Raw genomic sequence first — 138,028 nt, 5'->3', positions numbered from 1 at the left:
GAATCATACACCGGTTGCGGACATCCACCCTCATGCCTCGCAAGAACCGACGTATCTGAACTTGCTCCTCTACCATCTCATTTCCAGCGTACCTCTTGAGTCGGTTGAACTCGGTCTCATACTCTCGCATGGACCGGTCCCCATGTCTCAAATCCAGGAATTCCGACTCAAGATGGTCGATAGCTTCTTGCGGAAAATACTTCGCAAGGAACAGCCCACGAAAAGTCTCCCACGAATAATTCGGGTTAACCATACGGTTTGCCATGCCTGTCCCCCACGCATGGGCTTCTCCGGACAGGTAGTGGGTGGCGATGTCCTTCCGATACTCCATCGGACAACGCACCGAGTCAAAGTTCCTTTCGAGGCAACTTCTCCAATCATCAGCCTCGGTAGGGTTCGCTACTCCACTAAAATACTGCGTACCCAACTTGAGCATGTGATCCATGATAGTCAAGTACGAAGGAGCTGCCACCACTGGCACCACGTTAGGTACAGGCGGGTTTGCGACCTGCGGTGGTGTCACTTGGTTCAGTATCTGGACCAAGGTCTCCAATACTTGCCCCATCCCCACATTCGCATTCACATTCGTACCTGCACCCACTGTTGCCGTCGCTCCTGTACCGACTACATGGGGTCCATGTTCTCCGGTTTCCGTACCGGTCCTCGCACCTACTAGCCCAGCGTTCACCGCGGTAGTGTTCGGTGCATCCTCAACGTTCCCTCCGACTCCTGGTCTAGCCGAGGTATTAGCTGAGTTACGAGTGTTGGGTGCCATCTGAAATACCATAACCGATTCTAAGTTAGCGTCCAAACCAACTTAGCCTATCACACCCTATAATCTATACATGACCAGTCTTACCGTGAGACGTTCTTGGCAAGGAAGGATGGCTTTAGTAACAATAACCCATGCACCCGCTATATGAACATGTCCTAGAACTATAACCGTGCTCTGATACCAAATGTAAGACCCCGACCCTAAAAACCCATACTCGGACCAAAACAGGCCGATAAAAATTTTTCTAGGGCCGACGAATTCTATGCAATATTTAACAAGTACAACAGCGAATATGAATAACGGGTAATATCACTTAAAACTTGCGAATTCATTAAATAAAAGAGGTTCAATTCAAGTGAAATAACAACTGTCTCATGCATGAGGAATAACGAAAACTAATGAAAATAACGCCATGAATATTTCTACCCAAAGCCACCATCCTCCTTCCTCCCTTGCCTTCGTCACACGAGCTGGTCAGCCACTAAAGTCCCGATCATCGGACCTATCTTTTCCTGCATCCATAAAAGGAGGCGTAAGCAAACAAAGTTTACTTAGTGGAGCGGTCATCCCGTCTCACTAGGCTCAGTTCAACGATCTCAAACTAACACAGGGTATATTCCAATCAAGTCACGCAAGTATATCAAATACCATGGATAGTCGCCTAAATCGCTTAGACCAATCATCATTCATATTGCAATAGAAACCATAACCATAAAGACAAGCAATCAACAAGACTAAATAAACCACGGGTCAAGAGAATCAACCATGGAACTCGGCCACAGTCACGCACTCACCTTCGGTATCGACCTAAGGTGTTGATCTCTCGGTTTCTATGCTCGGATCTGACCCCGCTTCTACACGGACAGATCGATACCATTAGTATCCGAGATATATTCCCTAACCATCGACGGATCAAGGTGGAAGAACACTTACCGTTCTTCTCGACTCTGGACTTTAGGATCTCTCTCGGTTTAAGCTTGATGGAAACTCTCCTCTTTCTCTCTTACGGCGGCTCTCGGATTCTTATGCGAAACTAGGGAAATTCCTAAGGGTTTTTATCCCTTATATAGGATCCACGAACCGCCCTAAGTTGCCTTAGAACGATAAGTCTCACTGCCCATAACTTCCCATAATTCTCGCATCTATCCTTATCCGATCACCTTTCCATTACCGCGAGTTTCCATTTCTCTCGTGTTTCCTTACCCGTGAGTCGGCTTAAATCTCCGTGAGATATCGAGTCCTTTTAGCCCTCTATCGACCCATCGGCCAAACCATGCCACCTCGTCCATCGGCCCGGTCCATCGTTCGCCGATGCAACCATTTCCGGATAGTTCACTTCAGTATCACTATCACTTCACTATACTATCACTATACTATCACTATCACAATCACTATCACTAGGACTTTCATTTCTATTTTACTCGTACTGTCTCTCGGACTAAGTACCGAAACCTCTCACCACTTTCTTCGACAATTTACAGACTCATTTCATCCGAACCGAAGATCCCCAATTTTCATCCAGAAACTTACAAGCCTGAATGATCTGATCACTGTAAACATGGGATTCCATTTCTTCAATTTAAACGTCTGTTCACTACTTCGGTAGTCTCGGACTCTCCATTTCCATACCCAATTCCCATAACTTATCGGGTTCTAACGTCGGACTCTATCGTCGCTGGCTACCGCATTTTATCGGCCATCCCCGATTCCAAGTATCGGCAACTCTCGGCAATCCTTGATACCAAGTATCGGCAACTCACAGCAAATCCTCGATACCAAGTATCGGCATTCCTCGGCTCTAGTTCTCGATAACTCTCGATACTGACTCTCGGTCTTTCTCGGTACCGTTTCTCGGTCTTTCTCGGCACTCTCGGCATTCTCGGCACTGATTTCTCGGCACTCTTGGCACCGATTCCTCGGCAACACTTGGTAATTCTGTTACCGAGGTTCCGGGTCGTTACAGACTCCTTGGTGTCTTCTACTTGGAATCGGTTGCTTAAGTGCTCGAACTCCTCGTAGTTCTATTTAACAGACCGCGAGCCTTGAGTGAGTCTCCCAAATTTCTTTTAGAGCTCTCGGTGATAGAACGACGGAACGTATCGTCTCCTCATCACAGCTTTCATGACCTCCCATGTAGCGATCGGTCGGTCATGGTTACCGCGTCGTTCGGCCACTAAGCTATCCCACCATGTAAGTGCGTAGTCAGTGAACTGGGCCACAGCATAAGTGATTTTGCAAAGCTCCGGATAGTTGTTACAGAAGTAAAGGTGGTCCATTCGGCTCTCCTAGTCGAGGTAGGCCTCCGGGTCAGATTTGCCGGCAAAAGTTGGTGCCGTCATCTTGTGACCAGGTTTGTTAGGCTGTGGTGTGTCCTTGTACTGATCATCACGTCGATGTCGTCGCCTCAGACGCGGTTCATAGTCCTCGTCGGATTGAGCGCTTGTCGTTGGCACCGCATGGGCAATGGGTCTTCTCTTGGGGGATTTGCGAATTCAAGACGTGTCATTCGCTCGGCCAAGTGCTCTATGCCATGCGAAGGGCTGTCAAGGTGGCGCCAATCTGCGGTGGAGGTAAAGGGATCTCCGGTAGATGTTGTTCGGCCATGGTGCTTGTACGGACGGTCAATGTTGATGTGGCTCGTTCCATACACGATGCACTGTCCGAGTGATTTCAAACCTCATTGAAACAAAAGAACGAATATTGGTGAGTATATTACGTTCAATGGACGACGACTATATATTTTCTTTGGCCAAGACAATGATTGATGACAGCGATACAAAAGTAAACCTATGACTAATCAAAAGCAAAAGCAAAAGCGATACACGACAAACTTTTGGGACCAAAACACAAACGCAAAAGCAAATACTAAACTTTTTCGATCTATCGGCTTCTAAACAAGAACACGGATGAACAATACTAAGAACACAATGAACAAACAACAACCTATACAATCTACCAACAACACTACGCATGCACCAATTTAAACCAAACGATCTAATGAAACAAGGGAAAGCAAAAGAGAGACTACTAGAAACGCTCATGATTCAAACTTTAAACAAATGGAAAAGAGTTTCTGGGTTCAGAAAGAGACAACCTTTGGTTAGGAACATTGAGCTCTGATACCAGCTGATGGGAGCACCAGTCGTCTCGCGGTACAGAAAGGAAATATTGTCTTCGGGTCGCTTAGGCTGGAGACAACTTTCCTCGGGCCAAACTTTGTAGAATGGTTATAGAGGATAAACAAATGGTGGAAACGAGTTTTGGTGGAAAAAAAACGAGTGGAACGCGAGATTGACGATAGTCACATTGTTGGTCGTATGGACGGTCTGTTGCGGTAGCGGTATGGATTGATCGTCGAGGTTGGGAAACGGCTAGCAAACCAAATGATGGTTCTTCTAGGAGGAATGGAAGCGAGGATGGATTGAATGACGACACACAAGTGTTAGCTCTACTCGCGATACAGTCGGACTAGACGATGGCGAACCCGGTTCGAGATCGGCTAGGGTTTCTCGATAATTAGTCCCGGACTAGGTCTAAAGAGAGAAGTGAGACAAGAAACAAAGATTTGCTCTTGGGAAAAGTTTATATTTCATTCAATTCTGCCATTTACAAAGTAAGAGAGGGTTTAAATAGTGTGAGGGTTTAGAGGAGACTAGGGATACGCGGACTCGCTATGGTCCACACACGTCGCCCTTCTAACTGGTTTAAACAGGACCACACACGTCACACTACTTAACGTTACAAAAGAAAGTTCTAGACAAAGTTCAAAACGCAAAGCTTTAAGTAAAAGATAACGCGTCTTAGGCTTTGACGCGGGGAACCACATAATTGGCTTCAAAACGCGGAGGTTTGCGTTAGGACTCGTCGCCTCATTAAAACCTTCTCCGATAAACCTCGTGGGACAAACCCGGAGTAAGGGAAAAGTGTACGATTCATGATCCTAACGTCTTGGACGCCTTCATCCTTGCGTAAGGATGAAGGCCGTGCGAACGGTCTCCACTTGAACTGCCTTGGCCGGGTTGTCTCCTTAAACAAAGGCTTGCACGAACCGGTTGATCTTCTGTCTTGCGGGCTTGGACGAGCTCTTCGATCGCGTAGTGGCTCCTGGAGTGATCCTCGGTGCGTTGGCTGGCTGTTGTCCTGCGGGTGATGCAAGTGTCTCGGAGGCGTCCTGGGTGTCCTAGTCTGGTACGAGCGTTCCTGGTCGCGTGTCCAGTCCCATGCTCACATCAGCACCGATCATAAAATCCTGGCCCACCGGCCAACACAACTAAAATCCAAGATTAAACCACCATCAATTCTTGAGGTCTACATCCCTTCATTATGTTTATACTCACGTCCTAGGCATTGCTTGCTCCCAACTCCTCCACCCTTAGGTCGCAACCTTTGAGCCATACCGATCTCTTGGACCACAATCTTCGAGATCTTGGTATCAGGGTAACTACTCATCTCCTCAGGGGGAACATCTTCTCCTCTACAACTCTTGGAGCCCATAGCCCCTCGAGCTATCGGTATTCAGGGGAATCACCATCCCCACAGGGGATACAATCCTTAACGACTATAAACATCTCCCGACCAACAGTACCTCATGTGGTCCGAGTATAACTTTGCAATGTTACACCTGCCCACTCAACTTCTAATATCCCTTTGGATTAACCACCAAACAGAGAAATATCTGCTCCAACTGCATATGTCCACCTATCCACCTCTCTTGGCTTGATACCACTTGTGAAAGAATCTCTCATCTACAACTGCTCCATCCTCCTAACATAAGAAGGAAAGTCCTCAACATATGCAGCCCTTGGCCGCACCCCGCCACATGCGGTACAACTGGAGGCGGCACTTGTACCCCTCTCGGAAACTGCTCCAACAGCACGCCAACAGATCTGCAAAGCGATCATCTCAACCCTGGGCTACACCTGCCACAACCCCACATTTGGGTTCCCAACACCCCCGGCATGGTCACCGGCTAATCCCCTCTGGTCCCTCCTGATACGCTTGCGACCCTCTGATGTACCTCCTCGTGGAACTCTGGACCACACACTCGCTGGCCTCGGAACCTGCTCAACCATGACCACGACCAAGTCCTCGTCCATGACTCACAACTCAAACACCTTTAACCACTGCACTTCCAAGAACAGAGGCTAACAAGCAAACTCTTTCATAACACAAATACACAAAAAAAATACAAACTCACCGTGGAATCACACTGTAGGCTCAAAGAGGATGTTCTAGGACTCCATGCCACACACAATTGACTAACTCACATAATCAATCAAAGCATGAAAATCCCAAACATCTACAGCACAAAGTCTAGTGAACCCAAACCTAGAACCGTAAGGGCTCTGATACCAAACTGAAAGGACCCAACTTTTTTTTAAAATAATAAATAATAAATATATAAATATAATATAATAAATAAACTACAACTAGTGGTCTCATATCCACTAGCCACCTAGCCACAACCACAATCAACAGCGGAAATAACCAATATCCATATCCAATAAATAAAGAATAATAATCCAATAACCAACAATAATTCCAAATCATAAACTAATGATCCAAACAACATAAACCAGAGAACCAACAATCCTAAACAACATTCGAGGACTCAACTCTAGCAACCTAAAAGAAGCCAGACAACCAAGCAAATCACTAGAACATCCTCCTCTTCATTGCCTTGATTCCACGGTCACACTTTGCCTTTACCCGCACCACAAACACAAATTGCAATGCATGAAAATTTTATAAAGACTCAGTAAGGCAATCCTTCCATCTATTGGGCTATACACACAAGCAATAGAGACATCTCTAACCATCAAACAACAATCAACAATCAACAATAACAAACCAGGACTCTGCATCGACCGATACCAACATGCATCGACCGACACCAGATGGGGATTCATCGACCGACACAAGGTTGCATTGACCGATGCTAGATACACTTGCATCGATTGACACTCGCACTGCATCGACCGACACATGCTAGATATAACACAAAATCCTTCGGTTTTACGCGCCATCCTCGCACTTGCATCGACCGACGCACCATGTGCATCGACCGATGCAATGCCGAGCATCGTGTTTCCCTAAAGCTTCTCGCCGGATCTTCGTTCCTACAATCACAAAACTTGATCCCAAGCAACAAGAAAGCTTCCTAATGTCCCAAATAACAATCTAACAACCCTAACAACACATAACAAGCAAATAAGAGAGATATCTAGCTTAGATAAGCCATGGTCATGCACTTACCTTTGCCAAGGAGATCTGACCTTAAACAAGCAAAAAAACGCTCCTAGGAAGCTCCTACAACGATCCCAGCTACATATCTCTACAGGAACAGCCTTAAATCTCCAGAAACCAACAAGAACACTTACGAAACTTTTCTCTCTTCTGTTTTGTCTCAAAAATGGCCAATCTCGTCGAATGAGACAAAAACACGAGTTAAGGGTTTTCCCTAACCCAAAACGCAGCGTTTAACTTAACTTGTCCGCAGAAAAATAACCTTGCATAAACCGATGCAATTTCTAAACCACGATTTCGGTTTGCGGATGTTACAATTCTCCCCCACCAATCTGGATTCATCCTCGAATCTCAAACTACCATCAGCCAAGGACTCTCGTGCTACCGTCTCCACGGCCCGAACTCCTCCGACCGATCTACGGAAGGTCACCTCTAGGCGATAGACTCACGCTCCAGTCGTTATTTGCTCTCGACTTTTGGACTTTTCTTTACTCATAGGCCTAAACCTTGAGTTTTTATTGGCTCCTCATCAGACCTAAGTCTGCATACCATAATGTATAAGAAAAATCCAATACTCGTCTCTCTGGTTGCCACCCTACAGCGCGCCCCCGGATCGTCATCCAAAGTCAATATACCAACCATACTCCCAAGCCACAAAGTCTCTAAATATGGCGGTACTAGGAGAACCAAATTCCCCCAAGAGTTGCGAGCAAACAATTCTGAACATGTCTGAGTCCTATCCCTATCCAGGTTTCCTTCTCGTGGCTCGCGTAAGACATCACAATGTCCTACCAACCACATATCCCCTCATTGGAATACCTCATGACCACACAACGATCATATACATGGAACAAGGGCCAAACAAATGTCGTAAACAAGACCGCCACCACGGCCAAACAATTTGTCCTAAACTGGACCGCCACAAACGCCAAACAAATGTCCTCAACAGGACCGCCACCAAGGCCAAATAATCTGTCCTAAACAGGACCGTCACAATAAACATTTGTCCCGAAGGACCGTCACAAAGACCATCTGTCCCGAAGGACCGCCTAAACAGGCACTCTGGCTAAACAGCCCGCCACAAATGCCACACATGCTAAACAGCCCACCACAAAGGCCACACATCTGGCTAAACAGCCCGCCACAAAGGCCACACAATGTCTCAAAAGACTGTCAGACACGGCACAATGACTCAAAAGTCTGCCACTAAGGCCACACAAGCCTCTCCCAGGCTCTCCACCACTAAAACCGACAAATTCTAACTCACGTAAAACTTTCCATTTTCAGCACTTTCCACTTTTGAAAACTTTCCACTTTTGAAAACTTATATTTCAGGAAACTTTCCCCAAAACCCCGTCTCACGGAAAATTTGTACCCTGAGCACCACCTCATCTTGTTACTGAGTCACACAACCAACCATCCCAAGCGACCGAGTAAAGAAGAGAGGTGGGATGGAATACTCCATTCCCGCTCCAGCCACGGATTACAGATGGGACCAGGCTAGACAAATTCAAGTCGCGGCTTGCTTCTCATACCACTTCTTAAACCTTGCTTTCCTCCTTGCCTCAGGCTCCAAAGTCTGCTCCTCCACACCATCATAGTCTCAAATGACTCCCATCAAAGGAACATTCGTTTTCCGAAGTTCCTTGATCCTCCTCTCGAGAACCCTCACTGGTCTCGCCTCTAAAGTAATGCTAGGCTGAAGATCTTCAGGAATCTTAGCCAACAACTGATCATCCTCACAGAGACACTTCCGCAACATAGAAATATGAAACACCTTGTGGAACGCACGCATAATCTCAGGCAACTCCATCATATATGCTACCGGTCCCACCCACTCAATCATTCTGAACGGACCCATAAACCTCGAACTCAACTTAGTCTCTGTCAATGACCTATTCGGACCCTGCAACATGGCCATCTTGAGGTACACTCTGTCTCCTACCTGAAACTCAAGATCTCTCCTCCTCCTATCAGCATAACTCCTCTGCCTTTCCTAAGCCTCCTTCATGTTCAGCTTGAAAACCTGAATCTTCTCTGAGGTCTCCTGAACAAAATCTGCCCCGAACATGCTCCTCTCAACCACCTGAGTCCAGTATAACGGTGTACGGCATGGCTCCCATACAAAGCATCATAAGGAGCCATCTTAATACTCGCCTGATAACTGTTGTTGTAAGCAAACTGTACCAGGTTCAGGTGATCTACCCAATGGCTACCCCAATCCAATACACACATCCTCAGCAAAACCTCCAGCGTCTGGATAGTACTCTCTGATTGTCGATCTGTCTGGGGATGATAAGTTGTACTCATATGCACCTTAGTGTCCATCTCTGCCTTAAATGCCTTCTTTAGAACACCGAAGTGAACTTAGAATCCCTATCAGAAACGATACTCGCTGGCACCCCATGCAATCTGACTATCTCTCTCACATACTTCTTAGCCAAAACCGCTGCTCCATCAGTCTTCTTAATGGCTAGAAAATGTGTTGACTTAGTCAACCGGTCCACAATGACCCAAATAGCATCAAAAGTCCGAGACACTGGCAATCCTACCATAAAATCCATATTGATCATATCCCACTTCCACTCAGGAATGGGTAGACTCTTCAGTAACCCGCCAAGAACCTGATGCTCAGCCTTCACTAGCTGACACACATCGCACCTCGCGACCTAACTAGCTACATCCTTCTTCATCCCGACCCAGTGATAGTACCTCTTGAGATCACGGTATATCTTAGTCGCTCCTGGATGAATAGTAAAACTTGCTCGCATGAGCTTCTCTCGGGATCTCCTGCCTCAACTCCTTATCCTTGGGCACACAAACCCGACCGTGCAATAGGATAGTACCATTATCTGAGACTTTATACTCTGAATCAGCATCCTTTAAGGCATTCACCAGCCCCAAATCCTTCTCCTGAGCCAACCGCACCCTACTCAGAAGATCTACTCCATCAACTGCTTCCAAACCCAACAGTTCCTGTGAAACAGCACCCAACCTCAAAGCACTGATCTCTCCTACCAGAGACTCCATCTCCTCCTCCTGAGCCGAAGATACCCTCTTCCGACTCAGAGCATCTTCAACCGTGTTAGCCTTACCAGGGTGATAGGCTATCTCCAAATAATAATCTGCCACAAGCTCCATCCACCACCTCTATCTTAAATTCAGCTAAGGCTGAGTGAATATATACTACAGGCTCTTATGACCTGTAAACACATGTACCTTTGCACCATAAAGATAAGATCTCCAAATCTTCAAAGCAAAAATTACAGCAGCCATCTCCAAATCATGAGTAGGATAGCTGCCCTCATGCTTCCGCAACTGCCGCAAAGCATAGGCAATCACCTTCCCATGCTGCATCAACACACACCCCAAACCAACTCTAGATGCATCAGTATAAACTATATAGGGTTCTTCCTGCTCCGGCAAAAACCAACACTGGTGTAGTAGTCAACATCTCCTTAAGGCTTGTAAAGCCTTCCTCACACTCTTGTGACCAAACAAAAGGAACATCCTTCCCTGTCAACTTAGTCAACGGCCGTGCTCTGCTCGCAAACCCCTGTACAAACCTCCTGTGGTAACCTGCCAGACCAAGGAAACTCCTGATCTCTGTGGCATTCTGCGGTCTAGGCCATTCCCTGATAGCCTGAATCTTCTCGGTTCTACAGAAATTCCCTCTGCATAAACAATGTGACCCAGAAACCCATCTCACGCTGCCAAAAACTGCACTTGTTCAACTTAGCAAACAACTTCTGCTCCCACAGCTTCTCCAGAACTGCCCTCAGTTGCACTGCATGCTCCTTAAGACTCTTAGAATATACCAAGATATCGTCGATGAAAATGATGACAAACACGTCTAGAAACTCCTAAAACACGCTGTTCATCAATCTCATAAATGCTGCTGGCGCGTTAGTAAACCCGAACGACATCGCCACAAACTCATAAACTCATACCTCGTCCTTCTTCTTGACAAACACCGACGCTTCCCACAGTGAAGTGATGAGACAAAAGAGTCCCCTGCTCAACAATTCCTCTAGCTGCGTCTTCAGCTCTACTAAACAAATAATCATGTATGCCGACAACAGCTCACCGCCACCTGAAAATCAACCTTCTTGTTTGTCCAAGAATCTCTTGTAACTTGTGTCTTAGGGAAACTTCCACAAGATAACTTATTCTAGAAATGGCTTTTCCACTTGGCAATCCTCCATAGAGAATCATCAATACGAGCGTAATAAAACAAACAAGTATCATACGTTCGCATATTCTGATTCTCCGCGTCAAATGCTTTGCAAGCCGCCAACTCAACCCACCTAACTTGTTTTCACCCAGCAAGCTTACCAAAACCTTGAATCTCGCAACCCTGTCCATCTCCAATGAACTCCATCCACCCTCGTCGCAACGATTAGTTTATCCTACCATGAAGGCTTCTCGTAAATCTTATATACCTGGCAACCATGCCCTTGCCGGCTCATACCTACTGCAGCTCCCCTTCCCGGGACACCAGCACCACCGGCCACACGATCCTGGCGCATCAGCCACACATTCATGACCACACCGATCATAAAATCTTGGCCCACCGGCCAACACAACTAAAATCCAAGATTAAACCACCACCAATTATCGAGGTCTACATCCCGTCATTATGTTTATACTCACGTCCTAGGAATTGCTTGCTCCAAACTCCTCCACCCTTAGATCGCAACCTTCGGGCCCTACTGATCTGACTCTCAGACTAGCATCTTCGAGTTATACCGTCTCACTCTTGGACCACAATCTTCAAGATCTCGGTATCAGGGGAACTACTCATCCCCTCAGGAACCACCATCCTCTCAGGAGCAACAATCCTTAAAGACTATAAACATCTCCTGACCAACAGTACCTCCTGTGGTCCGAGTATAACTTTGCAATATTACACTTGCCCACTCAACTTCTAATATCCAACTGGATTAACCACCAAACAGAGAAATATCTGCTCCAACTGCATATGTCCACCTATCCACCTCTCTAGGATCGATACCACTAGAGAAAGAATCTCTCATCTACAACTGCTCCATCATCCTAACATAAGAAAGAAAGTCGTCAACATCTGCAGTCCTCGGCCGCACCCCGCCACATGCGGTACAACTGAAGCCTGCACTGGTACTGTAACAACCCTCACCAAGGGTAAAAATCCCAAAATAAAAATTCAAAGAAATGACTTGAGAAAGACTCAAAAAGAAAGAAGATGTAAAACAAGGAAGAATGACCAGAAGAAGTCCGAGAAAATATTCGTGAGTCGAGAAATGGCCGAGCCAAGACTGGAGTGACCGGAGGTGAGATCGAGGCCTGAAGATCGACAAAAAATTAATGGTTTATGCAGAAACGGCATCCGCGGGAAAGTCAAGTAAGTACCGAGGAAGAATACCGAGACGTCCAAGGGATGTTCGGGTAATGTCCGGAAAAAGATCAAGATGAGCGAAGAAAATCGAGAAGGTTGGGGATGGTCGAGAAAATTGTCCGAGGGGTCGAGAAAATTGACCGAGAAGCCGAAAAAAAAGTAGTCCGGGGAATACCGGAAGTCCGAGAGACTGAGAATAGAGTGTCAGAGAACTATCGGGAGAACCGATACGGTCCGGGAATTGCCGAGAGGAGCGTCTGGGCGAGACCGAAGAATGCAGAGAGACGGGTTCTGTCGAGAAACGTCAACCAAGAGACGGGTTTTACCGAGAAACGTCAGACGAGAGACGAGGGATGCCGAGGAATGTCGACCGAGAGACGAGTTTGGCCGAGAAAAATAAAATTTTTATTTTCTCAAAAATCTGACCAATCAGATTTCATGCACAAATAATATGGAGATAGTGGAGATTAAATTAATCAAGTGGAGTTAGCGGGAATTATTTAATCAAGAGGAGATAGTGGAGCTTAGTGGAGGATTAAAGAATTCAAGTAAGAGTTAGTGGAAATCAAGGTGGCTAGGTTGAGATCCTCACAAGTGTTAAGCTATGCTCTAATAGCAACTAAGGAAGAGTGATAACTCTTCATGCATTGGCCAATCCCGCTGCCCAAACTCTCTATAAATAAGGCTTCACTCTTCTCATTTCCGCACAAGGCAAAAAGGGGTAAGGAGAGAAAAGCAAGAGAGAGATCGAGAGTGTTTGTGTCGAAGATTGAGAAGCGAAGGTGTTGTGTTGAAACGGTCGAGAAAAGAAGCGGTTGCGATCGGGAGAAAAACCAAGAGGTGAGACACGGGTTTTGATCGAGTAAAGTTGAGAAAGAGAACGGTCGAAGAAGCGGGAAGCTATCGACGTGAAGACTGTCTGATCGAGTGGTGCGGTGAAGTCCGGTAATCATCGACGAACGCGTGAAAAGGTGAATCTGCGGTAAGGCATGCAGAGTAGATGCATGTAGTTTCGGTTAAAAGTTGATGCATGCAAATATGGTAGGATTCAAGTTATAATCACCATGTGAAAATGAACAATTTGCATGTTAAGTAATTTGGACTCACCTAAAATTTGGTTAAGATGATTGCATGCATGACGAGACTTAGTGAATTTACTAGCAATATTTCTTGCTTAAAATTGGTTGCATGCGTGATTAAATTTGCTAAGTTCATTTGAAAGTTTATTGCATAAATTCATGTGAGGTTAGCATGAATGCTTAAATGAATTTTAAAGGAGTTAAACGGTTAACTTAAATGAACTTGCATGCTTAATTGGACTAAGAGGATTTAAGAGTTAAATCAAATGGTCTTGCATGCGTAATTGGACTTAAGGATTTAAACGGTTAAATCAAACGGTTGCATGCATATTAGGACTTGTTGCATTGATATTGCTTAAGTTGCTTAATTGGTTGCATGCATGTAGAATAATCTTAAGTTGCTTGAAATATATTTCTTGCTTCTTGTTGATTAATTCATGTGGTATTCTTGATTGATTTCTTGATATGTGCTTGATTTATCAATGTTTGAAATTGTGTTGTGTGTTTTATTTTAGCTTAGCATCTTGAAATTGGTTCTCGGGTCTAGCTAGAATAGTGAGTCGATTTTTCTGTTCCATAAGCGGTTGTCACGTGTGAGTTCCCGACGACCACTCACGCGGGGACACTGTCACGGCTAGCTAGCTACTAGCGTGACCGCTACATGACGATGTAGCTAAGTTGCGGGCTCATTGCTGGTGACCTTTGTGGTCTCTGCATGGGGGATGGTATGGAACGGAACAGATTATCGAGGGCCCTTAGGTGGAAAGAGTCTAGAGTATTCCAAGCGATCTTTGTAGTATTCTAGATGTCTATGTTGGTTTGATAGGCAAAGGAGTCTAGGTAATTCGAGTGTCCCTTGTTTTACCCTAGATTGTCCTTATGACTCGCGTATGGGTCAAGAGTCTAAAGTGTTCTTTAGTCGTCTTGTAATGTGTATAGCGAGTCTAGATCATCGAGTCGAGTCGTATGGATCTAACCTCTCTCGCTTGTGTGTGGTTTAAGTTGCTTCCGCTATGGTTTTTGTTGCGTAGCTTTGATAACTTGCTAAGTTTGTTGACTTGCATGTTTTCTTGGTTTGACGGGGTAGTCGGGTTGGGGAAAAGTAGAATCCTGTTTAAGAGAAAGGGGTACCCAGACTCACTGAGTAATCTTAGATTACTCATGATATTATTTTTGGTATTGCAGGGAAGCCTAAGTGAGTCTAGAGCTAGAGCAAACGTTAGGGCACCAGATAGGATTTTTCTTGTGTTCTTTGTAAAACCCTATGTATTTTCTTAAACGACTACTGTAAAGTTTTCCGACTATCTTTATATATCGCTTTAATGACTTATTTACAATGTAATATTTTGTTAAAGTAATATATTCGGTTTTCAGGAAAACATGGCAAGTTGCAAATGATACTCGGCCTTGTCCGAGCTAACACAACGCACCAGGTCGCGAGGGTTATAAAGCCAAAGTAACCTCGGTTGCGGGTGGAGTTGTGCCAGGGAGGACCGGTCGGGAAGTCTGCAGCTTCCGTCCCTCGACCGGATCACCTCAGTGCAATTCTGCAAGTGGCGTCCCGTGGCTCTCCGATGGCCTTCGTGGTCATAAGACGGTTCGGGGGCGTTACAACGGTGGTATCAGAGCGGTGTTTTCGAACCCGCGAGCACTTGTGCATTTCAAGGTTTTATCGAGTAAATGTGTCGCAAAAGCAACAAAAGATTTTATCCGGTTGTTTGCTTGTCTAGTTTTAAGTTGAACCTTAGAATGGACTAAGCATCTTACCTTGTTTCTTGTGGGTGTTGGATGTCTTCAGGTTATTCAGGTTGCGGAGACGGTTCAGGGAGTGAGGGGCCGAGGCATGAGGATTGTGGGCATCACAACGGGTTCTTGTCGACGGAATCAGAAAATAGCCAAGGGCCAAATGATTCGAATGATTGGGATGAGGACGGGGTGTTCGATGCTGACGACACCAACTGGTCTGTCAAGACCGATCCGTCCGAGTGTTTAGAGGAAACGGAGGAGTTGGAAGCTGATCCAGATGATAGTGTTGGAGGTTGGAGAGCCAAGTCGTCTACAAGTGCGAATGGACGCACAAGGGAAGTTTGAAACTGTCTCAGTTGGAGATTATGGAGAGGCGGAGGTGGAGCTCGCCGACAGATTACAAAAGTTATTGTTGGATCTTGTGGAGGATCAGGGCAAGGATATCAGCCCTGAGAACTATATGAGGGAGTACCCGAAGGCGATTGATAAGATTTTGGATTTCTTGACGGACGTATACGTGCCGGAGGAAGAAGGAGGCCCTACCGGAGGCCCTAGCGGAGAGCACCCGGCAGAGGAGAGTCCAGAAACGGTTGCAAGAATTTTTTTGATGCTAAACGAGATGCGTTCACAGGAGAGAGCGGACGAAGGTAATGAGGAAGTCGTTTTACCAGAAATCAAGAAAGAAGAGAATCCAACCAATGAGGATTCTAAGTCCGAAGAACCAACGACCAGAAGGGAGAGAGTTGTGGAGGTGATCGATCTATTGTCAAGTGATGATGAAGAGATTCCAACTTTTGTGGTGGCGTCAAGAGATGAGCAAGACCCGATACCAAGAGACCGAGAACAAGAAGCTGATACGAGTGTGGAGCTTAGAGAAGACGCGAGGTTGAGGCCTAGCGCAATTCGTATGGTGAGAGACCAAGGAGATCCAAGTCGTGTGGTAAGAAAACGAGGAGAATCAAGTCGAGTTGCGAGAGATCAAGGTGATCGAGACCAAGTGGTACCGGACCAAGCGGAACCAAATCTGATTGTGCTGAGGCGTGATAGTCCCATTCGAGCTGTGCCATTACGGATGGTGTTACCGGGACAAGAGGAGGAACCAATGGATTGAGATTTGGAAAGTATCGCGAGAACGTATGAGTTAAGGAAGTTGAACCGGGAACAAATAAGATTCGAGAGAGGTGAAGGTAGTTCGAGATCAAAGAGGCCGAGGATGTTATATCGAGAGTTTCAGGCAAGGGAGCAGCCAGAGACGTGGCCAGTGACCTTTCAACCAAGAGGCAGGCTGAGAGTGAGAGCCACTGCCGGGAAGAGGGTGGTCTACCCAAGCCAAGTCCAAATGAGGAACAAGCCTTATTGCGAGCTATGTGAGGGCATTGGACACTGGACAAGGAATTGCTGGAGGACGTCGCTGAGACGTATGATCGCACCAGAGAACGCGAAATGCGATTGGTGTGGTATGCGGGGGCACTTTTCTTACCGTTGCCCGAACCCGGACCGCATGAGATATGGGAGGCGGTGTGAGACGTGTGGAGAACCGGGGCACTTGAACAACCATTGCTGGAGGACAAGACCTCAACATTTTCCGGACCCGGAGCGAGTTGTGTGTACCGAATGTGGTGGAAGTGGACACTATCTCCATAGTTGTCCGTATCGGATTGTACGCGAGAGATTGAACCCAACCAATCAATTCGAGGAAACGGGAGAGAACCCGGTGGGTCGAATTGAACGGGTGGAAGTGAGCCCGACAGATCAAGCTGGAACCTCGATGTCTGCTGCCTCTACCTCAACCGAGTCTCCCGCAGAACCGCCACCTGATGAGCCAGCTAGGGAGTGCGTGTGCATGTGTGAAGCGTGTACTAGGCTCTGGAACCAGTAGAACTCTTGGGGAGTAAGGGAAGTTCTTTTTGGGGGATTATGTGTAAGGGTCGGATAGTATTCTTTTTGTTGTTTCTAGACCTAACCTTTGTTGTTTTGTCTAGGATCCGAACCCTTAGAAATAGCGGCTAGTTGGTGTAGAACCTTTGTGTCTTTTGGAAAAGTACCTTGCGTTCTTTAGCCGTGTTGGTGTTGTTTGTTTGCTATTTAACTCCTTGCTAATCTTTGCTTGTTTTAATTACTTGCTTTTACTGTTGCTTGAGTTTTATAGGATGCATAGTTAATTATTCGCTTAATTAACTCTCACGCAATCGATGAGGATTCACGTAAGACACCACAAAGCGCGATCAGACAAAAGAGAAGAAGCTCAAGAAAGTCCAAGAGAGTTCGATCAGGACGGAGCAGTCAGTTTGGGTTAATAATTGAAAGAAGGAGAAGAGAAAAGAAGAAGAAAGATGGAAAAGGTTGAGGCAAACTCTAAGAATATCGAAAAAACGAAAAAGTAGTGCAAATCAAATGACAGTGGCAAATCAAGGTCAAACCGAACATGACCAAAGAGGTGCGGATAATAATGCATGGTCCGAGGAGTAGGACAAAGAGGATGCAAGAAGATAATGCATAAGAGAAGAAAATAGTCTATGAATAGACAAAGAGGGTGCAAGAAAATAATGAGCGGCAACGGAGAAGCATTAATATGCTAAAAGGCAAGAATTGGGAAAATTGGGTTTGATGAATTCCATTGGTATGGAAGTTGAAGAACAAATTCAAAGTAATTTCGAGAGAAGCTATCCGAAGCCGAAGAAATCGAAAGGAGATGAAATTTTAAGGTGGGTAAAGATAAAGGAGTCGGAGGAACCGAAGAAGCAAAGTATTATGGAGAAAATACAAATCCTATGATGAACATATCAAGATGTTGGAGTGAATTAAGCGGGAAATGGAGGAGGAGAGAAGAGTCAGGAACAAGCTGAAGAAAGAGAAGCATAGAATCAAAGAAGTTAAAAAGTGGATAAGTCATGGTGCAACAAGGCAAAAGCCTTAGTATTTGAGAAACGTAAAAGTTATATATGAGGAGCCAAGTGAATGCTGAAGATGAAGAAGCTTTCCAAAAACATCATCGAACGGTGGTATAAGTGTGAAGAGAGATTATGGAGACGAAACAACCAAGGAAGGGAGGTTCCAATAAAGATATTGACGTGATGATAATCGCAAGACAATAATACTCAGGTTAAGGAGTAACGACATCACAGGGAGAGAAGGAGAAGGCGTGAGAATTCGGGGACGAGTTCTTATAAGGGGGGGAGAATGTAATGACCCTCACCAAGGGTAAAAATCCCAAAATAAAAATTCAAAGAAATGACTCGAGAAAGACTCAAAAAGAAAGAAGATGTAAAACAAGGAAGAACGACCAGAAGAAGTCCGAGAAAATATTCGTGAGTCGAGAAATGGCTCGGCCAAGACTGGAGTGACCGGAGGTGAGATCGAGGCCTTAAGATCGACTAAAAATTAATGGTTTATGCGGAAACGGCATCCGCGGGAAAGTCGAGTAAGTACCAAGGAAGAATACCGAGACGTCCACGGGATGTTCGGGTAATGTCCGAGAAAATATCAAGATGACCGAAGAAAATCGAGAAGGTTGGGGATGGTCGAGAAAATTGTCCGAAGGGTCGAGAAAATTGTCCGAGAAGCCAAAAAAAAGTAGTCCGGGGAATACCGGTAGTCCGAGAGACCGAGAATAGAGTGTCAGAGAACTATCGGGAGAACCGATACGGTCCGGGAAATGCCGAGAGGAATGTCCGGGTGAGACCGAAGAATGCCGAGAGACGGGTTCTGTCGAGAAACGTCGACCGAGAGACGGGTTTTACCGAGAAACGTCGGACAAGAGACGAGGGATGCCGAGGAATGTCGACCGAGAGACGAGTTTGGCCGAGAAAAATAAAATTTTTATTTTCTCAAAAATCTGACCAATCAGATTTCATGCACAAATAATATGGAGATAGTGGAGATTAAATTAATCAAGTGGACTTAGTGGGAATTATTTAATCAAGAGGAGATAGTGGAGCTTAGTGGAGGATTAAAAAGTTCAAGAAAAAGTTAGTGGAAATCAAGGTGGCTAGGTTGAGATCCTCACAAGTGTTAAGCCATGCTCTAATAGCAACTAAGGAAGAGTGATAACTCTTCATGCATTGGCCAATCCCACTGCCCAAACTCTCTATAAATAAGGCTTCACTCTTCTCATTTTCGCACAAGGCACAAAGGGGTAAGGAGAGAAAAGCAAGAGAGAGATCGAGAGTGATCGAGAAAGAGTTCGATAGAGAGATCGAGAAGAGAAGGTGTTTGTGTTGAAGATTGAGAAGCGAAGGTGTTGTGTTGAAACGGTCGAGAAAAGAAGCGGTTGCGATCGGGAGAAAAACCAAGAGGCGAGACGCGGATTTTGATCGAGTAAAGTTGAGAAAGAGAACGGTCGAAGAAGCGGGAAGCTGACGACGTGAAGACTGTCTGATCGAGTGGTACGATGAAGTCCGGTAATCATCGACGAATGCGTGAAAAGGTGAGTCTACGGTAAGGCATGCAGAGTAGATGCATGTAGTTTCGGTTAAAAGTTTATGCATGCAAATATGGTAGGATTCTAGTTAGAATCACCATGTGAAAATGGACAAGTTGCATGTTAAGTAATTTGGACTCACCTAAAATTTGGTTAAGAGGATTGCATGCATGACGAGACTTAGTGAATTTACTAGCAATATATCTTGCTTAAAATTGGTTGCATGCGTGATTAAATTGGCTAAGTTCATTGAAAGTTTATTGCATAAATTCATGTGAGGTTAGCGTGAATGCTTAAACAAATTTTAAAGGAGTTAAACGGTTAACTCAAATGAACTTGCATGCTTAATTGGACTAAGAGGATTTAAGAGTTAAATCAAATGGCCTTGCATGCATAATTGGACTTAAGGATTTAAACGGTCAAATCAAACGGTTGCATGCATATTAGGACTTGTTGCATTGATATTGCTTAAGTTGCTTAATTGGTTGCATGCATGTAGAATAATCTTAAGTTGCTTGAAATATATTTCTTGCTTCTTGTTGATTAATTCATGTGGTATTCTTGATTGATTTCTTGCTATGTGCTTGATTTATCAATGTTCGAATTGGTGTTGTGTGTTTTATTTTAGCTTAGCCTCTTGAAATTGGTTCTCGAGTCTAGCTAGAATAGTGAGTCGATTTTTCTGTTCCATAAGCGGTTGTCACGTGTGAGTTCCCGACGACCACTCATGCGGGGACACTGTCACGGCTAGCTAGCTACTAGCGTGACCGCTACATGACGATGTAGCTAAGTTGCGGGCTCATTGCTGGTGACCTTTGTGGTCTCGGCATGGGGGATGGTATGGAACGGAACAGATTATCGAGGGCCCTTAGGTGGAAAGAGTCTAGAGTATTCCAAGCGATCCTTGTAATATTCTAGATGTCTATGTTGGTTTGGTAGGCGAAGGAGTCTAGGTAATTCGAGTGTCCCTTGTTTTACCCTAGATTGTCCTTATGAGTCGCGTATGGGTCAAGAGTCTAAAGTGTTCTTTAGTCGTCTTGTAATGTGTATAGCGAGTCTAGATCATCGAGTCGAGTCGTATGGATCTAACCTCTCTCGCTTGTGAGTGGTTTAAGTTGCTTCCGCTATAGTTTTCGTTGCGTAGCTTTGATAACTTCCTAAGTTTGTTGACTTGCTTGTTTTCTTGGTTTGACGGGGTAGTCGGGTTGGGGAAAAGTAGAATCTCGTTTAAGAGAAAGGGGTACCCAGACTCACTGAGTAATCTTAGATTACTCATGATATTATTTTTGGTACTGCAGGGAAGCCTAAGTGAGTCTAGAGCTGGAGCAAACGTTAGGGCACCGGATAGGGTTTTTCTTGTGTTCTTTGTAAAACCCTATGTATTTTCTTAAACGATTAATGTAAAGTTTTCCGACTATCTTTATATATCGCTTTAATGACTTATTTACAATGTAATATTTTGTTAAAGTAATATATTCAGTTTTCAGGAAAACATGGCAAGTTGCAAATGATACTCGGCCTTGTCCGGGCTAACACAACGCACCAGGCCGCGAGGGTTGCAAAGCCTAAGTAACCTCGGTTGCGGGTGGAGTTGTGCCAGGGAGGACCGGTCGGGAAGTCTGCAGCTTTCGTCCCTCGACCGGATAACCTCGGTGCAATTCTGCAAGTGGCGTCCCGTGGCTGTCCGATGGCCTTCGTGGTCATAGGACGGTTCGGGGGCGTTACTGGTACCCCTCTCGGTAACCGCTCTAACAGCATGCCAACAGATCCACCAAGCAATCATTTCGACCCTGAGCTCCACCTTCTGCAACCCCATACCTAGGTTCCCAGCACCCCCAGCATTCTCACCAGCTCACCCTCTCTGGTCCCTCTTGATACGCTTGCCACCCTGTAACGTACCTCCTCGTGGAATTCTGGACCACACACTCGCTGGCCTCGGGATCCGCCCGACCATGACCACGACCACGTCCCCGTCCACGACCAACAATTCAAACACCTTTAACCATTGCACTTCCAAGAACAGAGGCTAACAAGCAATCTTAACATAACACAAAAACACAAAAACACAAACTCACCATGGAATCACACTGTAGGCTCGAAGAGGATGTTATAGGACTCCATGCCACACACTATTGACTAACTTACATAATCATTCAAAGCATGCAAATCCCAATCATCTACAGCACAAAACCTAGTGAACCCAAACCTAGAACCGTAAGGGCTCTGATACCAAAATGAAATGACCCAACTTTTTTTAAAAATAATAAATAATAAATAATAAATATATTAATATAATATAATAAATAAACTCTAACTAGTGGTCCCATACCCACTAGCCACCTAGCCACAATCACCATCAATAGCGGAAATAACCAATATCATTATCCAATAAATAAACAATAATAATCTAATAACCAACGTTAATTCCAAATCATAAACTAATGATCCGAACAACATAAACCAAAGAACCAGAAATCCTAAACAACATTCTATGACTCAACTCTAACAAGCCTAACAACACCTAACCAGCAAATCAGAGATATCTCTAGCTTAGATAAGCCATGGTCATGCACTTACCTTTGCCAAGACGATTTTGAACCTCAAACAAGCATGAAAACACTCCTAGCAAGCTCCTACAACGTTCTAAGCCTCATATCTCACCAGAAAACGCCACAAACCTCCAAGACTCTCCCAAAACGCTCAAGAACTCTCACAAAACTCTTTCTCTCTTTCTATTTCTCAAAAATGGCCAAAACAAGTCGAATGAGACAGAACTCGTGTTAAGGGTTTTTCTAACCCAGAATGCAGCGTTTAACTTTAACTCGTCCGCAGAAAAACCAACCTTGCATCGACCGATGCATATAGTGCATTGACCGATGCAATCTCTAAACTGGGATTTCGGTTCGTGGATGTTACACTTAATTTGTCAAATTATCCAAAAACTGAAAAAAAAAAAAAAATCCTAGAAATTTGTAATTTCAATAAGATTTATTAGTGTAACAACTAATAACTAAGAATACACTTCATTGTAGTGTTGGAGACTGAAATCATTCACAGTTGGGTAATTCTTAGAAAGTTTATATATCACTTCATTTCATACTTATAATTGTAGAATTCTATATTCTTAGAAGAAGTATTTCGGATAAGTCTTCAACATAATCATTACAAATATTTAATTTATTTGATTGATTTGCAGACGATTCAGTTTCTCGTGCAGAAGTCTGCCATAGAAGTCGTCGACATAATCATTACAAATAAACCGGAATTGGTATTCTAAAACCAGGATTATTATAATTATTATAATTATTATAATTATTATAATTTGTATCATATCTCGCCGAACTTTATATTCTTCAACCTCGCCGCTTCATCTTCGCCACCGTTTCATCTTCGAACTAAAAAATAAATAAAAAAATCTTTATATTTTCAATTAAAGACTTTTTCAATTATACAGACTTCACACAGAACTCCAACACGTTGACTTCCAAAATAAGTCTAAGTTAATGACCTAACTGTCTAAGAAAACCAAAAACTTGATTTCTCCATATGTATAATATATATTCATTTCAAAAACATACAGAGGCAAGTAGATATCATATATCAAAGAATACAATAAGAAAATCTTTAAAGTTATTCACCAATTTGCAATAAATTGGTTTTCAAATTATGAAGACTTCATGTTGATGTCAACCTTGTAGACATAAACTAGCCTCTATGAACATACTTCCCTTGAAGTCTATTTTGTGTGGTCTATTTTTGCAATTACATTTTAATAAAGCAGACACCAGATGAAGTCTACTAGGATAGTTGACTTTTTTTGTTGTCTTCCTTTGTTAATTTTTTTGTCAGTTTTGCAATTAAAAACATAGAATAGAGTAGATTTCTTAGACAGTTTCAACAAGTTAACTTTGATTACAGTCTACTCTGGTTATTTTTGCAATTGACCAAACCATTGACTTTGTAGTAGACTTCTAGCTAACAAGTAGACTTCATCTATCCGTCAACTAGAAAAAGTAAACTTTGTTGTGGTTAGTTTTGCAATTGACCAAGTTTGACTTTCGCCAAGTAGACTACGTACGAAGTCTCCAGGAATGTTGACTTCGTTTGCAGTCTGCTGTGGTCATTTTTGGGGTTGACCAACATTATAATTTTTTAATTAGTAGACTTCTTTTGCAGTCAACTAATTAATTTTATTTCAATAATATTACGGTCAATGCTTTTATATTTTGGTCAAACCCAAAAATAGCCACTATAGAAGTCTACTCTTTTATTATCGGAAGAAGACTTCATCCAGTAGTCATAACTAAAAAGTCAAGAATTTGGTCAATTGCAAAAATACGCCTTAGTAGACTGCAAACGAAGTATCCGTTGGAAATATTATAATGTAGTTTAAACCATATTTTTTGTTTTCAAATGAAATTAAGGAGACAGAAATTTTAGTCTACGACTTGAAACCCGATAAAATTTTAAATGCAAAACTAACCACTTAGTAGACTTTACATGATATTATGACGGTTAGACAAACAAATGAAGTCTAATTTTGCAAAAAAAAAATCAAGAAAAATCACGAAATCTACCGGAAAATAACCTTATGGGTGGTTGTTTCGCAATGTCAAGCAGCCGAGGACGTTGTCTTTAGTCACCAAGGAAGAAACCCAGCACCAATTTAATCACTATCCAAGAATCACGACATATAACAAGATGAACGCACTTGCAAATTTTCTTGGATTAAAATAAAGAGGAGATGGAAGAAAATGAAGTTCTCATAGCATTGTGTGTTATTTAAGCTCACAAATTCAGGTTGTTGAAGCATTAAGAGCTTCAAATTTGGTTGTTCATGGTTGTTGGAAAATGGATGGCGGTGGCACACCCGTAAATAAAAGAAGAAGATGAGGATATGAATGTAATAAACATATTCGCAAGAAATTCAAATAAATTAGAAATAATGGCATTTTTGTGAATACAGGGAACACATAAGGATTTAATTGGGAGAAAGTGGAAAATGTTGGAGAGAGAAAAAGAGATAGTCAGTTTTGCAATTGACTCAAGTTAGGGGTCTAGTTTTGCAAGCACCCCAAGTTAAAAAGGTCTAAATATAATAGACGATTCCAATTTGAGAATGTTATTGATTACAGAGTGGGATTCAAATCGAGATTGATAGACATGAGTTTATGTTATAGTTCAAATCTTGAGGATTTGAAAAGTAATCATGTTGAGACAATAAGCAAAGAAAATACTTTGAAATCATAAGTATTATTACCCAAGGCAATAAAAATATTTTAGAGATTACATGTATTATCCAAAAGATAAAATGCTTTGTGAAAATCTTACTGTCTGGCATGACCGGTTAAACCATTCCGGTTCGGTAATGATGCGAAAGAATAATCAGAAATTTCTGAAAAGATTCATTAGAGAACCTTAAGAGATTTCCTAGTGATTTCTTATGTTTGCTGCTTTACAAAGCAAGCCGATTATATGGCTTTCACCGATCCCATGAATTTGGATAATGTCAATTTTCTGGTACGTATACAAAGAGATATTGTGGACTGATCATCCACTATATATTCGAGTTTGCAAGAGTATTTGGTTAATTGACAATGGTGGTGAAACCATGCTATGTGATTGACAAAAATGACTCTATATGTCAATAAGTTCGCATCGGGCCAATGAATTATCATGAGTACTCCCCATTACAATTGTTTGGGTCAGAAACCATATATAATTCATCTAAATGTGTTATACATGTTGGTTGCTCCACCACAGTGATATAAGATGGAATTTGAAAGAATGTTGGAAATATGTTGGATATGAATATCTTTTGAAGATTGAATATCTCGAGAAATTGAGTCACGGGATGCAGAGACTGTTGTTTTAGTGAGTCAGTCTTTCCAACATGAGGGGGAGAAAATAAACAGCTGGAAATAAATATATTGGAAGAAATTATCTGAATCCTCGTACTTTGAAATGTGCACTAGAAATTGAAAAAGATAATTTATTTGCAAAGTTTAGCAAATATGCTAGAAGGCATTTTCTGACCTTGAGTGACAAAGTCATATATACCAGTTGTGCTCCAGTTGAAATTAATATGCTAGAAAGGGATAAGATCAACTGCTAGTAAATCTAAAGATCACATGACAAGTCAATTGGTGACAACTTGTCCTGTGGGAAGGTTGTTAAAAGGTGGGGACCAGGGTTCGAGGAACGCATGGCGCACCAATAACTTACTGGTGGATTTGGATATCCACAGTGATGGGTTAGGATCGATGCCCTGCAGGGCCAGCTTGGGGTCCGTTAGGATGGCTAACGGGGGCTAGCAGGGTCCATGGATGGTCCGTTGGGGCAGCTAGCGGGCGGCTAGTGGGGTCCGCGGGACGGGTTGTCACATAAAAATCAGATCAATTGGTGACAGCTTGTGTTAAAGGGTGGGGACCAGGGTTCGAGGAACGCCTAGCGCACCAATAACCTACTGGTGGATTTGGATATCTACAGTGATGGGTTAGGATCGATGCTCTGCAGGGCCAGCTTGGAGTCCGTTGGGACGGGTTGTTACAAAAGGAGCATAAATTAATATGACACCGAGTAAGCAAAGAGTTATGAAAAATCTCTAGATGAGATATAGACATGAGTAAGAAAGAGATTCAAGTACCTGAGAAACATAATGAAAGGTTTTTAACGAGACAACAAAGAACACGCAAAAGATAAACGTTTTGAGAGGAATATTATAATTCCAAATGGTGAAAGACCATCATCTTCAAAGTCTCTGACATACATTGATTAGATCATGAGAAATGAAGATAATGTTCAAGATAAGTCATTTAAGAGACCAATAGCCTACAGAAGAATGGTGATGTACAATGATGTACATCTCCTATACATTTGTTCAAGTGAAGATTTGGCGAACCATTTACGAAGGCTTTTCCAACCACTACTTTCAAGAAGCTACTTCATCATATTGGTTCGGTCATCTCAAAGATTTCAAGTGATGTACTCAAGAGGGGAGAGTAAAAGCGCGCTGCACTCTTCTTCCCTTAACCAAGGTTTTTCCCACTGAATTTTCCTGGTAAAGTTTTTAATAAGGCAGTATCTTACACGCATTTACATATATTTAATTACAATAGACATCCAAAGGAGAGTGTTATTTATGATTTAGTGAGTGCCTATTAAGGCTCATTAAAAATCCATTAGGTTATAACCTAATGCTTGTTCACCAAGTTGTATCCCCTATATATACTCGATTATGTCTAAGGAATAAGATAAGCTTTTCCCCTAAAATCTCTTACTTTAACACTTGGTGCTTTATTTGCAAGTATATATGATTCGAGTCAATTGAGAGAGTTAATCGATTTAAAATGTGATTCGCACATCAACTTGATTTTTAAAAGGGCATTCGGTGGACACAAAAATTATATTTAGTGCTTGGTGAATAATTTTTCATTTTTTTCATTTATTAAAATTTTAAAAAGAGAAAAAAATGTCTAGTTTTCTGGAGCCTTCAATTTTGGTAATTACGATTTGTAAATACAGTAATTAAGAACGTACATTACAATACTCTTACGAATCAATTGCTGGAAACCTACTTTCTTCCTGAAGTAAAACAAATCTCTTATCTCCCTTTTTAATATATATGTCCTTTACAAGTTTAATGAAATGTGATCTGACGATTTTGCCATTTTTTAATTATCAGATATAATTAAATCAAAAAGAAAAAAGGAAAAAAAAAAATAAAAAAAAACGTTCGAGCTTTTTTCTGCTGCCGTCAAACTTTCTCCGCTGCCGTTAAACTTTCTCCGCCGCCATCAAGCTTTACATCACCAGCGAGACATAACTGGTTGTTACTTTGTCTCGTCTTCACCTCGTCGCAACATTACTTCCTCTGAACTTCAAGATCTGAGTTCTTTACCTCCAAAATTTGATTTTAGATTTGCAAATTGAAGATTTGATTATGCACAATACTTTAGGTGTTTGCCCATGGTTTATGGGCCAATTAGGACTTTTAATTGCTAACAAATAAATTTCAATTGTTGAATCATATTGAACTGTAGATTAGAACCCAAAACCATCCAATCTGAAATCTTGCGATAAGAAAACTAGGTAGTATAACTAGTATAACTAGTATAACTAGTAAAACTGGTATAATTGGTATAACTGGTATTAAAAAATTGAATATCCATAAAATAATTTTTAAAGAAAACCTAAGAATGTGTGTACTAGTAAATGTTAAAAATAACGTTTGAAAAATATAATTTTTGGATTGTTATGAAAGAACCTAAACAAGTAGTTTCTTACACTTTTAAGGTTACTTAGTAAATAATAACTAAATTAGAATGACAAAGTTATATAATTGTAGATTTTAAAGATATGAATACATAAAAAGCTCATAATTACATATTAATAGACTTCAATCAACTGTAAAACTAAAAAATATAATTTTAAGAGTGGGTAAAACTGATTAAATGGAAATACCCCAAAAGTACAACTATTTGCAATTTTGGTACAACTACTATACTTGGTATAACTATATGTGAACACTAAGTATGAACACACATATTGCTTACGTGGCAATACAATTCAGATCTTTTTTACTTTTGTTTTTCAGCTGTGCGTGTGTTTTTTCTTTTTTATCTTTGCAACAAACGGATAATTACAAATAAAATCTAATTAGTTTTACCCCTAGTATTACCAGTATTACTCTAAACCCAGAAATTCAATTCTGAATGAGATCCAAAACAAACATATCACGATTCTCTTCGTAACCAAAACAAATTAATTTTATCTAGTTTTACTTGTTCAATCAAATCCAACTATTTATCATTGAGTCAATAAAGTCGGTTACGGTTGGCTTGTACTTCTTTCCGAGTTGGTTCTCGTGTCTGTACTTACCGTATCATTATCTCCTTCTTTTTCTTCTTATTGAGGTGGTTTTAGAGATCGTTTGTTCATCACCGCCATTACTCAAGTGTTGTTCATCGCTGCTGTTGTTTCTACTTACATTGAGTTGTTCATCACCACTGTCATTTCGGAGTTTCTTCATACCATTGTTGAGTCTTTCGTCGTCGTTTCTTCTTCCGGGATTGGCTACAGAGATTGCTCGTTGTTAAGTTGTTCATCGCCGCCGTTGTTTCCACATACCATTAAGTCGTTCACTGTGAATGCTGTTAAAACCATTAAGTCGTTCACTGCGAATGCTATTACAAAATCGTACTAGTTTTACCTAGTTATACTAGTATTACTATCCAGAAATTCAAACACGAACACAAACCCAGAATGTACAAATTCACGATTTTGCTATCGAAAAAAATAAAAGGAGAGAGAGAGGAGTGAGAAAGGAGGAATTAGAAAGGAGAAAGATAGTTTTATTCTAGTTTTTAGAGATTTTAGATTTATTTTTATTTGAGAAATCGAGTGGGTCCTTTAAAATTAAATATAGGCAAAATATGATATGTAATTTTTCAAATTTTGTTAGGGTAAAATTGTAAATGACTTATTTTCGTGTTAAAAATAATTTGTTTAAGAAATTCATTTTATTAAGGGGAGTTTTGAGATTTTGGTTTTAGATTTAGAGACTTTGCAGACCATCATCTATCCAAGTATCCACCTAAACCAACTAAAATATGGGTCATCTATTCGGATCCCAATTTATTCACGAACTGAAGAAGACCTTCATCATCCACCGTTGTATCAGATATATATATTTTTTTTTCAAACCAGATCTTCTTCTTCTTCTTCTGTTTATATTCTCTATAAAATCCAAGACCAACGGGAATAACATCTTGCCGCCGTGAGTCTCGGCAGTCGGCAGTAGCGATAACGAGATGTTGAGTCTCTGTATTGTACGAAGCTAATGTTGAGGTTTCCAACGGGGAATAACCTCGACTCCCTCTTTCCTCGTGTCTCTTTCCGACGCCAACCCTTTGCCATCAAACCCTCGATTCATCTTCTTCGTAAAATTTCTCATAACATTCTGGTTGTTCTTGTTGTTCCAGTTGTTCTAGCTGTTCTGATTTCTCCTTGCTGCTTCTCCATTGGTGTTGTTGCCTTCCTCTTTCCTGGTGGAGGAATCCTCGATTTTGTCAATCCTGTCGCCTTCCTTTTGATTAGATGAAGAAGCTTCTTGAGATTAATTGTATACCCTTTTTACCAATCCCGATGGGTAAAGGTTCATTACTGGACACACACGAGCTCTCATCAACGGTGGTCATGTCGCTTGCTATTGGTAAATGAGACATCGCTTTGGTGGGTGGAGATCGGCTTACTTAATTGGCTTCTTAAGAAGTTAGAAATGGATTTTATTTTTCATGTTTAGAAAAGAAGTGAGAAAGAATATCTACTTAGGAGCTATAAGCAGCTGAAGATGGAGCTTTTGCATAAGATAAAAAGAGTTGCAACTGAGGAACAAAGATTTGTTTGGTTGTAATTAATATAATTTTATGGTGAATGTGAGGTTTTATGTACAACTAGATCACTTAGTTACAACTGAAATAATTTCAGTATAACTTGAATTACTTGGTGCAACTGTCCTATAGCTATTAAAATAAATTAATATATGAATCATGTGAAAACAAATTAAAAAAAAAGACTTTAGGTGGTATTTATTTTAAATTATTATATGTGTAGTAAAATGGACCAAAGACGGTAAAATATTAGTAAAAATTTATTTGGTATACACATAGTTATATATAGTTGTCCAGTTGTACTCTTATATTCATAGTTGAACTTTTGCATTTTTTTTAGTATTTTTAGTTGGACTATAATATAAAGTACTAATTAGTAATTGGCCACAAAATTTATCATTATTAATTAGCATATACAAGGTTTTTATAATACAATGTCCAGAAAAACCTGGGTTTTACCTCTTTTGTTTCATATGAGGTGATTACTTATTAAGTCTTCTTTATATTATAAGGAGTGTTTTATGTGAAAATAATAGTATATATTAGAAAATGATAAATTCTTGTATTATTTATTAAATAAAGTTCTTTAATAGTTCAAAATACTATTTATGTTACCTAAATATTACCCTCCATAGTTAAAATGTAAGTTTGTGGGGTTGTTATTCATTACCTCTAGAAAATATAATAAAATATAAAACAATTACAAATTACATAGGTTGTCCTAGTAACATCTCTTAGTTGTTCCATTTGTGCCAGTTTTCATGTGTCTGTAGATTTACAATGATGAAAAAATAGCTGAAAACTATGATTTTGTTTTAAATTATATTATTAGAACCTTCAAAATAATAATTAATAGTGAAAAACATGTGGCCAACTACAACATAAAACCTTGTATCAGTGTCCAACTACAAATACACAAAATTTGTCAAAGTACAACTACGAAGATGAAAGTACAACTAAGTTATCAGTTGTATCATTTGTACTAATGATCGATTTTCTTTTTTAAAACAAACGTAAAAGAAAAAAATTTCATTAAAAGTAAAATAGGAATAACACAATTAGAGTGGCACCCAGATTACAGAGTGGTACGTCAGATTAATTTTTTTCAATTAGTGGCATTTTAGCCTTGTGCTCTATTCTTACGCGTACAAATTACATTCCTGCAGTGTTGTCAACATCGTCTTAAACGGAGGATAGAGTAAATGTCTAAGCACGTACACACATAGAGTTTCAATCTATAAACTCTCAAATAGTTCAAATCAAACCTCTTCACTATTTACATTGAACGGATTCCAAAGCTGATCTGAAAGAAACTATGATACTTTGGTAAAATGATATTATTTCTCAATAATGTTTACAATGGTTTTGGTAGTCTTTATATAGACTATAGAATGATCTAGACTTCTCTAGGGTTTTTTCTATCCTTATCCTTTAGGGACAGCTGGTCTCAACCCTAGTCTTCACATAAGGTTAGGAGAGCTTTGAATCTGTTCTCTTGTGGTTGCAGCTTCTTCTTTTCTCTAACGTCTTTTGCAGGTACTAAAGTATTTGTCTTCTTCTGTGGTTGAGTTGCTGGGCTTTCCTTGTGTTGGGCCTTGCCTTGAATAGTTGTTGGGCTTGTCTTGATACATTCACTAACATTTCCCCTCAATTGTGAGGGGGGAGAGCAATCGACGCCGAGCCTGTGCCGGAGGAAGACGAACTCCTTTTGTGGTAGAGATTTGGTGAAAATGTCAGCTAATTGGAAGGCTGCTGGGATGTGCCTTGTCTCGATGAATCCAAGGGCTACTTGCTCTCAGATGTAATGGTAGTCTATATCGAAGCTTTTAGAGCGATTGTGGAGAGCTGGGTTTGCACTGAGGTACACAGCAGAAAGGTTGTCGCATTGGAGAACGGTGGGATGCGATTGAAACATTCCTAGATCTCTGAGTAGGAAGGAGAGCCAAGTGAGTTCCTGGGCTGTTGATGTGAGAGCTCTGTATTCGGCTTCAGTGGATGAGTTCGACACTGTTTGCTAGCATTTGGCTGACCACGACACAAGATTAGGTCCGAGTAGAGTGCAGAAACCAGAGGTTGATCGTCTAGTATTCTTGCAACCGCCCCAGTCACTGTCACTGTAAGCAGATAGGGATAGATTTCTGTCTTTCCAGATGCAGAGGCCCATGTGAATAGTTCTTTTGAGATATCGAATGATCCATTTTAGGAGACCAAAGTCGGATATGGTAGGAGCATGCATCTGCTGACAAACAAAATTTACTGCAAATTGGATTTCAAGACGAGTGATGGTTAGGTATTGAAGTTTACCCACAAGACTTCTGAAATAGGTAGGTTCAGAGAACAGCTCAGAGCTCAGATTGGGGAGTTGCTGTAGCAATGGGGTAGGCATTGGATTGCAAGTGCTCATTGAGGCTTGGTGTAGGATGTCAGAAGCATAGGCTGTCTGATGATGAATATACCATTGGAATGCATTTCAAATTCTCCGAGGAAGTATCTCGGAGGACCAGGTCTTTCATGAGGAAGCGTTGGTTAAGAGCTTCTAGCAGCTTGTCCAGGAGGTGTTGACTGCTCCCTGTAAGAAGAATGTCATCAACATATAAGAGTAGTGTGAGTGATTCTCCATTTCTCCGATACACACTCTATACCAGCAATCAGTGACCACCTAATAATGCATTTAAGGCATTTTTATATGATTTTAGTATCAATTAGATCATTACATTAATGTGTCTGAACAGCACAAACCTGTTTCCTAAAAGCTTATGAAGACGAAGGAGAAGATCAACTTCGTCAGAACTAAATTCTCCTCTTTTGATATTGGGATCCAAGTAATTCACCCATCTTAGTCTACAGCTCTTCCTGCATCGGTTTAACCCTATTTAACCAATACTAGGGGATCAGATCTATGAAGTATATATGCTTACTTATCAAGAACAATCTATGAACACCAGACAGATACAAAGTACGAACACAGATATACAGCAAGGTTTTAGCTCATTTAGTTACACAATACTTGTTTGACCAAAAAAAAAAAAAAAAGTTACACAATACTTATTCTCATTTTGTTCACTATTTATTATTATTTTTTTTAATATGATAAGTTCGCCATTTATGTGGACAACAAATAATATATTTCATCTGTATCATACCTTAAGATATGATCAGTGATTATGCAGTCACTTGTTAATAAATATTTTCATTCGAAACAAATAAGAATATGTGTACGTGTGTACATAATATACCAGTTCTCAAGGAATTAGGTGCCATTTTCCTTCTCCATACTTATCAATGCACTCCTTCAAGAGTTTATATTCTCAGGAGTCCATGCACCGCTTGTCAGCCCTCTGAACGAACCCTCCATGGACCAAAGATAAATAATTAAATGTATATAGCCAAATTACTGTAGAAATTAAAAGAAATGGTATAGAGTGTGTTGTGGCTTATTGAATCCTTGGGAGTCATATTTATAGAGAGTGTGAGTGTGCGTCTGCACGGAAATGTGTTATTCAAAGGGGTTATAGACAAGTGACGTGCATGTTTCATATCCACATTTCATGTTTTTTTTTTCCATTGCCAACACTAGTTTTGTTTATTATATGATTAAGCCTAGAGGATATCTGACAAGTTACAAATATATGCATATATTAATAATGGCAACTACTACAGTAATAACATTGATGTGACCAGATTATATCAAAACATTGGTTTTGAGTTTTGAGTAAAGATAACTAATTTTTATGTATTAGAAAAGCTGGGAATGTGTTTTTGGGCAAATGGTTAACTTTGTCTTTGCGTACTTCTCCACCGGAATTTGACTCCACCAAGCTGTGTTATCTACATTGTAGGATTGATCTATAGACCTGGCCTTGTCGATTAACTAGGAAATTTGAATTATGCTATATAGCCATAAATCTACCAAATATTTAAGGATATATCTATATAATATTTTAAGGTAAGTACAAAATAACTTTTGTTATATAATATCTGAAAATAAATCTGTTAACATATCATATAGTTTTCCACCTCTCATTTGATTTAATTTCTTTTTATTTTCTGAAGAAAAAGATCATTACATCATCTGTATAATAATTAAAATGTAAATTGAAATAATAAAAAAAAAAATTAAATGACTAAGAGATTCAAACCCTAGGTAATGTGCATTCCCTCATACCCAAAACCAGAGCTGATTATATGTTTTCGTCTCGGGAATCACTCGAACCAACGATTTCTAGGCTTTTGAGAGAATAAAATCTTCAAGTTGAAATAGACTAGAAGTTGGATCTGGGTTCCAACTACCAAGAGTGATTATGGGAACTCCTGTGTTTTAAAAAAGAAAAAAAATCTCTTTTGCCACTCTTTTCAGACAAAATCAGCTCAAATCAAACCTAACATAAACATGGAGTAGTAACCTGATCAACCTTCCGCATTAAATAGACTCCAAAGTTGCTCAGTGTCAAACATTGGAGACATTGAGTCCATTGAAGTACAGTCTTCCTCGTTAATTGTAGTAGCTATGGGATCCTCTGCGTTTGCCTCTTGGTTCTGTTCCAGCAAACTCTCCCACCACGTAATCTCTCCATCCATTTCACTGTTTAGTAACTCATATTTCTCCTCATCTACGTTGCTGACTTCGGAAAGGCCAACTTCTGTTTTGTCACTGAGTTGGCTGCAGCCATTGTATGATAAGATGGATACTTTGCAACGCTAAACTCTTGAGACTGTGAGGCAGATGAACAAGTGATATATCTCTTCCTCGTTCTGCTCGTACAACATGGTTTTTTCTTCTTACCGAAATGAGTTTTCCAGTAATTCTTGACATCATTAGCCGTTCGACCAGGCAATCTACCAGCAATCAAAGACCACCTAAGAATGCATTTGAACAGATTTTATACGACTTAGTATTGGATCAAAGCCCTTACATTCTCTAAATATTTTTGATGTCTTTCTGAAATTTATCAACCTGTTTCTCAGAAGCTTATGAAGACGAAGAAGAAGATCAACTTCGTCAGAAGTAAATTCTCCTCTGTTGATATTGGGATTCAAGTAGTTCAACCAACTTTCTCTGAAGCTCTTACAACATCGGTTTAGTCCTACATAACCAGTAATAAAGATCAAATCTATTAGGTATGCTTACTGTGAACTCAAAAAAAAAATGGAAATGAACCTCTACTGCTTTTTTTTTTTGACAACAAGAGAACAAAATTGGCTCAAACAAGCCAATACGAAGGAACATTGTTTATATAGGTAACTAAGTGCAGAACTGTGCGAACTCGTCGCGCTAAATTATCTGCTTTACCATTCTGAGAGCGAGGAACGTAGACTAAGGAAAAAGAAGCAAACTCCTCTTTATCCGCTTGTATGTCCTCCAAATAGGGCGTAAAAGCTGGTCACTCGGAAGGCGAAGACACCATCTTCACTAAGTCGGAGCAGTCGGTGATAAAGACTACAGATTGGTTATCCGCCCCAATCATGCAGCGCATAGCCCAGATAAGGGCTTCAATCTCGGCATGAAGAGAGGAGAGACTACGACGAATGTTGGCAGCTCCCATAGTAGGGGCGTCACTCCAGGGCGACGTGCAAAACCATCCTCTACCCGCATATCGATCTGTAGCTTTCCAAGAATCATCTACAAAACAAGTTAACTCGACAAAAACCGCGGAACCCCTAATCCCCCACTTCCATAGGGAGCAACTGATATTCATATATATTACCCTGTTTTCCCTTAGTATATTCACATCTTTTGCATCTTTTGCTATCCATATTGACCATTATTGCATAGGTTTAGGACTGTTCATGCATTAGAGTATAGTTGCATTGCATTTGCATCTTTTCATGCATAAACATGTGATTTTGGAGACTAAGGAGCATGGAAGCAATGCTAAAGAAGAATGAAGCTATCAAGAGAGGAAAGCAAGGGAGTTAGGGCTGAAGAAACAAGGTCTGGAGTTCCACTCGACCGCCCACTCGACCAGACACTCAACCGTGTGCTGAGATCGACTCGAACGAGTGGAAGATGCACAAGAGGAGCCAACTCGACCGGTCACTCGACCGAGCACCAGGTCGAGCTGGACGAGCCGCTAGGCTATTTTGCCTTTTAGCATTTTTAGGGCTTCCACTACTTTTCCTATATAAGGTCTTGTACCCTGCAGCCATCAAGGAGTCCAGCTTTTTAGATATTCTCAAACCTAGTATTTACCCTTTTGGGAATTATTTCTTTTTGCACTTTTATTTTCTTAGATCTTGTACCTCCTTGAAGGAGAAAAACAAGAGATTCCTCATATTTGTTGGTTTCATAACTTTCAAAATATTGAGAATTCGAGTTTGATTCCTTCTTCAATATTGTAGATCTTTGCTTTATCTTTCAATTGATGCAAGTTTCGGTATTTTCTGGGTTTATGACTTTATTGTTCATCATGTGTGATTGTGAGTAGTTTCCTTAGCTCTTAGGGATGGTTTAGTGATAGGATCTCCCTAGGATAGCAACTCTGATGAAGGCTGTAGGCTGATGAATGATGATGAGATGCGATGGTGATGGTGCGGAAGTGGCTAATACGGTGGAGCTGATGATGCGAGATCGTGGATATGGATGGATATGGTGATGATCGGATGATAGAACAATGATTCGATGGGGATAGATTGCTTAGATGGTGATATGGATTGTAACAAGTGAAGAGTTTCTGAATCACAAAGTGTATAGAAACCCAGAAATCAAGAACGCATTCAAGAATTCAAAGTGAGGAAAAAGTTTGACAATACTTGTTCATACAACTTCTTCGCTAAAGAACAAAAGAGGCGTAGCTTTGGATTTTAAACACCCTAGGGCTCGACACTCCAAACAACAAGAAGTTCAAAACCAAAACAATAAGACGTTTTAAGGAAATAAGAAAAACAGCAAAACGTCTAGGCGACCTGTAGTAGTACAGAAGTCGGCTGAACTAGTACAGAAGTACATTATTCCCCCTTTGGTAATGATTTCTAGATAACTCGACGTAGTGATCCATTTGCCTCATTACAAACCATGCTGAGAAAACCCATTGGGACAAAACTCAGCTATGGGAAAAAGAGTACAAACTTCACACCTAAGTTACCTAGTCCTCATTACCGGGTGAAGTCTTCAAGGTGGATATGTTGAAGACTTGGATCCTTGGTAGGTTGAATGACCCGTCAACTATGAGTGAATGAGCTTCCTTGGCTATCTCCCTAGCTCTTGAACGAGTGATCCTTCCCACCACCTCCGGTTGCTCTGCAGCCTCTGGCTCCTTGCTTGCCACGATCATATCATCCTCCCCCTCTTCAAAAGGATTTGTCCTCAAATCGGAATCTGCATAATAAGGGAGCAAGTCAGAAACATTGAATGTTGATGATATGGTGTACTTACCCTGAAGATCAATCTGATATGCGTTGTCATTGATCCTCCTGATGACTTCAAATGGACCGTCAGCTCGTGGTAGAAGCTTGCTCTTCCTCTCTTCTGGGAACCTTTCCTTGCGTAAATGAATCCACACTAAGTCTCCTTCTTCGAAAATGAGCTCCTTTCTCCCCTTGTTCGCATGCTTCTCATATTGCTTGGTTCTTTTCTCTATGTTCTCCTTAGCTTTAGCATGTACCCTCCTCACCTGTTCAGCCTTTTCTATGCCATCAAAGCTACACTTCACACTTAAAGGTAAAGGGATCAAATCTAGAGGTGATTGTGGATTAAAACCATAAACAATTTCAAAAGGAGAAAACAGGGTAGCAGAATGCTTAGCGTGATTGTATGCGAACTCAACATGTGGTAGACATTCTTCCCATGATTTGAGATTGCTTCTCACTAAGGTTCTGAGGAGTGTAGATAGCGTCCTGTTCACCACTTCGGTTTGTCCATCTGTTTGCGGGTGACATGTGGTTGAGAATGAAAGCTTGGTTCCTAGTTTAGCCCATAACATCCTCCAGAAGTGTCCTAGAAACTTGGTATCTCGGTCAGAGACAATTACTTGAGGCATTCCATGTAGGCGTACTACTTCCCTAAAAAACAAGTTAGCTACAATAACAGCATCATCCGTCTTGTGACTTGCAATGAAGTGAGCCATCTTGCTAAACCTGTCAACCACAACAAAAATAGAATCTCTACCATTTCTGGTTCGAGGTAAGCCAAGAACAAAATCCATAGAAATATGAGTCCAAGGTTGAGAAGGAATCGGTAGAGGAGTGTACAAGCCGTGAGGCTGTACCTTACCCTTCGCCATTTTGCAGATATGGCACCTAGAACAAACCTTTTCAACGTCTTTCTTCATTTGAGGCCAATGGAAGTGTTTTTGCAGTCCAAGTAAAGTCTTTGACACTCCGAAATGTCCAGCTAGTCCACCTCCATGAGCTTCTCTGATCAGCAGCTCTCTCAGGGATCCTCTTGGTATACACAATCTATCCTTAAAGAACAGATATCCATCCTGCCTATAATAGTTCTCAAAAGCAAACTTATGGCATTTGCCATAGCTCTCAGCAAAATCAATGTCAGTCTCATAAAGTCCTACTATTTCAGCAAAACCTTCTAACTTAGAAGACAAAGTAGAAATGAGAGTGTACCTCCTGGATAATGCATCTGCGACTACATTATCTTTACCTTTCTTGTACTTAACCGTGTAGGGAAAAGTCTCAATGAACTCCATCCATCTAGCATGTCTCTTGTTGAGCTTCTGTTGTCCTTTGAGATGCTTCAGGGACTCGTGATCAGTGTGAATAACGAACTCCTTGGGCCACAGGTAATGCTGCCACGTTTGAAGAGCCCAAACTAATGCGTACAACTCCTTGTCATATGTAGGATAGTTCAATGTCGATCCTCCTAGCTTCTCACTGAAGTAAGCTATTGGCTTCCTATCCTGCATCAAAACAGCACCTATACCCACTCCGGAAGCATCACATTCAATCTAAAAAGTTTTCATAAAATCAGGAAGTAAGAGAATAGGGGCAGAAATAAGCTTCTCTTTTAGGGTTGAAAACGCTTGCTCCTGTGCTTCCTCCCATCTGAATCCTACATCCTTCTTGACAACTTCTGTAAGTGGCGCTGCAATAGTACTGAAGTCTTGCACAAATCGCCTGTAGAACCCTGCTAGTCCATGAAAGCTCCTGACTTCTGCCACGTTTTTGGGTGTTGGCCACTCCTTGATAGCCTTGACCTTCTCATCGTCCACTCTAACTCCTTCTGCACTGACAACAACACCTAGAAAAACAACCTCAGTTACAGAATGAACATTTAGAAAAATTAGCAAAGAGGGATTGAGAACGAAGAACATCTAGAACTTGGCGGATGTGTTCTAAGTGTTCTTCTAGACCTTTACTGTAGATGAGTATGTCGTCGAAATACACAACCACAAAGATGCCTATGAACGGTCTGAGGACATGATTCATTAAGCGCATGAAGGTGCTAGGAGCATTGGTGAGACCAAACGGCATGACTAGCCATTCGTAGAGCCCTTGCTTGGTCTTGAAAGCTGTTTTCCATTCATCTCCTTCCTTCATTCTGATCTGATGATACCCACTCTTCAAATCTATCTTTGAGAAGACTGTTGATCCACATAACTCATCCAACATGTCATCTAATCTCGGAATTGGGTGTCTGTACTTCACTGTGATATTGTTAATAGCTCTGCAGTCAACACACATCCTCCATGAACCATCTTTCTTTGGCACAAGCAATACTGGTACTGCACATGGACTGAGACTCTCTCGGATATGTCCCTTACTCATCAGCTCTTCTACTTGCTTCTGAAGCTCTTTAGTTGCTACTGGGTTAGTTCTGTAAGCTGGTCTGTTCGGTAGAGCTGAACCTGGTACCAAATCAATCTGATGCTCTATCCCACGTATTGGAGGCAAGCCTGGAGGTATCTCTTCTGGAAACACATCCTTGTACTCCTCTATAATCTCTATCATCTCGCGTGGAAGCTCTCCTGCTGACTTAGTACTGGTGAGTGTCTCTTTGTATACAAACATGAATGTGGTCATCTCTGGATCAAATAGCTTGTTGAACTCGCTGTGATTGATGTACAGGCTGTGTGACACTTTTTCTGTATCCTTGCGGTTCATGTGAAGTTGGTCCTTGTAGATTTCACTGGGTGTAAGCGGTAGAAGAGTAACCTTGCGTCCCTTGAACTCAAACGTTTGCTTGTTGGTGTAACCATCATGAAACACTCTTCTGTCGAACTGCCATGGTCTTCCCAAAAGGATATGACTTGACTTCATTGGAATAACATCACAAAGTAGCTCATCCTCATACTTCCCAATCGCTAGTTTCACCATCACTTGCTGCGTGACTGTTAAAGCTCCCTTGTTGTTCAACCATTGTAGCTAATAAGGCCTTGGATGTGAAGTAGTCTTGAGATTAAGCTTCTGTACCATCTCTTCACTAGCTACCACCATCAACGATCAAGGTGCAGACCTTGTCTTGAACCATACACCGTGTGTGAAATAGGTTCTCACGCTGTCCTCTATCATCTGGGTGAACCTGAACACTTAAAGCTCTGCGTGCTACCAACATCTCTCCCATGACTGCTGGTTCTCCTTCTTCACAGAGTTCAGACTCTGATTCACTCTCTGAACTGTCTACTGGCACAATCTCTCCTCCTTCTTGAAGAAGAAACATCTTCTTGTTTGGACAGTCTCTGGAATAATGCCCCATTCCTTGGCATTTGAAACACCTAATATGACTTGTAAAGGTACTACTCTTGGGCTTGAAGTCGATTTTAACCTCCTCTTTGACTGTGGCTGTCACAGGTTTGCTGTCCTTGGTGAAGGCGGGTTTGCTGAACTCCCTTTGCTTGGACATGTTAGGCGTGAATGTAGACCTTACTCCCTTTCTCTTGATCTGCGATTCAATCAACTCTGCCTTATGTACCATTTCTTGCACATCCTCATAGTCCTGCAACTCTACCTTGTCTTGAATCTCTCTGTTTAAACCCCCAAGAAACCTCGACATAACCATGTCTTCACTTTCCCTTAGATTAGCCCTGATCATAAGTGTTTCCAGCTCCTGATAGTAGTCTCTAACAGACTTAGTGCCTTGAATGAGACGCCTAAGCTTGTTAAGAATCTTCCTCTGATAGTGTGTAGGCACAAACTTCTTTCTCATCTGCGTGACTAACTGTTCCCATGTAGTGATAGCAGGCTCTCTTGTCGATGTCTAGTAAGCCCCAACTGCTCCCACCACAACAAAGCATAGCCATTGAATTGGGATATGGCTATCTTCACCTTGTTCAACTCAAAAGTACCTTGAACCTGAAAGTTGGACTCCATCTTCCTTTCCCAGTCTAGATAAGTTTCTGGATCATTGGTTCCATGGAAAGAAGGATACTGAATTTTAAGGTGCTTCAGCTGCTGCCTCAAAGGATCATAATCCCTGCCATGATCTCTGTTTCTGTTTCTCCTCATTGTCTCTTGACTGTGATCCGAAACTTCATCTTCTTCGGAATACTCTCTATCTGATTTAATGTATATCCGGTGCCCAGTTACTTGTTCAGCTCGTCGTGGGTGTATATGATCTCTGCCGGTTCTGCGTTGTTCTCTTTCTGTACCCTGAGTGCTTCTCCTCTGATTGAAACAAGTCTCTCTTCCCCCAGTAGGTGACTTAGCTGTTCTAATCTGTGTGTGCTTGGAAGAGGTTCCTACGTGAGCCTTTCCTTTAGCTAAACGAAGGGCTTCATTAGGACTAGGCGGTTCTGTAGAACTCTGTTCTGAAGCACTAGATGCTTGAGCTATGTCTTTGAACTGTTTCTCAAACTTGTTACTGAGCTGCTCCATTTGTTGCTGAAACTGAGTAGACATTAACTTGTTTGCTTCTGCTATTTGCTTAGACATGGCTTGATTCAAAGCTTCCATAGCTTCTGGAGATAGCTCCATTGTACCTGCAATCCAAAGAAGAAACTCGCAGTTACTTGTTTTTTGAATGAGTAAAACGGAAATAAACTCTAAGACTCTGAATTTTAAACAAGAAAAACACACGACTGCAGACCTAGTATCGAGCGACACCACAAGAGAATCGATCGACACCCAACCCTATAACGAACAAACTCGAAATAATTAAACCCTAATTGCAGTCTAATTTCGAAACAACACAAAGCTAACTCCTAAACTCAAACGAATCAACAAAAACTAAACCCTAAAACTAAACAAACAAAATTAAGCAAAAACTCAAGAGATTAGGGTTCTTAGAATCGCTTAGCCTTGGCACAGAGTTGGCTCTGATACCACATGATAGGATCTCCCTTGGATAGCAACTCTGATGAAGGCTGTAGGCTGATGAATGATGATGAGATGTGATGGTGATGGTGGAAAAGTGGCTAATACGGTGGAGCTGGTGATGCGAGATCGTGGATATGGATGGATATGGTGATGATCGGATGACAGAACAATGATTCGATGGGGATAGATTGCTTAGATGGTGATATGGATTGTAACAAGTGAAGCGTTTCTGAATCACAAAGTGTATAGAAACCCAGAAATCAAGAACACATTCAAGAATTCAAAGTGAGGAAAAAGTTTGACAATACTTGTTCATACAACTTCTTCGCTAAAGAACAAAAGAGGCGTAGCTTTGGGTTTTAAACACCCTAGGGCTCGACACTCCAAACAACAAGAAGTGCAAAACCAAAACAACAAGACGTTTTAAGGAAATAAGAAAAACAGCAAAACGTCTAGGCAACCTGTAGTAGTACAGAAGTCGGCTGAACTAGTACAGAAGTACATTATTCCCCCTTTGGTAGTGATTTATAGATAACTCGACGTAGTGATCCATTTGCCTCATTAAAAACCATGCTGAGAAAACCCATTGGGACAAAACTCAGCTATGGGAAAAAGAGTACAAACTTCACACCTAAGTTACCTAGTCCTCATTACCGGGTGAAGTCTTCAAGGTGGATATGTTGAAGACTTGGATCCTTGGTAGGTTGAATGACCCGTCAACTATGAGTGAATGAGCTTCCTTGGCCATCTCCCTAGCTCTTGAACGAGTGATCCTTCCCACCACCTCCGGTTGCTCTGCAGCCTCTGGCTCCTTGCTTGCCACGATCATATCATCTAGGTTGGATGGATGTTGTGGTTATTTGATTTGGTCAAGATTGATTGTTGTAGATCTCTTCTAGGGTAGATATTCTTAATGCTGATCCTATAACCGAGAGGGTAGGGTTTGATCTCAAGCTCCTTAGCATCACACCAATGTCTAAGGTGCATAGATAAGGCTAGATCTAGAGACTATCATTAGGCTTGCTAAGAGATTAGAGGTCTTGTTTGATTTTTGACATATTGCTTAATGCTTGCTTGTATAGGTTCTTTACTTTGTGAGAACAAGTCTAGAATTATATGAGCTTGGTTGTTTTTGCCATGAGAGTGGATTAACATGTTCTTGGAGATCATTGTCTAGAGATTAGCTCATGTTGATTGAGGTTTGTTGATTAAGTTAGATAACCACAATATAAAGTCCAACCCATGAATCCATCCCTAAGACCTTCCTTGTTTATTGATTTCCTAGCTTAAATCATGTTGTTTGATCGTTGTTTGATTCGCTTTTGTATTGCTCTGTTTTGCTTGCATTGCTCTGTTTCTCGCGTTTGTCCAGCTCGACCCTGTACTCGATCTACACTCGATCGAGTGCTTGCTCGAGCTCATCCCCAGAATTCTTGTTTATGCTTTGTGTTTATCCTGTCTCAATTCCTGTTTCATTTTAGTTGCATTTCTGTTGCATTCACTTAGTATCCTATTCATTACTTGCCTTGCATTAGTTCATTACTTGCATTACTATAGTTTCTATTTATGTTCTTCCTTCATCATAGCTTTGATTAGTCTGTTCTCTTTACATTTAGCATCTATCTTAGTAGCTTTTACTTTCTGCATTTTACATTTCATCAATAGGTTGTTAGTGATAAACATCCTTCATATTTGGCTTGACTTAGACATATATGCACATCCTAATTGCTTGCAAACACTCAGATTAGATTGACACCTCTTATACTGCAACATCATAAGGGGAATTGAAACACCCTGCACTCCATTCATTCATCATCATTCATATCTCATTCCATCACATCCATCACCCATCAATGGGCGCCGTTGCCCATTTGAGTGTGTTTTGTGACAATTAGGATCAATAGAAGTCTAAGATTAAGTTTGCACTTGTTCGCTACTGATCTCGCTTCTTCTCCTGTTTGTCTGTGATTGATTTTCAGGTACCAGCTCGACCATCAACTCGACCACCACTTGACCGAGTGAGTGATCGAGTACCCGATCGAGTCAGAAGCCGGATACAAATAGACATCACTTCCCAGTCGACTCGACCACCCACTCGAGCCTGTGCTCGATCGAGTGCCTGTCTGAGTCTGTACTCGCGCCTGTTGATGCAAACAAGGTCCAAGGGTCATCACAATCTTCAGAGACTCCTAGATCACATCAACAGACCACCAAGGGACTTAAGACAGCAGAGAACAAGGATCTGTGAGGAACAAGAACAACAAGTGCTAATGGAGCAACAATATCAACAAGCTCCAAGGGCAAGAAACATTGGTGCTGGAGATGCACCAAACACACATAACCAGAGAGCTGGTATTGTGCCTCCTACAGTAGCAAACAATAATTATGAGATCAAAAGTGGACTGATCTCCATGATTCAAGCCAACAAGTTCCATGGGTTGCCAATGTAAGATCCCCTAGACCACCTTGATGAGTTTGATAGGATATGTGGTCTCACAAAGATTAATGGAGTGAGTGAAGATGGATTCAAGTTAAGGCTATTCCCCTTCTCACTTGGAGACAAGGCTCACCTCTGGGAGAAGACACTTCCAACTGGAGTAATAACCACATGGGATGCTTGCAAGAAGGCTTTCTTGGCCAAATTCTTCTCCAATGCAAGGACTGCTAGATTGAGGAATGAAATCTCTGGATTTGCTCAAAGAAACAATGAGAGCTTTTGTGAAGCTTGGGAGAGGTTTAAAGGATTCCAAACTCAGTGCCCTCACCATGGCTTCAGCAATGAGTCCCTCCTAAGTACTTTGTATAGAGGAGTGCTCCCCAAGATCAGAATGCTTCTTGATACAGCCTCTAATGGCAACTTCCTCAACAAGAATGTGGAAGAAGGATGGGAACTGGTTGAAAATCTTGCTCAGTCAGATGGAAACTACAATGAGGACTATGACAGAACAATAAGGTCCACCTCCACTGATCAAGAGGACAAGGACAAGAAAGATTTGAAGATGGTCAATGAGAAGCTTGACAAGATCCTCTTTAGCCAACAAAATTCGATTCACTTCATTGGTGAAGAAGAGGTATTAGTTCAAGAGGGGGAGAGGGAATTTGCTGAGCTCTGTTATATGCAAAACCAGGGTGGATTTAAAGGCTACAACCAAGGAGGGGGGTTCAAGAACAAGAACCTCTCCTATAGAAGCACCAATGTAGCTAATCCCCAAGATCAAGTCTATCCACCTCAACAGCCTCAACAGCAAACCAACTATGCACCCAAGCAGCAGCATCAAGTGTTCCAGCCCCAATTGTGTCCCCCACCAGGGTTTCAGACTAACCAAGGCCAGGAACAAGACTTAAGAGCCATGATGCAACAACTGTTGATTGGGCAAACTAATGAAAGATTGAGGAAACGAAACAGTTTGATGAGTTGAATCAAAGGCTCACATCCCAGTATAATGACCTTAACATGAAGTTTGAAGGTCTCGACTCTAGAGTGAAGTTTATGGAGAGCAACCTTGCCTCTACTTCAGCTCCTAAGCCCAACCAACTCCCTGGAAAAGCTGTCCAAAACCCAAGGAGTTCACTGCCAAAGCCATTCATATCTTTGATGAAGAAGTCACTGAGGACAGTGATGTTCAAGATGGGGAGGATTGGTCATTTCTTGAAGTTCAGAGTGAAATTTGTGCAAAGCAGACTGAATCCGGTATTGCACTCGACCAGGTGCTCGAGCCAGCACTCGACCGAGTGCCTGATCGAGTGGCCGATCGAGCTGAAGGGTCAGAAGCTGTCAAGCCTGCTAAGTACATTCCTCCTGCTTACAAACTGCCTCTACCATTCCCAGGACGTTTCAAAGCACAGAAACTTAAGGAACTAAGGGAAATCATTGAGAAGAAAGAAATGTTGGCTTTGCAACAAGAGGATGAGAAAGCTTTGAGGGAAGAGGTTGTGATTGAGAAACAAGAGGAAGTGATGGCCATACAAGAGATTATCATTGCTCACCAAGAAGAAGAGAGAGGACCTGCCTTGGAACAGTATGATCCATATCCTCTCTATAGGGATTTTTTGCTTGATTTGTCAAAGAAGAAGGCTCAAGCTCAAGATGAGAAGGATCTTGAAGACCTTGGAGGAGTTATCATCCCAATTAAGCTTAAGGATCCAGGTCCATTCTATCTGCCTTGCACACTTAGCTATCTTCACTACAACCAGTGCTTATGTGACTTGGGAGCATCTATCAGTGTGATGCCCTATTCTATAGCACAAAAGCTTGGGCACACTTTTCAAGGCCACCAACCTTCCCATATGCCTAGCTGATGGGTCAAACAGAGATGTGGTTGGTAAGTTAGAAAACATTCCAGTCAAGATAGGAAGAGCAAGGATTCATACAGACTTTGTGGTTCTAGAGATGGACAAGGAACCTGAAGATCCTATCATTCTAGGGAGGCCATTCTTAGCCACTGTTGGAACAGTTATTGATGTCAAGGAAGGTCTTGTGACCTTGAACATTGCTGAGGGTATAGTCATGAAGTTTGACATCTATAACCCAACCAACCTTCCTACCATTGATGATCAACCTTTTACTATCAAGGACAAAGGTGGTCATTAAGGCTTAAGTGAAGTGGCAACTCCAAAGGATAAGCTCTCTCTTCAAGAGGATTCAGTGGAAAATCTTAAGGGTTCAGTTCAAGAGTTGACTGAGTTGGTGAGGGATCTCCAAGTTAAGCTAAGCAAGAGGTCTTTGAAGAAGGCAAGACCAAGGCTCAAAATCAAGAAGAAATATGGTTTGTGTGTTAAGGGTGAAGTGATCAAGGATCAACTTCACAGTTATCAAGAGGTGCCAGGGAGGATTTCATCACTTCCTTGGTATCTAGAACAAGCCTAAGAAGGCAACCAAAGTCAAGCTCAGTGACTCTAAACAAGCTCACTAGGGAGGAAGTCCCTAAGGTATCTTTGTATATATGCTTTATTTTGCTTGTAGTTTTGATGTGTTTTCTTCTATGTTTGTGTTGGATAGGCCTTTCAATGAAAGTGTAGATGGGTATGAAGAGATTTGGACTTGGAGAAGTAGATTCTCAAGCCCACTCGACAGGCCCACGAGAGGTACTCGACCGAGTTGGCAAAGAACTAAGGCCCACTCGATTCCCATTTCTCTAGAATGATCGAGTGGAGGGAAGAAAAAGAAGAAAATTTTGAATTTTCAAACTTTGGTCAAGGAGCTCGACCACGTGCTGGTCGAGTGTGGGGTTGAGTGGCAGCAAAAAAGCAGGTCAAAGATTCCCAATTTAAATTTTAATGGTATGGATGCTCCACTCTCGTCTCTGCTTCTTTAAATAGAGCTTGATTCGATCATATACCTCTCACACACTCTCATTTGCTCAAAACAATCAAACTCAAGTTCAAAATCTCTCTCAAAGTTCATCTTTTTGCTCAAGCTTAGCTCTTTTAGTTTTTGGGTCACTCACCTATTAACTTTAAGCTTTGAGTCTATTCCTCTCAGTTCTATTCGAAAATGTCTTCAAGGATTACTAGGTAGTCTCAACAAGCGGCTGAAAGCTCCCTGGATCGTCGTGATGCTCGTCTTGAATCAAGAGGAGAAACTGAAAGAACCACTCGACGCCCCACTCGAGCAAGCACTCGACCGAGTGGTCGTCCGAGTAGCCGATCGAGTCGGATGCCAAGTTCAAGAAATCAGTCAGCTGAGGAAGATCCTGAGAGAACTGAAAGTGAAGAAGAAAGGGAGCCAACTCTTAGGGAGTTCATGAGGAGAAACAAAGCCAAAGGCAAGAGGCCAGCAGTTGAAACTCCACAAGAGGAGGTTGAAAGTGAGAGTGAGGAAGAAGATGAAGAAGAAGAGGGAGAAGATGATGGAGAAGCAGAATCTTGTGGTTTGACCAAAAGGCAACTTTACGAAGCCTTCATGAGGATGTACTTCTTGGGGACTAGATATCCACACAAGGAAACCATGGAGAAGCTAGGTATTGATGAAGATGTGGAATATCTGTTTGAGAAGAGCTGCCTAACCAAGTTCATGGGGCTTTGCATGGAGGGTTATAAGGAAGAAAGTTGTGAGTTTCTAGCCACAGTCAAGTTGCACACCTACATAAGGAAGGATGATGAGTTGGGAGCTGGCCATATTGCCTTTACTATCAAGGGGAAGAAGTATAAGCTTCCAATGAAGAAGATAGCCAATATCTTTGGCTTTGAAGTTGGGAGTAATAGGAGCTTAATGATACCAAGAGAAGAACTCTTTGCTGTTTGGGAAACCATTCGAGACAACATCATTTACTCATCCTCCAAGACCAAGAGTTCCAAGATAAGGAGCTCATTCCTAAGGTACTTCCACAAGGCCTTAGCAAACACCTTCTTTGCTAGGAAGGAAACTGGAAATCTCAATGAGGGTAAGCTGAAGATGATTGATGTGGCTCTCAATGGAATCATCCTTAACGCAAGAGATGGAACCATCATTCTTAGGAGCACTGTAGAGACTGAACTTGCAATGGTGCTCATTGACAACATGATATATTTGAAAAGTTGGGTAGGCAAGCTACAAAACAAAGGTTCAAGAGGAGCCCTAACCATTGGAGGCATCATCACTCCAATTCTACAAGCTGCTAAGGTCCCACTTAGAGGAGAAAAGGTCTTGCCAAGATGGATTGATTCAAGCTATCTCACCTCTACTCTCATACTAGCCAAGGAGATGCACCAAGGAAATCACATTTTCAACTTTGAGCTTCCAACAGTTGGGAAAAAACAGTTTATCTTACCTAACCAAGAGCTCACCGCCATTCAAGAAGGAGCAAACATTGACTTTTGGCCAGCTGATGAGTTCTTGTTTGATGGGATAGTTCAAGTTAGAGTTGATGAAGTTGGAGATGTGCAAATGGCTGATGGGGAGGAGCAGTTTTACTTTGAAGATTATGAGCCCAACCCAAGAGATAGTAGAGGAGTGAGGGAGACTAGCAAGAGGTTGACACTCCTACAAAAGTGGAACAAGTGGCATGGGAAGAATTTTGATAAGCTAAAGAAGAAGGTGGGCAATATAGCAAAGTCGAACAAGGGCTTAAAGAAGGAGGTTGCTGAGTTGAAGAGTGGAAATTATTCACCAACACCATCTAGCCCTTTGAGGAGTAGTAGCTCAACTAGAGTACTTTCAAGAGCTGAGAACCCTGTGGAACCAGCTAGAGCTTCAATGTACGAGCCAATTCAGAGGAAGAGGAGTTCAAGTAGCCGAGAACAACAACTTTAGAGGCACTCGACCGGGTCACTCGAGCACCAACTCGACCGAGCACCCACTCGACCGAGCACCCCAGATGCACTCGGCCGAGTTCCAGCCCAGAACACCTTTTGGCTTCCCAGCTCCAGCTACTTATCCAGGATATCCAGGTTACCCTCCCTTCCCACCCCAATACTTCATGGATCCAACACTCTTGCACCAGTTCTACCAGAAGCAAGGTCAGAATTTTGGCACTCGCAGTCCAACTCGACCCCCCCCCCCTCGACCGGGCACTCGACCGAGTGCCAGTCGATTGCTATCGTCGAGTTGCCCCAGTCTCCTTCTCCAAGTCATCAACAAGACCCCAACTACACATTTGACAGCATGAATGAGGATGTGGACAGCTTCTTCCACAATCCTTGAGGTACCACTATCACCTTCCTTGTAAATACCATAGCATTTCATATTGTGTTTTGTTTTAAGTCTTGAATCCTCTTACAAATTTCTTTCACACAGAGGACTGTGTGATTTAAGTTTGGGGGAGGGTTTGAGTTAGCATTTGACATTGTGTTTTGTTTTCTTATTTCAAATTTTTAGCATAATCATGTTAGTATTTGCATAGCATCTAAGGCATAGAAAAACCCTAAAAATTTGAAATTTTTTTGCAAAAATCTTTATATAAAAAAAAGAGTGTTCATGTAGTTTGCATTGTATATTAGGATCTTGTTTAGCATGTTTCATGTAGGACTGTTAAATATTTGCATTAGGGATCTATGATGAGTTTTGCCTTGTTAGCTTGCTAGATTCACCAAACTAGGATCAATGCCCAAGTTAATAGTACTTTGATGCTAGTTGAGTAGTTAGAAGCATAAGATTGAACCAAGCCTTGAATTCCTGCATTGAATTTGGTCTAAATTGAAGCATGTTGTGATTTGATACCATTTCCTATTTATAAGAACCTAATATTGACTTTCAATCATCAATGTGTGCATTGCTTTAAACTCATGGATACCATATACATATTTAGATCATCTTTCTCCTTTTCATCACTCTTGTTGATCCAAGTAGCTGATTAAACCATTAAAATCAGCTTCCCCTACCCATAACCAACCCTTCTTTCAAGCCATGTTTATTCTTGTGTATGTGAGGTCTATTTTTGGGATTGAGCTTGGTATAAAGTGTTAGGTTTGAACTGACAAGAGTAAAGCCTTGTGTAGTTCTAGTTTGCATTTTTCAAACTAGATAGGACTAGGTGGTTCACTTGTTGGGTTTGGGACTTGGCTGTTTTGAAAAGAAAAGAAGAAAAAGAGAAAGAAAAAGGTAGAGTCCTTAGGAGGGAAATGTGTTTAAGCAAAATCAAAGTCTAGTGAAAGGATGGGAAGTAAAAAAATGTTTAACTTGGTTCTAGTTAAAGAAAAGAAAAGAAAGAAAAGAAGAGTTTAGCAAAATGCTTGTATGTCTTAAGAATAAGAAGAAAAGAGAACCATAGCAAATAAGTAAGAATCCCCCATTCCACTAGATATATCAAATAAGAAACCTCTCCTAAGACTTTAAAATCAAAAGAGAAAAGGGTGAAAGAGAAGTGAAGAAGTTAAAGGTTAGCACTAATACCATTTGGGTGTAGATTGTTAGGATCAAACACTTTGGGTGCCTTTGGGTAGACAAGGTTTTGTTCTTGTATGTGTCTAAGTGTTCTTACCTTTAGCATTCTTCTAAAGCTCAATCCATTTTTTATGAGAAAAACCTTGATATTGATAAGCCCCACTCTAAAAAGAGACCACCATTGTCTCAAAACCTTTATCTCCAAGCCAAATGAGTTTAAGCATTGCATAGAATTGATTCATGTTCTTGATTAATGAATGTTAAAGGAAATGGTTGATTTGAATGCATGTGGACATCTAAGGCTTAAATCAGTAAAGGTTGCGATAGGCTTGTCTAAAATCTTTAAGTACAGCTCATTCAACTTGCATCATAGTACTAGTAACTTGGACATTGATTATAGCTGGTCTATTGGCAAGCTTTAGGAGCTGAGATCCCACTTTCAAACCTCACCTACCTTCTTATGTCTTGTTTATTTGCTTGAGGGCAAGCGAAGACTAAGTTTGGAGGTGTTGATGTTCATATATTTTACCCTTTTTTCCCTTAGTATATTCACATCTTTTGCATATTTTGCTATCCATTTTGACCATTATTGCATAGGTTTAGGATTGTTCATGCATTAGAGTATAGTTGCATTGCATTTGCATCTTTTCATGCATAAACAGGTGATTTTTGAGCCTAAGGAGCATGGAAGCAATGCTAAAGAAGAATGAAGCTATCAAGAGAGGAAAGCAAGGGAGTTAGGGCTGAAGAAACAAGGTCCATAGTTCCACTCGACCGCCCACTCGACCAGACACTTGACAGTATGCGGAGATGGACTCGACCGAGTGGAAGATGCACAAGAGGAGCCAACTCGACCGGTCACTCGACCGAGCACCAGGTCGAGCTGGCCGAGCCGCCTGGCTATTTTGTCTTTTAGCATTTTTAGGGCTTCCACTACTTTTCATATATAAGGCCTTGTACCCTGCAGCCATCAAGGAGTCCAGCTTTTTAGATATTCTTAAACCTAGTATTTACCCTTTTGGGAATTATTTCTTTTTGCACTTTTATTTTCTTAGATCTTGTACCTCCTTGAAGGAGAAAAACAAGAGATTCCTCATATTTGTTGGTTTCATAACTTTCAAAATATTGAGAATTCGAGTTTGATTCCTTCTTCAATATTGTAGATCTTTGATTTATCTTTCTATTGATGCAAGTTTCGGTATTTTTTGGGTTTATGACTTTATTGTTCATCATGTGTGATTGTGAGTAGTTTCCTTAGCACTTAAGGATGGTTTAGGTTGGATGGATGTTGTGGTTATTTGATTTGGTCAAGATTGATTGTTGTAGATCTCTTCTAGGGTTGATATTCTTAATGCTGATCCTATAACCAAGAGGGGTAGGGTATGATCTCAAGCTCCTTAGCATCACACCAATGTTTAAGGTGCATAGATAAGGCTAGATCTAGAGACTATCATTAGGCTTGCTAAGAGATTAGAGGTCTTGTTTGATTTTTGACATATTTCTTAATTCTTGCTTGTATAGGTTCTTTACTTTGTGAGAACAAGTCTAGAATTATATGAGCTTGATTGTTTTTGCCATGAGAGTGGATTAACATGTTCTTGGAGATCATTGTCAAGAGATTAGCTCATGTTGATTGAGGTTTGTTGATTAAGTTAGATAACCACAATATAAAGTCCAACCCATGAATCCATCCCTAAGACCTTCCTTGTAAGATGATTTCCTAGCTTAAATCATGTTTTTTTATCGTTGTTTGATTCGCTTTTCTATTGCTCTGTTTTGCTTGCATTGCTCTGTTTCTCGCGTTTGTCCAGCTCGACCCTGTTCGCGATCTACACTCGATCGAGTGCTTGCTCGAGCTCATCCCCATAATTCTTGTTTATGCTTTGTGTTTGTCCTGTCTCAATTCCTGTTTCATTTTAGTTGCATTTCTGTTGTATTCACTTAGTATCCTGTTCATTACTTGCCTTGCATTAGTTCATTACTTGCATTACTATCGTTTCTATTTCTGTTCTTGCTTCATCATAGCTTTGATTAGTCTGTTCTCTTTACATTTAGCATCTATCTTAGTAGCTTTTATTTTCTGCATTTTACATTTCATCAATAGGTTGTTAGTGACAAACATCCTTCATATTTGGCTTGACTTAGACATATATGCACATCCTGATTGCTTGCAAACACTCAGATTGGACTGACACCTCTTATACTGCAACATCATAAGGGGAATTGAAACACCCTGCACTCCATTCATTCATCATCATTCATATCTCATTCCATCACATCCATCACCCATAAAAAATCCTTGTTTCAATTTGGCGCCGGTGTTTGTTAATATCCGGTGCTAAAACCATATCCTCTGTATGAGCCAGAGCCCATGCTTTTGCCTCATCCTCCGCTAACCGCAGAATAGCAAGGGGATTGGAATCCAAATTACTGTAAAGTTTGTCATTGCGTGCTTTCCAGATATACCACAGAATCCAAGGGAAGAATTCCTGTGTTGGAACATCAAGAAATCGCCAAAATAGAAAATCCATATTTGTGAAAACTGACTCCGAAGGAAATACACCCATGGCCGTCGGGAATTGCGACAAAGCCCAAACCTGTCGGACATTCGAAGAGGGTATGATTAATCGTCTCCTCGTGAAAACCACAAAGGCCACAAGTGGCATCACAACTTATTCCGCATTTCCGTAGATTAGTTGTAACCGCCACACAACCCGAAAGTACTTGCCACAGGAAGTGACGAAGCTTCGGTGGACACCTAATTTTCCACACAAAGGCCTGGAGAGGTACAATGTCCGGCCCAAATACTTTCGGCTCAGCAGTAGCCGTCACATTTGAACGAAGCACATGGTACCCTGATTTAATCGAATATTTACCAGACTTAGTAAAATGCCATCCCAGCAGATTCGGTTTATCCAGTTGTCGCAACGGTAAGGCAGAAATCATAGCTACATCTTCCGTTACAAAAGTAGCGGTAAGCTGAGCCATATCCCAGGAATTAGAACTCCTGTCAATAAGGTTTGTAACTCGGAGCAGAGGATCAGAAGGCAATCCTGTGCTCATTGCTGGTCTCGGGGATTGAGCAGGGATCCATGGGTCATTCCATACAGAAATGGAAGCACTAGATCCTACCCGTTTAATGAGTCCTTTATTAACTAGAAAGCGAGCAGAAACTATACTCCGTCACCCATAAGACGGCGAGTAAGATTTAATTGGATCCAAAGGATCGAAATGCCGATAGTAGCGGCCTTTAAACACCCGTGTAAAAAGTGAATCCGGTACGGTGATCAAACGCCAAAACTGCTTCGCCAGCAGCGGTGTTAAAATCATCCAAGCACCGGAAACCCAAACCCCCCGCATCTTTACCACTACATAGTTTATCCCACCCCATCCAATGTAACCCTCTTGATTGACCCGACGAGCTCCACCAAAAATTAGAAATTGCACTAGTTAACTTCCTTGTAACCGTCTTAGGTAACCGAAAACATGACATCACAAAAGTAGGAACAGCCGTAGCAATGGACTTTATCATTACCTTCTTGCCACCTTTTGATAAAAGTCTTGCTGGCCACCCACTTGCCTAAGATTGCAGCCTGCCTTGAACGAACGAAAAATTTTTCGTCTTAGCCCCACCTAGACTTTCCGGAATACCTAAGTAAGATCCCATACCACCCAAATTTTTGATCCCCAGGATTCCTTTTAACTCCTCCCGAAGATCATTATCCACCGTATGTCCAAAATGGATCGAAGATTTCTGAAAATTGATTTGTTGGCCAGAGGCCCGTTCATACTTCCTGAGGATCCCTAATACCACCTCACATTGCTCTTTCGTGGCCCGACAGAAAAAAAGACTGTCGTCCGCAAATAAGAGATGAGAAATGGCAGGACTAGCAGTCGAGAACCTAATACCGGTAAGCAGCTTCATCTGCTCAGCCTTCCGAAAATGTGCAATAAGTACCTCCGTGCATAAAATAAAAAGATAGGGTGACAAAGGATCTCCCTGTCATTAATAAGAACCTTATATTGAACCGACAAGGAATAATAGAGCCATGTGCTTGGCCATTAATAAGAACCTTATATTGAACCGACTTCACACAATACATAATCCAAGATATCCATTTCTGGCAAAAACCAAACTGCCTGAGCAAAATTTCGACGAAAGGCCATTCCACCCGGTCATAGGCCTTGCTCATATCCGTTTTGATAGCCATAAACTTCCCTTTACAAGAAGGGTTGGTGCGTAGTCCATGAAACATCTCCTGAGCTATCAAGATGTTATCTGAAATTAAACGACTCTCCACAAAAGCCGATTGCGTTTCTGAGACAAGAGATGGTAAGATAGTACGCAATCTCTGACACAAAACCTTAGAGATAATTTTATACCCAACATTACAGAGACTTATAGGGCGTAACTCCGTCATCCTGGTCGGCTTATCCACCATCGGGATAAGACAAATATTTGTCACATTTAGCCTTCTGTCAAAATCTCCATCCTGCAAAAAGGAATTGACCAAAAGTACCAGATCCGCTTTAACCGTATTCCATGCTTTTTGGTAAAACAGAGCTGTCATCCCATCCGGACCCGGGGCCTTATCCGGATGCATCATAAACAAAGAATTTTTAATTTCCTGTTCAGTAACCCCGCGCGTTAAAAATTCATTTGTTTCCTGAGTAATAGTGAGCTGAACTCGGCTAACATCTCTTCAAAATCCGAAGGGTCCGAAGAGGTAAATAAATCCTGGAAATAAGACACTGCTATATTCTGAATATCACTTTCCTCCATCTTCCAAATACCCTGCTGGTCATGCAGACCAACAATGCGATTCCGAGCTCATTGCTGCTTTGTCTGTGCATGGAAGTAGCTGGTATTATGGTCACCAAACCTCATCCACCGACTCATGCTTTTTTGATACCAATAAACCTCCTCATCCCGATAGGCCTCCTGGAGCCGCCAAGTAAGCTCCGTGAGTTCCTCAACCGAAGTAGCATCATTCTCTTGAGTCGCAGCTAATTTGGATTTTAAATCCTCAATTGTCTCCCGCCCATAAGGGGATTGCGCCTTCCTACAGCGAGAAATAGCACGCCGACATGTGGTGATTTTATCCACCAGAGAATTAGTGACTGCTGGGCCCACCATAGAATCCCAACCCTCAGCCACCGCACCATAGAAACCCTCCTTATCAAACCACCGTCTATCAAATCGGAAGCCACTCTTTCCCCATCGGGCCTTATCCTCAATAACCGCTATAAGGGGTTTATGATCCGACGCGATCATTGTTAAATATTCTATAAAAGAATCTTTAAACAAATCATGCCACGCCTCATTCGCTAGAGCCCGGTCTAAACGACAGCGTATTGGCTTCTTATCTCGCCATCCTCTCCAGGAAAGACTAATCCCCGAGGAACGAAAATTCAAGTAAGCCACAATGTCGAATCATTGAATTAAAAGGTACAAAGGAGGAAGCATGGCGTAATTTACCACCCCTCTTCTCATGATTTCCTTTCAGTTCATTAAAATCCCCAATTAAAAACCAAGGAGAATCCTTGCTTAAACCAATTCTTGTTAACCGCTCCCACACCAAATCCCGGTTCTTTGGAACTGGATCACCATAGAAAAAAGAAAAGTAAATTATTTTTCCTTTGTAAAAAAAATTCTACATCAATAAGTTTGTTGGATGCAAATAAAATGGTAACATTATTATTATTATTATTATTATTATTATTATTATTATTATTATTATTATTATTGTAAAAAAGTACAAGACCACCACTACAACCAATAGGTTCAACCGTTTTTAAATCCAAATAACCAAAATGACCAACAAAAGGTTCTAAAATAGAAAAATATTGCCTAGTTTCAGAAAGAAATAAGAAATCTGGTTTATGTTTCCTCCATAAGTCCCTAAGATATCCAATAATCGCTTTATTCCCAAGCTTCTTGCAATTCCAACTTAAAATCCTCATTTATTAAAATGTGGTTTAGGTGGCTTTGACCCACTAGCTGCTCCCTTCTCCAGTTCCTGGTTCTTCGGGTTAGGCCCCTCACCAACCAAATCATAAGAGTTAGGTGCAGGACGTTTCCTTGCGTGTTGTGCAGATACACATTGATCTTCTTGGAAGCTATCTCTTTAAGGGCCAAAGAAGGCTTAGACTTACGAACCTTATCCACACCCGGATCAGCAAGGGATGGGTTATCGACGTGAACAGATGTGTCCATAGGATCCTCCTCTGTCTCAACTGATTCCCCATCAGGAACCGCAGTAGCCCAAGCAAGACCATCACTAGGTATTTTCGAGTCTTCATTGCCTAGAATCTCAGCATCTGGTACCGGTAAATCGCCCAAAAGAGGAAACCAAATTCGAAACCTCCAGCAATTAGAATCAATCGAATGTGATCTAATTAGCATAACCAAGCAAAACCCTTCCGTAAATAAACCTATGGTATCACCTGTTATATCCAAATCGCGCAACCAAATAAATCCCTGAGGAAGAGAGATCCCAAAATCTGAGAATCGAGCCACCACCATATCGGAGAAAATCTTCCATAGATGATACCACTATCCCAGACAAACCCAATCTACCAAATCAAAACCATATCCCCATGACAATCGCAAGATGTATCTGCAATAAACACCCGATCCCTTTCTTTCCTTTGCACCGTAGCGGAAATCAAGAGAACAATCCGTGAAACCAAAAACCTCAATAAATCAGTATCAACCAGAAGCAGAACCAGTCAAACCCATTTAGAACCCTAGATCCGCCGCTCCTGTCATCGTCTTTTGTCGGGAGAGAATTTATTTTTTTTCCGAGACGAAACCTCTAATGCTTGTACACAAAATTTACTATAAAAGGTAAATTAATAAAAATAAAAATAATACAATGTCTAAGATGCTATTAAGTATTAACCAACGTAAAATATAAATAATACACTGTCATATAAGTTTTCCAATTATGTGGGCAACAAAAGGGATTTTACCTTAAAGCATGAACAAACTGATTGTGCACCATTTGTTAATTAATTTGAAAACCTTTTAGATCAATACGTATATAAGAATACATATAAGTGATTAGTTAAATTATATATATATATATATATATATATATATATATATATCAGCTCTGAAAGGAACTTGATGCCATTTTCCAACTCCATACTTATCAATACATTGCCTCAAGAGACTGTCTTCTTCAGCAGTCCATGCACCTTTTCTTAACCCTTCGGACGGAGCTTCCATGTATCAAGTTTAAAAGTATATATCTAACCAAATTATGTAATAAATGTATGAGTGTGAGTGTGAGGGGCTAAGGGAAGTGACGTGCGTGTTTGATATCCAAATTTCAAATTATTTTTTTTTTTTTTGCCAAATTTAGTTTTCTTCTGGTGCTAAAGACAGGAAAATATCTTACAATTATTTACAAGTATACAATTTTGGGAAAACGTCCTGGTTCCCCATGAGAACTATGATATCGTACCAGATGGAGCCCGATCTTTACCCCCGTCCCAGATGGCTCTCATGAAATTCTTCTCAATCTATATACCCATATATCGGGATGTTATCGGTTTAAAGAGTGAACCGATACGATACCGTTCATACCAAATAGAAAACCAAAAATAAAACCTGACTGATGTTAATAATCCGACCCGAGACGATACATCTATAACACATCTATAACTCCATTAAAATCCCCAAATCCTCAAACCCTAAAAGCATAACCCCCCAACTTCGCAATAACCCCCCAACTTATAGAAGGCACGACACCAGCTCTTTGGTTTCGACTTCATAACATCATCATACACACCAGTGTCATAAGCGTGTATCTGTTCCAGTCTCTCACCGAACTGTTTTGCATTATAGCTCCAAGCCATATGCCAGAGGAGTGGCTTGATTTGCTTCTTGGAAGGATGAGTCTTCTTCAAGTTCCCATAGATGTGTCTAACACACATTCTATGCTCTATTTGTGGTAACTCCAACTCCACAGCTTTTATCAACCCCTAATTGAGAACCAAAAACCAAACATATTAAAAACGAGAGCATTCACATTTATTAACCAATATAATAAATTAGTTAGATACATACCTTTTGTCGATCAGACACTAAAATGTAACCATCTCCCTCGTTTAGATCCAGGTCAGTCTTCAATCTCTTCACAAACCATAACCAATTGTCTTTGTTCTCAACTTGAACAACACACCAGGCTATTGGATAGATGCCATTGTCTGCATCTCTGCCTAATGCAGCAAGCAACTGTCCCTTGATCTTTGCCTTTAAGAAGGCGCCATCAACTCCTATTATTGGCCGGCAAGTCTGTTTCCAAGTTCTTCTAAGGGCATCGAAACAAACATAAAACCGATTGAAGACGTCTTGACCAGCATCATTCTTAATTGTATCAATCTCCACAACAGACCCTGGATTTGCTTCCAAGATCTCAGCTTGGTAATCTCGCAGTCGTGCAAACTGTTGTTCATACTCATACTCTATCCATCCCAAAGCCTTTCTCCGAGCAGCTTGACATTGTGGCCTAGTAGCGGATATCTTCCACCTTTCCATGATAATCTGTTCAATCCTCAAAGGCTTGTAATGATCCGGTTCCTCTCTAATCTTATCGAGAAAAATTCTAGCTATGACTGGGACCTTAAACATCTCACACTCGCCATTGGGGGTACAACAATGCTTATCAATGTATTTCGTAATCTTCCACAAAGATGCGTTTGGAAGAAGTGCAGCAAACACTTTCCACTCACAATTGCCCTTATCCCCAACACATCTAAACCCGAGTTTATCTTTGTCATACCTGTATTGCTTCAAATTGTAACCAGTATGTAGTGCATAGTCCAAGACACTCTCCTTGAATGCGACCCCATTGTAGAAGGATTGGTCTTTCCACAAAGTTCCATCACCACGTCCGATATCCGTAAACACCCTCTCTGGACCCGCACCACGACCACGACCCGCACCACGACCACGACCTTCTTCCTCGTCGTCACTTTCTGGGTACGTATCATGACGAATCGACTCTTCAGCATCGGTAAATTCCTGAGCAAGCATATCGACGTGAAATTCATCTCGATCCTCTCCTTCTTCATCGTACTCTCGTTCTCCAACACCATCTCTTTGCCCAATACCATCTTGTTGCCCAAAACCAGATCGGATTATTAAATCCATCGATTCAATTTGAGAAATCGATGGTGAAATTTGATTTTCTAGGGTTCGTCGCGAGAGAAAACAAAAAAGAGGTTAAAATGTGATTTTAGGGATTTCTCGGTTGAGGGTTATGTTTCTAATCGGGTCAAAATCAGGTTTTAATCGGGTCGAAATCAGGTTTATTTTGGTTTGTAAACTTCGTCACTCGGTTAATCAAATAGTAAACCAATTAAACCTATAGCAATGGTGAAATAGATGATATCTTCTATTCTCATGGAGATACAAAACGTAAATTACAGATATATGGGTATATAGATTGAGAAGAATTTCATGAGAGCCATCTGGGACGGGGGTAAAGATCGGGCTCCATCTGGTACGATATCATAGTTCTCATGGGAAACCAGGACGTTTTCCCTACAATTTTCAAAAATTCTTACACAAAATCTTATCTTTCAAAAATATCTAAAAACAACTTTAACATTTCCTACGGAATATAAAACTGCAGACCCCTAGGTATTAACAAAACTAAATTTAGACAATCCGCTATGCTAAAACAAGAACAACTATGCACAGATTCTTTTTCAAAACATATTTCTCTATATAGATATTTTACTCTACAGAAACTATATTTTGCAAAACTACATAGATGATTACTTGAAAATAATAAATAAAACAAATAAACTTGAGTTTGTATAATTCTTCCACTAATATATTTGATTTAAATTTAAAAGGTAAATATGTTTAGATAGCCTACTGTATATGGATGAGCATTAAAAACATTTTCAAACTGAAATATGTATATAAAAAAAAAAATCCCTGAAAATCGAATCTAGCTTAAGTTTTCTGTTTTTTTTTAATTAATTTTTTTAGATAAACACACTAAAATATCAATAAACAATATTTTATTGAGAATTTTAGTCACTAGTAAAAAATAATATGTATAGCCACAAATATTTTAGTGCCTGAGGTAAAACATTTGTGTCTATATGATGAAATAGTCACGACTGGTCACCAAAAAAAATTGTTGGTATAGCGTCGTAGCCAATTTATTTTGCAACTTTTTCGTAGCTATCTACTTAGTCACGGTTTTATCACGCATATTTGTAGCTGATTTACCACGGTTTTGTCACATAAATATTTGTGACTTTGTTATATAATTTTTTATTTAACAAAAAAAACCATAATTATTTATTAAAATCTAAAAAATGATTTATTTATAAAACAAAATAATTTATTTACAAAATTGATTTTCACTAAAACATAATTAAATAAAAAAGGTTTCAACAGAAGTAGCAGCGCTTCTTCCTTCAAGTCTCTCCGGTGGTTTTGTGGCGTCGGATCTGGTGGTGACTGGAGGGTGAGGGTTTCGTTGGGCAACGGATCCAGAACGTGAAGCTTTCTTGTTCTTCTTTTCTATGGTGGTGGTGGCTGGAGGGTGAGGATTTTGTTGGGAAACAAAACTAGGATCTGAAACTTTCTTGTTCTTCCTTCTAAAATGGTAGTGGCTAGATGGTGATGGTTTCACCATTGTCGTTAAAGAAATTGCAGCAAGCGGAACTTGGATCGGACTCCATCACGACGCCGCTGAACGTCTCACTATGTGGTGGTGGTGAACGGTGGCTCAAAAAAGCAGTGGTGGAGGTTCGAACAGCGAGATCTGGGAAAAAAAATGAAACAAAGAAAGGATTAGACATAGAGAGAAAAAGAAAGAGAAAAAAAAAGAAAAAGAAGAAAAAGAAAGAAAAACCAGCGTAATAGAAGAATAAAGAAGAAGAATAAATATGTTTAGATAGCCTACTGTATATGGATGAGCATTAAAAACATTTTCAAACTGAAATATATAAAAACAAATCCTTAAAAATTGAATCTAGCTTAAGTTTTATGTTTTTTTTTAATTATTTTTTTAGATAAATACACTAAAATATCAATAAACAAGATTTTATTGAGAATTATAGTCCACACTTTACAAACTTTCAAAAATAGCATTAGTTGACACAATTATAATATTTTAAATATATTTTTTTTGTCAACTTTAAGGGAGAGATGCAACACGAGGACTTCCCGGGAGGTCACCTATCCTAATACTACTCTCGTCCAAGCATGCTTAACTGCGGTGTTCTGATATGTTTTTAGAATTGTTTTTTTAGGTTTGAGTTGCCTATTTTACACTTTGGATATAGTTTTTAAGGGGTAAGATTTTTTAAAACGTCTCGATTTATTATTTATCGTAAATTATGAGAACTGTTACATAGACGATTCTACCACAAACAATTTCTTCCGACCCTATTAGATTCACTACAGACACTCCTTCTTTTCCATGCTCATGATGGACACCTTGGATCACGGCTAACGGTTCTAATTGCACATCGATGAAGATTTTATGTAAAATTGTTTCCATTAATCTGCATAGTTGTTAATCAATTGCATCACATGGAACATGAACGTCATACCTCCTAGTGTATAAGTATTTGTTAATCCTTGGTTAACTATTGGACCAATGAGCTTTCAAAACATAGTTCTATTATTGAAATTTAATAGAAAATGTGCCAAATATACAAATAAAAATTACTTTTATAATTTCTGTGAAAATTGCATTTTATTTTACTTGTGGTCATCAATCTTTCCTTTAACTAGATGAGTATATATATATATATATACAATTATTGCAATACCTTCTTTGCTTCTTATATTTTCACATTTGAAAGATTTAAAATTATTTATTAACACACAAAACTAAGAGTTTTTTGTGAGGAGGCAAAAAAATCTAAATTTGTTTAAAGTTAAATCTTATTTTAAAGTGATTTTTGAAACGATCCGACCCGTTTTAAAAAAATAATAATAATAAATAATAAACAATAATAATAAATATAATAAATAACTAAGCTAGTGGTCTCATACCCACTAGCCACCTAACCACAAACACATCAAACAACGGAAATAAAAGTATAAATAACCAATAAACCAATAACTAATATCAAATTAATTCCAAAACCATAAACTAAAAGTTCCAATCAACATAAATCAGAGAACCAGCAATCTTAAACAACATTCTAGAACTCAACTATAGCAACCTAACAGAAGCCAGACAACAACCAAGCAAGTCACTAGAACATCCTCCTCTTCATTGCCTTGATTCAACGATCACACTTTGTCTTTACCTGCACCAAAAACACAAATTGAGATGCATGAGTATTTTTTAAACACTTAGTGAGGCAACTCTCCCATCTACTAGGCTATACACACAAGCAATTGAGATACTCTAACCACCAAACAACAAACAAACCAGGCACTGCATCAACCGACGCCAACCTTGCATCGACCGACACCAACATGGGGGTTGCATCGACCGACGCTTGATCTGCATCGACCGATGCAATGTTCACTTGCATCGACCGACGCATGCTCGACATTTCACGAAAAACCCTAGTTGCATCGACCGATGCCTCCAAATGGCATCGACCGATGTTCCTAGGTCAAATCGCGCCGTCCTTGCATTTGCATCGACTGACGCACATGCTGAACATCGTTTTCCTCGAAGCTTCTCGCCAGATCTTCATTCCTGAAATCATGAAACTCGATCCCAAGCAACAAGAAAGCTTCACAAAGCCTCAAATAACGTTCTAACAAGCCAAACAACACAACAACAAGCAGATCCGAGAAATCTCAAGCTTAGATAAGCCATGGGCATTCACTCACCTTTGCTAAGAAGATTCTGAACCTTGAACAAGCAAAAAAAGCGCTCCTAGGAAGATCCTACAACGATCCGAGCTATAGATCTCTATAGGAACAGCCTCAAAATCCCCAAATCCTCAAGAACAGCAACAACTTCTTTTCCCTCCTTCTTTTCTGTCAAAAGCGGCTAAACTCGCTAGTGACGACAAAATTCCCTATTAAACACGACTTAAGGGTTTTCCTAACCCAAATCGCAGCGGTTAACTTAAACTCGTCCACACAGAACCAACCTTGCATCGATCGATGTAAATAGTGCATCGACCTATGCATCCCTTAAACCGGGAATTCGGTACGCGGTTGTTACAATTATCCCCCACCAACATAGATTCGTCCTTGAAACTCGAATAACCATCAGCCAAGGACTCTCGTGCAACCGTCTCCCCGGCTCGCACTTCGTCCGACCGTTCTACGAAGGTTACGTCTAGTCGATAGACTCACGTTCCAGGCATTATTTGCTCTTGACTTTTGGACTTTCCTTTACTCATAGACCTTAACCTTGAGTTTTTATTGGCTCCTCATCAGGCAGAAACCTGCATGCCATAATATTGGCTCCTCATCAGGCCCAAGCCCGCATGCCATAATATATAAGGAAGTCCAATATTTATCTCTTGGAATGCCACCCTACAGCGCGCCCCCGAATCGTCATCCAAAGTCGATATACTCTCAAGACACTAAGTCTCAGAATCTGGCAGTACTAGGAGAACTAAAGTCTCCCAAGAGTCGCGATCAAACAATTCTGATCACGTCTGAGCATTACCCCTAATCAGGTTTCCTTCTCGTGGCTTGCGTAAAACAACACCATGTCCTACCAACCACATATCCCCTCACTGGAATACCTCATGGCCACACAAGGATCATCTATATGCCACTAGGGCCGCCACAAAGACCAAAAAACTGTCCTAAACAGGACCGCCACCAAGGCCAAACAAATGTCCTAAACAGGACCGCCACCAAGGCCACACAAATGTCCTAAACAGGACCGCCACCAAGGCCACACAAATGTCCTAAACAGGACCACCACAAAGGCCACTTGTCCCAAAGGACCATCACGAAGACCACTCGTCCCGAAGGACCGTCACGACGACCATGCATCCCGAAGGACCGTCACAAAGACCTCTCATCCCGAAGGAGTGCCTAAACTGGCCACACGTCCCGAAGGACCGTCACGAAGACCACACATCCCGAAGGACCGCCTAAACAGGCACATTGGCTAAACAGCCCACCACAAAGGCCACACAATTGGCTAAACAGCCCGCCACAAAGGCCACACAATGTCTCAAAAGACCGCCACCACAGGCACACACTAACTCAAAAGTCCACCACGAAGGCCACACAAGCCCCTCCAAGGCTCACAACCACTAAAAAGGACAAGTTCTAAATCCCATAAACTTTCCATTTTTAGAACTTTCCACTTTTGGAAACTTCCCACTTTTAGAAACTTCTATTTCAGGGAACTTCCCTCAAAACCACGGACTCACGAAAATTTTGTACACCACACACCACCTCATCTTGTTACTTTGTCGCACAACCAACCACCCCTAAGTGACAAAGTAACAAGAGATATGGGCTGAAATACTCCATTCCCGCTCCAGCCACGGACTACAGCTGGGACCAGGCTAGACAAGCTCAAGTCGCGGTCTGCTTCTCATACCACTTCTTAAACCTTGCCTTCATCCTTGCCTCTGGCTCCCAAGTCTGCTGCTCAACACCGTCACAGTCCCAAAGGACTCTCATCTAAGGAATCTTCTTCTTCCGAAGTTCCTTAATCCTCCTTCCGAGAACCCTCACTGGTCCCACCTCCAACATGTTAGGCTGAAAATCCTCAGGAGTCTTAACCAACCACCGATCATCCTCATGGAGACACTTCCGCAACATCGACACATAAAAAACCTTGTAGAACGCGTGTATAACCTCAGAAAACTCCAGCCTATATGCTACCAGTCCCACCTGCTCAATCACTCTGAACAGACCCATATACCTCAAACTCAACTTAGTCTCTGTCAATGACCTGTTCGGATCCCGCAACATTGCCATCTTAAGGTACACTCTATCTCCCACCTAAAACTCAAGATCTCTTCTCCTCTTATCGGCATAGCTCCTCTATCTATCCTGACCTTCCTTCATGTTCAGCTTGAGAACCTGAATCTTCTCTGAGGTCTCCTGAACAAAACTAGCACCATACATGCTTCTCTCCCCCACCTGAGTCCAGCATAACGGTGGACGACATGGCTTCCCATACAATGCCTCATATGGAGCCATCTTGATACTCTCTTGGTAATTGTTGTTGGCATTTTAACCGAATCCGAAACCCGAATCCGAACCCGACCCGAAATGGGCAGTTTGGTTCGGATTCGGGTGGTATTAAATACCCGATCAGATTTAGTTTTCTTGAAATTCGGATACCCGTTCGGGTTTGGGTATTACCCAATATCCAAAGTAGATCCGAATCAACCCAAAATAAATACAAAAATGCATCTAAGTTGGTTTGACATTAATTGATTTATCATAAACCATTTTGCCACCTTGATTATTTTGTCATAATATAAAAACATTAAGTATTTATTTATATATATATATATATATATATATATATATTCTAAAATTGACTTGTATTTTTCTTTCTCAATCAATAGAATCCAAAATTGTATTTTTTCAATACCCAAATCAATTTTACTAGAAACTTGACAAGCAAATCTACAAAAAAAAAAGTGATACTTTGTGGGGTTTGAGGAGTGAGCGAGATTGGAAGATAAATATGAATCATATAATAAAATTTTCTATAGATATTGTTAGATTTAGTAGAGAATTTGAAGGATTTGATTCTTGAAGTGGTGGCCATGGATAAACAAAACTAGGGTTTTTGGCTGAAGAAAAGAGAGATGAAGAAGAAGGAGACAAGAAGAGAGAGGCAGAAAGTAATTTTTTTTTTTCACGGCAGAAGAAAAAAGATTTTTTTTTTTTAATGAATTTGGGTAACCCAAAATTACCTGAACCCAAAGCCAAATTACCCAAAACCGACCCGATATTATAAAATACCCGATCGGGTTTTATATCTCTACATCCGAAAATCCAAAAACCCGAACATCCGAACCCGAATCCGATCGGATACCCGAATGTCCAGGGCTACCTATCAGACACAATACTCGTTGGCACCCCATGCAACCTGATTATCTCCTTCACATACTTCTTACCCAAGACCGCTGCTCCATCAGCTTCTTAATGGCCAGAAAATGTGCCGACTTAGTCAACCGGTCCACAATGACCCAAATAGCATCAAAGGTCTGAGACACTGGCAATCCTACCACGAAATCCATCGTGATCATATATCCCACTTCCACTCTGGAATGGGCAGACTCTTCAGCAACCCGCCTGAAACCTGATGCTCAGCCTTCACTAGCTGACACACATCACACCTCGCGAACCAAATAGCTACATCCTTCTTCATCCCGACCTAGTGATAGTACCTCTTGAGGTCACGGTACATCTTAGTCGCTCATGGATGAATGGAAAACATGCTCGCATGAGCCTCCCTCATAATCTTCTGCGTCAACTCCTCATCCTTGGGCACTCAAATCCGCCCATGCACCAAAATAGTACCATTAGCTAAGACCTGGTACTCTGAATCAACATCCTTAAATGCATTCACCAGTTCCAAATCCTTCTCTTGAGCTAACCGCACCCTGCTCAAAAGATCTGCTTTATCAGCCGCCTCCAAACCCAACGGATTATGCAAAACCACACACAACCTCAATGCACTGATCTCTCCTACCAGAGACTTCATATCCTGCTCCTGAACCGAATACGCCTTCTTCCGACTCCGATTCAGAGCATCTGCAACCAAGTTAGCCTTACCATAGTGATAGGCTATCTCCAGATCATAATCTGCCACCACAGTTCCATCCACCGCCTCTGCCTCAAATTCAGCTCGGGCTGAGTGAATATATACTTCAGGCTCTTATGATCTGTAAATACGTGCACTTTTGCACTATAAAGATAAGATCTCCAAATATTCAGGGCAAAAACTACAACAGCCATTTCCAAATCATGAGTAGGATAGTTGTCCTCATGCTTTTGCAACTGTCGCGAAGCGTAGGCAATCACCTTCTCTTGCTGCATCAACACACACTCCAAACCAACTCTGGATGCATCTGTATAAACCACATAGGGTTCTCCCTGCTCAGGCAAAGCCAATACTGGCATAGTAGTCAACATCTCCTTTAGGCTTGGAAAGCCCTCTTTACACTCCTGTGTTCAGACAAAAGGAACATCCTTCCCCATCAGCTTAGTCATCGGACATCCTCTGCTCGCAAACACCTGAACAAACCTCCTGTAATAACCTGCCAAACCAAGGAAACTATTGATCTATGTGGCATTCTGCGGTCTAGGCCAATCTCTGATAGCCTGAATCTTCTTAGGATCTACAGAAACTCCCTCTGCAGAAACAATGTGACCCAGAAAACCTATCTCACGCTGCCAGAAACTACACTTGCTCAACTTGGCAAACAACTTCTGCTCCCGCAGCTTCTCCAGAACTGCCTTCAAATGCACTGAATGCTCCTCAGGACTCTTAAAATAAATCAGGATGTCGTCGATAAAAATGATGATAGACACGTCCAGAAACTCCTGAAACACGTTGTTCATCAATCTCATAAACACTGATGGCGCGTTAGTCAACCCAAAAGACATCACCACAAACTCATAATGCCCATACCTCGTCATGAATGCAGTCTTCCTCACATCTACCTCATCTATCGGAATCTGATGATAACCCGAAACCAGATCTATCTTGGAGAACCAAGTGGCACCTCTCAGCTGATCCAACAACTCATTGATCCTGGGAAGAGGGTACTTGTTCTTCACAGTGACCCGGTTCAAGCCCCTGTAATCAATACACAAGCGGAAACTCCTATCCTTCTTCTTAATAAATAACACCGGCTGTAACGCCCCTGAACCGTACTAGGACCACGAAGGCCTTCGGACGGCACCGAGACGCCACTATGGAAACGTCCACTGACGATCCAGCCGAGTACAAGAACAAATCAAGACCCTTCGGCCAGTCCATCGGTGAGGTTCCCGACCACAGGACACGTCCTTAAGGCTTTGCAACCCTACAGTCACGCCGTGTGTTGAGCCGACTCGGACAAAGTCTATATCAGTACGACTCGCTCGACTTAAAGAAAGCCGCATGCATTAATACTTAAGAGAGTTTTACTTTAAACGATTACACAAAAGATTGACAAGGCTTAGTGCCAAAGTTTGGTTCGAAATAAAACATACTTTAATTTTACAATAGACACCAAAATAAAACTACTCTGGAGCCCTATCGTTCACCACGTCCTCTAGTTCCCTCTTGGGTTACCTGCAGAACAAAATATTATCATAAGTAATCTAAGATTACTTAGTGAGCTCAGGGTTCCTGCAAAGAATCCTAATCCCAAACCCCATCAATAAACAACATGCAAGCATATAGAATAATATGCAAACATGAATATCAACTTGCGGATATAGACAATCAACATGCAAGCAAGTTTAATCAACATGCGAGCATAAGAACTATCATGCAAGCGAAATAAACATTTTCCAAGCAAGTACACAACGCAACAACCATCAGAGATAACCTGCGGAAGCTGATAAGCTAAGCAACATTATTCTACAAGCAATCACAACTACATGCAATGACATGCAACAACATGCAAGCATGAACACACAAAATGCAACAATTTAAACTTGAAATAAAACATAAGTTTTTAACAAGTTCTTGCTCAAAGCCACACCGTCGTGTAGACAGCCTCGGCCAGGGTAGCGAGCCCAGTAACCTCCGAGCTCTTCGTAACCAATCCTAAACACACACGAACATGGGTTGCATGTCGCGGCTGTATGTGATACGGAATGGGAAAGATGACAATACCAAGTTATATTACGCATAGCCGGAATTTCTCGCGGACTAATACGCGTTTTAACCTCATCGAAATTTATACTTGAGTTTATATGATTTTACGCTCATAAGCTTTCAAGTATTTTACTAGTTATCGCCCCTGTTACTAGATCATTCCGATCTAGCAACCGGCATAACCTCACCTCGCATGCAACTTAACAAGAAAACATAAAAGAATTTCAAGTAAATGCATCTACATGATTCATGCCAACCGCGCACTAGATGGATGTCTTTAACTCTCCATCTAAGCCGGCAAAGTATGTGCCTGAACTCACTGTAAACCGTCAATGACTGGTCTCCTTTGGTGAAGCTTCTCTCGCGGCACACTTGGATCTTCTCTTTGGTTAGAATCGATTTCCTTATCGATCTAACCTTGGTCGATAGTCTCGTCTCTCTTCTTCTCTTCCTTCACTTGCGGCAACACCCTCCTTCTTTTTCTCTTCTCTCTCTCTCACTTCTTTCTTTTCTTTCTCAAGTTTTTCTCTCCTAATCCTTGATCACTTGAGCGAAAATGAGAGAGATGAGGAGCGAAAATGAGAGAGATGAGGAGCAACACTTGTGAGGATGTCGATCAGCCACCTTGAATTCCACTAAATTCCTCCTTGAATTCTTTAATCACCACTAAGCTCCACTAATCCACCTTGAATTATTTAATTCCTCCACTAACTCCCACTAACTCCTTCAAAATTAAAATAATCTTCCACTAACTTCCACTAACTTTTCATGATTAAAATAATCATTCCACTAACTTTTCTTGACTTAGATGATTTTTGGTGGAATCGGTTAGTGTCTCGGTCGATCCTCGTCGACTCTCGGCAATACTCGGTCCGTCTTGGCATTCCCGGACAATACGTCTCTGACGATACACTTCGGTACGTTCCGGACGATACGGGCGACACGTCTTGGTCAACTCGGCCAACTCTCGATCCATACAGAATTTCTCGGACTTTTCTTCATTAAACTTCCTTCTTTCCTTGTTGGCTTCTCTTTCTCACCTTTTGGCCTTGGGATTTTATTTTGTAATTTACCTCTTGGTGAGGGTCATTACATTCTCCCCCCCTTAATAGAATTTGTCCCGAATTCTATAGGGTTCCGACGGTCCTGCCTCATCTTCTTCGGCAAACAACTGAGGATACTTGGCACGAATTCTATCCTCGTCTTCCCAAGTGGTGACCTTACGGTTCTGCTTTCCCCAAAATACTTGGATTTGAGGAATGCTCCTATTCTTCAACTTCCGAGTCCTTATTTGTCCTATCCCAAACGGTCCTTCGTGATAAGTAAGATTGACTCCAACTCCTCGATAGGCTCGGGCACAATCATGTTAAGATCTGGTACGTGCTTCCGTAGTTGTGAAACATGGAAGACTTTATGCAATCGTATAATCTCTGGCATAGCTAGCCGGTAGGCTACTTCTCCAACTCTTTGCTCAATCGGGTATGGTCCGATTAACCTTACCGCGAGCTTTCCCACTTTACCAAATCAATCCTTTCCTTTTTGTGGTACCACCTTCAAGTACACCATGTCCCCAACTTTAAACTCCACTTCCCGCCTTTTACGGTCTGCGTACTTCTTCTGGCGGTCTTGTGCCTTCTTCATACTTTCCTGTATGAACTTGATCTTCTCCGTCGTCTCATCAATCAGTTTGCGATTGAAACTTGTCCTCTCCCCAACTTCGGTCCAACATAAAGGCGTTCGACACGGCCTTCCGTACATCGCTTCAAATGGTGACATGCCAATGCTTGAGTGATAACTATTGTTGTACGCGAATTCGACCAATGGAAAATTCTTCTCCCAGTCCGATGACTATTCCAAAGCACATAGTCGGATCATGTCCTCTATGGTTCGGATAGTCCTTTAAGTCTGCCCGTCTGTCTCTGGGTGGAATGAGGTGCTCATGTGAACATATGTTCCCAAAGCCCTATGTAAATCTTGCCAAAATATTGATGCGAACTTTGGGTCGCGATCAGAGACAATGCTTGCTGGCACTCCGTGCAACTTCATAATCTCATTAATATACTTCTCTGCCAAGACTGGCGCTTGGTCTGTACTCCTTACTGGAACCAAATGGGCTACCTTGGTTAAACGATCAACCACTACCCATATTGCATCATTGATTCTCCCTTTCCTTATAGGTAGACCAGTAATGAAATCCATCGAGATAGAGTCCCATTTCCACGTCTGTATGGGCAAGTTGCGTAGCAAACCTACTGGCACTTGATGCTCTACCTTGATTCTTTGACATGAGTCGCACTGACTCACCCACCTTGCTACTGCTCTATTTAATCCAGGCCAATGGTAGTATCTACGAACGTCCTTGTACATTTTGGTGCTTCCCGGGTGTATACTTAACGCTGAGCTGTGGGCTGCTCTCAATATCTCCTCTTGTAATCCACTCCGGTCTGGTACAGTTATTCTCCCATTGAGAAGTAGTGTGCCAACATCAGCTAAATGATAGCCACTAGCGTTCGGTCCTTCTGAACTCCTCAATTCCTCAATGATCTTCTTCAGATTCTCATCCTTGGGTTGCTCTTCACGAATTCGACGTAACAGGCTCGCTTGAGTTACAGCTTGTAAACCCAACGGCTCACTAGTCTCTCCTTCTAAGGCTAAAAGCCTGACCTTCTTTAACTCGTCGGCCAAAAATTCCACGTCTCTCTCGGCATCAACTTGCGCTTTTCTTCGACTTAACGCATCTACAACTACATTTGCTTTGCCTGGGTGGTACTGGATCTTCAAATCATAATCAGCAATGAATTCCATCCACCTTCTCTGACGCAAATTAAGATCCGGTTTCCTGAACAAGTATTTAAGGCTTTGGTGATCCATAAATACCTGAACCGCTTCTCCATACAAATACGATCTCCATATTCTTAACGCAAACACCACGGCTGCCATCTCTAGGTCATGTGTGGGGTAGTTCTCCTCATGCTTTCTTAACTGCCTGGAGGCATAGGCAATCACTCTATCCCCTTGCATTAAAACACATCCAACACCAACTCTTGATGCATCTATAAACACAGAATACGGTTGGTTTTGCTCGGGTAGGGCTAACACTGGTGCCGTTGTCAGCGCTTCCTTTAACTTCTTGAAAGCTTCCTCTACCTCCTCGCTCCATATAAAAGGTACTCCTTTCCCAGTGAGTCGTGTCAACGGTTTGGCAATCGTTGAGAACCCCTTCACAAACTTCCGATAATAGCCTGCTGGGCCTAAGAAACTTCCGACATTGTGGTTGGCTTTGGGCAATCCTGAATGGCGGTGATCTTTTCTGGGTCGGCGGACATGCCTTGCTCCGAAACTCGATGCCCCAAGAATCCAATCTCCCTCTGCCAAAACTTACACTTGCTGAACTTCGCGAACAGCTTCATCTCCCTTAGTCTCTCCAACACTTTCCTCAAATGCTCTGCGTGCTCCTCCGCACTTCGTGAATATATAAGGATGTCATCGATGAATATTATCACGAATCGATCCAAATAGTCATGGAAAACTTCATTCATCAATCGCATGAATGCCGCCGGTGCATTGGTAAGTCCAAAAGGCATTACTACAAACTCATACTGGCTGTATCTTGTTTGAAACGTCGTCTTCATCACATCTTGTTCCGCAATCGAGATTTGATGATAGCCAGAGGCTAAATCATTCTTCGAAAACCAACTTGCTCTTCGGAGTTGATCTAACAACTCGTCAATCCGTGGCAACGGATACTTGTCCTTGATAGTTATGTTATTGATTCCTCGGTAATCAATACACAAACGCATGCTTCCGTCATTCTTCTTGACAAAAAGCACTGGGGCTCCCCATGGCGATGAACTCGGTCGTATAAAACCCTTCTCCAACAAGTCCTCTAACTGAGTCTTGAGTTCAGCCAACTCGGCTGGTGCCATGCGATACGGTACCTTAGCAATCGGGGTTGCTCCCGGCTCAAGGTTTATGGTAAAAGGATGGCTCCTTGGTGGAGGCAATCCTTCCAACGGTCTAAACACGTCCTCAAAGTCCTTGACTATGGTAATATCCTCAACTTCCATGCCTTCTTTGTCTTCTCCTCCCATGGCGGTAAGAGTGACTAGATAAACCTCATCTCCTTCAACTGATCTTCCAATCCTTGCTGCCGATGCGAAGTATGCCGTTTTACTCGGGCTGATCCCATAGAAAAATAGAGGTGTCCTTCCTCCATTTTCAAATATAACCCTGCTCCTGCTGCAGTCTATATGGGCTTGGTGTTCTGATAACCAATCCATTCCCAAAATAGCATCGAACCTATCCAACGGCATCACTAGAGGATTTACCGGGAGGTTCGTACCTTGCAAGACTATCGACACTTCCTTGATCCATCTTCTTGTATTCAAAGGTGGTTGATTACCAGCAGTGTAGACATTGATGTTCACCTCTTCCTCCTCACACAAATCTCCAAACTTGTCAGCCACTTCGGGAGTCACAAAACTATTGGACGCTCCCGAATCAAACAATACATGTGTGGGGTTACCACCAACAAGTAGAGTTCCTAAACGCAAAGCAAATACCACAATGCAATGCAATAAACTAATCACACAAACACACAAACACGCAATCAATCACAAGAGAGTTAGAACCCATTCAAACCTGTTATAGGGCCCTTCGCGGCCTGCTGAGGTTTAGGTGGCTCTACTCCTAAAGCAAAAACATTTTCTGGGGTTGCTTGCTTCTTCGCTGGGGGTTCCTTCACTTGGTTTGCTGTCTGGGCACGGTTCACAGTTTGGGCATTCGGTTTGGCCGGTTTTGATGGACATGAGTTCGCATAGTGTCCTAACTCGCCACAGTAGAAACATGTGACGGTTAACAGATTGGTACTCTTCGTTTCCTCAACAGTTGGGCAAGCTCGAGCAAAATGCCCTACTTGACCACACACATAGCATCCTCGCGGATCCATGTTGCTCACATTACGACCTCCTTGATTAACATTCATTTTAACTTTACTGCGGCCTGCGCCCCAATTTTGTCCTGCTACTTGGTTCACCTTCCGGGTGTTCACAACCTTAGTTTGCTGGACTGGTTCCTTCTTTTTCTCCTGGGCCGAAATCTCCTTCTCTGTCTCAATGCCTGAGTCCGTTAAAGAATCTCCAGGCCATAGCTAACTCATCATCATTCCCTTGGTATAAATACCTCCAAAGTCTTGTAAAAACTCTTCCATAGGCTCGAATAGTCATCTCTCGTTGTTCCAGTCGCAGGAACTGATTCTCTAGTCGATCACGTGACTCTGGTGGAAAGTATTTTAGCTCGAACTCTTTCTTAAAGATTTCCCACGTTATAGTCTGAAATCGATAGCGTGGAACCACGCTATCCCACCATGCACGAGCATCTTCTTCCAAGAAGTTAACCGCAACCGGTCTCCTATACTCCTCTCAACACCTTGTCATTTCAAAGTTATTCTCCAGTTCTTTTATCCAAGCGTCTGCTAACACAGTGTTCGGTTCTCCCTTCAACCGCGAAATCCCAAGTTCCTCAACAACATCACTAGTTTTAGAAATTGGTCGGATGGATCTTCTGCCAAACAATTTGCTTGGTTTTGTTGTTGTTGCTGGATCATGTGACTCAAGAGGTCTTGAATCATCTTAAGGGTCTGCTGGGTCTCTGGCACAAACGGCTCACTCGGTCCTTCTCCATGTGCTCGGTTTCCCCTTGGCATGTTCTGATTTGGATAGCTAGCGAACGGTGCAAACAGTGCAAACCCTGGCGGGTACATACCCTCCGGTGTACTAAATCGAGTTGAACTCGATGGTGTGTATCTCGACGTCGCGCCAGGTACATCCCATTCAGGCATATACATATTCGGTTCAAATATGCCTGGAAACGATTCCTCCTCTTGTGCATCCCCAAAATGCGAATCCCATTCCTCCGGACCAAACTGCTGACTTGAACCCCTCCCTGTGTCCGGCAAACGATGCGTCGACCTAGTCCTTTCGGATCCTTACCGAGACATCTGCATCCACGATCAACAAAGGGTTTACTTAATCCCATCTAACCCTAAGTGATGAACGATCCGGATTATCCTAGGTGTCAACTGCGACCATTTGACTCGATAAATCATTTGAAAACGCGAGTAATATATAGCATCATAACCATGCTCTGATACCACCATTGTAACGCCCCCGAACCGTACTAGGACCACAAAGGCCTTCGTACGGCACCGGGACGCCACTATGGAAACGTCCACCGACGATCTGGCCGAGTACAAGAACAAATCAAGACCCTTCGGCCAGTCCATCGGTGAGGTTCCCGACCACACGACACGTCCTTAAGGCTTTGCAACCCTACAGACATGCCGTGTGTTGAGCCGACTCGGACAAAGTCTATATCAGTACGACTCGCTCGATTTAAAGAAAGCCGCATGCATTAATACTTAAGAGAGTTTTACTTTAAACGATTACACAAAAGATGACAAGGCTTAGTGCCAAAGTTTGGTTCGAAATAAAACATACTTTAATTTTACAATAGACACCAAAATAAAACTACTCCGGAGCCCTATCGTTCACCACACCCTCTAGTTCCCTCTAGGGTTACCTGCAGCACAAAATATTATCATAAGTAATCTAAGATTACTTAGTGAGCTCAGGGTTCCTGCAAAGAATTAAACCCCAATCCCAAACCCCATCAATAAACAACATGCAAGCATATACAATAATATGCAAACATGAATAACAACTTGCGGATATAGACAATCAACATGCAAGCAAGTTTAATCAACATGCAAGCATAAGAACTATCATGCAAGCGAAATAAACATTTTCCAAGCAAGCACACAATGCAACAACCATTAGAGATAACCTGCGGAAGCTGATAAGCTAAGCAACATTATTCTACAAGCAATCACAACTACATGCAATGACATGCAACAACATGCAAGCATGAATACACAACATGCAACAATTTAAACTTAAAATAAAACATAAGTTTTTAACAAGTTCTTGCTCATTGGGCCCGATATGCATCCTTTCCCTAAACCCCTCAAGAATCATCGAGTCGCAACCACTAAGGCATGCGGTCAGATCTCACTCAAAGCCACACCATCGTGTAGACAGCCTCGGCCAGGGTAGCGAGCCCAGTAACCTCCGAGCTCTTCGTAACAACTCCTACACACACACGAACATGGATTGCATGTGGCGGCTGTATGTGGTACGGAATGGGAAAGATGACAATACCAAGTTATATTACGCATAGCCGGAATTTCTCGCGGACTAATACGTAATATAATCTCACCAAAATTTATACTTGAGTTTATATGATTTTACGCTCATAAGCTTTCAAGTATTTTACTAGTTATCGCCCCTGTTACTAGCTCATTCTGATCTAGCAACCGGCATAACCTCACCCCGCATGCAACTTAACAAGAAAACATAAAAGAATTTCAAGTAAATGCATCTAAATGATTCATGCAAACCGCGCACTAGATGGATGTCTTTAACTCTCCATCTAAGCCGGCGAAGTATGTGCCTGAACTCACTGTAAACCGTCGATGATCGGTCTCCTTTGGTGAAGCTTCTCTCGCGGCACACTTGGATCTTCTCTTCGGTTAGAATCGATTTCCTTATCGATTTAACCTTGGTCGATAGTCTCGTCTTGCGTCTTCTCTTCTTCTCTTCCTTCACTTGCGGCAACACCCTCCTTCTTTCTCTCTTCTCTCTCTCTCACTTCTTTCTTTTCTTTCTCAAGTTTTTCTCTCCTTACCCCTTGATCACTTGAGCGAAAATGAGAGAGATGAGGAGCTATTTATAGAATGGTTGAGCGGTGGAGGCAACCAATGCATGTGGAGAGCTCACTTTTCATTAGAGTGTATTAGAGCATGAAGCAACACTTGTGAGGATGTCGATCAGCCACCTTGAATTCCACTAAATTCCTCCTTGAATTCTTTAATCACCACTAAGCTCCACTAATCCACCTTGAATTATTTAATTCCTCCACTAACTCCCACTAACTCCTTCAAGATTAAAATAATCTTCCACTAACTTCCACTAACTTTTCATGATTAAAATAATCATTCCACTAACTTTTCTTGACTTAGACGATTTTTGATGGAATCGGTTAGTGTCTCGGTCGATCCTCGTCGACTCTCGGCAATACTCGGTCCGTCTTGGCATTCCCGGACAATACATCTCGGACAATACGCTTTGGTACGTTCCGGATGATACAGGCGACACGTCTCGGTCAACTTGGTCAACTCGGCCAACTCTCGATCCGTACAGAATTTCTCGGACTTTTCTTCATTAAACTTCCTTCTTTCCTTGTTGGCTTCTCTTTCTCACCTTTTGGCCGTGGGATTTTATTTTGTAATTTACCTCTTGGTGAGGGTCACCGGCGCTCTCCACGATGATACACTAGGAAGGATGAATCCCTTGCTCAATAGATCCTCCAACTGTTTCTTCAGCTGTGCCATCTCTGCTGAAGCCATCCTATAAGGAGCCTTGGATAACGGCGTCGTCCTCAGTTCCAGTTCAATCGTGAAAGGATCAGACTAAGATGATGGTAACACGTACAACGATTGGAACACCTCCTCAAGCTCCTCTACAACCTGAATACCGCTAACCGTAGACTGCACCACTGACTCTAGCATCGATATAGTAACCAAATAAGCCTCACGGCCCTTCTCGATCATCTTCCCAGCCTGCATGGCCGAGATCACGAGACTTCCCGAAGTCGATCTAACTCCCTCAAAAACCAACTTCCCTCATGGACGCTCAAACTCCACTCTACCCCGATGGCAATCTAGATGAACCATATGACGATGTAACCAATCCATCCCGAGAATCACATCATACAACTCCATTGGGCTGATAGGCAAATCTGCTGGCCACGACTCTCCTGCAACATGAATATCAACTCCCCTCGCTCGTCCAATGACCCTCCGAAACTTGCCTCCCACAACTCTAACAACACCCGTACGCTCTCCGGGATCTCTTCTGATATCAGCATTCTCTGCGCACTCTGGAGTAGCTCCAGAATCAAACATAACATGGGACTTAAACCTGCCCACCAACAAGGTCCCTACACAAACCTCATGTGTCGAGAACCTAACACTTTAACACAGGCAAAACATAAAATCTGAGACTACTGAATTTCACAAAGTTTAAGTACCATAAATTATACATGTGATCGCCCCGGCACTGGTTCCACCAGTCTCGACCGTCGTGTACACCCGTGGCGCCTGCTCAATCTTTGCCACCTGCTGCACTCCCGGCTGCACCACATGCTGTACCGCTGCCACTGCCATCTGCTGCAACTTGGGGTTGATGTGCCCAAGCTCCCTGCAATGATAGCATACATGAACTGCTGCTGTCGGAGCACTCCTCTAGGGACAGCTAGCTACCTTGTGATCCATGCTCCCACACCCGAAGCACCCTGCACAACTCGGTCTCTACGTAGCCTCCCACTTCCTCTTGGTTCCCTGCGCAGGCTTGCCGCCCTTACTAGAACCTCCATGATGATGAGCCTTCCTAGGCTGCACCGCTAGACTAACCATCACTGCCTGTGCTCCGATATCCTCCTCAATCTCTGCTGCAGTCTCAACCAGCTCTTCACGTGAAGCATAACTCCGCCCTCTACAATGGACCCTCAAATCATCCTGAAGGGCCCTCATAAACCTCCTGATCTGAGCCTCCTCGTACTCCATTGCCCGAACCCCACAAGACAGAAGTCGACTGAACTCTAATTCCAGCTCCCATACTGACCGTGTCCTCTGAGATAACTGAAGGAACTGAACTTCCAATTGGTCCAATGTCTCTCTCGGAAAATACTTGTGGTTAAACTCCTCCACGAAGTCAGCCCAAGTCATCTCCCTCTAGACCCTCTTAGCAGCCACTGATCTCCACCACAACTGAGCATCACCAATCAAGTTGTGGACCCCTATGTCCACCCAAAACTCATCAGGACATCTGAGAGTCTGGAAGTTACGTTCCACACTCGTCCTCCACGCATTTGCAGCAGTATGGTCCGTACCACCCAAAAACCGCACAGTATCAATGTTACGCATCTCCCTCAGCATAGACACATAACGAGAATGAGCTCCCTCATCCGCAGCCACTGGCTACCGCTCCTCTGCCACCACTGGTGGCACTACCTAAGCCTAAGCTTGTGCCACTGTCAACAACTGCTCCAATACCCATGCCAACAAGTCAGCAAAGTCAACTCCAGGGACTCCACCCGCTGGGACTCCCACACCTGGAATCCTAGCATCACCGGCCACTCGAGCGTCAACACCGCCCCTCCGGCCACACTCATGGAATCCTCCTGGACACCGTGCGACTCGCCAACACCCTCAGTTGTCATGCTCTGGTCCGCAGTATCACTAACTGATGGGCCTCTACGCCTACCCCGATCACGTCGGCGTCCACGACCACGACCAGCAACAACATCCTCTCTAACCATCTGCACTACCATGAACAAAAGGCTAAGCACGCAAATTAAACAGACACAAAAACATAAACTCACCATGGAATCATAGTGCAGGCTCGAAGAGGATGTTCTAGGACTCCATGCCACACACAATTGACCAACTTACATAATCAATCAAGACATGCAAATCCCAAACATCTACAGCCCAAAGCCTAGTGAACTCAAACCTAGAACCGTAAGGGTTCTGATACCAAACTGAAACGACCTGACTCGTTTTTTAAAAAAAAATATATAATAATAATAATAAATAAAATAAATAACTAAGCTACTGGTCCCATTCCCAGTAGCCACCTAACCACAAACACATCAAACAACGGAAATAATAACACTAATAAATAACCAATAACCAATATCAAATAACCGAATTAATTCCAAAACCATAAACTAAAGTTCCAATCAAAATAAACCAGAGAACCAGCAATCCTAAACAACATTCTAGGACTCAACTCTAGCAACCTAACAAAAGCCAAACTACAACCAAGCGAGCCACTAGAACATCCTCCTCTCATTGCCTTGATTCTACGATCACATTTTGCCTTTACCTGCACCACAAACACAAATTGAGATGCATGAGTATTTGATAAACACTCAGTGAGGCAATCCTCTAATCTACTGGGCTATACACACAAGCAATTGAGATACTCTAACCATCAAACAACAAACAACAAACAAACCGGGCATTGCATCGACCAATGCCAACCTTACATCACCAACAGGGGGGCTGCATTGACCGACACTTGATCTGCATCGACCGATGCAAGGTTCACTTGTATCGACTGATACTCACATTGCATCGACCGACGCAAGCTCGACATTTCACAAAAAACCCTAGTTGCATCGACCGACGCCTCCACATGGCATCGACCGATGTTCCTAGGTCAAATCGTGCCGTCCTCGCATTTACATCGACTGACGCACATGCCGAGCATCGTTTTCCCCGAAGCTTCTCGTCGGATCTTTGTTCCTGAAATCATCAAACTCGATCCCAAGCCACAAGAAAGCTTCACAAAGCCTCAAATAGTGTTCTAACAAGCCAAACAACACAAAAACAAGCAGATTAGAGAAATCTCAAGCTTAGATAAGCCATGGTCATGCACTCACCTTTGTCAAGAAGATTTTGAACCTTAAACAAGCAAAACAACGATCATAGGAAGCTCCTACAACGATCCCAGCTACAGATCTCTAGAGGAACAGCCTCAAAATCCCCAAAATCCTCAAAATCCTCAAGAACAGCAAGAACTCATTTTCCCTCCTTCTTTTCTCTCAAAAGCGGCTAAACTCGCTAATGACGACAAAATTACCTATTAAACACGACTGAAGAGTTTTCCTAACCCAAAATACAGTGTTTACTTAAACTCGTCCGCACATAACCGACCTTGCATCGACCGATGCTCATAATGCATCGACCGATGCATCCCCTAAACTGGAAATTCGGTTCGCGGATATAACATTTTTGTAGACAAAAACTATTAGCATTTTTTATGAAGTAAAATAATCATACTATTTGCACATTTGATTGGCAGATAAAAACATTTAAACATCCTACAATTCTTTTCTAAAACTTAGGTATTTAGATATATTTGCATTTAAGCTTCTCAACTAAATACCATGGGACTCTCAAATTCTCTTTTACTAAAAAGATTTTCCTACAGCTTAGTTAACTATTTAGTGGTTATAATTAAGATAGACAACTTCTTTTCCCCCTAACTATTCAATTTCTTGAATATCAACTTTAGAATTTAATTTAATTTCCCTTCTTCTTTTCTCTTTGTATTTTCCTCAACCAACATTCTATCATTGATTTAACTTTCTTCATTTGGTAGTGAACAAAACTCCGATCTTTTTCATATATAAAATTTTATTTCTCTAAGTACGCACTTTCATAAATTTCTCTACAATATTAACAAAATTTTCAGTCACCGCTGCAACTCTTCAAATTGTTGAAAAAATTCTAACGCCTAAACCATATGTTCATATCTTTATGGTTTATCCTAAGAGGATGAAGCAAATCTTTGGTTTTACTCTTGTTACCTTTTTATCTTTTGGTGATGCATCTACTTGTTTAAAGAATACGGCCGTGTTCTTTTTCAAGTCGTTCATCCAGCGATCGCGACAGATGAAAACGACAATGGTAATAGGAATTAAAAATCAAAACAACAACGGCAACGGAAAAACGATGACAGATCGTGTGTATTTCAGTGAGAAAAAGTGTCGCTGGAGAAAGAAAGAGATCGCCGGTTTTTTCAGCGACTGTCACGTAAGCTCATTTTAACAATACGGCGACTCTTCTCCACAATAGCAGCGACTCTTTTTCACAACAATAGGACTCTTCTTGTCTATTTTTTATGTCGCTGTCGCTCCTCCAGCGACTTGAAAAAGAACAGGGCCTACATCAACATGTTCTAAGCCTTTCTAGAATTTTATATAAATATTGAAATTGTTTGTGATATAAAAAAAATAAAAAACATGAAAGATATTTCAAATTCCTCTTTAATTTTAAATATGTTTGCTTTTAATTTAGGTGATTTTAATTTAGGTTGATAGGTGGCACTCTCTCCACTGCTGACGTGTCACTCATGTGGAGAGAGTTGACCATCTTTCATTATATAGGAAAAACATACAATTTTTAACTAAAAATATATATATAAAACTTTTTGTTTAACACAATACTTCCAGATCATGCTAATTAATACTCTTGTTCTAAAAATCGTTCAAGGCGGCCGATTCCTCGCCGGAAAAGCGCTCGGTGGTGCCTGGCCACCGGGATTTTGTTTAATCAGACAGAAAATCGGAAAGTTGAAAAAAAAAACTAATTTGCTCCTTTAAACTGAAGAAATTAAATGTATTTGATAGATCTATAGGTTTTGTGAATAAATTTAAAGAAAAAGAAAGCGAAATGTGAACAAATGAAGAAAAAAAATCGGCGGCATCTAGGGTTGCAGAGATAAAAGGAAGTAGATGATGAGAAAATGAAGTTTATACCCTCAATTAAGGGTTAAGTTAAAAAACCAAGTCAAACATGTGTTGCTGGGGCTCGAACTCATGGCCTTTTTAGTAACTAAAATGACGGGATCCACTGCATTATCTCAATTTTTAACAATTGATACCTAAATAACGAAAATATATACGTAAAATATAAAAAACCCTAAAATTAATCTCCGATTAAGTTCTGATTTTTTCACTAGTTACGTTGTTAGGTCTAGCCCGACCACCCGACTAGTGCCTAGCGATTTCTTAGACAGGGATTAATACTATGCATTACTTTTCTAGTGATATATCCCATCATTATGATTTATGAACTAATGACGCGTGGAACCCGCGTTATATATTAAAAAGCTACAAGGACCTTAAGTCAATGTAGGGAAAAAAAATAGAACGTTTTCTATGGTATTGACTTTGGCAAATTTGAAGTTTTATAGGATCTTCTTTCGGACCATTCAAGGAAACAAATATATCCAGAAATGGACTATAATTTTTAACATTTTTCTTAAACACGACACGAGTCATTTCGGAAAGAAACACGAGACTTTTTCTCTTTGGTTTTTGACTGATTTTTTTGAGGTCCTTATAATAGGCGAACCACTTCAGAGGTGACTTCACCCACAAAATTTGCCATCCACACCAAAATTTTCTTTGATAGAAAATTTTACATTTGAAGAGAAAAGGCCAAAAGTTCTTCGATCTAAAGAAAGAGAAGACATGGAGAATCTATTAGGCCTTCTAAGACTTCATGTGATTAGAGGTGTTAATCTCGCCATTAGAGATTCTCATAGCAGTGATCCTTACGTCATTGTCCGTATGGGTAAACAGGTAACCTAATTTTCCACTTGATCTCTTCCAATTAAGCCATCATTTTCAAGGTTTTCGAACTATGGATCTTTGTTCATTACGGAATGAAGAAATTATTAATACTTCTTTCCATATATTTAATTGAATTTTACGATACAGTATTTGTTTTAATATTGTTATCACCACAGCCTCACTTATTTATGAAACAAAAACATACTTTGAAATTTTAAGTATTGGTGTGATGTGTATCCCCTATATATTGAAACATTTTGTTGAAAATACTGATGTGTCGTTACAAAAGCGATTTGAAGATTTAATTGCAATTAAGCATCTCAAGATAAACATATTTACAAAAATAAGTCTTTTGATTTATTAAATGTGCCACTAAAATATATATGAAAATCTTTTATTTCATTATTATTTACATAAATGTGTCATTAGAATATATAAGGTACTGTTTCTTTCTATTAGTTTTTTAAAATGAAAGACTTTATCACCTATTAAAAAGAAAATATAGTTAATAATTTAATTATCATTTTCATAACATATGAAATTATTTAAAGTAAATTACATTCTATAAACTATTAAAAAACTTATTTATCTATTTAAAATTTTGAAATACAAAACTTATTCTCTGATTTTAAAAAAATTTGATGACTATTCAAGTACTCCCTTTGTTTCACAATAGTGTCATTTTGACACATTTCACACAAATTAAGAAAATATTAAAATATACATATACCCTTATTTAATAAATGTTTAATAGTTATTTTAGTCATAGATTAAGAGAAAAACTAGAAAATCTAATGAAAAAGATGCATCGAAAATATAAAACAGTGCATTGGAAATATAAAATGACACTCTTTGTGAAATAAAAATAAAATTCTAAAATGATACTCTTTATGAAACAAAGTGAGTATATATTAAAAATTAATTATTACAGTAATCTTAAAAATAAATAACATTATCATAATTATCACAATAATTAGCCTTATTTTCCACCTTCCGGGTGAAATATACTTTTACACAAAATAATTAAATGTAAATTTGAATAAAATAAAAAAAATCATGTGTAAAATTCTTATTATGACACCTTAAATTATAAATAATAATTTTACTTGTAATAATTTTATTTGAGTCGATTTATCCCGCATATAGTGCGGTTGTTACCTAGTGTATTTTAATTCGGTTTGTCAAAAATTAAAACACGGTTTCGAGATCATTTACATGTCAAACGTAGTTTAAGAAGACTACTGAGAATTTCCAAGGATTTGACATATCAAATTAAATTAGTAGTTATGGTATACAAGTTTTTGATTTGTTTATGTGTATATCGTATCTATATATATAACCTTATTTGGGATTATGTTTTGTCTCCTCTTCTTTGTCGACGCAGAAGCTACGAACACGTGTGATGAAAAAGAATTTAAATCCAGAATGGAATGAAGACTTAACACTTTCTATTACTGATCCAACTCTCCCTATCAATATCGTAAGTGATTCCTATATGACAACAACTCTCATTTTTCTCAGTTGAATGCTTGATATCAAGTGCGTACGTGTATGTGTTTTTGTTGTGATGGTATAGATGGTGTACGATAGGGACTGGTTCTCAAGGGATGATAAGATGGGAGATGCGGTTTTCCACATTGATCCGTTTCTTGAAGCCATCAGAATCCAAAACGAGCTGGGAGGACTACCGGAGGGGACTGTAATAATGAAGATTCAGGCAAGCAGACAAAACTGCTTGTCAGAAGAGAGCAAGATTGTGTGGCACAAAGGAAAGATTGTCCAAAATATGTTTCTTAGGCTCCAGAACGTTGAGCGAGGGGAGGTCCAGTTGCAGCTTGAGTGGATTGATGTCTCTGGCGCTATGAGTAAATAGGAGGATTGTGCTTTCTAAACCCATTTTATACAATTGCCCTTATCCATAGCTAGAGACTATTCTTTATATTTTACTGAAACTTTAAATAGTTTAAGCATATTAGGATATTTAAATATTTGTTGTGCATTTGAATTCTAAAAGAAAATTTGTTTAAAACATAATTTCGATGTTGTTGGATTACAAGTATTTTTTTCAACGTTAAAATTAACCACCTCGAGAAATGGTTTAAGTGTCATTAAGACAAACTTGGCCGTGCTCATGCAAGCCACAATCCCTTGAATTATCTCCCTTTTCGAGGCTTTAGTCTTCTTGGAAACAATACTTAAAGAAGTGATAGTATCACGTTGCTTTAACCAAAGACTCGTAGATTTTGATGTGATGAATAGGGACTTTGAGCAATGAGTATTTGTTGCCTTGCGAGAAGGGTTTCAAGTAATGCAAGATGAGTTCTTCGTCTTCAATTTGGTACAAACTTATAACCTGGCGGGGAAACGATCAGTTGCGTCAACAGGAAAAAAATTATCAGTGGCCGAAGAAGAAGGAATGTCGAGTTGTGTGGTGGTTTCGGCGGTTTGGTTTTGTCGTTCGGTCGAGGAATCGCCAGCGGAGGTGTTTCGTTGTAGATTTCACAATTTGATCGATGGCTATTACCAACATAATTAATAAGTAATATTCACCTTTTATAACTTTTCTTAATAATCTCTAGATTCTCTTTTACATGACATAAAGTTAAGTAATACTTTTTTCTTTTCTTAATAATACGAATTCGAATTAATAGTAGTTTAGTTACTTTTCCTTGTTACTACTATTTACTATACGGACTCAAAACTTCTGAACAAATCACAGATACGCCGGAGACTTTCCAATTTCATGTTCTCTTATTGTTTCCAATCACAGATACGCCGGAGACAAGACACATGTAACATTCTTAAAAAAAACTCTTAACGAGGTTTTATGGGTTTTAAATATGATTTCCGTATAATAGCACTCAATCTCAGCTTCTTATATTCGTTAGATTTTTTTTGTTTCTCTTAAGAACACGTAGTCACTACCAAACGCTCATTTGATAAAGTAAGCTACTGTCTTTCTAAAGATGATCGGTCTCTCATTTCAATCAAACAAAAGAAACAATTAAAGAAGCCTAAACAACACAATCTCATGAGGCTGTGCTTGGTAAGAATCTAATGGGGCTGGCTGGAATATAAGTTGTTCATACGCAATATGATGAGGCTGCGGTTGATAAGAATCTAACGGGCCTGACCAAAACTGCCGCTGTTGATACGCCGAATCACAAGGCTGCGGTTGATAACAATCCAACGGGGCTTTCGGAAACTGCTGCGGTTGATGAGAGTCGATAGTACGAGACTGCTGCTCAACATCGTCTTCCAATGCTTGCGTCTGCTTCTCATTCTCCTCTTCTTCTGCTTTCTTCTTGTTTATAGCTTGTGGACTCCGATAGATCTTGCACAATTAAAGCATAGTCCTACACGCACCACAAAAAAGAGAACTTACAATAAAATAAAACTTAATAACTTGGGAACCAAGGAACACATACATACCTTTTCGGCATCAGCAGAAGACTCATCAACCCAGTATTCATGCACCAACCAGTCAGTTTGTACGCCACTTGGTTGTTTCCCCACGTAGTTTGCTAGTGCGGTTTTGTAACCAACGAGGCCTCCATCATCAATCTTCTTGGTTGCAACTGTTGCGTGCCAGTATCCGCCTTTGTCGACACTTTTCTGCTTTTTGCCACCTTTACCCATCTTGTTCCTCTCCAATATCACTACCCTTCTCTATTCCAGATAAATAAATAATTTTTTTGCCATAATAGGAAAAATATAAATTATTAAAAAAACCTAAATTAAGAACTAAGAAGTATATATATGTATACGGAGACAAACCTGAGAGTTGTTCTGGATTGGACTCGTAGATGTTAACGTGATGAATATAAAAGTTGAGCAATGAGTAATTATTTCCTTCAAAGTAGTGTTTTCGTCCAAGTAGTATTTCAATGAGGTTCACGTCGTTTGGTTCGAACTGATAACCTGGCGGAAAGGAAGATCTTGTTGAAGGAGAAGACAAGTTATCAGGTAAAGAAGACGCTGTTAGGAGCGCAAAATCGAATTGAGAAAATCTGCGAATTATATTTAAATTAACGAAATCAGAAACGAATTACAACCGCATAATATAAAGCAGTAAATAAATCACGGAGGCGAGATATGATATCTCTTTCCTTAATTCAATAAATCGGCCGTAAGTGCTTTCGGACAATCACGATTTATGAATCCCAGGATACAACCGATCACGAACTATTACCGTAGCACACCAGTAATAGATTTCAAGCGAACAGATCTACGTTATACTCTCGAGACTACTAAACTAAGAACTTACTTGGACTAAGAAAGAGAGAGGGAGAGAGAGATCTTCAGAGGAATGAGTGTTTATGTTTTTGTGTGTGAAAAATAATGAGAGGTTATGCCTCTATATATAGTGGAAGGAGGGAGCTCTCAAGAAAATATTCAGTGAATATTCTCGGAGTGCTGCCCAACTTTGCTTGGAGTTCACACCAAGTCTTTCCAAAAAATTAAATGAGCCTACAACAGTCTCAAGAGCCAAAAAGCCCAAAAACCCAAAAGCCCAAGAGACCACAGCCCGCGTCCGAGACCAGCCCGGCCCGGCCCGCCCGCGTCCGGCCCGTCCCGCATCCATGCTCGGCCCGGTTCGGTTCGGTTCACGTGTGGGAACCTTCCCTCTTCCTTCTACACACTTTTGAAACTAGAAGAGTGTAAAACTATATATATATGAGTGAAAAATCAATCATATTTCCGATGTGGGATATTTCCCAAACCATCCCAAGTAGCTCACTTCACACTCTTATTTCTCATTCAAATCAACTCCGTTTTGGACGTATGAGTATACCATATTGTAGTACTCGTTACCAGCTTTCCATTGCACTATCGACCAGACAATTCCGATCAGCCATTTGGCCGGAATTTGTCCGGAAAGTCGCCGGAAAGTCATTGTCCCAAAACCTGCAATTTTCTGAAACTTGTTTCTGAAAATTCAGTTCCAACAATCCCCCACATGAATAGAAATAAGTCTAAACATATGACGACATAACTAACCCTATAGACTGACACTACTAGCTAAACTAGATAGACCTTCAAGAGTATATGCGAAAACTAACTGTATCTGAGTTGGTGGCGTTTTTCAACCTTGAACCGACTCATTGTTATACCTGTCGAGTTTACTCGGCCAGTTGGTGAACATGATGTCTTGAACCATCCGGATTTGTATGTAAACTTAGACAGCAGGCATAACACAGCTTCGTTTTCTCGTAGAACGAGGTTTTCTATTGTGTTCATTGTGGCCTTGAACATGCCTGGTTAATCATGAGTGAACTTGGAGAGTATAGCCTCATATAATCTCCTAGAAACGGCCCCATTTCACACTCATAAGGTGATTTTTATAAGCTGCTTGTATTTAAAGAAATATCCTGTAATTATTTCAAATATTTTACAAAGCTACATTTCAAATCATTAAAAGCATATGCTTAACCTCTAACATACAGGAAGCACTTTACATCACTCTAGGAACTGGGAAAAGACAAAAGTCTTCTAGTGCTTGTAGCAGATTCAGCTTGATTTAGTTGTCCCTTTGAACCTAGGTCATGGGGTCTCCAATCTGAGTAGGTGGGGTTACCATCAAACATCCTCTTAAGTCATAGGCTTTAAACCCATTCCTCTTGATGATTTTATAACTTGATCTCGTGCCAAACCTTTTGTAAATGGATCCGCTAGGTTTTCTTTCGTATTGATGTAATCAATCGTAACTACACCAGTTGAGATAAGTTGTCTAACAGTTTTATGTCTCCGTCTGATGTGACGAGATTTGCCATTGTAATGGGTATTCCTTGCCCTGCCCAAAGCCGATTCGCTATCACAGTGTACACGTATTGCAGGCACAGGATTCCCCCACATTGGGATGTCTTCCAAGAAATTACGAAGTGATTCAGCTTCCGACATAGCTATCTCCAAAGCTATGAATTCAGATTCCATAGTTGATTTAGCTGCCAGAGTTTATTTGGAAGACTTCCAGGACACTGCTGCACCTCCAAGTGTAAAAACATATCCACTTGTGGATTTTGAGTTTCTCGAGTCTGCGATCCAGTTGGCATCACTGTAACCTTCCAAAACTTCGGGTTCTCTACCATACTGCAAGCCATGATCTTTGGTATAACGTAGATAATCCAAAACTCTAGCTATAGCCATCCAATGCTTATGTCCTGGATTACTTGTGTAGCGACTAAGTACATTTACAGAGTGCGCTAAATCCGGTCTTGTACAGTTTGTCAAGTACATTAGACTGCTAATTACTCTTGCATACTCCACCTGCTGCACAGGTTCACCAGAATTTTTGGTCAAGTGAATTTGAGGATCCTCTGGAGTTTTTGCAGTCCCATTTGAGTAATGCTTGAATCTATCAAGCACTTTTTCAGCATAGTGGGTTTGAGACAAGATAAGGCCCTCATCAGTTCTGATGATTTTTATCCCCAAAATTACATCTGCTAAACCCAAGTCCTTCATGTCAAAATTTCTTTTGAGCATGTTTTTCGTTTGAGTTATGATGTCTTTGTTGCTGCCAATAATAAGCATATCATCTACATATAAGCATAACAAAATGTACCCTGATGGAGTAGTTTTGTAGTATATGCATTTGTCACATTCATTAATGCGAAAACCATTAGACATCATCATACTGTCAAACTTCTCATGCCACTGCTTAGGAGCCTGTTTGAGTCCATATAATGACTTCACAAGTTTACACAATTTGTGTTCTTGTCCTGGAATAACAAATCCCTCAGGTTGTTTCATGTAGATTTCCTCTTCTAAATCTCCATGGAGAAAAGCTGTTTTTACATCCATTTGATGGATTTCAAGATTTCTCAAGGCTGCAATACCTATGAGCATCCTGATCGAAGATAGTCTTGTTACCGGTGAATAGGTATCAAAGAAATCTAAGCCTTCTTTTTGCCGAAATCCTTGCACTACAAGCCTAGCCTTGTACCGCTCAATATCACCATTTGGTTTTCGTTTTATTGTAAAAATCCATTTACATCCCAAAGGCTTAAATCCTTGTGGTAGATCTGCCATCTCATACGTATGATGTTGCATGATGGAGTCTATTTCAGTTTTGACTGCTTCCTTCCGATAAGGTGCATCAGGTGTAGACATAGCTTCTGCATAAGTTCTTGGTAGATTTTCAGCTAGAAATGCCATCATAAAATAATCATCACCAAACGATTTACTTTTGCGAGCTCGTTTGCTTCTTCTAAGTTCCAGTTCTGTTTCTACAGAAGTAGTACTCAAAGTATTGCCAGCTTCCAAAGTCGCTGCATCTCGTTGTTCGCGAGTCCGTTTTTGAGTTTTCCTACAGGGAAAAATGTTTTCAAATAATGAAGCATTTCTTGACTCCATAACTGTATTCACATGGATATCTGGAATATCTGATTTATGAACCAGAAATCGATATGCACTACTGTTATGTGCATATCCGATGAAGATACAGTCTACGGTCTTAGGCTCAATTGTGACCTTTTTAGGAGGTGGTATAGCCACTTTTGCTAGACACCCCCACACTTTGAGGTATTTGTACGAAGGTATTGTACCTTTCCAAAGCTCATATGGTGACTTGCCAGTAACCTTATGCGGTATCCTGTTGAGGATGTAATTAGTGGTAAGCAAAGCTTCCCCCCACATGTTCTGGGCTAACCCAGATTCCTGCAACAACGCATTCATCATCTCTTTCAGAGTTCGATTCTTTCGTTCCGCTACTCCATTAGATTCTGGCGAGTAGGGAGCAGTTGTTTGATGTATAATGCCTTTTTCTCTGCAAAATGCATTGAACGGCTCATTATATTCTCCTCCTCTATCAGTTCGAACTACTTTTATAGTTTTCTGAAGCTGATTTTCTACTTCGAGGGTGAACTCTTTGAATTTTTCCAGTGCTTCATCTTTGCTATGCAAGAGATATACATAGCAAAATCTTGTGCAATCATCAATGAAGGTAACAAAGTATTTCTTACCACCTCTAGTTTGCACATACTTTAAATCACATAAGTCTGTGTGAATTAAACCTAGAGGTTCGGTTGTTCTTTCAACGCGTGGTGAGGGAGTTTTAGTGAGTTTGGCCTGTACGCACACTTCACATTTTTCTTGGTTAGTTTTGAATTTCGGAATCAAATTCAAGTTTTGCATTTTTCGCATTGTTTTGTAATTGACATGTCCTAAACGTTCATGCCAAGTAGTAAACGACTCAACCAAGTAAGCAATAGGGTTTTCTTTCATTTCAGCAACAGAAGCAGAAGCTACAATTTTCGGATGGACTGTCGTTACAGACATCTTGATCAGTCCACCCTTAACAAAACCCTTTCCCAAATACATCCCATTTTTCTTAAGAACTAACTTATCAGCCTCAAAATTGATGGAAAAACCATGCTTTCTTAGAACTGTTCCAGAGATGAGATTCTTCCGCATGTCAGGTACGTGCTTCACGTTCTGCAAGGTGAGCTCACGATCAGAAGTTAGCTTCAGAACCACTTTGCCTTTACCTTCAATCTTGGACACCGCCATATTGCCCATGAAAAGCTGCTCATTTGACTTGTTCTGCATATAGGTGGTGAACATGGTCCTATTAGAGCATATGTGTGTGGTGGCACCAGTGTCGTAGTACCACTCCACTGGGTTGTCTTCTACCATGTTACATTCAGTAACCACCGCAACCATGTCTTCTTCAGTTAGGTTTGCTTGCAACTTGAGATCTTTTGCTTTGCTTTTGCAAACATCAGCCTTGTGTCCAATCTTACCACAATGATGACACTTCCCTTTGAACTTTCTCTCAAGGTTGCTCTTCTTGAAGTTTGGTCCAGATGACACCTTCAACGGTTTATGAGGAATAGAGATCCCTTTACCCTTGCCTTTAAACTTGGCCTTATGCTCAGCTACATGAACATCATGCCCTTGGCTTTGAGCATCCAAATGAGCTCCACGATTGTTGTCCTCAACTCTCAACCGACGGATGAGATCATCAAGAGACATTGCCTTACGCTTGAAGTTAAGGTAATGCTTGAAATTCGACAAGCCTAGTGGTAGCTTCTCGATCAGGCAATTCGTCTTGAAGACATTGCAGATCGACATCCCTTCCAAATCGATCTCCTGAAAGATGCGTTGAAGAGCTTCCACTTGTTCCATAATTGGTTTGGAATCCACCATCTTGAAGTTCAGGAACTTCGTAGTTGAGAATTTCTGCATCCCAGACTCATCAGTCTTGTACTTGGTCTCCAAAGCTAGCCACAATGCTTTTGAAGTCTTGTACATACTGTAGAGGTCATACAGATCATTGACCAAACGGTTCAGAATCTGACCTTTGCAACAGTAGTCTCCTTGAGCCCAACTATCCATACTTCCAACCACATACACGTCAGTGTCACCTTGTGGAAGCGTTGGTGGATCCTCTGTGAGGTACCTTTCCATGTTCATGCTGGCCAAGTAGGAGCGCATCTTGTTTTGCCACGTTTTGAACCCAGCTTTGCCATCGAACTTATCTGGCATCATCCCTTGGGAAGCCGAAGGTGGTATTCCCATGTGGGTTGATCCATTACCGAACAGATTTCAGCGCACGTTTTCCATACCCGAATCGGTAAGCTTCGTCTTTTCAAGTTCTTTAGCAAGGCGTAAAGCCAACTCTGCAGGAGTTTCAACATGGGTTGCAGGAACCCTATCACCGTCAACGTTGTTGGTGTTGTCTCCAGACATTTTTCTGTTTCACAATAAACAGATCTGATTAATATATTAATCAAACAATTCAAGTAATTAAATTACACTAAATTAGTTTTGCAAACTCGCTTAACAAGCGTTTGCAGAAACTTGTTTCACAAACTCACTCAATTAAGAGCGTTCGTGGAAACCAGAGAGAGTAGAGAAGAAATAATTAAAGTAAAAGCGTTCTTCAAAAACTTTCCGCGTAAGCACCGAAAGATGAAAGCAGAAACAGTTTTTCAGAAGATTTTGAAATTGTTTTTAAAATAAATAAAAAATTCGAAAAATTCTCAATCCGTTTAAAGCGATAAGCAGAAAGCAGATTTATTGAATTAAGACTGTTAGGAGCGCAAAAATCAAATTGAGAAAATAGGCGAATTATATTTAAATTAACGAAATCAGAAACGAATTACAACAGCATAATATAAAGCAGTAAATAAATCACGGAGGCGAGATATGATATCTCTTTCCTTAATTCAATAAATCGACCGTAAGTGCTTTCGGACAATCACGATTTATGAATCCAAGGATACAACCGATCACGAACTATTACCGTAGCACACCAGTAATAGAACTCAAGCGAACAGATCTACGTTATACTCTCGAGACTACTAAACTAAGAACTTACTTGGACTAAGCAAGAGAGAGGGAGAGAGAGATCTTCAGAGGAAGGAGTGTTTATGTTTTTGTGTGTGAAAAATAATGAGAGGTTATGCCTCTATATATAGTGGAAGGAGGGAGCTCTCAAGAAAATATTCAGCGAATATTCTCGGAGTGCTGCCCAAGTTTGCTTGGAGTTTACACCAAGTCTTTCCAAAAAATTAAATGAGCCTACAGCAGTCTCAAGAGCCAAAAAGCCCAAAAACCCAAAAGCCCAAGAGACCACAGCCCGCTTCCGAGACCAGCCCGGCCCGGCCCACCACGCGTCCGGCCCGTCCCGCATCCATGCTCGGCCCGGTTCGGTTCGGTTCACGTGTGGGAACCTTCCCTCTTCCTTCTACACACTTTTGAAACTAGAAGAGTGTAAAACTATATATATATGAGTGAAAAATCAATCATATTTCCGATGTGGGATATTTCCCAAACCATCCCAAGTAGCTCACTTCACACTCTTATTTCTCATTCAAATCAACTCCGTTTTGGACGTATGAGTATACCATATTGTAGTACTCGTTACCAGCTTTCCATTGCACTATCGACCAGACAATTCCGATCAGCCATTTGGCCGGGATTTGGCCGGAAAGTCGCCGGAAAGTCATTGTCTCAAAACCTGCAATTTTCTGAAACTTGTTTATGAAAATTCAGTTCCAACAGACGCAGGGGTGGATCTACAGTATCGTGGGGCCGCTGGTTATTATTATCATCTAGCTCATTTGGTTAAAAGAGATTGATTTGATGCCCCACATTATAACTTCTTATTTTTTTATCTTTTTGTTTGCCAGTTATGACGTTTCATTTTCTTTGTTAGTATTTTTTTCTTTCTTACATGTTTTTATCTATTTATACATTTTTGGAGACAATTATGAAATAAATCCTAAAGTTCAATACTATTTACAGGGAATGCCACTGACATTAAATATTTAATTAAATTCATTTTTTTAATAAAAACTAATTGTTATACATAGTAATTGTTATAGGAGCTGGAGCATATGCCATAAATTTTGGTTTAATTGTTATAAATAAATTCGAAATGTATTTATAGAAACTAATTAGTTCTACCTAAATTATTAAATAAAATAAATATACCTTTTTAATTTAACACCATTTCAAAAAAAATGATTATTTCTATGTTAAACTTAAGAAAAATTAAAATATTATGAATCTTTAGATTTATAAATGTTAAAAATCTCATAAAACATGGTTTCTTTCAAAACGGGTTATAGCAAGCATAAATTTTAAATATTATTAATCAAATGCTAGAACATGGGTTAAATTTTAATTAATGTATAAATATAAGGGATAAAGATTTAAAATATGCAAAACATTAGTCATATACTCATATATATATATATAGTTAATCTACTAATCAAATTGTATTTTTCTTTTCAAAAATAAAATATAGCTCCGCGGTGTACCGCGGGCTAAAATCTAGTTCTTTGTTATGATTGGTACATTTTTCTTATTCCATTTTATTATCTATCAAATAATGTTTATTCAATTCTCATTTTCTCTTTCAATTTCCATGTTAACTTTCAAAAAAAAACATCATTTTAAACTGTAAAGAAGATTACATTGGAAATTAAAAATGTTGATAAAATGAGTAACTTAGTAAATATTTTATTATTTTCTTTGTTATTAATATTATATAGAGTTTAAATTTTATGATATTTTAGAAATATAAATTCAAATCATACATTTACGGACAAATTACATGCTTTACTGAGATTTATAACCGACCAAATAAACAATTTTATATGAAATATGTAGTAGAGTATATTTAGAAACCAATAAAATTGGTGTCTATGTCAAAAGAAAAAAAAAATTGATGTCCTCTTGGATTTCATATTTTAAAAATATACTAAAAATATTTATAATCAGTTTTATTTAATATTTGTTATCTAATTTAGAATTATTAATTATATATAATATGTCCATCATTCGTATATAAAAGTCGGCTCCATCATTCGTTGTCTAGTTTAGAGGAACAGAGAGTTTCAAAATAAAGGCTTAGATAAAAATTTATGCATGCCCGAAAATAGATCCAATGGAGAATGCACCAACTGCTGGGCAAGGGATAACACTTATATAAGAATAACACCTATATATCTCAGGCAACAACAAAATAACTCGTGAAAAGATGTATAAGCTTTAAAACATGATTATTGGCATAGTATGTTGTTACATCATGTCCAAAGCTCTTTCATCTCTACGTGAGTTGCTGCATTTGCTACACATAATGGTGGGTGCCCTAGAAGCTTGTGCATCTTTTACTCGGTTCACACTCGGATTTGTAGTTTTGCTACCTCTCTTTGACGGCATTATGCCCAAACATCATCAAGAATCATAACCACTGAAAAGAAACGTTAACTTAAGGCTCGCTCATTCTAGTGTTTCTATCTTTTGAAAATTATTTTTTATGTTTGAAACACAAAAAACAATGTTTTAGAAAACGTAGCCTTCCTAGTTAGTATCAGCCTAGCATGCCACATCCTCTGTAAAACTCGATTTAAAGGTAGACTTCTCAGGGATATCTTTTCTTATTAAACTTCCATTCTAAATACATGTTTTAAAATAGCTTACTAAATCAAGAATTTTAAAAGGAAGAAAATAACTCAAGTCAATCGTTAATCACATCATTATCTTAAGTAAATGATAATATGTAATTATTTGGATCACATGTAACTCTAATTCCTAAAGACATGTTTACATGCTTATGTATCTTCATGGTTGACTCTCTAATCTATTGAAGTCTAAAGGAAATCTTCTAGTTCCACAATACATGGTTTTGGCTAATATGATTGTATCACTTATTCTATGATATTTAGATTAAACCTTTAGGGCCTGCGACTTCTTTTGGGATGAGACAGCCATATCATAGAGCTTTTAACTTAATGTTTTCATGAATGCACAAAAGATACTGAGTTAAACTGCCATTTTGTCGTAATAAACTCATAGACAGATTACAGCATTTGATTCATGTCACAACCAACAAATAACAATCAGCTATCTATATCATGATTCAAATTATTGTCTTTGTTGTGAAACATAAAATGGACCCCAAAAAAAAAAAAAAATTGATCGAGTCCAACTAAAACAGATAAGGTTTACTTCAGGAATTGGGCCATAGAATAATATGATTGAGGCCCATATTCAACAATATTATTGATTTTTTATTATTATTTACAGTTACATTTTATTTTATTTTGACAAACTTTTACAGTTACATTTTATACAACTCAAAATATGGTACAAAAAAAAAGCTTTTTATGTACATGTGGTTAGTCGATTATTGAGAAAGTACTGCAATCGTTTTTTAGAATTATAATATAATACTAAAACTATGATTGTATTTATTTTAAAATATTATTTTTTTTGAGACAATGTTTACTTTCAATATTAAAATTATTTGGTAAATATATATACATTTTTTTGAATTTGACATGTATATTTTGTATGTAATGAAATAAACAAATAGAACGTAGAGACACACGACTGTGTAATTGAATTTAGTTATTTTGATACTATATATTATTTGAGAATATAATTAAACAGGTAGTCATATAAAAGAATTGAATGTTCAGTTAAAAACTTAAAACCAAATAATTGTCTACAATATAATAGCAGTAAACTAAAATACTAAGAAAAAAACATAAAGTCATAACAACTATTGGTAGATTAATATTTGATGTATAGTAGTATATTGATAATTGTAGATTTGGTAATTTTATTAGTATAATAATGTTATCAGTGTGAATTTGATTTATTTCATACTAGTACGTAGTAGAGTTTAAATTTTAGATATGGTGAAATAATTGTCTGTGTATAGTTTTAAAAGCACTTTTTAGTTCATATGCTTGTCAGATTATACCCCAGAAATCATATAACGACTCCAGTATACCAATTATTTTAGAAGATTAGCGTATTTTATTTTTTTGATTATACTATAGTTTTATATTATTTTATTGTATTTCTGTCATTAATTAATGAGATATTTTAAGGTAGTAATTATAATATTGTAATTATGAAGAAATAAAACTTATTAATTTATTAATCTTTATAAATTTAGTTTTATCAATCCGCCGTTGCGAAACATTGAACACACATTTTTTTCTTCATTGATTGAATAATATCTCTGTTCAAAAAAAAAATCAAATTACAACATATGTAGTAAAAAAAAAAAGAATTTGTTAGAAATGCCTTTTTTGACATATCTCTTTTCAAAAATGCCCATTTTTTGAACATTTTCATTTTTACCCTTTTTTACACAATTACCCTATGTTAAATTATTTTTTAGATTTGTTTTTTAGGTTTTGGTTCCCAATTTACATTTAGGGTATAGTTTTTAAAGAACAAAGTTTAAGGTTTGGGGTTTAGGGTTTATAATTTTGTCACTTATATATTAAAAAGAGGTATTTTTAAAAATAGACACTATCAAAGAGTATTTTTGAAAAGTGACATAGAAAAATGAGTATTTTTGAAAATTCCCCAAAAAAAATTTACATATTTATTAATCATATGTAGTATATGATAATTTAAAATAATTTTCAACTGAAATCAAAGAAAGATGATAGAAAAATAATAATTTAAAATCTTAACAAAAATTTCTAAATATAATAATTAAAAATAAATTATATGGTATAGTGAAAAAACTTGACCCGTTGTTTCATTAAAATATAATATAATATAATTAACATAAACCAACCATCATCATGCACAACCGAAACACATAAACCTAACTAACATAACCAGTAAGCTTCTAACCAGGTTCCAACAATAAGAATATAACGACAACACAACAACCGAGACCCTAGATTATCCTCCTCTTCATTGCCATGATTTTACGTAACACATTACCTGCACCACAAACACAATGAGATGCATGAGTATTACCAAAAATACTCATTGAGGCGATCCTTCCATCTATAAGCTATACATACAAACAAATCAAGAGTAAATCCACATATAAAACATAACAAACCAACCATTGAATAGAACACCCAATAACACATTCACCACACCTACACATCATCAAACAAAACAAGTCATACAACCCAATTACTCAGATAAGCTCATGGTCACGGACTTACCTTAACAAGGTGATTCGAACAACAAAACACAACCAGGGAAAACTCTGCATCTGCATCAGCCCAACAATGCCCTACAAGAAGCCACACACCCAAAACCACCTTAAAACAAAATTGACAGAAATAACAAAAAACTACACTCTCAAAGACGAAACCTTAAAACTAAAACCAACCGTTAACTATCAAATTTCTCCAGTGAAAAGCTAGTCCTAGACGTCACGGAGCTTCCCACAAAATCTTGTACCGATCTACTAACAGACGAGACCACGATCTCAAATACAACTCCTGATGGTCCCAGCTCGCTTTTGAAAAAATGTGTCCAAAGAAACTACCAATAACTCACGGAGTTTAAACTCAAATTCACTTCTACTAAAAAAGATTATCTAGGAAAAAGGTTTAGGTACAACTATTCCAAAATCATTGCCTTGGGAAACGATTTAAACATTCAAATCATTTTTCTCCCAAACTCAGACAGTTATGTCTCCCTTGCCTTACACACCAAAGTCGGGGTTCCTCTCTTCTCCTTTCATTCACGCCCAACGACCAAGTCTCTCTAACTGTCTCTTTCTCTTTGAGCAGTAACGACAAAGAGCAACACACAAAAGAGAGAGGAGACATCGAAGCTTATAGAAAAGAATTAGAGTTCTTTGGTTTAATTTAATCAAACATGAAATTAGCTAAATCAATAGTTAATAATACCATTCTTTTGGTTTAACTAGGTTTTGAACCCACGCATTCTTTGGTTTAATTTGATATATTTTGATGAAAGTTATATATGATTGATGACGGTAATAAAATATTATCTTATAAAAAAATTAAATTAATATTAAAGAAAAAATTAAATTGCAGATACACAATTTTTTAAAATATAAAAATCAGTTGTATTATAAAATCAAATCTGATTAAAAAATTATGAATTTAACTCGACGTCCAGGCGAGACAAATCAAACTGATGACCTCACATATCCTAAACCATTTCTTTGATCACAAGAAAAACGAAACAATTTTATAATCATAAATTTAACTCGTTTTGCATATTTAATTGATCGCTACCACCTATGTTTTCGTGTTTTTATTCAATGTTTTCTTATTCTTCATATTCATTCTTGTCATTTTCATTGTCAAATTTTGTGGTAATTGTCATCCTTTTACCTTTTGGTTCTTCATTATACTCTTTTTCTTCTTTTTCTTCTTCGTCAACTTTTTCACATTCTTTAACTAAAAAACCCGTTTTTTAGACTACCACACAACTTGTTAAACCATCAAACTCCAAGAACAAAATCATTTATTTTCTCATAAAATTTGTGAAATTCATGAAGATCAGCATAATCAACACATGCACCCAATTATTGATAATTTCATCCATATACTTATTTGGTTTTAGATCCACACGTTTAGAAACTTCTCAAACCAAACTTGGTTTATAATATTTTTAAAACATAATAAAATATTCTAATAATTATTTATTTAATATGAATCATATGATATATAGAAATATAAGTACACTATAAGAACATATTAATTATAAATAAATAATATCAATTATATTATTTCATCAAATAATATCAATCATATCATATTATCAAATAACCGTAACTTTATATAACCGTAACTGCTTGAACCGGAACCGTATTTTATTATAACCGTTTAACCCTTTATTAAATGGTTATGGTTAAGCTTAAACAAAATTTCTAACCATAACCGATGGTTAATAAACCGTAACTGTGACAACCGTAATCCTGGTGATGCCTATGTATAGCTAATAAAATATATGTGTTTGGCGTCCATCTTTCTTCTTTAAACCTCAAAACTTGACTCAAAAATATTTAAAAATACTGAGAACTTTTAAAAGTTTTAATATTTAAACTTTTAAAAATTATAATATTTTTTTGAAACTTTTTAAAGTTTTAGTTTGATCAAATAAAAAACCGGATCAAACCAAATAAAACTCTTAAACTTGGACGTATGATAAATCAAGCTTTCCTGCTCATTCGTTGTTGGAAGCATATTAGTCTTATTTATACTGGTTCTGAACCATTGTCTAAAACTTTTCTAGCCGATGTGGGATATTATGCATAGTTCTTTTATTTCCATAAATTTTAAAATTTTCCTTTTTCTAAAAAATTCTGGAAAATTAAAAAATGTTAATGAATAACATGTGATCGTTTAAAAAATATCCTAATATAGAAATTATGGAAATAGCTTTAGGAGCTTATATCTTCTACTTTTTATTAGTATAGATTAATACATCTACCAGTTTTATTAACCAACAATAATTAAATCGAATTCACTTCAATTTCAGATATAAAATCCAATATTACATATTTTTTTGGGACACGAGCGTTACTTTTAGTATCAATTTTAGTTTTTAAAGTTTGCTTAGTTAATAATTTTAGAATATTAATTACTAATTTTCGTTCATAATTAGAGATGAAGTGAATTATTTTTTTGGAAACTTATAATTATTTGGGAATTTTTATTAGTTAAGGTTTAATTTATATTTTTATACTTAATGAGAAAATTATAAATGGTCTAAAGACTAACCGCATTAGATCTTAAAAAAAATGTAAAGGCTTTGATTGGTGTCACTTATTAACAACGTTTTCAAACGAACCACTATGATAGTCACCAATCAACAAAGCGGTTGGAGAAGGCGGTTGGAAATCTTGGTTGGAGAAAGAGTTTGGAGAAGGTGGTTAAACCTTAGTTTTGGTGGTTGCAAACACCAAGTTCAACCACTTGAAGAAACCAACGATTGGTGATTCACATATGTAAAAGTTGCAAAAAAATTATTTTGACATTTTATTCTTTGTTTTGACATTTGCTTATTTTTATCTAACAAAAGAAAGAGAAATATAGTTCATATAATACTTTCATAAAATCTTTAATAAAAAAAGTTATATGACAAGAATTCATTTAATTCAATTCTATTTTATAATTTATGATAGTATACTATCATAATCTATTATTTTTATGACAAAACTAATTTTTTGCATTTTAATAATTTTCATTTAACTATGTTCATATTTCATATTATGAATTAAATAATAATTTTTTATTTTTTATTTTTTATTTTCTAACTAAACTAATTTATTTTCTACTAATTATTATAATTTATACTATTCAACCGCTACAATGTTACCAATCAAACTAAATATTCAACCGCTCTCTTTAACCGCATCATCTTTTTTCTCTGTTATATTTAACCGCTTTCTTTTTAACCACCTTCTCTACAACCACTTGTAATTTTTTAACCGCCTTGTTTAAACATGGTCACCAATCAGACCCAAAAACTTATGATTACTCTTCCTTTATTTATATATATATATATATATATATATATATGGTTTCAACTAGCTTTCTTAGCCTATCTATCCAACTTTATGTTGACTTTCTAATGTAACTTGACGAATCTACACTATTAAATCGGAAGTACAAAAGCAGAAAAAAAAAATTTTGCCAAAAAATTCCATAATTTGACCCTACGAGCAAACAAAGGAAGAAGAGGAAAAAAAAATTTAAGGGCAACAAGGTAAATCAATTATATTAAACGAGAAGTGAAAACGTCCCACATTCAATCTCAGCAAAATTTTACCATTATACCATTAATGAAATTGCCCTTCACGTTGTAATATTTTGCCCCTGGACGTAAAATTACCTATTTTTCGCATTAAAAATAAATCAAAAATCGGATTAGAAATAATATAATTGCATAAAAAGTTAATTGCACAAATAGAATTTGCTAAATTAATCCCTAAATTTTATGAATAAGATCTCTTTCACGCTTAATCAAAGGATACATGACCATAATATAACACGCATAAATTGGGTAATTAATGGGCTTAGGTTAGATTTTTTAAAGATCCACGTAAATAAAAATTATGGGTTTATGCATGAAAAAAGCCCGATGAGAAAACACCGTCTTTCTGTAAACCCTAAAAACCTAGAAACCCTAAAAATATAGATGCTTTACAACTATAAATACAATGATTTCGTATGCTTTCACCATAACCCGAAAAAAGCATTCTTCTCTTGAATTTTAATAATTCTTTTATTATGTTCTCAAACTTTTATTTGTATTCCGAGCTTGCTGTTTTTAATGATACATCGACTGATCCCTTTTATTTTCCTGTTTGTATAGTGGTTTCTTGGAAAGCAAGATCCACAAATCATAAAGCTTTGGTTGTTGTTGGTTCATCTTCTAATCAAGGTATAAAATCGTTTTTTTTTTGTTGAGTTTTATAGATTCGTTCATATTCTCAATTTCTAATTTGTATTCTGATTTTGTTGTTTCTTATGATTCACTTTTATTTTCCTGATCGTGTAGCTGTTTCTTGGAAAGCAAAATTTCAAATCTTACTGTTTTGTATTATTCACCTAATTTAATGTGTTTTTCTGATTGTGTAGTGGTTTCTTGGGAACCAAGATTCGAAACTCACCAAGCTTCGGTTATTGTTGGTTCACCTTTAAAAAAGGGTATAATATTTTACTATTTTGAATGATGATTTACATTAGTTTCTTTTGTTATGATCTCAAATTTATATTGGTGTTCCTATAATGTGTTTATGAATAATCTACGGATCAACAGATTAATTGTATTTACCTGATTCTATGGTTGTTTCATATATAATAATTGTATTCAGATTTTGCTGTTTCTTATGATTCACTTTTATTTTCATGTTCGTGTAGCTGTTACTTGGAAAGTAAAATTTCAAATCTTACTGTTTTGTATTATTCACCTAATTTAATGTATTTTCCTGTTCGTGTAGTGTTTTCTTGGGAACCAACATTCGAATCTCACCAAGCTTTGGTTCTTTTGTCATGATCTCAAAATTATATTGGTTGTGAGCCAGAGATTATATATTACTATATTTTATTATATATTAGTTTCACTACAGATCTACAGAGTAATTGTATTTACCTGTTTGTATGGTTGTTTCATATATAATAATATAATAATAATAATTTTTTGATTTAGGTATTGTGGAGGAGACTTTGATACTTAATAATATCAGGTATAATTTCTTATAATTATAATTCTTATCACGATTGTATTTTCCTTTTAAAAATTATTTATAGTTTATAATAATAAATAGTAGTTTTGTCTAAACTTGGATTGCCATGTTTCAGGACTATTATGATCGTAGATATCCATGGATTCGATTTACGGGTATTTCGTTTTTTTAAAAATCGTGTTATGTAATTTTATGTGTAACTTAAATTCTACCATGTTTTATCTATTTTTAAAACGTTATATAAACATGTTTTATTTGGTAATTTTGATTTACTTTTAACTAAAATATTGAACAGGTTTCACCTAGGGAATGCTACAATGAAGATGGTGCTGAGGATAATGGTATGAATCGTCCGATGGCTACGACAGCTAAATTCTCGGAATGGATTATATTCAATACACAAGTTGCTTAAGCCAAAAGAATTACTTATTCTGAAATTCTAAAACCATTTGTTTGGTGTCCTAGAGATATGATATGGAAGAGAAAATCAAGGAGAAGACAATTTCAATCGCCATACAATATTCCTATAATATTGTTTCGTTAAATTAATTTGAAATTTCTTTAAATGTAATAGTAGTCTTAAATTTATTATATTTATCTTTCATCTTTTTGAAATTATTTCACTTTAATGAGTTTTGTATTAAATACAGTCTTCTCAATACATATAAAATACTTATCGTCATAAAGCTATTATATGGAAGACAATATAAAGCTGTTATGGTCATATTTCTCATTTTTTTATTTCAATAGAAATTGAGATCATTGAAAAAATTATGGTATATGCGATTAGTAACAACTTTAATTCAAGCAACAGCAAAATTCAAACCGAGAATATGAACGAATGCATGTATGGATGCAAGTCCAAATAAAAAAGTTTTTTGTTATTTTCAAAGTCTTCGCATTGGTTAAAACAATTTCGAACTGACATTACCAAATTGACATAATTGTTTTACGTAACTTCCAATCACTCTTCCTATTCTCCTTTCTTCTTTCTAACGTATAACCTCTCACCTTTCTTCTTTCTAAAAAATAACCAAGTACCAAACAAGGAGATGGTTGCATACATAGAAGATTTGAATCCATCAACAGATAGGTTGAGTGTTGCTGTTAAAGTACTGAGGCTGTGGATACCCGAAATCATTATAATGCAGCCTACCTACATTTGTTTGATCTTGGTTGAAGAGAAGGTAACAATCCATTTATATCCATCATCTCCTTAAAGTTTAAATCTGAAATTAGTTTTTTCATATAATTTAGGGAAAAAGAATTGAAGCTAAATTCAGAAGTCAGCTTTACTTTGCTGAGTACATAGACGTGTTGCAAGAAGGACGATGGTTTCTTCTTTACAAGTTCCAAGTTGTTGAAAATCAGAATATTTACAGGAATTGTAACAATTCTTTCGAAATATTGATCACTCGCCAAACTCGCATCACTCCGATCCCTCCTAGATGTGGAGACAAATTTTTTCATCTAATAGATGCACTAACAGTGGAAAATGCTGCAGAAGATGAGAGTAATTGTTGTGTTAGTAAATTAATTTAAATATACTGTTTAACTTACTGTTTTTATGAAACATTATTTCCTTAGATTCATAGTTTTCTGATTTTTTCAGATTTTTGTGGAACGGTGGTAAGGGTAAGGCAAGGTCGTAAAATTGTTTTCCTAGAAAATGAAGTTGGATTCAATGGTCTGAAAGAGGTTCTTCCCTTTACTGTAATTGACATCAAGTAAGTTTATAGTTTTAAAATTTTAAAAACAAGTACTACCTCATTTGATTTATTTTTGCCAATGAAAATAGTACATAATTATTAAGACTAAAGTTGTCAATTGTTGTTTTTTTAAATGCAAAGTAACGAACAGGTTGAATGTATTGCCGTCGGTGATACATGTTCGGAATTTCGTGAAAAATGGGAACAACATGTTGCAAGTCCTTCCTATGCCAGTGAACCAATATTGTGTCTGCTTACGTTTTGGAGAATCTCTGTCTTTGGAGGTATTAAGCAATATATAAGCATTTGTTTTAGATAAGCCAATATATCAAATTAAAGATTTGGAACTTACTTATTTTTGTAAAAGGTCGGCGTTGTCTAATGTCTCAAATAAGATGTTCTAAATTTTTACTTGGCAACGAAGCAAGAGCATTCACTACAGATCCTGCACTGTAAGTTCTTAAATTTCCTATACTATGACAGATTATTAATATGGAATCTTTATTATAAGATGTTTTAGTTATTATGTTCCTTTATCTTTCGCAGTCTTTGTTTCCATGAATCATCAGACGATGAAGATTACAACGGCTCAGAAGAAGATGAGAGTGATTCTAATGATTCGATCTAATGTTAAGATTTGTTCGCCTATTCCTAAATTTCGTAAAAAACTTTCGTTTACTTACTATTGAATTAACTTAAGCTGTTTGTTGTTTTAATATTGGACCTATATTTTTGCATATTATGCGAATAACTCTTATGGGATTTTTAATTTATGTTCAAATATGTCTTTTAAAGATACTTTTGACAGAGTACCTTTCATGAATGACAGATGCATGCCATTTATATAATCAGATGAATGACATATATATCTTTATAATATGTTATATATATTTTTTTCATACGGATCATTATCTGAATGATAATAATTATTGAAAACTTAGAGTGATAAACATGAAAATAATTATATTTTGGAAATGAAATATATTAATTAGATTTTACATAATATAGAGATTATGATGCAAGTAAATATTGTCTAAATAAGTAAATAAAAATTTATAATAGATATATATGTGATATTTTTGTATATATCTATTATTAATTATAAATACACGAATCTCATAATATTTTATTTTAGTATTTAGGAAAATATACTAATTTCTAAGGTTATATATATACAGAGACGTTTGACAGATCTTAAGTACAATATCCAAAACTCTTGAATATTCCAAGGTTCTTTAAAACTTTGGACACATAATTCTTTAGTTATGTTTCAAAATCATAATTTGTATATAATAATTGATTTAGTTTATTGCAGGTTAAATTATGGCTACGAATTGTCCGACTGATCGTGTTTCACGTTTGAATCCTTCAAAATACGAATGGAAAATTCGTGTTAGGATTTTGTGTTTATGGGAAGAAAAATCTCTTCGTCTTGGTTCAACCCTAGAGATGGTCGTAAGTGATAATCAGGTTTGCTAATTGTTTAAATTGTTAGGTAATCAGGTTTTCCAAATTTTGATAGAAATTTAATTATATTTGTTTTATTTAAATAGGGTATAAAGATCCAGTGTAGTTTTCGTGGTGATGTTTATGACAGATTTGTGTCCAAATTTCATCTTGGCGATTGGATTGAGCTTGAAAATTTTAAAGTTGTCGATCAATATGGGTCATGCAGAGCTACCACGCATCGATACAAGATTATTATTTTGTATAAGACCAAGATTAGTAAGACTTCGATTGTTGGAGGTGAAGAATATTTTGAATTCATCGATTATAATCGAATATTAAATGGTTCTTATTGTGATGATTACTTGATCGGTGAGTTATTTTATTTATCTACTTTAGAAACTTTCATAATTGGTATCTTTATATATTATATATTATTTTGATATGAGTTTGCGTCTTATATTTTAAGATGTCATTGGAGAAGTTACCAATGTTGGTAAAATGGATACTTGGAATGATAAAAAAGACTCGATGGGTCCGAATGATGGCAAAAAGTATGAGCTTAGATCACAAAGTGATCATATTCGTAAGTTGCTAAAGATGTGCTGCCGAGATACTTTTGCAAACGATGTGGATGATTTAGATGACACTGACTCGGATGATGTCAACTCTGATGTATCCGAAAATGAATACGATGACGGAAATTGTTCTGATGAGGATTATTATGAAGAAGAGGAAGGTAAAGAAGATGAAGGCTTTTGTGAAATTTTGTATGTAGACAAAGAAGATAGTAAAGGCGATTATGAGGATGACACAGATGATACTGAAGACGACGAATATGATTCTGAAACAAGTGAAGATGCTGAGACTGAAGAAGAAGAGTATAAGAAGCAAGTTTCTTCTCCAAAAGGGAACGAAACACTAGAGTACTCTATGTACCATAGAATTTCCTTTGACCTTAGTGACTCCAGGTATTTGGTTTTAAACATATTATCCAATGGACACTCCTTAAATATATTAACGTTTGATATTTTAAATATTTTTATTTAGTGGTATGCTTTTGCGGTGTGAGTTAACCGGAATAGCGGCTGACGATTTCTATAAGACTTACAAAGATTCTATAGGTGAAAGCCTTATATATGTTATTCGATGGGGTGTAATTGATGTCTTCCAAGGTACATACTCTATTCATTCGTTTAGAATGTTTTAAATTATATTTGATAATACATAACTAATCAGAATTCTAAATCAAATGTGTTGTAGGAAGGAGGTCTGTATCCAACACTATATGTACTCAAGTTAGACTTAACCCGGATATTCCAGAAGTTGAAATATTTAGACGATCATATGTTACACTTTATTGTTAGTTTCTTATATTAATGTTCCGAAGATATATTTTTAATTTATGATTTGTGTTATAGGAACACCAGGAAGAGAGCACGCACAAAAAAATGATTGAATTGTTGTAAGAATACCTGGAAGTCATCTCGCACCAAGAACAAAGCCAAAAAAGACATCAACATGTGTTTTTTTTTATTATGTCTACGTCTCTATGTTTTAAATTATTCACCTTTACTTTCGAATCTTCAAATTTCAATACTGGATTATTGTTACTATGGTCAAGAATGCTCATATTTTTATATTTTATATTATTTAAATTTATAAAATTATCTGTTATATTATATAGTATTTAAAAAATAAATTCCAGTGATATATTAATGTATATGACTTCATAAGGTTTGAATTCTTCTTTACGTAATTAAAAACGCACAAACAATATGTGTTAATAAACTTAAATGGGCCTAATCTCATGAGACGCCAACATGCACAGGCCTCGCGACTCTTTGGACATATATTTAAGCACTTACGTCTCTCCTATATTGTGAGTTCCAGACCTTTCGTTGTCTCTTCTTAACCAAAAAAGTCCTCTAAACTTCTTTATCCACCTATTATCATCCGTAACTTTCAGGTAAGTTATCAGAGATTTATTAAGTTTTACGTTTATTCAGATTTTAACTTGCAAACCAAATCTATTTTAAAATTTTATAGGTTCGAATTTCGCGATGGAAGGTGAAAGTTCTAGAAAACGCAAAGAACCCATGTCCGATTATCAATGGGAGGACGAAGCAATCGACATCGTTAAGAAGGCGTTTCAGAAATCTAGAGATGATTCACAGAAGGAAACGTCGAAACGACTCACTGCGATTATCGACATGGTGAAAGAGCACATGAAGAAGAAAGAAGAATCGACCGAACTCACCTGTCAACTTGAAACCGTCGATGCTCAACTGACGCTAATGAATGATATTTTGGAAGGGCGCATCGATTTGATTGAAGAGTGTAAGAGGCTGGAAGAGGTTAAGGATATTCTTGAGAAAGATGTAAAAGATTGTGTTGTGCCTGAAATTCATTGGGATAAACTTCGTATTCCATTTAGTGGTTAACAATCTTTGTAATTTCAGTTTAAACATTTTTAAAATTCGAGTAAAATATTTTCCCTTATCAGAAATCAATTACCATATATCTTTATAATAGATCTAACGACACTGGAATAATTTACTAAACGTGTTTATATTAAAAGATATTGAGTTTTTTTTGTGAAATGGAAAATAATAAAATCACGAAATTAAATTTAGAAATATAATTGAAAACGAAGTTAGGTAAACGGACTTAACTAAACAAATATATGCTAAACAAATATACAAAAAGATATGATTCTCAAACAGCAAATCTAAAAAATATATTTTCACACTTAGTAATTTATTTAAATATTGCATTGATATATGTTACTATAATGTTCTTAAACTAAAATTGGATAAAATACAATATAATCAATCGTTATCTCACAAGATAATATTTTAATTCTTAAAATGTTTCTAATGATAAACTCCCTATATTTTATATGTATTTTGATTTTGTATATATATATATATGTGTTCATTAGATGCTTTGAGTGCATTATAATTTCTTTTGACACGCCAAAACATGACCACTGATCCTAATTCCTGTGTTTATATTGCCGACTTACATCCTTTACTCATCCAAAGAAGGATCAAGGTAAAGGTTATCAGAAGATTTGTTTGCAGTATTGCGTTAAATAACGTTATCGAGTTTGTGCTATCCGATGAGCAGGTAATAATACAAACATCTATTCCGAATGATAAGCAATTATAATAATATTTGATATGTTAATATTTGATATGTTTTCACACTAGGGTTCAAAGATACATGAATCTTTTGAAAGGAGTTTGGTTCAACGCTTCAAACCGTTTTTTAACGAAGGGAATTGGTTGATCTTATCTAATTTTGACATAACACCCGTTGTTGGAACTTTTATGCCTACTACACATCAATTCAAAATAGTCTCAAGTGGCATGACTTCAGCGCAGCTGATACCCTCTTTGAATGAAAAAGATTATTTTTCATTCGTAACTTTCATAAATGTCCTTTCTGGCTCGATAAATCCGAATATGTGTATTGGTAAGTAGTGTATCAATTATTTTAGTTGTCTTACATATTTTTAATTCAATATTTCAAAGTGATTAGTTAGTAATTATTCTCATTTAGATTTAATTGGACGTCTTGTGCGTGTGGAAAAATCTGAATACATTTTTGCTAACATTGTGCACACCGGCCTTTTTTTTGAACTTGAAAACGAAGAGTAAGATTTCTTAATTATTTATACAAACAATATTTTAATCTTTCATATTCTTATTATTTTTTACTAATTTCCTGTTCCTATTAAAGTGGTATATGTTTGAGATGTCATCTGAGAAGAGGGTATTTGGAGTATTTTTACGATAGACTCCGTCAAATTGATGAAGGCATCATCATATGCATAGTCAGATTCGGTCAAATTAATAATGTTGAAGGTGAGTGAAAAATTAAACTATTATGGTAACTTTGTGAGAGTAAATACTAATGTTATGTTATGTTTTCAGGTCGTACAATGATTACTACCGCATGCACCTGTACACAGATTCTATTCAACTATCCATGTCTAGAAGTTTTGAATATGCAAACTCACTTTGAAGGTTCTGAAGATTAGTTTATGGTTTTACTTTATGATCTTATGTTTTTTTGGTTTCTTCTTTTATTTATGAATTTTGGTTTTGAATTATTATAGTTAATTTAGATATGAGTACACTTCTTGGAACTACAATGCTTACTACACATAAATTCATATTTCTATCCAACATCATTACTTTATATCTTTATCATCTTTCATAGGTGTCCTTTCGTGCTCTATAGATTTGGATATGTGTCAGTATATCAGATTTAAGTTTCTGATCAAAAGATATTTATTTTGATTTTTAGATTTGATATGTTGAAAGCTTTATTTACGTCCAACATCAACTTTATTTTGATATTGAATGAGAAGAGTGAGATTTGTATACAATACAAAAAATAAATACTGTTTACTTATTATATTAATAATGTAATTTATCTTAATGTTCAATTGAAATTGAAGATGGCATTGTTATGTGCATTGTCATTATCACCATGATTATATTCAACTATCCATATTTTGAGATTCAAAAATGTAAAACCGTATGAACGGTTTATATTACATAAAATTATTAATCTTTCAAGATTAGTTTATGGTTTTATGTTATGTCTTCGTTTTATATTTATATTTGCGAAATCACCTAACTAATATTCTTAATAGAACTTTAATTCTACATTCGATGTATCTATTTTTATGTATTTTCAATGCTTTACTTAATAGATGTGACTGGAAACAACGATTCGAGTCGAAACTTTCAATGCACCCTTTAAACACACCCTAAAATTTTTAAAGACGAAATATATAACATAAAACTGAAATATTATCTTTACAACTTCCTCATCTTTTACCCTTTTCACAAAATTATCTATTTGCCATCTCTCTTCAATTTTTTTAAAAAAATGGCGAATTTTGTGTTTCTTAAGAAGTTGAATTCTTCGACCATGCAGTGGATGATTTGTGCCAAGGTGTTTCGTTCGTGGAAAGTTAAAAATTGTTCCAATGATGTTTTGAAAGAACTAATCTTGGTCGACGAAGAGGTATTGTTTTCTATTTTTTAAAAAATCTTATAATAGTTACATGTTCAAAGATTATATGCGTTGTCAAAACGGATTGGCATAAAATCATGATGTATTCAAAATTTTAACTACACTTACACTGTGAATTAGGGATCTTTTGGACATGCTACGATTCCGGCAGCACTCAATGGGCTTCCGTCTTTTGTAATGACCGAGAATCAGAGTTATGTTATAGAGTGGTTCGAAGTCGAGGAGGATAAAGAGCAGATCCACAAAACTAATCTTGGTTATCGGATTCTTTTCACGGACAAGACTATCATACGTCTTGCAAGCGACCCTATAATTTGCAAACCGTTTACTAACTTTGGTTTTAAACGTATTTATGATAATGAATTTCATGGACGTTGGCCTTACTGTAAGTTTTAGTTTAGAATGTATTGTTTAAGTTAACTTTAAAATTATGCTTCTTATAATACATTTTTGTGATTTATTATGCAGTTAATTTGATCGGATGCATCACTAATATGGGGGAAATCAAGAGTTTTAAACAAGAAGACACTGGTGATCGTTGGATTCTGATGGACCGCTACATTAGGTTCAAAATCATGTCAATTGAGTAAGTAAAAATATCATTGCATGCACGAGTAACTTTAATATAGAAGAATCTTTGGAAATTGGATGCAAGATCGTTTTAAAAATTTATATGTACTTGGCATAATGCGTTGAATCACCTTTTATCTTTGTCCTAGGGGATATGTACTTGACTGCTTTGCAACAGGATGTTATGCAAATCACATGTTCAAACGGTTCAAGGTGGGTAACGGGAAGAGGATTTGTCTGTTCAAAATGTGGAAAGGAATCAAATGTGGAGGTAATGACATTTGTGAATATATTGTCCGTTTAAACTTAAAGTTGTTAATTGTGATTGAGAAATTATTAACGATTTATATTCGTTTAACTATAATTGGTAACGTTAGATGATAATGTTCTCCTAACCAATGGTGATGGATGTTCGGACATAATTGAGGATCCAAAGGGTGCAGAATTTACAGAGTACATGTACATGTAAGTTAAATTCTATCGATCGTTTTCATTTTAAAAAAAAAAATAGCATGTGCACATATATAAAGTTATATTTGAATTTCGAATAACGTTTAGGTACAATTTCATTGAACATGGAGAGTCAAGGATTCAGGATTTGAATGATACCGACATTCGTTTCGTTATGGACTTGAGGTGAATAAGAAATAAAACTTATCAATTTAAGTATCTAATTGATGAATAGAACTGATTATAACTTTTTATTGTCTATAGTGACACACTCGGATCCTTTATTCATCCTGCTGCTGAGGACTCTTTTGACAAGCATCGAATCCCCGTTTGATTACTCTGTTCTATTTAATGTTATTTGCTTTTGCACGAAGACATGTTTTTAGTATTTTTTTCTTTGGGATCAAAAGACATGAACTTAAATATTAGTTTTAATTTTACTTAAGACATATTTCTAAATAACAGTTGTTATTTTATGGTTTCAGTCGTTATTTTTTGTTTTATTTTAAAAAGACATGTTTTTATTTGAATGTTGATTGCAAATGTTTATGCATTAACTCAATGAATTAAACTAATAAAGGTCGGCATCCAAGCAGAAGATTCCAAACATATTGCCTCGATATAAACATCATATTTTCGACACACCAATTACAGAAATCTTGAAAACCAACAAAATATTGTTCATTCTTATCAATCAGTAACGCATGCAGCTTTCCCTGTGTAATACACAAGACTTAATTCAAGCCACACAAATTTAAAAATATAATACTATCGGCTTCTTTTGTTTTTGAATAAATATATGAAATATGAAAATTTCTTAACCATTTCCTTTCCTTTCTCTGTTGTATCTCTAATTCTTCAAAAGAAACAATGGTCGTGTACGTAAGAGATTTGAATCCTACAGTACGTAATCCGAGTGTTGCTGTCAAAATACTTAGAAAATGGCTACCGGATTTAAATGATGGGCAACGTTTTTATGAATGTTTAATTCTGGTAGACGAGAATGTATCTTTCTAACTCTTTTCATATATAACAATAATTAAATTATGACATGAAATAATGTTAAATTTAATTTTAGGGAGCAAGGATTGATGCCAAAATAGAAGTTTCTCTATATATAAAAAAGTTTCTTGGTAAGATTAAGGAAGGAGACTGGTATGTGCTATCAGATGTTAGAGTAATTAAAGGCCAACAATCACTTAGAAACTCTAACCATCCGTTTCAAATCAAGTTCATGAACCAAACAGACATGGTTCCAATACCTCCAAGAAGCAGTGACAATTTCTACCGTCTTATTGATTCATCAATGATGCAGAATTTTTCACCAGAAGAGAAGACCTCTTGTGTTGGTAAGTTCTTATATGCAAGTAATCTTTTATAAGTCTTCAGTATATTATTAGATTCTAAATTTAAGATGATTGCGTAACATTTTATTTTTTACAATGAATCCTTTTTATGTTAGATTTTTGTGGAATGGTATTGCATGTAAATGAGCCTCAGAAGATCGATTTCATCGATCGTCAAAATGGGTACACGTCCATTAATCAAGTTGTGAAATTTACCGTTCTTGACACAATGTAAGTTAATATGTTAAACTATCAAGAGTACTTATAATATTCTTTCTTAATTTATTAAAGTGTTGTCTAACAATTACATTATTGTTTAAATTTTTAAAAAAAAAAAAAAAAAAAAGTGGCCAAGAGATCAAATGTGTTGCAGTTGGCGGAGCTTCGGTTGAATTTATAAAGGAATGGGAGAAAATTGTTTTCTCTCCAACCTATTGTAATGAACCAGTGCTATGTACACTTTTGTTTTGGAGGATCTCTGTATTCGAAGGTAGTGTATAATATCTTCCTAATCATGAAATTATCATTTTATTATTAACTTAATTTATTCTTTGCTAGGAATCGAATGTCTGATGTCAATACGATGTTCAACGGTTTTACTTGAAGATGAAATTGCTGGAATAAGAACGGGCGATCTACTGTAAGAATTTTAATTTATAACTTCTTAAATTTACTGAAATCGATTAATATATGAGTTCTAAAACCTAATTCTATTATTTATTTCAGTCACTGGCCTGATGATGAATCGTCTGATGAAGATTATTCAGAGGAAGCATGTTCTTCAACCAACCAGAAGTGATAATATCCAGATGTTTTCTACTGTTTTTTGATGTCTATGTTTGTTTTTTTTATATTTTGTTGATGTTAATTTGGACATGCGTATTTTTATTTTGTTATGACTTGAATTTGAACTTAAGTTTAAACTTAATATTTAATTAAACAAAGTATTTTATAGTTTTATGTATATTATTAATATTAATATATATATATATATATTACACTACTACCAAAATGTAGTTTAGGGACAATCGATATTCTGTTTTCGTTGTTAGATAGATTTGGACATATATAAAATATTAACTTTGATTCAAAATATATACGGTGATAATAGAATTGTAAATTTTAACAGAAAAAAAACATAAAGGATATTTAAAATATATCAAAATCCCAAAAAGTAAGGAATAAATAGAAGAATATGTTTATTGAATAACATAAAAAATATCATGCAGGAATAAACGGAGAGATATAATAATCGAATCCCCATAAAATTGTAAAAATACCATTAAAGTATTATCGATGATATAATTTTCATACTTATTGACATTATTTTATGATGAAAATTTCCAAAAACAAATAAAAAATAAATCTATATTTTTATATTTATAGACCTTAAAATACATGCTAAGCTCTATACATAAATAATAATTACTTTAATAACGTACAATTTTACGTTTCGTCTCAAACCAGTTTATGCTATCATGGCTAATCTACTTTCCAATGCTATAAAGAATAGAATCGGGAAAAAAGACCATTTTTTTGATTTGAACAACTTGAACCCTTTCATTCATGAGTGGAAAATTAGGGTAAAGATTCTAAGAAAATTTGAGTGTATTCATCCTCTCTATAATTCGTCTGATCTGATTTTGGTTGATGAAAAGGTATTTCCTACATTATATTTTCCTAAATTAACATGTTCTTTACATATATTAATTAATCAATAATTTTGGCAGGGGCAAAAAATACACGCTTTGATGGGTCCTAGATTTCGTGACGTTTTTCTGAACGATTTGAACGAAGGAGATTGGATCATGTTGGCAAGTTTCTCACTATGTAAAGTTACCGGGAATTTTAGACCAACTGATCATCGTTTTATGATACATTCGAGAACCATAACATGGTTTAGAAAGATTACTGCTTTGTCTTCAGATCAATTCTTCTCTTTTGTATCATTTAATGATATTAAGAGTGGTTATTTAGACTGTGCTTATTGTGTTGGTAAGGGAAACGATAACTTTATATATATTTATAATTTTAAAACAATAATTAATTCTAACTTTATACATTTTGTAGATATCATCGGAAGAGTATTGCGGGTTGGAAATCGCTTCGAGGAAGGTCCTCTCGACAAAGAATGGAATGAGTTGTTCGTTGTTTGGAAAATATCGAGTATGTTATTAAAATTTAATATATTAAACTTAGATTATGTTTTCACACTTTGACTAAATTTTAAAAATTTTAATGTAGGGATGATCGATTGTCATGCCGATTACCAAAACCTTATGCGAACGATTTCTTTAATGATTGGATACATTGTGTTGGTGATATCATATGTGTCGTACGCTTTGCAAGAATTGAGAGAAATCAAGGTTTAGAATCATTTTATAACTATATATATTTAGTTATAGTTTAATCAGTTTTAATAGTTTAATATAAAAAATTACATTTTGCTTCTTATAGATTCAATCATGGTGACAACGGCGCATAATTGTACAAGAGTGATGATAAATCCACCATGTCCGCAGGTTACGCAGATGAGAGATGCCTTTGATGATATGGAATCTTGATTTTTATAGTTTTGAAGTTGAAGAACTTTTAATTGACGTGGAATCTTGAATTATATAATTTAAAGTTTTTTTCTTTTTGGATTTGATATGCAATCATTCAATAATTTGAGCTTTATGGTTTTCAGTTTGAAATAAGATTTACAAATATTAATTATACATTTTAATAGCACATATTTGTTTATACATATAAGTTCTATATTTACAATTTGTATTATATATATTAAAATTATATTATTCGTAAATAGTTATTATAACATTCTTAAATATATATTCGAATAATTTAATCATAACGGAAGAATGACAATAAGTCTACTATATAGTTAGAGAATATGTATTTATTAAATTTGTAAAATATTTTAAATATTCTTTGAGCGAATTTAGTTATAATATATTTACACGATTATTAAAGGATACTGTAAAGGTAATTTTAAAGAGTTTGATTATTACTTATATTTAAATTTCTAAAATCATAATGATTCGAGACTGATTCTTTCATTATTATCATGATATAGTTACAAAATTGTTAATTAAATATTATTACCATTATCTATAAGTAAACTATCATTAAATTTATATTCTTATCATCTAAAAATGTTATATTAACAAAATTTAAATATAATAATTATTAAATTGTTCTGAAAAGGAAGATAAATTCAAATTTCAATATTATCCTATCAATTAAAAATGTAAAAATCATTAATTGCGTTCTCTATATATAGTGATACACATTGAAACATTGTGTAAACTTCAGCGATTCTTTAAAAAAACAAATTATTCATTATGGCCTCCAAACAAACCATTATCTCTCCCTATGTTAACATTAACGAGATCAATCCTGCTCTGGATCACTACAAGATTAGGGTTTGTGTGATAAAACTTTGGAAAGCATTCAAATCCCTGCAGATGGTTTTAGTCGATGATGAGGTTTGTTTCGGTTTTATAATTTCACTTCCGATATACTTAAAAACTTTGTTAACAAATACGTAAATAGTTTATAAAGCTTTTCTACACCTTAATCTCGATTTTTATTCAAACGTATTAACGACTGCTTTAAATTTTAGGGAACAAGAATTCACGCGTCTATTGAGGATGCATTGGTGAAGAAATTTCATAACCAGATCAATATTGGTGACTCAAAAATAATCGATACTTTCAGTTTGGTCGATTATGACGGTGACTATAGGACAAGTGCTTTGGGATTTAAGATGGTGTTTTATAGAACCACCACAGTTAAACCATGTGATGATTTTCCAGCACGAGTTCCTGAAAAATACTTTCAAGAATTTTCAACTATCTTGGCTGGAAAGATAGATAAACAAGTATTGTTTGGTAAGTTGTAAAACATATATATATATATATATATATATATATATATATATATTCGGATGTTGATTTGTAACTAATATTGTTATGTTTTAGATGTGGTGGGCCAAATTGCTGGTGTTGGTTCTCTTGATAACATAAAAACTAAAGGAAAAGACAATGTGAAGATAACTTTTGACTTGCAAGATTTAAGGTATGTGTTTTATTAAAAAAAGGAAAAAAAAAGCATATTACAAATATTTTATAGCGGGTCTAAACTTTATTTTTTACAGTGGTGACCGATTAAGTTGTACAATATGGGGTGATCTTGCTAGAACTTTTGAAGCTTCTATAAAAGAACACAAAGACTCGGTTGTAGTGTGTGTGATTAGATTTGCATGTTTGAAAGAGTGGAAAGGTATTGTTAATGTTATTTAGTCCTTTACTGTCCTCTGATTTAATTTGTTTAATTATCATCTTCTTAATAAATTTTAAAATTAATTCGCAGGGAATTACAGTGTATCAAATGCATTCAACACCACATATATTCACTTAAATCCGTCAATTCCCGCAGTCGGAAAATTCCGACAAATGTAATTAGTTTTCGAGATCATCAGTTATATGCTATACATAACTAAATGTATTCTCATTTTTATATTTCATTTTTAAAAGGATGCCAAACACTAGCGTTGTTGAGTTGGTTCACAATGAGGAGAATATACAGCCAAAGGTAACTTTGTATGAGGAGTTTTTCATGAAAAATGAAAAGATGACTATCGACGACATCCTATATTCATTAGAGGTATTGTTAATCTAAATACAGTGTTCAAAATAATAACAATTACAAAATATTAATCATGATTGTGTATATTTAGGTTCGTACATGTGTGACAATTGGAACGATCTGTTCGGTTGAGACAGTGCCTAAGTGGTATTACATTGCATGCAAAGAATGTAGAAAGAAGGTTCAACCATATCCACTAGAATCTGACAAGGGGAAAAAACGTCTATATAGTTGTGGTGTTTGCGATGACGATGTCAAAGAAGTTGATTACAAGTATGTGTTACTTAATATATTTATAATTGAATTCATGCGAATATGTTGACCATTTGAATTCTTTTATGTATTTTCAGGTATAAACTCATACTACACGTTTCGTATGGAAATTCTCCAAAGATTAAGCTGCTTTTTTTGGATGGTCTAGCCCAACTATTCGTAGGTAAAAAAGCTGATGAATTAGTTTCTCAAATTGCCGAGGTACGTTCTAACAGGATAAACATTGTACTTTTTATCAGAATATAAATTTCAAAGAATCTATAGTAACACGCACTTTTCTTGCAAATTTGGAACAATGCTCAGGATGATCAAAACATTATGCCCGTTTGTCTTTCTGCTCTAATCGGGAAGACAATGCTCTTTAAAATTTCTGTCACAATTGATAACTTGAAGAGTGACAAGGCTTCTTATGTTGTTGAAAAGTTTTGGGAAAAAGAAGATATGGTCAACCAGTTTGTCAAGGTAACATATTAAATTAATAGTGTATTCTAAAAGATTATTAGATTAATTTTTGTAATTCCATTATGTGCTTATTCTTTAAAAATTTTGTAGGAAACTTACAGAAAGGCTAATGATAATTATCAAGAACTAGAATCAGATGAACAAATTCTAGAACTTACGTTGGAGGAATCAACATCTCTTTCGTCAAAGAGGGAGCTGTCTGGTATCAATGAAGAAGTCGTACAAGGTCATAGCATGACTACTATGAAGAGGATCAAGATTGAAAAGCAAACTTAGTATTATGATTATGTTATGATTATTTTAAAAACAATATATGATTTGAAATTTTTTTTTTTAAATAAATTACAGGCCTTTTTTGCGTTGATAAGAGTATGATTTTTTATTATTTATAAATTTTGAAATTATAAAAACTCTAAAATTTTGTGAGTCACTAATATAAACGAGACGCTGTTGCTTCTGAATCATACCATTTAATAAATTAAAATATGATAATGAGGTTTAATCATGTTCCAGTAAATGTCATTTTGTATAGATACGACATAATCTAATAAAATCGAAAATTTTGTGATAATTTCTCATAGATTTAATTTTTATTATGTGAATATATGTTTAGATAATTGAATAAATGCTAATCTTTCATTTTTATGGTATTGACACTATTATGTGATATTGTTATCCGTTTGTTAAAATATTTAATAAAATTATAGTAGTTAGAAGATTATACCTACTGATCATAATATAAATAAAAAATATTATAGAACAGAATAATAAGGAAAAAAAATATGATGTCATTTTATTATTATGTGAATTTATGTAAAGATAATTGAATAAATGCTAATTTGACATTTTTGATATATTGATATTATGTGATTTTTTGAGATATTGATATTATGTGATACTATTATCCGTTTGTGGAAATATTTACAGAAATTATAGTAATGAGAAGATTATACCTTCTGATTATCATATAAATAAAGAATATTATAGACCTAATCTTATATATTTCTAAAGAACGCAGAACGTTTCGACTGTATGCATACGATGAGACCTGCAAAATTACCAATACGGAGAAAGAAGGATCCGATACATGTCGTGAATGCACAAGGTAAATAATATTCAGTTTCTGGTATATCAAAATAGGTTTTGATTTTAAATTAATGTTCAAACGTATGGACTTATTTTCAGAAGTGATCTCAAAACATGCAAGGGTGAAAAGAATGAAAATTCTTAAATCAAAAAAAGTTCGACAACGCAATGAAGGTCGTTTCTACCCATATGTTATAGTATATACTAAATATTTTTATTAAAACATATTTTTGTGTTCAAATATTAGTTCCTACAATGTTGCCTCTGATGCATGAAGATTTTGCATGTTTTATTGTTTCTGACTCTGAGTCAAATAACGATAGTGATTCTGATAGCTCAAATGATGAATCTGATTCTGAGTATCGTACTACCCATAGTGTAACAAATGAATTCACACCCGTAACATCTGGATTACAAATAAATGGTATTTTTAAAAACTAATCTTAATTTTTGAAATAATTTAAAATATATATATCCAGGTTAAATAATTTTGTATTACTAATGTTATCAGGTTATTATGATGAAGGAGATCCTTCGTATTTATGTGAAAATTGTGGAGCATATTTATGGTTTGGAGAACGGTTAAACAAGCGAGTAAAGAAGGCGAAACCAATTTTTTCAATGTGCTGTAAAAAAGGGAGAGTCCAACTTTCCAAGCTGAAAACTCCACCGAATACATTATCGGCGTTGTTATATAATCGCGATGATAGAAGTGACAACTTCCGTGAAAATATAAGAGCATACAATATGATGTTTTCCTTCACGTCATTAGGTGGAAAAATAAACCATTCTATTAATAATGGTAGAGGGCCGTACGTGTTCCAGATGTGTGGAGAAAACTATCACCGTATCGGAGATATTTTACCTGAACCTGGAGAAAAACTGACATTCTTACAACTTTATATACATGACGTAGAGAATGAAGTACCTAATAGGATAAACGCATTCGGGTCAGTTTCATAGCTTATAAATATAAGATTATATTGATGTGTGTTGCTAATGTTTTGAAATTTTATTTGCCCTTGCAAGAACATCTGGATCTACCGAGAAAATAAGACAAACAACTGTAGAACTTCTAAAAGGGATGCTTGATAATCATAATCCGCATGTACAGGCGTTTAGGTCGGCTCGAGAAAGATTTGATTTAACAAATACCGTGACAAATTTGAGGTTAAGAATTCCTGCAGAAAGGAGTGCTGATGCAAGGACTCATAATCTACCTACATGCAATGAGGTAGCTGGATTAATACCATGTGATTTCAGTACTGGAGTATTTAAGCGCGACATTGTTATAGAAAGTCGTTCCGGCGGCCTCCAGAGAATTAGTGAACTCCATCCAGCTTACTTGCCACTTCAATATCCATTATTGTTTCCATATGGAGAGGATGGTTACAGGTTAGGTATTGACATTGGTTTTGTAGATACGGCTGGACGAAAAAGGAAAACAGTTTCGATGAGAGAATTTTATGCTTTCCGTATATTTGAGAGATATCAAGAATCTTCAGCGATTGTGACGTCGGGAAAATTATATCAGCAATTTTTGGTAGATGCGTTCACAACTATAGAATCCAACAGACTGAAATATATTTCCATGAACCAGAGCAAACTACGGACGGAAAGAATCGATAAGATAGTTGAAGCTGTTAATCAAGGAAACGAAGATCTTGCAGAACACGGTAAAAGGATCTACATTCCTTCATCGTTTACAGGTGGAAAACATTATATGATGCAACATTATTTAGACGCGATGGCTACTTGCAAGTTCTATGGTTTCCTCGATATTTTCATAACAATTACTTGCAATCCCAGATGGCCTGAAGTTGTTCGATATCTAACAAGGCATAATCTTAAGCAAGAAGATAGACCAGATATTTGCTGCCGGGTCTTTAAGATGAAGCTTGATAGACTAATAGAACAAGTGACTAAAGAAAAAACTTTTGGTGTTATAAACTCTGGTATGTTTCATATTATTAATCAATCGACTTTATATACGTTTTAGTATTAAAACCAAAAATTATTAACAATGGCTTTCTGGTGTGTGTGTGTGTGCAGCTATGTATACAATAGAATTCCAGAAGAGAGGACTTCCTCATGCACACATTATTTTATTCTTGCATCGAGACTATAAAATGCGTACACCAGAAGACATTGATAAATTCATAAGCGCTAAGATTCCTGACAAAGAACTGGACAAGTACTTATATGAAGTTGTCTCTGATGTTATGATTCATGGACCTTGTGGTATTCATAACAGAGGAAGTGTTTGCATGAGAAATGGTACGTGCACTAAATTTTTTCCAAAACCATTCATAGAAAATACTATCGTCGATGATGCTGGTTATCCAATATACAAACGGAGGAAAAATGGGAGATTCGTGCATAAAAAAGGTTTTGATTGTGATAACAGCTTTGTTATTCCGTATAACCGGGAATTGTCTATCCGTTATCGTGCTCATATTAATGTTGAGTGGTGTAATCAGTCACGTTCAGTGAAATATCTTTTCAAGTACATTACCAAAGGGCCAGATTATATTAGAGCTAACGTAGGAGACGAAGACGATCAGAATGAAATCAAGAAATACTATAACTGCAGGTATGCCTATTTATTTAACACATATGTTTAATTGAAAATATGTGTAAACCCTAATAATTTAATATTTATTAATACTATTATTCTTTATTAGATATGTCTCCGCATGTGAAGCAGCTTGGCGAATATTGGCTTTTCCGATTTGCTATCGTACTACTCCCATTGAGAAACTTCCGTTTCATCTTCCTGGACAGGAATTGGTAGTTTACAATGAAGATGATCCTATTGCAGATGTAATGAAGCGTTCAGCCAGAAGATCTAAACTGTTGGCCTGGATGGAATGCAATAAAAAATATCCGGAAGGTAGAAGTCTCACTTATGCTGAATTTCCAAATATGTTTGTGTGGATTAATAGTAAAAAAATCTGGCAACGAAGATCTGAAAGAAGAAAAAGTTTTGCAATAGGTAGAATTACATATGTACCACCTTCGATAGGCCCAGCGTACTACTTGAGAGTTTTACTTAATACAGTTCCAGGTGCCACAAGTTTTGATTTTTTAAAAACGGTAAAAGGTAAACTGTATAAAGAATTTAAAGATGCATGCTTTGCATTGGGATTATTGGATGACGACAAAGAATATATTCTAGCTATAAAAGAGGCAAGTGTGTGGTGTTTTGGGCCGTTTCTAAGGAAGTTGTTTGTCATACTATTGCTTTCGAAAAGTGTCTCGGTGCCTCACGATCTCTGGCTCACTACAAAAGACATATTGTGCGAAGATATTTTGTATTTGCAAAGGAACCGTACGAATAACCACAGTAAGTATTTAGTTTAAAAAATATAAATAAATATAATAGTATAGTACTTCTAAAATTTACTGATCTACACTAACGTATGCGATTATTATTCTGATCATAAATATGTCAACTAAAAAAAATTATCCCTAATGCAGGTCTAATGTTAAGTCAGGAACAGATAACAAACTTATGCTTAGCTGAGATTGAAAGAATTATGCGGTCCAACGGAAGCTCTCTGTCAACTATTGTGAATATGCCTAAACCAGACCAATCTGTGATGGATAATAATGAGAATAGGCTTCTAAAAGATGAGAGAAACTACAGCCGTGATGAACAAAGAGAGAATTTAGACAAGTGGTTACGTATGTCGACCGATGAGCAACAAAGTGTCTACCTAGAAATTATTGAAGCTGTGAATTGTAACGAGGGAGGTATGTTTTTTGTTCATGGATTTGGTGGTACCGGAAAAACATTCTTGTGGAGTATTCTTGGCGCTGATATTCGATCTAGGGGTGATATTGTTCTTAATGTTGCATCGAGTGGTATAGCTGCTTTACTTATGGAAGGTGGTAGGACAGCTCATTCTAGATTTGGTATACCCATCCATGTGGACGAATTTACAATATGTTCGATAGATGGTAAATCACATGTTGCCGAGTTAATTAGAGAAGCAAAGCTCATTATATGGGATGAGGCTCCAATGATGAACAAATATTGTTTCGAAACCTTGGATAGGAGTATGCGAGATATTATGAAGTGTGATCGGATTTTTGGAGGTAAAGTTTTTGTTTTAGGGGGTGATTTTAGACAAATTTTACCGGTTGTGCCAGAGGCTGGGAGAGTTGGAACAGTTTTAGCCTCTATAAACTCATCATTGCTTTGGGATAGTTGTAAAGTACTTCGGCTTACACAAAACATGAGGCTTCGCAAGGCGAAAAATAGTCAAGATGCAGATGCTCTCTCCACATTTTCAAAATGGCTACTCGATATTGGGGATGGCAAGATCAACGAGCCTAACAATGGTGAGGTAGAAATAGAAATACCCGAGGATTTATTGATTGTTGCATGTGATAATCCTATAGAAGCAATTGTTAAACAGATATACGGTCCATCATTTGCAACAAGGACCGATGCAAAATTTTTTTGCGAAAGAGCTATTCTTAGTCCAAGAAATGATGATGTCGATAAAATAAATCAATATATGCTCTCTCAACTTCCAGGTAAATTAAGAGTGCAACTTTTTAAAAAATATTTTTTTTTGCAAACAAAATTCAATATAAACAGTTACTTATTTGAATTTTATTATATCCAGGGAAAGAAAGACAGTATTTGAGTTCAGACAGCATCGAGACTTCCGATACAAGTGCATACGACGATATGATCTACACTCAGGAATTCTTAAACAGTATTCACGTTTCTGGATTACCTAACCATGTTCTGACGCTAAAAAAGGGAGCACCTATCATGTTGCTTAGGAATATTGATCCTAAGGGAGGTTTATGCAATGGTACGAGATTGATTGTCACACAAATGGCGAATCATGTTATTGAAGCAAGGATTGTAACAGGTAAAAGAAACGTCAACGACAAAGTTCTTATCCCTAGGATGTTTGTGTCGCCACCGGATGCAAAGTTTCCCTTTCGTATGAGGCGTCGTCAGTTTCCCGTTGCTCTTGCATTTGCGATCACTATAAACAAAAGCCAAGGACAGACGTTGGAACATGTTGGATTGTATCTACCCAAGCCAGTATTTACACATGGACAACTATACGTTGCATTTTCCAGAGTTACAAGCAGAAAAGGATTGAAGATTTTGATTACAGATGAAGAAGAGAAATGTCAGAACAAAATCCTTAATGTAGTTTTCAAAGAAGTCTTTGAAAATATATGATTTTCTTTTAAGCATCTAATATCTACTATAACGTTCCATTCCATAATATTGTCATCTGATTCTCAGTTTTTTTCACCTTAATGATATTACCTTTTAAAATATCAATATACAAGTGTTAAGTTTTTAAAAATGAGTACGGAAAAACATATTAATATCCAAGTGTTAATTTTTGAAAATTGAGTACGTATAAACATCTTAAACACGTTAACATAAATTATATTTTCTACATAAAAAATGTGATGAACCTTATATTAAAACTGTGTTTATTTATATAATATTATAATTTAAAATAATCAGACTAAAGCGAGAAACTAAAAAGATTGAGACGCAACGTTTAGTCGTGACTCTTTGTATTTTTACAAATCAAAAATCCCCTTTTTGTTTTCGTTAACATTGAAGAATCAAGCAAAACCTAATTTGAGGGAATCATGAAATTCGATTATATTGCTGATCTGGTTCGAGAAAGAACTAATTGGTGTATCAATGTCAAGGTCTTACACTCTTGGACAGTCACAGAGTTCTTCAAAAAACGAGTTCTGCTTCTTGTGGATCAAAAGGTTAGAGTCATTATCTGAATGATATTTACTTAAATTTTGAGTTCTAACAGTTGTTTTATAAAAGACTTCTTACAAATTTTTTGTTAAACTGTGAAGGGTGACACTATTGAAGCTCCTTATTTGAACGATACACTCGCTAACCTCCCGAAATATATATACGATGGTGAGTGGTACAATATTAGAAATTTCAAAGTGATCTATCCAACCCTGGAGGATAGGAATACTCATCACCCCTATCAGATTAAATTTACGGGTCAAACCACAATGACGCTGCTCGAATCATTGAGTCCTAAGAATTACTTTAGGTTCGAGGATTTGGATGACATAAAACATGGAAGAATATATCATTCCATAACTTTCGGTAAGTATTTCTTAAATTGATTATATTAGTTTGAAACAATCTGTCTATATAGTTAATTGGTATCTTTGTGTTTGAAAAGTAGATTCTTAATTTTAGGATTTATGAAACTTTGTGTATTGGTTCTTCACATAAAAAAGGAATAATAACACTTTACCAATAATAGATTAGCAACACTTTGAAAACCTATATTCTCTATTTTCCCAAATTAGATGTTTGTGTGTGTATAATGGATGTTGAAGATAGAAGACGGCCTGGGAGTATCATTGATATTAATGAAGTTGTTCTCACATTGTTGAATGGCAGGTACTAGATATTTAATTTCCCTTTATGATTGTTACAATTCAAATTAGTTTCTGTCAACATTTTAATTGAGTTGATAAACATGTAGGTGTGACACTGTGAAGTGTCGTCTCAAAGACAACTACGCTACTGAATTCAGGACCATATGGCAATCAAGCGGGTGCCATCTCATATACAAATCCGAACCTGTATTCTGTGTAATGCGGTTTATGAGGGTTGGAGAATATGAAGGTATGTAACGTAAGTTTTAATTATCATAAGGTAATCAATAAAATTACCTAAAATTCTAAATGTCCTATAGGTTCACCATGTCTTGAAAATACCTTAAACTCTTCGAAGATCTTCATAAAACCAGAGTACGAAGAACTGGAGCATCATCAGGCTATGTAATATGTAATTATTTTTATGAAATCAAGTTCTGTATGATGTTAAAGTCAAATTTCTTAAAACAATTTATATATTTGCAGGACTGAATTTGCTGGGCGTTATTATATAAAACATGTGATGAACCAACAAGGTTAAAGCTCAGTAACTCAAATGTAAAGAATGGGATGTTGGCTGTCTCTTTTTCTTCTATTTGAAGGACTCTATATTTTAGTTTTTGTATTAACCGCTACTCAAATCCAACTTTCCGTTACTCTAAACTTTATTTTGTAATTTAGATAATACATTCTAATATCGAACTTTTGGAAATTGCTTACGCTCTTACAAAATTTGGTATTACTTATTGAATCTCAACAGCTGTTTACTACAGTTTACAAGTTTATTTAAAAGACTCAATTAGTAATTCACATTTAGAAAATTATTTTTCTTTAGTTAAATAAGTCTTTTACTATATATGCAAATACAAAAATATATTTATAATCCAATAAAATATTATAAAGTTTTAAAAAATTAGTTTAGAAAAATAACATATCATAAAGTAACAAAACAATTATTATTAAAATCTTAATACCGCGCTTTAAGCGCGGATACCTCCCTAGTTTAATTGTATACGGGACGCGGATCATAACTGTTTGGGAGAATCTCATTCGGATCCTTGATATACTATAAGTGTATCCAAACACTCTATTCTTCTTCTTTTACCTGTAGGATAAAAGAAAAAAAAAATACATCATAATCATCATAATTGCGGAGGAAATATAGAAATGTCACATGATCCTCTAGCGTATCATAACAAGAGGCGAAATGAAATCAAATCATTAACTGCATATATTTCAGTATAATCACATATATTCTCATTTCAGGCAATCACACCAACCCTTAACTGTTAGTTACCATTTGTTCGTACCTCAATAAATAAGTAAATGAATAATCAAAACAGAAAACGGAAACAGTTTGATCCAATCCCTATTCTTACTATCCTATATCATATCAAAATACAAAATCAAATCAAAAACAGAAAATCTTCTATTCAATGCAGCGAATATTCTACCTTTCACCCAAAGCCAACATCAACTACTATATAAACCATAGTATAGAAACGTCAATATTAAACTCATCAAACATACAAACAAACTGAATAGAAAATAGAAAATCACCTTCGTATAAGTCATGGCTGCCACCGATGGTTTCACACATGTTTCTGATCTCAAGGCCTTCAAAACAAGGATAAGAGTCAAGATAGTTCATACTTGGAAGCAATAAGTGAGTCTATGCATCTACCCCATCATCTAAGCGAGTCTATGCATCTACCCCATCATCTAAGCGAGTCTATGCATCTGAACAATCATTAACACCCAAGAAGTTGTCTATACAACCAATACATTTGGAGAAATATGAAGAAGAAAATGGTGAGCATACGAATGATGTGGATTTGACTGACAAAAAGATCGAGACACTAAAGCTGAAGGTTGAGAATAAATGATTTGTTGTCGTTTTCTAGCAGTTTAGATTTTTATATTATGTATAAATCTGTTTATCCAGCTATAAACATTTCAATGAAGAAAATAGAGAAATGCAATGAATTTCTATGACGAACAGAAATTTTTTTTGATCAAGTAACCTTTAGAATCTTAATTAGTTTTATTCACCATACTTAGCTCCTTTATATTGAAATATTTTTTCATCATGTAATAATACAAAATATGGTGAACTGCACCTTACCATTGACTTAATGTATATAAGGTTTGAAAGTATATAAAAACGTACCAGGATCTGTAGGAGGAATGGAGGATAGTAGATGAAAATATGAAAGCAAGTCCAGCAAATCTGTGCAATCAAGAAAATATAAATCTCTTAGACCACAAGAATTCATACACTCAGATAAAACTTTGCTATAGCCGGAGCATATCTTTATTTCGGTTATCTGAGGAGGCCTTTGCATCAAATCAAAGATCCTATTTGTATTCTCAGAATCTCAATAGTAAAAAAAAAAAAAAACATGTACTATTATTATTCTGTTATTGTCTCAGTCTGATTTGTTTTCACTTTGTCTGATACCAAAAGCAAAGTATGAGATGATGATAAGCAAATCGTTGAGTTAAGATGAGGGATTCAAAAGGAGTCAATAAATATATATATATATATATATGACTATGATAAGAACTAAAATCTGAAACATGATTACTCTACTTGATAAGCCATCATTATAAAGAGGCTTTTGATGTTGCAATTGAACTGCGTGCATGCGTTAATCTCACATCCCATAACAATGTTTTCCATTCTTTTTTGTTTCTCTCCTCTGCAAAACTGAACAAACAAAATTAATGAAAAAAACAAAGGAGCGGCAGCAAAGAAATAATATAAAGATTGAAGAGACAGCTCAAGTCGACGGATTGAAATTGAATACAGGAGAAGGATGATGGAATTTGGTAAATAAATTAATTAATTAAGCTTTGTGTGTGTGAGAGAGAGAGGGGATCGTAACTCCAAAACTAATACCAGTGACATCGAAGCTAAAGCAAATCCAGCAAATGGAGTCAATCTAATAAAAGAGCTTCAAGTCTTAAACTTACATTGTACCAACAACAGCAAATCTGAGCATTTTATAATTAATCTGGATCGGAAACTTGGTTTAGAAAGAAAAAAAAAAAAGAAGCAAAAAAAACCCAATATGAGTAACTCAAGACTCAAATCTAAAACATAGCAAATCGACTTGAATCTGATTTGATTTTGTCGGGAAATAATACTAATATGAGATAGAGGTGATTAGATTTACCTATGATGGTCATAGGATTAAGCTCAGAAGATTTAGAGATTCATAAGAAATAGGAATCGAAGGTAGAAATGAGAAGAATGAAGGAAAAGGAAAAGGTATCAAGGAAGAGATCCATTGGCTGACAGGTAAAATAAGAAATTGTTTTCTCAGGCGAAACTGAAGGCGGAGACGGCAAGAATGATGTTTTTGTCGTTTCATTTTTTTCTTTTCTTTTTGTTTTTGTTTTTTTTTTTTTTTTTTTTCCCTTTTAATAAACTTCAACCAATACAAAGAATGAGATCCAATTAATTTTCAACATATGATCTATCTTAAAATATTAATGGACTTCTAAAATTATGGCCCTTGGGTCGAATAAAATTTTAATTTTATTTTTATCAAAATAGAATCCATTGGTTATTTTTTGATATATGAGTTTGGTTTGGTTCAAGTATTACCGGATTTAGATACCGTAAAAAAAGTTTTAATTAATTAAATTTAAATAAATTTAGCTAAATTTTGATTTATTTAAAAAATAATTTTAGATATTTTGATTATTTTTGATGTTTAGGTTTAAAATTAATTGAAATATTCAAAATTATAACTAAAATTAATTGAAAATTGAATTATATTAATGCTAAATATTATAAATATTTTTTAATATATTTATATATTCGGGTTATGATGGATACCCGAATGGATACCGGATATTATCCAATCCTGACCTTAACCCGAACCTACAGGTATTAGAAAATAGAAACCAATAAAGTTTTGTAGGTAAACCCTTACCCAAACCAAACCCAGTTTTTGGGTCGGGTTTCGGGTTGGATATTCGGATACGGTTTTTATGCCCATGCCTATTCTATATTATATAATCTTAAAGTAATTTGTATATTATAATTTTTTTTATTGAAACGTTTGTTATCCATAGGTTTTGCAAAATCAAACCAAATGAATGTGACACACTTCTCTTATGGGTTTCGCGGGACGGGTTTTCTATAGTTAAAAAATAGCAAAATCATTACAAGGCAGGCTTAACGAGATAGATTTGTCCAGCTACAAAATTTAGGTCATTTGATTTGACAAATTTTAATTAATATTACTGGTAAATTTTAACGGTTTGATAGTTCATGGGACAATACGAAACGAGTTTTTTTGTTAGTTTTGGTCTGGGATGGGTTTTCTGTTAGTTCCGGTCTGGGACGGGTAGTTCCGGTTTGGGATGAAACGGTTTGATAGTCCACAGAAAGGGAAGAGACGTGTCTAAACTTTAAACATATCACATTTCTCTTACTATTTTTGAATGTGCCACTAATAATAATAAAAACAATCAGATCATTTTTTCTCTATACCAAAGTAAAAATAAATCAACGAGTTTGGACATGAATGTTAATAATATTTATATAAAATACGCTTACAACATAATCTAACACGTACATAACATATTGCAAACTTGATCATAAACTTAGTTTTTGAAATCAACCCCGCACGTATGTGCGGGTCCGAACCTAGTATATATTATGGAATTCTAGATATTCAGATTTGAATAAATTAATATTAATTAAAACAAAAAATAATAATTAATATTACAAAACATTGTTTGTATATTATATGTATCTTTGCGGGTTGAACGCTATTGAGAGGCCTAAGATTCTTTTAAATTATTAATAAGCTAGATAAGGACATGTTTGATGTGCGGGTTTAAAGTTTTATAAATAACATTATTTATAAATTTTATTTTTACTATTATATACTAATTTATATTCATTTACAAATCTTTTATGTATGTTACCATTAAAAGCGTATTTTTTACACCTAAATATATTTTATGTTACAAATATATTCTTTAGCACCACCTAGAAAATGTTTGTATGAACACATTAAGCCAACTATTATATGTCTTTTTACTTTCACTTTTGCATAGTTTTTTTAATTACTAAAATTGTTGGTTCAAAAAACATTTCAAATAAAAAATATAGTACATAGTATACTAATCAATGATGTAATATCACAATAGTGTATGACCAACCATGGAGAGAACCTCGGCTCTGCTCTCCTCCCTTATGGAGAGAACCTTGCGTCCAACCTCCTTTACCATGGAGAGAGACTTGCCTCCACCTTCCTCCCTTGGGGAGATAACCTTGCGTCCAACCTCCTCCACCTTCCTCCCTTGAGAAGATAACCTTGCGTCCAACCTCCTCCACCATAGAGAGAACCTCGGTTCTGCCTTCCTCATGTGTAGAGAGAACATGTTCACGTCTTTTAACCATCTCAAAATGGCTTGCTCTGACAACCAATAAAACAAAAGACCATTTTCTAAAGTCATAAAATCTTTTGATGGTAACTAATGTTAAATTTTCTAATGTATTTGTGGAAGTGTCTTTGACACACCATGATGTAGCCTTTGTCTCTGGAACGCCCCGACTGCCACCTTGCTTAGTGAGACCATGTCCACTCCCAGTCTATAGGTCCACCTTCCTCAGTGGGCCCTACGTCTACTTCTAGCCCACCCATATCCGACGGCCGGTTTGTTACGTCAGGGAGACTTTAAATACTGATATGTCTATATTTTGCCTCTCTTTAGCATATATTTATCATGCATTTAGCTAGGATAACTCATTGGTTTGCATCATTTTCTAGTCCTTTCTATACACTTTGCATGTTTAGGTAGTTCTTGCATCATCCTTGCATACATTGTGTATTTCGGAGTATTTCAGGTATTTAGGAGACGTTGGAAGCGCATCGCTCGACCCATCCGCTGCACAACACTCCTGGAACCGTCTCTCGAGCCAATCTCAAAACACTTCCACGAAGCGTCAACCGAGCCATCTCCGGGAAGCGTCAACCGAGCCATCCGTTCGAGCCGTTCCAGTCGAGCGGGATTTAGCTTTCGACGTCTTCATCAAAGTTGTAGGGAATGGAGTTATCTTTCCAACACCGTTTATTTCAAGCCAATCGGAGGTGTGGTTCAAGAGTTCTCATTGTTTTAGTGGATGCGTATACACCACGCTCGAGCCATGCTCCCCCACCACACACTCCAGCTTTTCTGATCGAGCCATGCTCCCCCGCCACGCACTCCAGCTTGTCTGATCGAGCCATACTCCCCCGCCACGCACTCCAGCTTGTCTAATCGAGCTATGCTCCCCCGCCACGCACTCCAGCTTGTCTGATCGAGCCATGCTCCCCCGCCACGCACTCCAGCTTGTTTGATCGAGCCATGCTCCCCCGTCACGCACTCCTGCTTGTCTGATCGAGCCATGCTCCCCTGCCACGCACTCCAGCTTGTTTGATCGATCCATGCTCCCCCGCCACGCACTCCATCTTGTTTGATCGAGCCATGCTCCCCCGCCACGCACTCCAGCTTGTCTGATCGAGCCATGCTCCTCAGCCGTCCGTCCGAGCCATGATGACACTGCATTCCATTCGACGCGCACGGACTCGATCGCACATATCGGGAAGAAAAATGTTTGGTTTCACACGCTTCAGGAGATTACCGAACTGACGCTTTACCTTGTCGTTTTAAGTTTTAGGGCTTTCCATATTTTCACTATAAATACATTTTGTTAGATCTTGGTTGAGACATCTTATCTTTTATCTCGTATTGTTTTCTTTCCCAGAAGGTTTTAACCTAGCCACAAAACATGTTCTGAGACTTGTATTCCGATATCTTTGAGATTTATTCAGATTTTGCATTTGATTCCTTCTAAAATGTTGTTCATCTTATTTTTATCTACCTAATAATGCTTGTTTCAATATTTTCTGTGTTTGCATCCTTGATGATGATTTTCGGATCTGAGTAGTGTGGTAGTTCTTGAGGATGGGATAGATTAGGAGTAGGATCTAAGGATGTAGAGTGTTTAAGCTTTGATTGTATGATTCCCTTCTGGACTAGAGTTAGAAATACTAGTTTCTCTCTGATCAGTTGGAACTATGGTTTTAGACATTTCCGCACCCAAAAGGTGTTCGATGAAATGTCTGACCAACTAGTGCCAGAGACTTACGTTCTTAGCCTAAGAGATTAGTTGTCTAGGATGTTTGTTGACGTGAATGAACTTGTTTTTCATGCCATGCTTGATCATGTTTCTCTAGTGAGAGCTAGGTTTGGAAGTGGTTGAGTTTGAGTAGCTTTTGTCAAGAGATTGGATTAGCTAAGAAGTGATGTTCATTGCTTAGAGAAGGTTTGCTTGTAGCATGTTAAACACTCTATAGACTAGGATACTCCACCGACATCAATTACTCCCATCCTTAGGACCTCTTTCCTTCTGATTTTTATTAAATTCCTGAGACTGTTTCGTTTCTTGCTTTTTAGTTCATGCTCAGACTCGTTTTCGGTTTCACTTATTCATTTTCGCTTCTTGTCATGCATTCTCGTTTCTAGTTCTGTGACTCATTGCCGTTTTGCATTTTGACCACACTAGGACTGTTAGACAAACACTCTCTTTAAATTGGCTTAACTTGTGATTTCTTGATTGCATCTTGAGTGATAGTAAAGATTCCCAATTGGATTGACACCTTAAGTATTACAACTGCATAAAGTTAATTTAACCTGCTAGGAAATACAAAAATCCTAGTATCAAATACTTACCCCTATAAATCACCTTTCCTATGTTTTGTCCTCACTCGCACAGTTCTGACAATCACTTCCCGAAAGGTCACCCATCCTGAAACTACTCCAGCTCAAGCACACTTAACTCTGGAGTTCTCTCAGGACCTAGATAAGTGTACTATGGTGACATAGGTGGCTAAATAAATTCTCTTAAATATATCCGCAAACCAGGGTGTCACAGTCTCAGAACTCCTACGGATCTATCAACAACAATTTATGTTTTTCCAATCTATCTATCTATGTTTGTTGTAAGCTTGTATTTGATTAGCCTATTTTATCTAACCATTAGGTTGACGAGCTTCTACTCTTTATTTCCCTTTGAGATTAAATGATTGGTAACAATTTTGGTTGCACAAAAAGGGTCTATGACCAACCAATAAAGGTTGAAAAAAGAGAAGAAAATTAATTTAATGTAAATAAAAAAATAATAGAAAATTATAAGCACAATAATATATGAATTCCATATAATTCAAAGGTGAAAAGATAAATTAAATAAAGTAATCTAAAAATACTATATTAAATTATAAAATACAATATTCGAAACAGAAGACGCATATATTAATCTTTTTTGGGTCAATATATTAATCTACCTATTACAAACTGAAAAAGGAGAAAGTAGGAGAAAATTTTGGTTTAAAAAAATAAAAAAAATTTACCTTTATATTAAAAAAGTGTAACATTCGTGTTCCGGAATTATATTTTGGGTTGTGTTGAATAAATCGAAAGAGTGGATTTTAATTAATTTCGATTTAATTATTGGTTTAATTAAATTCTGGTATAATTAGATAAAACCAAAAGCCCTAGACTTTTTTTTAAAAGTGTCGCCTCCTCTCCTTTTGTGCTTTTGTCGACATTGTCATCAGAGAGAGGAAGAGAAAGAGAGATAAATCTTGGTTATTTGGTGTAAAGGAGAAAAAGAGAAGGAGATCAAACTTTTTCCTTAAAGTTAAGAGAGAAACAGAACTGTTAGGGTTTGGGAGAAGGAGGATCCGACTGGTCAAATCGTTTCGGAAGGTACTGATTTTTGGTAGGATTGTTGCTAAGAGATTTTCTGATGCAGCACATCTTTGCGATGATCACGACACCAATGTCGTGAATGGACCTCATGATTGTTTCTGGTTTTATATTTACGTATAGGCTTTATTTAGATGTAGGCCTTTTATTGTTAGATTAACTTCTTAATTGTGTTAGGGTTTAGTTTTGTGATTCTTCTTATTTAAGGAGCTGTGAGTCTCTATTGTAAAGACATTTATTGATTATTGAATAAATATTGTTTTAAGGGAGCTTTGCCTAAAGCCTAGAGAAGAGGACTTTTAACCCTAAGAGCTTGTGTTCAAGCCCTGTAAGGAGAGCTTGCAAAACCACGTCGATATCGTTCTTGATCTCGGCCCTATCCTTATTGCTTCTTCGTCAAGTAACGACGTTCTAAGCAAGATCTGTTCGTCAATCCAGGTTCTCCTGGAGATCTAGAGTTCTCGTCCGTTAATTAAGCTTTCGCTCTCCATCAGGTTGTATCAGATTTATCACGTTCCTGGTGGTTTGATTTCCTTCCGACGATGTTCCCGGATTTTAAGGTGGATATTCCCGAGTTCCATAGTGGATTTTTTAGTAGTTTATTACTAGATTGGTTTGTGGATGTTGAAATTTTGAGTTTCAAAGCATTGCAAATGATCGATTTGTTTCGCTTGTGGTTAAAAAAATTTGTGGACAAGCCGCATCATGGTGGCAGCAAGTGAAGACCACCCGCAAGAGAGATGGCAAAAACCCTATTAAATCTTGGGATAAACTTAAGCAGAAGTTATGTGCACACTTTTTACCTCATCATTACCATAGTTTGGTGTATAATCGTTTGCAAAATTTGACACGACAAACACGTTTGGTGGATTACAAAAAGAGTTGTTGTCACTTTCAAGGCCATAAACCGGTTCATGGTATCTACCGTGATGACAATGATTTGTCTCCTATGGTGTATTTTGCAGATGCAACATATGATGTAGGCTCCATGTGTACTCCATCGAATTCGAAACAAGGAGCACAAGTTGTGGATAAATACACGGAGAGTTGTTTCATTCAAGTCCAAAACGTTGTCGATGAGGATATTTACGATGTTTTTGGTGATGATTTCTGTAAGCTGAAACTCGCCTCCGATGAAGACAAGGATGTTGTCGACGTGAAAGACCCCGACAGCAGAGAAGACGATGACGTCGTTGCCGGCGTAGAAAACGGCGATGAGTATGTCGACGGTGATGACAAGGATTTTAATCCTATGGTGTATGATGCAGATCTAAAA

General features: G+C 37.9%; 9 protein-coding genes, 1 long non-coding RNA gene, 1 other non-coding gene and 2 pseudogenes across 18 annotated transcripts; 8 read left to right on the top strand and 5 right to left on the bottom strand.

Annotated features, from left to right (window-relative positions):
• Positions 1-34,438: 34,438 nt before the first annotated feature.
• Positions 34,439-58,269, bottom strand: LOC147943855 (transcription factor MYB114 pseudogene; annotated as a pseudogene).
• LOC147943856 (small nucleolar RNA R71) lies at positions 44,902-45,008 on the bottom strand. The gene has a single exon (XR_015558708.1). It is a non-coding gene; the product is annotated as a small nucleolar RNA R71 (small nucleolar RNA).
• A 224-nt stretch (positions 58,270-58,493) lies between the features above and the next one.
• Positions 58,494-60,586, bottom strand: LOC104737797 (uncharacterized). The gene is made up of 3 exons (XM_087512393.1): positions 59,113-60,586; positions 58,758-59,027; positions 58,494-58,565 (listed from the first exon to the last, which is right to left on the bottom strand). Exons 1-3 carry the CDS (start codon positions 60,196-60,198, stop codon positions 58,494-58,496), a joined length of 1,428 nt encoding a protein of 475 aa, XP_087368519.1. The 5' UTR covers positions 60,199-60,586.
• Positions 60,587-83,649: 23,063 nt separating this feature from the next.
• Positions 83,650-86,120, top strand: LOC104787550 (protein C2-DOMAIN ABA-RELATED 2). The gene is made up of 3 exons (XM_010513153.3): positions 83,650-84,073; positions 85,449-85,544; positions 85,641-86,120. Exons 1-3 carry the CDS (start codon positions 83,963-83,965, stop codon positions 85,935-85,937), a joined length of 504 nt encoding a protein of 167 aa, XP_010511455.2. The 5' UTR covers positions 83,650-83,962; the 3' UTR covers positions 85,938-86,120.
• Positions 86,121-87,068: 948 nt separating this feature from the next.
• LOC104789558 (uncharacterized) lies at positions 87,069-89,998 on the bottom strand. Its single transcript, XM_087512392.1, is given in 6 exon segments — positions 87,069-87,410; positions 87,412-87,420; positions 87,497-87,723; positions 87,842-88,042; positions 89,179-89,322; positions 89,719-89,998. Coding segments are annotated over 6 exon segments (1,203 nt in total).
• A 20,658-nt stretch (positions 89,999-110,656) lies between these two features.
• Positions 110,657-111,719, top strand: LOC147943854 (uncharacterized). The gene is made up of 3 exons (XM_087512391.1): positions 110,657-110,803; positions 110,887-111,151; positions 111,613-111,719. Exons 1-3 carry the CDS (start codon positions 110,657-110,659, stop codon positions 111,717-111,719), a joined length of 519 nt encoding a protein of 172 aa, XP_087368517.1.
• An 860-nt stretch (positions 111,720-112,579) lies between these two features.
• LOC147943853 (uncharacterized) lies at positions 112,580-114,080 on the top strand. Its single transcript, XM_087512390.1, has 7 exons — positions 112,580-112,717; positions 112,847-113,111; positions 113,195-113,312; positions 113,446-113,567; positions 113,674-113,761; positions 113,855-113,932; positions 114,011-114,080. Exons 1-7 carry the CDS (start codon positions 112,580-112,582, stop codon positions 114,078-114,080), a joined length of 879 nt encoding a protein of 292 aa, XP_087368516.1.
• A 4,356-nt stretch (positions 114,081-118,436) lies between these two features.
• On the top strand, positions 118,437-120,622 carry LOC147943852 (replication protein A 70 kDa DNA-binding subunit C-like; annotated as a pseudogene).
• A 2,025-nt stretch (positions 120,623-122,647) lies between these two features.
• On the top strand, positions 122,648-124,558 carry LOC147943851 (uncharacterized). The gene is made up of 4 exons (XM_087512389.1): positions 122,648-123,518; positions 123,616-124,156; positions 124,248-124,456; positions 124,509-124,558. Exons 1-4 carry the CDS (start codon positions 122,648-122,650, stop codon positions 124,556-124,558), a joined length of 1,671 nt encoding a protein of 556 aa, XP_087368515.1.
• A 478-nt stretch (positions 124,559-125,036) lies between these two features.
• Positions 125,037-126,221, top strand: LOC147943850 (uncharacterized). Its single transcript, XM_087512388.1, has one exon. It carries the CDS (start codon positions 125,049-125,051, stop codon positions 126,219-126,221), a length of 1,173 nt encoding a protein of 390 aa, XP_087368514.1. The 5' UTR covers positions 125,037-125,048.
• A 44-nt stretch (positions 126,222-126,265) lies between these two features.
• On the top strand, positions 126,266-126,778 carry LOC147943849 (uncharacterized). Its single transcript, XM_087450684.1, has one exon. The coding sequence runs from the start codon at positions 126,266-126,268 to the stop codon at positions 126,776-126,778; it is 513 nt and encodes a 170-aa protein (XP_087306810.1).
• A 428-nt stretch (positions 126,779-127,206) lies between these two features.
• Positions 127,207-127,786, top strand: LOC147943848 (uncharacterized). The gene is made up of 3 exons (XM_087512387.1): positions 127,207-127,335; positions 127,432-127,696; positions 127,779-127,786. Exons 1-3 carry the CDS (start codon positions 127,207-127,209, stop codon positions 127,784-127,786), a joined length of 402 nt encoding a protein of 133 aa, XP_087368513.1.
• Positions 127,787-128,833: 1,047 nt separating this feature from the next.
• LOC104789614 (uncharacterized) lies at positions 128,834-131,377 on the bottom strand. 8 transcript variants are annotated; one of them, XR_015557061.1, is made up of 6 exons: positions 131,157-131,314; positions 130,954-131,006; positions 130,566-130,687; positions 130,148-130,207; positions 129,538-129,594; positions 128,834-129,082 (listed from the first exon to the last, which is right to left on the bottom strand). It is a non-coding gene; the product is annotated as an uncharacterized LOC104789614 (long non-coding RNA). The 8 variants fall into 8 exon arrangements; XR_015557054.1 differs by having other exon boundaries at positions 130,571-130,679; positions 131,157-131,312; XR_015557057.1 differs by having other exon boundaries at positions 130,571-130,687; positions 131,157-131,297.
• Between the last annotated feature and the right edge of the window lie 6,651 nt (positions 131,378-138,028).

This window comes from Camelina sativa, chromosome 5 (assembly GCF_030686135.1).
Source record: "Camelina sativa cultivar CO46 ecotype springtype chromosome 5, ASM3068613v1".
Classification (NCBI taxonomy): domain Eukaryota; kingdom Viridiplantae; phylum Streptophyta; class Magnoliopsida; order Brassicales; family Brassicaceae; genus Camelina; species Camelina sativa.
The sequence above is the reverse complement of the archived record's forward strand: the minus strand, read 5'-3'. Positions and strand labels throughout refer to the sequence as shown.

Bases quoted from the DNA above. Each gene is read 5' to 3' on its own strand.
- LOC104737797 (XM_087512393.1), bottom strand. From the start codon at position 60,198: ATGGATTTAATAATCCGATCTGGTTTTGGGCAACAAGATGGTATTGGG. The intron at 59,028-59,112 runs GTATGTATCTAA...GTTCTCAATTAG, and splicing joins TAGTGTCTGATCGACAAAAG to GGGTTGATAAAAGCTGTGGA. The intron at 58,566-58,757 runs GTTGGGGGGTTA...ATGGGTATATAG, and splicing joins AGTTGGGGGGTTATTGCGAA to ATTGAGAAGAATTTCATGAG.
- LOC104787550 (XM_010513153.3), top strand. From the start codon at position 83,963: ATGGAGAATCTATTAGGCCTTCTAAGACTTCATGTGATTAGAGGTGTT. The intron at 84,074-85,448 runs GTAACCTAATTT...TTGTCGACGCAG, and splicing joins TTGTCCGTATGGGTAAACAG to AAGCTACGAACACGTGTGAT. The intron at 85,545-85,640 runs GTAAGTGATTCC...GTGATGGTATAG, and splicing joins CAACTCTCCCTATCAATATC to ATGGTGTACGATAGGGACTG.
- LOC147943854 (XM_087512391.1), top strand. From the start codon at position 110,657: ATGACCACTGATCCTAATTCCTGTGTTTATATTGCCGACTTACATCCT. The intron at 110,804-110,886 runs GTAATAATACAA...TTTTCACACTAG, and splicing joins TTGTGCTATCCGATGAGCAG to GGTTCAAAGATACATGAATC. The intron at 111,152-111,612 runs GTAAGTAGTGTA...TTATGTTTTCAG, and splicing joins AAATCCGAATATGTGTATTG to GTCGTACAATGATTACTACC.
- LOC147943853 (XM_087512390.1), top strand. From the start codon at position 112,580: ATGGCGAATTTTGTGTTTCTTAAGAAGTTGAATTCTTCGACCATGCAG. The intron at 113,762-113,854 runs GTAAGTTAAATT...AATAACGTTTAG, and splicing joins TTTACAGAGTACATGTACAT to GTACAATTTCATTGAACATG. The intron at 113,933-114,010 runs GTGAATAAGAAA...TATTGTCTATAG, and splicing joins CGTTTCGTTATGGACTTGAG to TGACACACTCGGATCCTTTA.
- LOC147943851 (XM_087512389.1), top strand. From the start codon at position 122,648: ATGCTTGATAATCATAATCCGCATGTACAGGCGTTTAGGTCGGCTCGA. The intron at 123,519-123,615 runs GTATGTTTCATA...GTGTGTGTGCAG, and splicing joins TTTTGGTGTTATAAACTCTG to CTATGTATACAATAGAATTC. The intron at 124,157-124,247 runs GTATGCCTATTT...ATTCTTTATTAG, and splicing joins AAGAAATACTATAACTGCAG to ATATGTCTCCGCATGTGAAG.
- LOC147943850 (XM_087512388.1), top strand. From the start codon at position 125,049: ATGTTAAGTCAGGAACAGATAACAAACTTATGCTTAGCTGAGATTGAA.
- LOC147943849 (XM_087450684.1), top strand. From the start codon at position 126,266: ATGATCTACACTCAGGAATTCTTAAACAGTATTCACGTTTCTGGATTA.
- LOC147943848 (XM_087512387.1), top strand. From the start codon at position 127,207: ATGAAATTCGATTATATTGCTGATCTGGTTCGAGAAAGAACTAATTGG. The intron at 127,336-127,431 runs GTTAGAGTCATT...TAAACTGTGAAG, and splicing joins TGCTTCTTGTGGATCAAAAG to GGTGACACTATTGAAGCTCC.